Here is a 121896-nt window from a genome sequence, read left to right as displayed (position 1 = left end):
TTCAGACACATTTCTTTTTTTCCCCCCTATTTGCACATATCAGTAATCACCTTTGACCCGGAGCAATGATACACTATCTGTCAAGAATAAATTACACTATCTTCCTCTTCTTAATTATTTTTCATGAATAAGGTTAGGTTTGTATAAAAGAGTTAAGGTAAGTGGAAAAAATAAATAAATAGTAAAAAAAAAAAAAAATGGTGACCGTTTTTTAAAGCTTGATGTTCTCGGTTTAAGCTTCGCGCCTGCGTAGTTTGAACCACACGCGGAAATCTTTGCTCACACATTACGTAATGACGTTACGTCTTTTGGCACCACCCCTTTTCATGTTATGATGTCTTGCAGACCCACCTTTTTATTTCACCACGGTACCCGTTAGTAGTAAACTATAATTGTATCTTTCCACCAGCCCTGTAACGCGTCCTACGTAGTAAACGGTAAGGATACAATTTTATTAGCATCTATAGCTAGCGTTAATTAGCCTTTTAAACGAGCCAGCTAGAGCTAGAGTTAGCTCTACTAGCTTAGTGTTAGTAAACTGTCGTAATTTCTCTTTTTATTTTCCTCTCTCGCTAGATTTCATTACTGGTCACTGTGTCACTTTTTCCACAAGACTCAGTTACTCTTTCACCAGGCCTGGAGATCCGTTTGGGGTTTTTTTTTGCTAACCTGTGTGCACCCAGACCTGAAATAAGTGGATGTATCAACTAATGCGGTTGTAATTAGGTTAGCTAGTTCACTGTAAAATTAGCTGAAGTGTTGTGACAGGGCGTGTAACGCATTGATATGGTGTAACGTCATTGCGTTACCCAGTTGTGTAGTGTAATCGCAAAGAGTAAAGCTGTCTGCACCATTTAATTTAGTTAACGTGGTAGTATTTGCATTTGGAATACGTAGAAATCACCACTTTCTACTGTTTTGCTCCAGCTATCCCACATATCACACATCTGGCTTACAAGTTTCTCTGAGTAGCAAGGGTTAATATAAACAAACTAAGCTACAGTGATGTATTCTAATGTATTATTTCTATTTTTAATCTTTATTTAATCAGGTAAGTTAGTTGAGAACTGATTCTCTTGTACAGCAGCATACAAACAGCTTCAGTTGTTCATTTTCATTTGCTTACTCTTGGCTCTTTATTTACAGGATCATCTCTCAATTCCAGTTTCTATTCTAAGGTTTAGATGCAGCACCCAAGCCCTTATGGGACAATCTAAACTGATCTTATTTAAAATCAATATGGAGAGAATCAGAATTCCATCTCTTGCCTGACATCTCTGATCTTATTAGTTCTCAGCTCTAGTATTTAGCAGGTTTTGTTTTAAGCGTTTTTTTTTTTGACATTGTTTAACATGTTTTCCTGCTTCTTCTCTCAGATGTATTAGCAGTTATTTAGTTTTTATGGAAACACATTAAGTTTTCTATCAGATGGACCCCCACAGTATTAGGTAATGCCTAAGTGCTAAACCTATAAGCCCGGAAAAGCCCTGAGCTCAGTACCCAACTCTGAAAAGACACGTGCTCGAAAGTGACAATACTGTTGTAATCTCTGGTATTTCTGTGTGTGTCATTGCTTTAGCTGGTTAAGAAGCAAACATGGCTGCCCAGTGTGTAACCAAGGTGGAACTGACGGTGTCTTGTAACAATCTCCTGGACAAAGACATCGGCTCCAAGTCTGATCCCCTGTGTGTCCTGTTAATGAACAGCTCTGAAAACCAGTGGTATGAGGTCAGAATGAAGATTTGAATACTAGCATTGTACTAAAATAGATCTTATCAAAGTGTTCAAATGAGAAAGCATTGATGTCTGGATGTTATGTAAGTTATTGTAGGTATTTCACTTAGGCAAAAAACACCCTTGCTCTGAGAAATCTGGCATATGATCATGCAATTAACCTAGGTGTGGCAGTGGAGTCGTCACTGATCACAGTGTGGAAAAGTGTGTCATGTTGTTAATCGTTAACTCTTAATGGAAAACCCAGCATTGTGGAAAACAGTAATTATGTCAAAAAGTGCCAGAATGATTTGTCAGACTTTCTAATGTCATCATGTGGTTTCTCTGAATACGATTAAACATTTCCTAACAGGTCGGCCGCACAGAGAAAGTCCAGAATTGCCTCTGCCCGAAGTTTTCCAAAAAGTTCATCATTGACTATTACTTCGAGATTGTGCAGAAACTGAAGTTTGGGATTTATGACATTGACAACAAGACGATTGACCTGAGTGATGATGACTTCCTGGGTGAGCTGGAGTGCACCTTGGGCCAGGTAAGATCTAACACAAAAAAATTCACCAAAATAGCAGTGTAAAGTTGATGTCTGGATATTCATACAGTTGCATTAGTAAACAGAGGCCTACCTGCAGTGTAATAGGACACCACTGTTCTTCCACTTTTGAACAAAGATAACATTGGCGTCAAACAGACTCTAGAGTAAACTGACTCCATGTGTTTATTCTGTGTGTTTGTTTTGATTTAGTCTTTCGCTTTTGTCATTTTTTAATGGTTTGTGTTTGGGCAGCATCACTGTTATATCTTTTATTTCTTTATAATTTATTTATCAATTACTTTTAGGTTGTGTCCAGTAGGAAACTAACCAGACCTCTCGTCTTGAAGAATAAATCCCCTGCAGGAAAAGGGACCATTACAGTGAGTAGCAGAGAAAGAAACTAATATGTTAAAGAGTCATTTATAAATTAATAATATATCTTCTGTTCTGTTGTAGATCAGCGCTGAAGAAATAAAAGATAACAGGGTAGTGAATTTTGAAGTTGAAGCGAGGAAACTTGATAACAAGGTAAATGTTTATTGTTATTTCATTAAAATCTAGAACATGAAGTCGATTGATTGAGTTTAATTCACGCATTTGTTCACAGGATTTCTTTGGGAAGTCGGACCCGTACCTGGAATTCTACAAACAGACAGAAACTGGATGGCAACTGGCTCACAGGACAGAGGTACATTTAGAGAAACACTTTCTTTCCCTTTTTTGTATCGGTTTCTGTGAAAAGAGGAACAAACCACAGTGTAGCTATTTGTTACACCAAAACCTTTGCACAATATATGACCTTGGGCTATGCTTCATATAATTGTCAGAAGTCTGTAATGTCCTGCTGCTGAGGTGAGTGAATGAGATTTAATCACAGTCGTGGTATAATTAAGAAGGAAACAGACATTTGTGATTGAATTAGAGAAGTGGTTAAATCTGCGGTTTTTGCAACATGTGATATTCACAGTCTTTCCTAGAACTCTAACCATAAATTCACAAAATTAACTGTTTTATTTACAACTAAATAGCCTTTGTGATGTTCAGAATCTGCAGATGACTAAATAATTTCTTTGATTCCATTTCAGGTGGTGAAGAACAACCTGAATCCAACATGGAGACCTTTTCGAATCCCACTGCAGTCTCTCTGTGGAGGAGAAATGGACAAACCCATAAAAGTACAATACATGCCTCTTTAACATGTGTGATAAAACTTGATTGCACTCGTTAGGGTTGGGCGATACAGCAAAAAAAAAAAATCTTATCTATCAATATTTTATATTTACTGATAATATATATCCAATGCTGCCACTGTGAAGAGTTTCCTGATAAAGAAAACTACTTAGTGTTCATTAGATAAACTTAAGAAAGAACCAAAACATAAACGTTGTCTTCTCAGGACCCAGATTTACATTTTACATCATTTTGGTGTCATTGTGTTTTACATTGTTTTAGTCTTTTATGTGGCTTTTGTCTGTCTTTTTGTGTGTCATTTTTGTCTTTTACATCATTTTTGTTTTTTATTTTAGTTTTCATTCTGTTTTTTGCAGCATTTTTGTCTTGTATATCATTTCAGTCTAATTGTGTAATTTTCTCACTTCATTGTCAGTCTTATTCTTTTTTTTTGATGTTGTATTTTTTATGTCACTTTCATTTTATGTCTTTTTGATTTTTTTTTTTTTTTTTACTATGACTTTCTCCCCACATTTCACATATCTTAAAAGATGGCAAACAAATAGAAACAGCTTTGCGACACATTTTACCTAGAGGAAATACAGCTTTAAAATATAGGTTAACATTTTCATATTCTTATTGTTGTGACTGATGCAGTACTGTATTATTAGATTTCCGAATTTACAGTGTAGAGCACTTGAATGCAACTTAACCTGTGTTGCATGCTCATCTGTTTTGCTATTACAAAAAGGGAGATTTCAGAGTTTGCGAGTGGCTCTGAATGCATCATGAATTTCCTGTTCTTATCTAGTCAAAGACAGGAAAAGAAGCATCATGTCTCAAAATGACACCAAAATACACATTCTTAGCAGAGATCCATTTACTACACTACAATTACCTGGGTACAAACATACACTGCAAAAAATGCCCTGCTAGAAATAAGCCTAATATTCCTAAATCTGCTCAAATTGGCTTATATTGAGCAAAAAAATCTGCCACTGGGGTAAGAAAAGAATTCTTAATACAAGCAAAAAAGCCTATCGACTAAAAAACCATAATGTGCCTATAATGCTAGAATTTAGCAAACAGTGCTTAGTACAAGAAATACAATCACCTTCATATTAGATGGAAAATCTTATTAAGAAAAAGTTATATATATATTTAGAAAAACAAATAATTATATTTTTCTTATATGAAAATTTCTTGGCAAACTTTTTTCCCTGTTTAGATGAAAAAAGACAAATGTTCTAAAAATAAGGCTTTTTTCACTTTCTTAGAAATCATTTTTTGCAGTGTAAACCTGTATGAGGCACTTAGTAGGTAGCACTGTCACATTTATTTCTTCTGTGCGATAAGTTGTTAGATCTGTCTTTATGAAGTAAAAATGTCCAGAGTTAATTATTGTTATCGCCTAGCCCTAATGAATACACATTTGATGGATTGCACTGATGTTTGTTGACACTTCACAGTACATTTCACGGTTATGACAAACTGCAGGGTAACAGTTTAAAACATGAATCTAGTTTTAGTGCACACAGACCTCAGGATGTCCTCAGACATCTGGAAACGGATTATACAGATGAGATTATACCCAGTACAAGCCTGACGATGTATATTTTTTTAACCTCTGAAGCACACATGTCAGGAACGAAGCTGTTTCCACCCAAACAGGACAAGTGAGTCGCCCAGTGGGTCACAGTGTGTGTCTTGGTTCATCTCACCATCACTTAATGGGTGAAGTGTGCGAGTGGATTAGGTGGGACGTTTACAGGAAACTTGGATAGCCGGGTCCTTAGTCCTTCAAGTTTTCTTCATTCAACTCTACACATTTGTCTGAAACTCTTAAGTTATCGTACTGCCAGCTTCTGTCTTCTACTGTAGTTTTAGATTTAACGAAAATTTACTTTGGCATGTTTTTGTTTGTTGTCTGTTTTCTGCAGCTTCATGTTTTTTTTTTGTTTGTTTGACGTAAAGGTTCAGTTCACCTAAATTATAAAAATTAAAGATTTATTTACCTCTTTATAATGATTTATTTGACTAAGGTTATGTTCAGACAGCAGGTTTTAATGCATAGTTCTGATCTTTTGGTGAAATCCGATTTTTTTTTGTGTGCTTCTTTATATTACACATTAAATGCGACTTCTATCATTTTTGAGTATGAACTGAGTGTGATCCTGAAGTGACCCGCATGCATAAAAGAGGTCCTGACCTAAAACACGCACTGTGTTTACGGAACTAAATATGTTTTCCTGCTGTTCCTTTTCCTGGGACGCAGAATTGTGACGTTTGTTGCATTTCAGTGATTTAAAGGTCAGATAAATGCAACCTAGCCGTTTAGACTGAAGTTGCATTGCAAAATATCAGATATGGATCGGATTTAGAACCACATATGAAAGTGGCCTGGGTTGGATTTGAAAAAATCAGAATTGTGCTGTTCAAACTGTCTTTAACAGATTGGATACGAGTCACATATGTGCAAAAAAATCAGATTTAGGCCACATTTGCTTGCAGTCTGAACATAGCTTAAGATATCTTTGTACACCTGATCATAAAAGTCTTTTATGCTACTATGCTAATGTGCAAACATTAGAGTTTTCACATATTGATGATTTTTTATTTTGTAATTTGGGTGATGTGACCCTTTAACATCAGCTCTTTGTGAATGATTAACACTCGTTTTCCTTCTTGTTGCCCCCATCACTAAATATTTTTACCTGTTTCTAGGTTGAATGTTACGACTATGACAGTGACGGCTCACACGATCTGATTGGAATCTTCGAAACCACAATGACACGTCTGCAGGAAGCGTCACGCAGCTCACCGGTATGTGTAAAGCACCTCAACCAGCGTCATTTTAAATGTTGTACTGTCATTAGGTTAAGTATTGATTTGGATTTTACCTTCTGTGGAGGACCCTTGAGCCAAAAATGTCCATGTAAAAAGCTCCTCTAAAATCATCAAGTATTGATATTATTTTCTGATTAAATCTCTTAAACCACTTCAGCTCTGTTCAAAACTACCAAAATGAAATATCAAAGTTTTGATCACAGAACTACAGCCGTGATATGATATGCTGCTAATGGCTAAGTATTGATGTAAACATAATTAAAAATTCCAATGTGCTGGAGAAATTCTGCAATCAGATTTAGGTAAAATCAGGTAATTTTCTCTCAGTAAATCGCTGCTGCTCAGTGCAATTTTTTTCCCCATAGTTCAACCACATTATTTATCGTACATACTTGTACTATCAGATCATTTGATCAGTTGTATTGAAGCTGAACTTCTTCTTTCACCACTAACTGACTCTTGTGGTTTTGCTCTTTCCTCAGGCTGAGTTTGAATGTATCAACAGTAAAAAGAAGCAGAAGAAGAAAGGCTACAAGAACTCTGGTGTTGTGAGCGTGAAGGTCTGCCAGGTACTGTGTTCATTTTATTTTCATGTAAAGACATTCATTTGTACAGTCACTTCTTCATTTGTAACATGGATTTTGGATATTTACTCTTCTTACAAAATGTTTCAGGTTGTGAAAGAGTACACTTTCCTGGATTACATTATGGGAGGCTGTCAGATCAACTTCACTGTAAGTTTTGTCTCATCTATTTTTCTTCAATAAGCCACACCTTTAATACACCTGTTTATTCATATCTAATGTTTTTTTTTTTTTCCCCAGGTGGCTATCGACTTTACGGGCTCAAACGGGGACCCTAGGTCTCCTCAGTCCCTGCACTACATTAGTCCTCAGGGAGTCAATGAGTACCTCACTGCTATTTGGTCTGTTGGAAATGTCATCCAGGACTACGACAGGTACCAGCGTCAGTCCAAACACTGTCTGATTGACTTTCAGCTGATGTAGCTCATGTTTCTTAATAGCTCATTTTGTTTGATTTTGAGTGTTTTTATGTTTCCCTTCTAGTGATAAGATGTTTCCTGCTTTTGGCTTTGGAGCTCAGATCCCTCCATCATGGCAGGTGAAGCTTTAAATATTATTAAAGATTTTAAATGCCAGGTTTTGTCATGATGCCATGTTTTCAGATGAAAAAAACTGAGGAAATTGTGAGTGAAAGGGTTTCAATGGCACTTTTTTTTTTAACTTTATTTTTCTTATTTTACTACAAACATGGTTAAACATATACAACACAAACAGCAGGATCAGAGAGTCACAACTTTCATAGGAAAAATAATAAATGAATACATAAATAAATACGCATTCTCACACAGTGTAAATGTGCATGTATATAAGTTATATCTGCTTAAACAGGTTTAAGCAGGTAGCATTTTTGAAGTTACTAAGTTAAGAAGAGAGTCCACTTTTTCCAGTGTCTTTCTCCTACATCTTTTTGTAGCCTCAGCTTAAATGGCAGATTTTTTGAGTTTTTTGAATGCTTCTTTGCACACAGTGTATTTTAGACTTACTGTAGGAGCTGAGCTGAATAAATAATGCACAGTCTTGCCAACATTTACGCCATATGCATGAACACAGCCAAAGTTATCAAAAAAATTAGAATGAAAACCTCTTAAAATGCACACAACAGTCCCTAAGGGTTAAATAAATCGCTTCAGATACATGAACTACTGAAGGCTGAATCACGGACGTTGCACACATTAAATAATATTTGGTTGTATTGTGTCTCCTTGTAGGTTTCACATGAGTTTCCTCTGAACTTCAACCCATCAAATCCATTTTGTGCAGGTATGTTTATACCTCATTCTGCCTCTAACTGGTGAATTCAGAGTAATTCTGTCTTAAAAAAAATTTCAGGAGAAATAATCTGAGAACCAGACTCATCTCTAGAGTAAATGCCTGAGGTATTGGTTGTCAAATGTTTCAAGTGTCCTTTTATTCAGTCTGTCACTGCTCTCGTTCAGACTCATATCTTGACTTTACTTCTACAGCTACTCATTTTTATGAAAATAAGTCAAAATCAGTTCTAAGTTTAAGAGGAGATGGACCTGAATGATCTGGTCTGGAAAAAGTCATAAAAATATTATCAGCAATGATCATGATTGAAGTGTGATGCCAGTTACCTTCTTGTTAGAATCCCAAGTTCTAGTCCAGATCCATCCCTGTGTGGTGCATCTAAAAAGCTGAAAATGGACTGATACTACTGTAAACCATTAGCTTTGACAGATGCATCTGGGTTATGGCAGAGGGCTGTAATCCGTTATGAGCGTATTGGGCTAAAACCAAACTCTGTCAGAGTGTGAAACAGATGAGACTGTTCTATCTGATTAAAAGCTTTGTCAGCATTAAGTGAAATTACAACAGATGGATGTTAGAGAGATGCACCCACTGATATTAGCATAATGTCCAGCAAAGAAACGGGAAAGCCAACGTGGTGTAAGCTAATGCAGCTAATGAAAAGACACTTCATGGACACTTTATAATCTTTATTTAACACATTAAGAGAGGGGTGATTATTCTGTTCATACTACCACGCATGGACCGAGAAGAAATAACATCTTTACATACACAGACTGGCCATTATTAAAAAAAAGATTCTATTATTTTTCCTTATGTAGCCTTAGATTTAATCATTGCATACATTCACTGTGGCATTTTAATGAGCTTATGCAATGTTACATTTATTTCCATCATTTTATGGACACTGCGCAAGTGAAGCAACCCCAGATCATAACACTGCCCCCATAAGCTTGTACTGTGGGTACTAGGCATGATGGGTAATCATGCAGTGGATAAAAGTCTTTATCCAGTAGTGCACTTAATGGGATGCGTTCCCAACCAGCTCAATGTCCCCTGTGTCATTGCTCTGATTGGATCTCAATGTAGATGGGATCAGTAATGTTTCAACCACACTATACAGTCACAGAAAAAATTATTAGACCATCAAAAGTCACCAAAAACAATGGCTATGCAATACAAGTACTAACTCCTGTGTGCATCATGTGACTAAAACAGAGAGAAAAGAAAACATGGAATGCCTAAAAGCACTGTTTTTGTCAGTACAATGCCATAGATATTGATGGAAGAACTGAAGTGATTTTGATTATTATCAAGAAAACCATGGAAAATGTCTAGATATCAGCTTTGAAATTAAACTCTTACGAGCTATTTTTGTTGTTATCATTATATTTGTCCAGACAAATGTACCTTTAGTTGTACCAGGCATTAAAATGAACAAGAAATTGAAGAAAACAAGGGGTGGTCTAATGACTTTTTGTGCAACTGTAGATGACACCGATGCCATTCTCAAATACAATGCAGTTTTATGGCTGTCAGTGTAAAAGCGATGGTCCTCATGTGTTTGTGCAGGGATTGAAGGGGTGGTGGAGGCCTACAGGGTGTGTCTTCCTCAGGTCAAACTCTACGGTCCCACCAACTTTTCTCCCATTATCAATCACGTGGCCAGCTTCGCCAACCAAGCCCTGCAGCAGACCACGGCATCGGTGAGTGTTTGTGTTGTCGTCTGTCAGTAGTGAGTCACATGCAGAAGAAGAGAGAAAACCCATCTGTATTCACTTTCCAATTTCCTTTGTGTAATATTCACAGTGGATCAGGGTAATTTGATAACAGCTTGATCCAAAACAGAAGTTCATTGATAATGACAGGGAGTGGCAGTTTTCTCGTGCCAGACTCTCCAGTTACTATATTTATTTTTATTCTGTCTGTGACACTATGACCTCCTTTGACCGTGTATTACTATAAAATTGTTTTTTATTGAATTTTTCGACATTTACACAGAACAAACCCAAGTACATTCACATGCACACCTTCCCCAGATAATAGAGAATAATTTAATTAATTAGCATTGAAAAATGGTCAGTTAATCATGTATATTGACTCATATCCTCCTTGAGTGACTTATGTCTGTCTGAGACCCTGCAAAGCATTGTTCTCCTCCATAGGGGACAAGTTTCACAGCTTTACTTTAAAAAAAAAAACAAAAACACACAAATGTTATTAACTTTAAAGGACAATCCATTAAAAAAAATGTATCTGAAAAAAACAGCTGCAGCATGCCGTTTCCAATTAAGGCAATTATTTAATGAAAAAAGACCAAAACTTCTACTTTCCTTGGTCTATATATAACTTATTATGTACTCCTGAGACCCAGCAATGCATTGTTGTCCGTAGGGGATAAGATTCACAGCTTTACTTAAAAAACAAAAAAAACAAAAATGCTATCCACTTTTAAGGACAATCCATTAAGAAATGTATCTGAAAAAATGGTTGCATCATGCCATTTGCAATTAAGGTAATATTTAATGTAAAAAAGCCAAAACCTTTAGTTTCCTGGGTCTGTGTATAACTTATTATATCCTCTTGAGACCCAGGAAAGAGAACGAAGTGTTAAATGAAAAGATCTGTTGGTATAAATATTATCCTCTGTCTGTTGACAGCAGAACAACAGTTACATAACCAGTTTGACCGTGAACTGATGGCTAGATATGTAGACCAAGACCAAATATTTTCACTTTCTATGCATGAATCCTGATGCTTCTTTACATAATTCATTAACTAGGCTGTAAATTCTTAATAGAAACTTACATAAAACTCTTAACATGCACCTGTTTCCTCATCAGTGTGCTGTTCTTCTTTAACCTGCTCTTGTGTTTTGTGCACAAAAAATAATAGGTTAAAGTTGAGGTTTTGATGGAACTTACAGAAAGAAATCCATGTCACAGTTTGATATATTCATCCATAAATGTTTACTCCTGTTGACACCCTGACTACTAGACTAGATATGACAGAAACCACGATTATCTCTTTTAACTGACGGTAGAAAGGCTGGTGACTTTATGTAGTTTTAAAGCAACACAATATCTGACCATCAGTTATTGTCTGGGTGGTGGAAAAAACTCCTGTTACACCGTCTTGTTGTGTTGGTAGCAGAGTACAAATTATATTGATATGAGGAAATGTAATATTATATATGCTGTAAAGAGCTTATACTGCCAGGCGGTTCATGACCTGAAACACTTTCTCAAATGTCAAAAAACTGCAAGGCAGGAAATTAAGAAACATGTATTAGTTAGAAGATATTTAGGTGTCCTCTGTTTAAAAAGTATCCAGATCTTGCACATGAGTAGCACTACACCAGTTTCTATCTCAAATATCCCTCAATTAATAACTTTCATTTTCTCGTTGGGCATATCCTGATGAAGAGAAACACATAGTATTTAACAGACAAAAAAAAAAATTACCATTGAACCATAATGTCACCTTTTATTTGACTGAAACTAAAATGAGCCATGAAATCAGTCCAGAGAGAGGCCAGAACGATGGTCTGAAAAGGACCAGTGAAGCAAAACGTGCACGGGTTGAAATGTGGAGATGAATCAGGTTTGAGCTGCACAATGAAACAGGAATGTTCCAGTTGAATGATCGTGAACTGTGTTCTTTTGTATGCCTGATAATCAGTGTTCATTAATCTTTATAGGGAAATGACAAACACTGTCATAAAAAACAAGACAAAGTGAAAGTAATTTAGGTGTCAGTTAATAGATGGAGGATTTGTCAAATATTAACAGGAACAGTGACTCGCCTCTACTGTTCATGTGCAAATCTACTTAATAGAAACATGTAAATAAGCACTGCTTTCTACTGAACGTCTATGTATTGAAGCACTGCATTACCGTTTATTTTTATAGCACTTATTGTTCATCAGCCTCCTCTGAGAATGTTGTCATGAAATGTGACCAGTAAGAGCCAAATGTGTTTGGTAAAATAAATTAAATTGGGGAAAAAACTATTGGAACACATTGAATTCAGGTGTTTCTTTTTTAACAGGGGTCTGGAATACAAAACAATAATGACAAATTTCATACTATAGTTTTATATTGGGATAAATATCATTGCATTGGTTAGTTTGGTTTTAATTGTGCTTTGCTTCCAAAATGCCTCAGAGATTGTTTTTACATAATTTCTCACAACATTGATTTAGTTTTTTTGCTGTTGTTTTTTTTTTTTTATCCATGACTATGGTTTTAAATGCTCTGCCTCTAAAATTCTAAAATATTTTTCATGCTGTGATCATAAATAATAGTTTTCTACCACAACAAACCATCTGCTTTCTTCACATCTCACTTAAAAAAAAAATCTCCCATTAAACTTAAGATGTTTTTATGTCTTGTCTCTATATGTCACCCCTGTGATGAACTAGCGACAAGTCCAACTTCGCACATAAGTAGCTGGGATAGGCTCCAGCGACCGCCGTGACCCAGTGAGGGTAAAGCGGGTTCAGAAAATGAATGAATAAATAATACTTAAACAAAACTAACCAATGCAATGATATTTATCACACTATGAAACTACAACATGACATTTGTCATTATTGTTTTGTATCCCAGACCCCTGTTAGAAAAGAAACACCTTGATTCCATGTGTCCCAATACTTTTGTCCATATAGTGTAGATCCAACCCAGTGAAAGACGCCTCTGTAATGAAATAATCTCTATTATTACCACTTCCTCTGTCTGTGGTCATAATGTCATGCCTGATGGGTGTACATTAATATTTAAAACAGTTCAGACCATTTCATTGTCTGTCTGTGTCGTTTCCGTCGACCTGAAGCAATACTACGTCCTCCTCATCATCACCGACGGCGTCATCACAGACATGGATCAGACCCGCAGCGCCATCGTCAACGCCTCCCGCCTGCCCATGTCCATCATCATCGTGGGAGTGGGAGGGGCGGACTTCAGCGCCATGGAGTTCCTGGACGGAGACGACGGAAGCCTGCGCTCTCTGACCGGCGAACCGGCCATGAGAGACATCGTCCAGTTTGTCCCATTCAGGCAGTTCCAAAACGTAAGTAATGCACAGTATGTAATGTAGAAACAACAGTGGCGTTTGCTGTGATTCCAGCTGAGTTTTCTTTTCTGATTAAGCCAACTTATTGCTATAAAATCTGCATGGACTGAATTATTTTCTGAGCATTTCACTGCTTCATAATAGATTTAACCGACTTATTTAAAACCCAAACACTGACCTTATTTCCAATCACAGCAAATTCCCAGCCCATCCCATCAGCTTATCTTAACTTCCTTGTGTATTTATTTCTCTAAAATCCAAGCGTAGTGAATAGTCCCCCCTGTTCGATGCCAAATCCAGATGACACCCCCTCGATAGTGTAGCTTACGTGTGTATTTATCTCTTTTCAGGCGCCCATCCAGGCTCTTGCCCAAAGTGTATTGGCCGAGTTACCTCAGCAAGTGGCCTCCTTCTTCAGTTTACTCAAACTGAAGCCTCCAAACGATCCCAGTCCTTCATAGGGGTACCCCATATATGTCCATTAAACCCCACCCCCCTCTGAGCCTCCACCTGACTCCACATGAATAACTGACTCACTGAATCTCTGCATGAGTCATTCCATGTTAACATGTCATCTACTAATGTTGTTATGTCCTACTTTCATGCTTTTCAACACTGTTAGTTTCATCCCAGGGCTGTGAGAGATGTTCAGGGAAAACTCCACTTTGGATTACTCATGCGTTGGTGATTCACAATAAAATACTTAGCAAAGAGACCAAAAAAAAACAGCCTAAAAAACAGGCTTTCCCAAATATATAGCCTGCTTTTGATTGAATCCCCAATTGGCAAAGAAAAATGTAAAAACTAATTTAAAAAAAAAAAAGTAGACGTTAATGCTTAAAGACCTAGAACTATTTTGTGATGATTTTCTTATGATTTTTTTTCCTCTACATATAACATTTCTTAAGTGATTTATTATTACTATTTATTAGATTCTCCAATGCATTTTTCAGTGAAAATCAATATTTTAACGGTGATCATATAGATGTTCATAAAAGCCCAGAGTAAATTCACAGGTTATTATATCAGAACTGAGAAAACTGAAGAAAAAGTGATGTTTCTGCTAAAATATATCATTAATTGGATATAAATACAAGCATCTACAACCAGTGTCATTTGTCAAACTTCATGGGTTTTACTGGTGAATCAATGTTGTAGAAGATGACGGTGTTTCCACGTTCACTACAGAGCCTCTGAACGTCCAAACTGGTCATATCTGATTGTTTTTTAAATTTATTTATTTCAAATATGGAAATGGTACAAGCTTCCTGATAGCTACTAATTGATTTCTTTGTACAACATAATATAGAAATGAAAATTCAAGGAAGCAAGAAATAATAATACACACAAGAAAAGAAAAAGAGTCATTCGAAAAGGAGTGAGATGACAAACTATATTTTACCTCAGTTATTTACATGTATTGATAGTATTAGTGGATCAGAAGTTATTACGTTTTTTAGGTCAGTAGATGTTTTAGGCTGTTTTATGTCTTTAAGGGTTAATTTCTGATGTATTTATGTCCATTTGGGTCATGGAGAGCTTCAAATTTCACTTTTGGGAAAAGATTTACAAACAAATTCAACTCCTGATGTGACGTAAAACCAAAAGCTGAGTGAATCAGTAAATAGTGGAGTTTTTCTTCTACCTTCAACTTCCTGCTTCATATCCATGCTTCCTTCATCTGATTTCAGCGATGACAATATTCAACTGAATGACTGACTAGAAAGAGTAAAATGTTTTTCTTCTAATGTGTTTTAATGTCTCATGAAACAGGAATATCCACTAATATTCCTGTTTGCATGCAGATGTGCACACCTCAATTAAAACTTCCAATTATCGTCTTAAAAAGGTTGGGATATTTATGTATATTTATCCAGAGAACAGTTCATACCATGTTTTTGAAATGTTTAAAGTAGGTGGAAACATCAGTATTAGAGATGTTTCCATAGTAGTCTGTAGAAACTTCCTAAAACTGAAATATAATCGGCATTTTCCATGTTTTAATCTGAAAATGCTCCTCAGATCATCCAAACAGAACAACCCCTGTCAAATTCAGAATATTGTCATTTTGGGAATAACACTGGAATGTTAATTTGCATGTAAATGTTATGACTGTGACTAGCATTTCTTTCTTTGTTTTCTTTCTTTTTTTTTTTTTTAACCCTCTGCTTTCACTTCAGGCTCCTCGGGAAGCGCTCGCAAAGTGTGTGCTGGCAGAAGTTCCTGGTCAGGTGGTGGAGTTTTTCAACACCTTGAAGCTGACTCCACCCAACTCCAACCCTGCACCAACCTCTGCAGAGACCATCTGATTCTACAAGAACGAGGCCAGACGACACACAGTACACAACAGTACAGGAATACTTCAGTTTTATACCACACAGATGGTCCATTAGCTCGTACTTTCCCGACTTGATCCCGTATTCCAACATCCTCGACGACGTCCCAACACGTGCCATGTTCGTGTCAAAATAGATTTAGCTGTTGGTAGATGTTAACACCAGTTTGTCCTGATTTTATCTGTATATCTGTTGATCTGCAGCGTAAAAACTAAAGAAACCAGCATGGCCATGAAATGATTCCATGAATAAGCAATGCACTCTTATATTAAAAAACAAAAAGGCAAGGCAAGTTTATTCGTATAGCACAATTCACACATAGGGTAATTCAAAGTGCTTTATGAAAAATGCAAGAATAAAGATAAAAAAGTAAAATACTTAATTTTTGATGGAATATTTAAAGAAAAAATAAGAGTAATGCAGAGCTAAAAAGAAATGTTTTCGGCTCAGACTTAAAAATGATTTTGTCTAATATTACAGAGAATGTTCCCGATTTTAGCTGCATGAAACCAAAACGCTGCTTCTCCCTGTTTCGCCCACTTACTTAAAAGTCAATTAAAACAGTGCAACAGATCCATATGAGTTCATCCTATGCATTCATAAAGCTTACATAATGAATTCAGTATTATGTTTAGGCTACTTTCACACTTCAAATCTCAGTTCTTTATCCATTTTTTTTTTTATTATTACTTGGCTGCTGTTGAAATGTGCCCTTAATCAGATTCCAGTCTGAAGTGTCCACATTGTGAACTGACCCACATGCACAACAGAGCAACAACACAACATCCCAAAGCACACTGAGGCAGCTGAAGTCTGATTTATATAATGATGGAAACTCAGACTGGTTCCAATACCTCACTGGCTACCGCCGTCAGAGCATATTCCATATCAGTTTTTATATTCCAGGATGTAAATGTAACGTGCATTAATTCTGGTGAGAAAAAGCCAAGATTTGTCACATTCACAACTTCATGTGGGAGTGGATTTGTTCAACAGATATGTTGCATGAAAAAGGGAAAAAAAGTGTAGATTTTTGCCACTTTTGCCTGTAGTCTGAACATAGCCAAAGATTAAGAAGGAGCTGAAATTATGTGGAAAAACTCCAAAACTTGCACCTGAATCTGCAGGTCTTGGGTCCACGTAAAAAAAACCAAAACACAACACAAATACAAACAGCCTGCCTCTATGTTGTGCCACGAATCAGAAATTAATCAGCTGTCTAGATAGATAGGTAGATATACTTTATTGATCCCAATCTGGGAAATTACAGTGCATTTGACACAGTAAAAAATGTTACATTATGTATTTAACCCCCAACCAGGCTGAACACTCACTGAAAAAATAACCATATCCTGAAAAGGACAGCACTGTGCAAAAGTCTTATTCTACCTTTATCTTTGTTGTTTTTGTACAGGGGTTGGACAAAATAATGGAAACACCTTCACCTCAAGATGATAATGCCCCAATCCATACAGCTAGAATTGTTAAAGAATGGCATGAGGAACATTCTAATGAAGTTGAGCATCTCGTATGGCCGGCACAGTCCCCAGACCTCAACATTATTGAGCATTTATGGTCAGTTTTAGAGATTCAAGTAAGACGTCGATTTCCACCGCCATCGTCTCTAAAAGAGTTGGAGGGTATTCTAACTGAAGAATGGCTTAAAATTCCTTTGGAAACAATTCACAAGTTGTATGAATCAATACCTCGGAGAATTGAGGCTGTAATTGCCGCAAAAGGCAGACCTACACCATATTAAATTATATTTTGTTGATTTTTTAAGGTGTTTCCATTATTTTGTCCAACCCCTGTAGGATTACAATGAACATATGTATATTTTTCTTTCTCTTTTCTTCACATATAACAAGAAAATACAGGAAATATGTGCACAGCCTTAAAACACACACAAAAAAATCTGAACTAAATGGGTTTTAAAGGTTACAGTCACTATTTAATTAGAAACATCTGACATGTCGAATGAAACCTGGTATAAAACATCTGAAAACAAGTGGTGCCAGGCATAACAAACCCCGCCCCTTGCACGTCTATTAACTTATTTTGGCATCGATCCAGCTGATATATGTGCCAAGTTTGAAGTAAATTGACACAAAATTGATGTTTTTATAGACATGAAATTTCACCCATTATAAAAAAAAAAATTTTGAACTTTAACCTCCCTTTCCCAAAATGTAACCACATCTATTCAGGGTCACTGGCAAGCTATAAACCCAATTTGGTATGAATTCAGCCAATAGTTTTGTTGCTACAGACATTTGAAATTTCACCCATTCTAAGTAAATGGGGAAAAAAAAAAAAAAATTAAAAATTGATCAAAAATTTTAACTTTGACCTACTTTTCCCAAAATGTAATCAGATCTATTCTGGGTCACTGGCAATCTATAAGCCAAATTGGGTATGAATTCAACCAATAGTTTTGCTACTAGAGTGTTAACAAAGAAACAAACAAACCGAACCAAAAACAATACCCATTACGTCCCCTTTGGGGGATGGGGTAATAAATGTCATAAATCTCATATTGTCTGAACTAAAGGGTTAAAGACATGTTAAGTACAAAGGGAGGTCACATTAAATACTGACGTTTTGGTTTATAGAAGGTGTTTTTTTCCTAAAATTTTAGTTTTTCCTGCTGTGCATACTTCACATATATCAGATTGGCTCTAAATACAGCGACCGACAAATGCATGTGTGGACATTAGAACTTAACTAAACTAACAAACCTAATATTTCATTTTCATTTCATTTTATCTTTTTATTTCGAGCATTTACAGGATACATGCAAATCCAAAATTCCAAAATCATTCATCTACACTCGAAAAGGAATGGGAAGAAGAAAAATGTATTGAATCCCACCCTCATTCTCATCATCAAAAAACTTAACATAATAACATTTTGAATACTCACTCCTGTCCTTACAATAATAAACTTTATTGCAGACACAGGTCCATAAACCACAAGCACACAACATACAGAATAAATAAAATAAAAAGGAGAAAAAAGAATAAAAAGGAGAAAAAAAACAATTAAGCACATTATAAAATATACAGGGTGACGCAAAAAACGGGAACTTTTTAACAATCCAATAAAACCAAGAGTGATGGAAGAAAAATATTTTATTCATAGTAATTGAAACCTTAAAACATACCATTTAAGAAACAATGATGGAATTTTCATTTTTTAAAAATTACTTCCTGTAGATGGCGTCCTCCTGTACGAATGCATTCTTGAAATCTGCTGTTGAGATTCCTCATTGACCGCTGCAACATCTCAGCTGGGATACTGTGAATTTCATCCTGAATTCTCTGTTTGAACTCATCCAGAGTTCTTGGTCGAGTCGTGTACACTTTACTCTTGAGATAGCCCCACAAGAAAAAATCACAAACGGACAAATCTGGCGATCTAGGGGGCCAGGGAACGTTACCGAATCTTGAGATCACACGGTTACCGAACAATTCTCGCACAGCCGCCAATGATTGCCGTGCAGTGTGTGATGTCACTCCATCCTGTTGAAACCAGGTTTCTTGAACATGTGGAAAATTGTTCAATTCAGGTGTAACGAAGGATTGTAACATCTCCACGTAACGATTCGCAGAGACAGTGACTGAGATCCCCTGTTCATTTTCAAAAAATCCATGGTTACTAAAATGGGGGTGTGTTTACTTGCTCGAGGTCACTGTGTCTCAGTGCTGCCACTTGCTCATGTCTGCCAATACGCACTTCAAAAATTCCCATTTTTTTGGGTCACCCTGTACAAACTATTGCACCAATGCCGTCTCAGTTTAGAGGTAAAACGATAGCAGCTTTTCAGGGGGCTAACTAGAGCTTCTATAATGTGGTTCTCTGATTCATCCAGGCGACACATAAAACTAAACAACTGTCTTAATAGTGCCTCACAAGTTGGCACTCCTGTGGTCACAAACAGTTGACTGGCACTATGCCACCGAGGGACATGAAGCAGCAACCTCAGTGCATCATTATAGGCTACCTTAAACCTCTGCAAACTTATTTTCTTATAGTTTGACCACAGTTGAGCAGTGTGTAATGGTGTGATGTAGGTTCTAAATAGAGAACACTTCACTGAATCAGACTTCAAGCCAGAACAATGAACAAAACAGGCCTAAACCCAAGTAGAATAAACTCATTCGACAGTATTAACATTATATAAGCAAAATGTGTGTGAAAAATAGAAACAAAATACATTCCTGGTGGTGTTACCACAGGTACATTACATTAACCGTCAACTTGCATTATACATATTACATATTAGAATAAGACTTTTACATAGTATTGTAATTATGGATTTGTTTGCTCTTTAACACCTAATTTTATCAACTGCTGCAGCAAATGATCGAGTCTCATTCAGATGTTTGTGTTAGAATAGCTGCTGTTTTAATATCCCCGTAGCATAAGGATGTAAATAAATCTCCTTAGCTTTGTGGCTGCAAATAGCGTAGCATCATGTAACACCTCAGCTGTTTACATCTGTTTCCTACAGTAGCAGTTATTTACTTAAAAAAATGCCAAATTCTTCCTCTGTGGTTTTAAAGCCCAGGAAATATCTTATGCTGAACTTGTATGTTTTGTGTATTCACCTGTGTAACGTTTGTATTTACTTATTTACCGTGGTCTACCTTTGTGCCATTTATGCGTTACTTTCCACGTGAATTATATCTTTAACATAATGCATTATGGGTAAGTTTCCTGGACAAGGACTTAAATGTGTTTTATCCTAAATGACAGGCATTAAATTGATTTGTTCTTGAACTTGTCAGTATTAAACATGTTCTACAGACTAGATACAGTACTGTTTAGTGTCATCTGTGCTTGTGTCTATTTTGTTGTTTTTATATGATTATATTCTGTAACGTACGATGCATCTCATTGTGTATTAACCGCTTCCTCCTGTTGCACTAACGGGTATCGTGCCTTAGTTTTGTGTAGCGCTGTGCCTTAATGAGCTGATGTATTTAAAGCATGTAGTCGTTTGTCAAATAAAAACAGTTCTATGCATTTCCTCAACTGTGTTATTGGGATTTTTGTCTTATTAAATTCTGTTTTAAAGCAATTTTAAGGGGAACTATGCTGTAAAAATCAACTTATCTACAGACAAAAGGATCACAAACCTAAGATGGAAGCTTTTTGAGGGGATGTTAATCAAGGGTGTCAAACGTACGGCCTGTGGGCCAAAACTGACCCGCCAAAGGGTCCCATTCAGCCCTCGGGATGAATTTGTGAAATACAACATTACACTTACGTTTATGCTTTTGGCAGACACTTTTATCCAAAGCAACTTAAAGGGGAAGATTAACAATTAAGGTCTCTCTATTTCTCTCTCTCTCTCAATAAAAACCAAAATAAAAAAATAAAATACAAGAATAGAATACAGACTGAAACAGCTGTACAATTGAAAAAGTGTCGTACAGAAGAATAAAAAAGCAAAATAATAGAATAAAATACAAGAATGGATTAAAAAGGCATAAATCAGCTGTACAAATAAAAACAATAACCCAATATCAAATAAAACAACAGAATAAACATTTTAGTTCAGGGAACAGATTCCATCCAATTCAGTCTCAACTGGGTCGGACCAGTAAAACACTATCACAATAACCTATAATAAATATTATTTCAGTGTAAAAAACAAACAAATTACAATTTCATGAAAATGTTTACATTTACAAACTGTCCATCTACAAAAAATGTGAATAACCTGAACATATAAGAGCAACCTGAAATATTTTAACAGACTTAAGCACAGTTTTAACAGTATTATCCCTGATACTAAATGTTTTGTACCTTTATAGATCCACTATTAGCTGTATGTTAAATGAGAAGCTGAGGCATATTATTGTTAAAGCTGCACTTATTTTCTATAAAAAATTGCAGGTTGCTCATGTTATTCACATTTTTAGGAAAATTTATAAACGTGACTATTTTCCTTAACGTAGTTTTACTTTTTTCACTCTAAAACATTGAGAAAAGTTTGGAATTGACCTTAATTATCATTTTTTTAAATGTTATTATTGTACTGGTGCAGCCCACTGGAGATCATATTGGGCTGCATGTGGCCCCTGAACTAAACTGAGTTTGACACCAATGATGGAAATAATTGGAAATAATTATTAGAATCACTGACATGTCAAGAAATAGCAAATGTGAAACAGAAATCTGGCAAAAGCGGTAAAGAAATTTACAACATAAACCTGTGTAACATATGCTGCTGTTGCCACAAATTGTCTCTTTGCATGAATATGATTTATTTCCAAAGAAAAGCATTTGAAATGTGCATATAATTGTTCTTCATTGTACCTCAGATACAGCAGGAAAAAAATCAGAAAAAGGGTCAAAAGGTTGCGAAAACAAATGTTTCACTGCCAAAACATTTACAGAACTTTTAGCCGCAACTGTAACAACATCTGTTTTTTTAAAGAACTGTTTTGTTGAATTTCTATAAAACATGCTTTAATAATCTGTCTGTTGCTGTATCTCCTCTGTACTGACACATCTGGACTCAAACTCAGGCATCTGCTGCCATCTAGTGGACATATCATTGAACTGAATCTTAAATGTAATGCATGTTAGTGGTATTACAGTAAACGACTGAACTCTATAAGGCCCCCAGAATAAAAGTAGTGAAACTTTACCAAGGTTGAGTCTCTAATAAAGAAAAGTTAAGTCAAAAATACTGGTTTGTTGGAGTTTCCAAGATACAGCATTGGGTCAAAATGTAAAATTGTGAGAATGAATGAGAATATTTGTCTCAGAGCTACCAGATCTACTTCAAAACACTGTCTGTACATTATAACACATTCACTTTACAGTTTCTTTATACTGGAACATTTATAAATCTGTAGTATAAACAGACATAAACTAAAATATATATGTATACAGGGTGGGGAAGCAAAATTTACAATGAACATTTAGTTGTTTTTTCTCAGCAGGCACTACGTCAATTGTTTTGAAACCAAACATATATTGATGTCATAATCATACCTAACACTATTATCCATACCTTTTCAGAAACTTTTGCCCATATGAGTAATCAGGAAAGCAAACGTCAAAGAGTGTGTGATTTGCTGAATGCACTCGTCACACCAAAGGAGATTTCAAAAATAGTTGGAGTGTCCATAAAGACTGTTTATAATGGAAAGAAGAGAATGACTATGAGCAAAACTATTACGAGAAAGTCTGGAAGATACTATTAAAGAAGAATGGGAGAAGTTGTCACCCGAATATTTGAGGAGCACTTGCGCAAGTTTCAGGAAGTGTGTGAAGGCAGTTATTGAGAAAGAAGGAGGACACATAGAATAAAAACATTTTCTATTATGTCAATTTTCTTGTGGCAAATAAATTCTCATGACTTTCAATAAACTAATTGGTCATACACTGTCTTTCAATCCCTGCCTCAAAATATTGTAAATTTTGCTTCCCCACCCTGTACATGTAATAACTCTATCATAAATGTTGAAAACATCTGCTAACCAGTTCTTTAGTCATGCATTTTCAATTCATCGTATTAAAGTATGGCAGATAATTTCTAAAAAATTGTAGACCAGCGATAAGTGAAAAAAAAAAAAATTGCATAATTAATAACTAAATACAAAAACTTGATTAAAATCTGCAATGAACGATTAAAAAAAAAAACCCCACACATTTCAAAAATCAACTCACAATATGCACAATATGTCACCTTTAACCCTTTAATCTTTGATAAATGACTGGATGTAGATGTTTAATTTTATGTTCAGTTTGATATATTTGGGCAAAAAAGTCACTTTTTCTTCCGTTTTCCCTGTTCTGATATAATAACCTTTGACATTAACCCTTTCATGCATACTGGTTACTCCAGTGGACAGTTCTTCTCCAGCTGTTCTCTTGTATATTCATAGGTTTTGTTGTTTTAGTTCCACATCAGCCAACACAGTGGACACTAATGCACCATCCCATAATAATACACTGGCATTTATACCATTACTGTAACTTTGCTGTTCTTGATAAACCTGATCTGTACTAACATGCTTGCGTGGAAATCAATTGCTTGTCATTATTATTAAACAGTTTTGTTTTCTTTTACATAAAGGTTTTTTTTTTTTTTTTGCATATTATCTCCATGAAGTGAGTAATGACTAGTATTAGAGTATGTTAAAATGTGAGAAAACATCAGATTAGCTGCATTAAAAGTGTTATTTCATAGTTTTCACATGATCTAGCAGTAAATAAATGCTTCTTTGCTTCAAAAATTAAATCCGTGGTGTCAAACTGAGTGGACATTTTTTGAAGTTCATGAAAAATAGATTCATAACAAAATTTTCAATCGCATTTTTTTTTTTTTTTCATGCCTAAAGAGGAATAAAAACACTCAAGAAAATAAATTTTGATCAAGGTTCTAATAATTCGTGCATGAAAGGGTTAATTTACACGATCACTAAATTAAATATCAGAAAACCTTTTGTAAAAATGTAAAACACATAACGAAACCAAAACGATGTAGGAGACGCAACAAAAGACGTCAAGACGACAATGATGGAAAAGATACAACAAAACCTGAAAGACGTCAAAGATGCAAAAAAAAAAAAAAAAAAAAAAGTCAACAATCCAAACAAAATTTTCACTAAAAAAATACAAAATTCAGAGGGTAATATGATCGTAAATGGTGGAAAAATCCCTTAGCAAAGGTAACAAAGAAAAATCCACTTGGAAGTTGCCACAGAAATAGTTCTCGGTCTTTAAGGGTTAATATACGACAGATTCTTCAGATGTAGATTTTTCACCAACACTTTTCTCGTCTTACCTGAAAACCTAATAAAACATGCAATAAAAATAAAAACCTTCAGTACTAATATCAAATGACCACACACAGATTTGTACTTTCCAAACAGACTTTATTGAGTAATGTGAAAAGTTCCCCTACGTCTGAAAATAAAACCACAAACTATGGATCGTGTAAAAGCTTACAAATGTATTCGCCGACGTCGCTGATACACATCTGGACACACTACTCACCTCAGCCTGCTCACCTGGGCTCAGGCACTTCACAGTTTATGCAAAAATAGGTTCTTTTTCCTCGGTGGCTTTTCGGTATTTACAGATTTCAGCCGAATACTCGCGCTGGTGGATGGATCTGGTGTTCGGATGCGGCTCCGACATCACTACTTGATCTGATTTTTTACACGTTTTCTGCTTTCTAGTGCAGGATCACAGTCTAGTCCTGGGTCTCCACAGCCCACAATCAGGTCTGAAACGAACCGGGCTCGAGCCGGATCCTGTTGCCGTTACATGCGGTGGATGTGGTCGTGATCCATGAACTGCTTCAGGTTGTGCAGGTTATCCCACCACTTGAACAGGAAGGTGTCGGCGATGAGGCTGAACCAGGGCGTGATCTGCAGCTCCTGACGCTTCGCCTTCTCCAACATCTCCTTCAGCTCCTCTTTGCTCACGTAACAGTGGCTTTGGATCTCGTTTGGGTCTGGATGGAGTTCCACGTCCTGGAATTGAACACAGAAAAGGTTGGATTACATAGAACTTTATCGATCTTTTGGGCAGAACCCTCAGGAAATTGAGGTTCCAGTAGCAGCACAACACGGAAAGTATAAGAAATAGTACAAGAAAATAGTAAAAAATAACAATAACTGTAAAAACAGTAGTGAAAAAACAGGCAATTGCATGTTAAAAAGTACTAATGGAAATAATATCCAGGATGTTTGCTCTTTATCCAAATAAAAATTCCAGACTTTTTCAAAACTACTATTTTTTTCCCCCCAAGACCTTGACGTTACGTATTTTTATACTTGCGTGTAGGGATGTAACAATATGAAAATTTCATATCACATTCATCATTATTATCGCAGTATTGTTGAAATTGTGCTCAAAATGTTTAAAAAGTACTTAAACACACACTGAAATAATTTAACCAAGTTGTATTAAATAAAATAAATAAATAAATAAATAAAATAATTGGCTCAATGCACTTTCTGTTGCAGAAACATTCAAATATTAACCCTTATTGGTCTGAGCCTATTTTGTCCATTTTTCAATACTTTTGATTTTGCCTTTATATACTATATAAACAAATGTTTACTATAGCCATGTTTGTGTGTTTTTTTTTCAGCATAACTTCATCTATATCATCTGTCTATTATTTTTTTCACTTTAACCTACTATATCAACACAAAAAGGACAAAAAACACAAAACAAATATATAAAATCTGATTTGAAAAATGTATATAATTTATTGCATAAATAACACAAAGATTCTTAACGAACCTTTTCAAAGACTTTAAAAGTGAACACTGGTTCCAAATATTAGGTATATCAAATCAAAATTGTAATAAATTAAAACTATACTCAAATATTTGACATAAAAGCAGATCTTTACATAGGCTGAAAACTGCGGTAATCAAACACGGTTATCATGATAATTAGAATTTAAACGGTAATACTAACCGACTGTACCTGTTCAGGGTTTCTGCAGGCCATTAAAAAGCATCAAAAGTCATTAAATAGATTTTGTGAAAATTAAGGCTTTAAATGGCATTAAAAAGCATTAAATTCGATGTCCAGATGCATTAAAAAATCAAATACACTTGATGGAGAAAAAGCATTGTTATTTGCGATTTATTCTGATTATATAAACATTTAATAATTTTGATCGCAAGTATAGTGTGATGATTGACAGGTGGACCCTTTAACTGACTATTGTTTAAAGCAGATACGCCGGATGCTTGGAATGGAATGTGAGCGTGCTCATGCTGTGGTGAAAGAGCGAAGGGAATATTAGCAAATGTCAGAAAAATGGGAAAATGCAAGTTTGAGCAGAAGTGATTGGAGGAGGAACTATTCAGAACCTGGTTAAAGCCTGCTGACAGTAAACCATCATAAAACTATATATAAAACTGTATGTGCAGTTGGACACGGGTATTAAATTTGTTTAAAGTGGCATTAAAAAGGGCATTAAATTAGATTTTCTGATGCCTGCAGAAACCCTGCTGTTGTGTGTAGTAGAAAAATTTATTTTAATAAGTGTATGAATGAATGAATGAATACATAATTCACAGTAAATTATATTTTACTGATACAATTTTTTTCCAAACATATGAAAATAAAAAAAGTGCATGAACATCAAACAAACAAGTTTCACTAGAATCATTCTAGTACCGACCGGTTAGTAAAATCATATCAAGTTTTTTAATATACTTTCCTCGTGTATTTCTTATCTTAGAAGATTATCAGGGTTCCTACAGGTTTCTACAAGTTAAATTTAAGACTTGTTGAGACTACTTGCAACAGAATTTAGTGTCTATTTCATGATCATACTAGCAGAAATTCATGACTTTAAGAATTTAGGGAACCCTGATTATGTGCCTTTGAGCATACTCTAAAATTTCGACTATGACATCAACTTTTGTCCATACTTTAATAAGACTTGCACACAAAATTCCAGACTTTTCAAGGTCTGGAAAACAGTGTTTAAAATTCCAAACTTCAAGACTTTCAAGACCTGCACAAGCACCCTGGATATATAATAAAGTAGTAATAATAAAAATTCTATAAAAATTATAGATTATATTAGCTCTTTATTCAGATAGAACAAGAAAATGCATGGGAGCCATTTTAGAAAGATGCGAAAATTCCAAATTGCATTTATAGACAAAGTCAGCATTTATTATATATACAATTTAACTATGTCTGAATCAAGGTTATTATCGTTAACGAAAACTAACGAAATGACGAAAACTAAAATTGAAAAAACATTTTCGTTAACTGAAATAAATAAAAACTGTAATTAAAAGAAAAAAAAATTATAACTAACTGAAACTGTATTGTGTGTTTACAAAACTAACTAAAACGGATAAAAATTATGGATAAAATTCCCTTCGTTTTCGTCTTTGTCAACATCAGATTGATACGAAAGTGATTTATTTCGCTCAAGCAATTTTAGCTAGTGTCACTTCTGGTCACTTGTGGTTTCCAGTCGTCTTCTGGTCCCCACTCTACCTGGAAACATGGAGACTAAAGTTGGGAGAAAGCAGCAGAGTCCTGTCTGGGATTTATTTGAATACGACGACAGAGAAGAAGAGAAAAGATACGACAAAACTAAAACTAAACTAAAACGAAGCATTTAGAAAAAACTGCAAACTAACAAAAACTAGCAAACCTGCTCTAAAAACGAATTAAAACTAACTGAATTAGAGAAAAAAAAAGTCAAAACTAAATAAAACTAAACTATAATGAAAAATCCAAAACTATTAGAACCTTGGTCTGAATGTGTGAATGTTATTATATATACAATAAGTACAGTCTAACATATGTTGAATGAAACCTGGTGTGAAATTAAATGCAGTAAATCTTATATTTTTTGGACAAAACCGTTGAAGATATGCAACTAAACTCAGATTACATTTTTTCCATCGTTTTCTCTGAGTTCTAGTCGTGTGCAAAAGTCTCAGGCCTCCACTAGTTTTGCTATTTTTACAAATACATACATATTTATTTCTCAGTCTCTGTATTCAGATACAGCAAGAAAATATATGTGCATACAAAAATCATGCATAAACGTCAGTGTTAAGAGAGAATGTGGTGAGAATAACAAAAGACAAGAAAAAGTGACAAAAAAAACAAAAAATGATACAAAAGCCAAAACGAAATGGGAGTAGATTGAAATGACATCAAGCAAAAATTACAAAAAAAGATGAAAATAACATAAAAAACTCCTTAAGACTGCAGAGAGGTTTGTGTTTGTTACCATTTGTATTGCTTGGTGTGTTTGTTAATCAGTAAAGATGTGTCGTCGCCTTGGTAACAGACATTATGCCAATTTGTGACCGATTCTGTAAATGTAGGCGCTGAGTCTATCAGAGAACGTTACCTTCTGCATGAACAGGATGTAGTCGATCTCGTGCTCCCCCCACACGCCGTCGGACTGGGCCTTGTAGTGGATTCTGGTCAGGTACGTCATTTCATCTGGCGTCACCTGTGGGAAAAAAAAAGAGAAAAGACCATGACTCGAACCCTTTTCTATCCATCAGATGTAAAAGACGTGGCTTTAACCCCCGCGGCGTCACGTACCTGGTCCATGGGGATCCCCAGTTCAGCCTGGAGCCTCCTCTGAGCCGCCCTCCTCACCCCGATGGCGTCGGCCTCCTCCAGCTCGCTGTCGGTGTGCAGAGGATGACTGCAGCATGTGTTGGTGAAGCAGCCTGGACGTGCATCGATAAAGGAAACGCTCAGATTAACCCTCCAACGGTATCATCTGGTTTTCTACATACTTTCTTAAATTCACCTTTTTATCTTTCTGAGACCCAGGAAAGTAAACATTTTGGCTCTTTTATATTAGATAATTGTCTTGATTGGAAACAGGATAATGCGACAGTTTTTACAGATATATTTTTTATCATTATTTTTGGTTTTTTATGCTGTGAAACTTGCTGTGAAACTATTGTCCTCTTCAGACGACTAAAATGCATTGCTGGGTCTCAAGAGGATAAGGTAGTCATAAATAACACAATACCCGGGTGTTTCATATCAAAATGTTTACAACATGGGTGTCAAACTCATTTTAGTTCACGGGCCAGATTCAGCCAAATTTGATCAGAAATGGGCCGAACCAGTAAAATAATAACATAATAATATATAAATAATTTCAACTCCAAACTTTTCTCTATGTTTTAGAGCGAAAAAAGTTAATTTACATTATGAAAAGGTTTACATCTACAAACTATCCTTTCGAAAGATGTGAATAACATGAACAAACTGAAAAAAATAAGGATAATTTTAACAATATTCTGCCTCAGTTTATCATTTACACATGTACATTAGAACTTACAGATAAACAGTAGATCTACAAACACACAAAACATTGAGTAACAGGCAGAATATTGTTAAAACTGTACTTACTTATCTTAAGACATTTCAGGTTATTCACTTTTTTTTGTAAAATTATACTTTGTTTTAGTGTAAATACATGAAAATATTTACATTTATAAAGAGAAACATTTGGAGTTGTTATTATTTATATGTTATTATGATAGTATTTTACTGGTCTGACCCACTTGAGATTGAATTGTTCTGATGTGGAACCTGAACTAAAAGGATTGTTAATATCTTAGTGTCATTTTTGTATTTCACAAATTCATCCCAAGAGCCGGACTGGACCCTTTGGCGGGCCGGATTTGGCCCCCAGGCCACATGTTTGACACCTGTGGTTTAAACAATCTAAGCGTTATGTAAATTCAGGCCCATTTATGTCCTAGAGCAATGAAGGCAGAGATAATTCAGCCCAAATGCTGAAAATCTGAAGTCAGACTTTTGGAAATGTTCAAATCTCTTATGAAAACACACCTTCACTTGTGTGGATGAAGTGTTGTGGTGTTTGAAATAGGTTTACCGAAGTCTTAGTTTCACAAAAATAGTAGAATAAACTGGATAAAATCTAATTTTTGTAATTTTCAGGGTTTCCGCGGGTGATTAAAAAGCATTAAAAATCATTAGATAGATTTTGCGAAAATTAAGGCCTTAAATTGCATTAAAAAGCATTAAATTCAATGTCCAGTTCCATATTTGATGGAAAAAAAGCATTGTTATTCACAATTTATTTTGATTATATAAACATTTAATAATTTTGATCGGAAGTATAGTGTGATGATTGACAGGCAGAACCCTTCAATTGGCTGTTGTTTTCAGCCGGTGCATGAAGTTACAACATCGGATGCTTGGAATGCAACTTGGACATGAACATTAAATTTGTTTAACCCTCTGGTATCTGGATGCGCCTTTTAGGCACACTTTGCACTTTGTGTTAAAAAACTTTACATTATTTTTCACAATTTAAATAAGGCTAGAATTCAACAGTTGTTCATTTTTGCATGATCTTTAAAATTCTGGCCACCAACTAAAATGTGCACATTGTAAACAAAAGAAAATTACAAGACTAGCATCTGTCTCCCAAGTGTGCCTAAAACGCACTATTTCTTCCATTTGATATGTATGATTAGGGCTGACCTTGATTTACAAAAATAAAATGAAATTAGAGCAGAAAAATAAATCAATATATAATATTTAATAGTTTGATTTATAAGTGTGCATTTTACGCACACTTGGTGACAGGTGCTAGTATTTTTGAACATTTGACCTAGCGCCAAAAATAATAATGCAAATTAACCAATGTTAGAGTTAATCACTGACATATGCCAGGATGAAAATATCAAATAATATGTGATCCACTTTATATGTAGTATATTGAAAAAAATTATTTTTTTGTGTTTTTTGCATCCACAAAAAATGGTTTGTTTACATCACAAACACGGTATTGAAAGGGTTAAAAAATTTGACAATTATTGAGTATTTGGTATTTTTATTTACGGCTCAAGTTGATGAAATAGAAAAAAGTGTAAAAGAATTAAAAACAAACTGTATGAAATTTTTTTTGACATTATTCCACAAGTGTGCCAAAAACGCACACTTGGTGCTTAGTAAGGGCCTTGCTGGACGGGATACCGGAGGGTTAAAGTGACATGAAAAAGGGCATTAAATTAGACTTGTTGGTAGCTGCAGAAAGCATATATGCTGTCTGTCATTCTACTCTGTTTTTGTCAAATGTAAGATAGATGAGGCTGAATAATGACTTCATATCCTCCTGACACCCAGGAAAGTCAATGTTTTGGCTTTTTTACATTAAATAATTGTCTTGATCGGAAACAGCATAATGCTTTTTTTTTTTTTAAGTAACGTTCTGGAACTCTTGTCTCCTACAGATGACTAAAATGCATGGCTGGGTCTCAAGAGAATAAAGTACTCGCGAATAACACCATACCCATGTAGGTTCACCAAAGTCTTAGCTTCACAAAAGTAGTGAAATACATGAACAAAATGTGTAAATAAGTATAGAAAACATGCCTGAAATGACATTTTATAATGTGCAAAAATGTTGTCTGTTGTTCCATTTTCACCAAATGTCTCAAATGTGGGATAAATGAGGCTGAATAATGACTTCATAGTACATTTAAAGCTTCATTAGACATGTAGGCTATGTGCAAATGAGAAAGGAGCATTATATTATATATATTTATATTTACTAAGTACACAATACTTACAATATTTACATACTGGGTAATCATTTCTTTTTTCTTCTTTTTTAATACAAGTTGTAAAACCATCCCTGTATAATATTTCTGTCCTGTCTCTGCCCATAACTCTACACACAAAACTAGAATGGGGCGGGCCTTAGTGATTCCACAAAGCCGATTGGTTAGTAAAAATTTAGAGCAAAGGGATTCAATGTTCAATGCTCCAGTTCAATGTTATGTTACACAAGTTGAGGGACAAAGGACTGATCTGATTCTGTACAATCAGAGTAAAAGATATGTGTGTATTGATCCATGATTGGCTATAACGCCAGCTGTCAATCACATGGGAGATCAATGGAATGTGTAACGGAAAGATGAGATTCTTAGTTCATGAAAGTATTTGAACCACTGGTGTAAAATGACAAAAAAAAAAAAAAGCAAAACCATCACGAAAACATGTCCTTAGAAGGTTTTTAAAACTATCATATCCCAGGTTTCGAAGATGAGACCTACAACCCCCCCCCCCCCCCCCCCCCCCCCCAGTTTACCCATGGTGCACCAGTGGCATGGATCTGTAAAGGTTTAAAGATGCAGAACTGACCTGGGAAGGTGATTTTAGCGTCGGATCTTTGTTGCAAGAGCAGCTTCTCCTCACTGTTGAAAATGAAAACGCTGAAAGCTCTGTGTAATAAACCTGGTGGAAGACAAAAGAAGAGAAGAAGAAAAAGATTAAGTTCAAAGAAGAAACAGGAAAAGAGAAGAGACAAGAGGAGAAGGATGATGTGGGGAATGGGCACCTTTGTCGATGTTAGAGTTGAGGTGGCAGTTTTTCTTGGTGTCGGCTCCGATCTTCTGGTCGTTTTCGTCGATCAGGATGCACATTTCAGCCAGAAGCTGCACCTGCTTCTCGTCCAGGTGGTCGGTGGTGATCTCAGGCATCCTGACTCTAATCTGTGGTGCTCTCACTTCACTGCAGAACATCAGAAGAAGGACAAAGAAAAAGAAGAAATGGTTATACCTTGAAAAACAATCTGTGTACACTTGAATATCTAACAGGTTCCTGGTCGACAGCTTATATTTCTTGTAAATTTGGGATTTTTCTTTACTTCATCTGCAGCATTAAACATATGCAAGTGTTTCAACATTTCAATGTGGGGAAGTTAATTTTTGACAACACAGACTAGTGCGAAAGTCTAATCCTACTGTGTGTAGTTGTCGTTGCAAAGAGCAGATAAAACCAATAAAATGTATATTTGATGTAATAAATTCCACATTTACATATAGACATATTAGATGCAACTAAACTCAGATGGAATACTTACACTTTATTCTGTAGAAACCGTTTTTTTTTAATACAATTTCTTGAATTTCTTGTATATTTCAGTTGTATCTTTAGATATAGACTGAGAAATGCACATCATAGTCCATTATAAACTTAACAAACACATATTTAATGCAATTAAACTCATATTTTCTGCACAAAACCGTTCAAGACATGTAAAATACAACTAAACTCAGACTACCTACTCAAACTTCGGTCTGTATAAAACTTTTTTTTTGTTTTGTTTTTGTTTTTAACACAGTTTCTTGTATTTCTTGTATATTCCAGTTGTATCTTAACATATAGACTGAGAAATGCACATCATAGTCCATTATAAACTTAACAAACACATATTTAATGCAATTAAACTCATATTTTCTGCACAAAACCGTTCAAAACATGTCAAATACAACTAAACTACTCACTAAACTACATACTCACACTTCGGTCTGTAGAAACTTTTTTTCCTTTAAACACCTTTTCTTGTATTTCTTGTATATTCCAGTTGTATCTTAACATATAGACTGAGAAATTTACATTAATATTCATTATAACTTTAGCAAACCTAACCTTAGACTTTTGCAGAGTGCAGTATAGCAAGGATTTTATGTTACTTAACCTTCAGAGACTTTCATCTTTTTTTTTAGGTGAAAACATATTTCTTTTTAAATGAAAGTCCCTTGCAAATTAAGTTACGAATAAAACTGAATGCAAAAAACTCATCGTCTCAGCTTTTTTTATTTATTTATTTTTAACACACAAAACAAGTTATGAGTAACATTGAACACTAAAAACTCATAGATTAGTCTCAGCTTTTTCTTTTCTTTTCTTTTTTTTTTTTAAACACACAAAAAAAAAATCTTAGGTGAAAACATTTTTTTTTTTTTTCATGAAAGTCCCTTGCAAATTAAGTTAATTAATTTTATTTGAATAAAACTTAATACAAAAAACTGATAGATTAGTCTGAGGAAGTTAAACATAATATGCAAGTTAAGGTTTCTTAGTCACTGCAGCTGCTTTTATTTTGTCTGAACAGTCAACAAGTCTGATACTGACGTTTTAAAGGTTTTTTGTTGCCATTTGGGGAAATCCTCCTCTAACACCAGATGCTGCAAGTACAGTTTGTCCTGAGTTTTATTCCCATTTAAATAAATGCAGATAACGGGTCCAACAGGCTGCTGCAGACCTCATCTATCCTTAGCACTGACACATAAATACCCACTTCCAGCTTAGTGTAAATAGGCTTAACCCTGGATCTGTGTTCTTACACAGTCCCTGCATCAACCCGCAGAGCCCGGCCTCACCTGGATGCGTCTCTGCGGCCGCTGATGAGATGAGTCCCCGTGGGTCTGCTCCAGCTCCTCCACGGTGCAGGACCAGGGACGTTTGGTTTGAGCACAGCCGCTCGCTGACAGGAAACCAGGCGTAGCACCGCCCCCCAGCCCCTCACCATGGCCTGACAGGGCCTGCCCAGAATAGAACACCAATCACGAGGACAGGAGAGGAGGATGTGCGGAAAACGTGGACCGGATCACAGGACCTGGACCAATCAGAATGAAGTGGTGAGTTACTGTTCTTATCTTTACCTCCGCCAAGGAGGTTATGTTTTTGCCAGGGTTTGTTTGTCTGTCTGTTTGTTTGTCTGTCCGTTAGTGTGCAACATAACTCAAAAAGTTATGGACAGATTTTGATGAAATTTTCAGGGTTTGTTGGAAATGGGATAAGGAAGAAATGATTAACTTTTGGGGGTGATCCAGAAGAAATCCTGGATTCTGGATCACTTTGAAATTTTTGTTAACATTGTGGTAAATGGGGCCAAAATTTTCGTTTCCCAATATCTCGCTTAATTATTGACCAAAACTCATGAAATTTAACTCAGGAATTGACAATGGGGTCCTCTATCACATTTCAAAGGCTGATCCGGATCTGATCCAGAAGGCGGATTTTATTAAAAAAAAAAAAAAATGTAGGATTTGTATCACCGATTATGTGGGGAATTTTTGCGCTTGGCGGAGGTCTGCGCTCTCCGAGTGCTTTTCTAGTTATGAATTATTATCTCCTCCAAGGAGGTTATGTTTTTGCCAGCGTTGGTCTGTCTGTCTGTGTGTAAGATAACTCAAAAAGTTATGGACGGATTTGGATGAAAATTTCAGGAAATGTTTATACTGGCACAAGGAACAAATGATTTTGGTGGTGATTGGGGGGGGGGGTGCAGGGGGGCACTGATCTGCCTTGGCGGAGGTCTGCGCTCTCTGAGTGCTTTCTAGTTAACCCTTTGATGCCTGAATTATGAGAACCTTAGTCAAGATTTTTTATTATTCCTCTTTAGGCATGAAAAAAGCGACTGTTTCATATATTTACATATATGGACAGTGACGCTGGTGGGAGAGGATGCCGGTGTTGTCTGTTTGCCGCTTCTCCTAACCAAAGCAAAAAATTTTAACCTTTTAACTTTTTAAAACTTTTTAAATGGGTTGTTTTATTCACCTAGTCTTTTATTCCTGATACAGTATTTTTATTTTTTATTTTTATTCTTTTATTTTTTATTGGACTGTCTTTTCTCTGTAGCACTTTGAGATTCTGTTGAATGAAAAGTGCTTTATAAATGCAATTTATTATTATTATTATTATTATTATTATTATTATTATTATTATTATTATTATGAGATTGATTTTTTTTTTTAAATGAACCAATTTTTTATGAAGTTACAAAAATGTCCACTCAGCTAATTTTTGAAGCAAAGAAACATGTATTTAAACACAATAACAGAAAGTGATAAACTGTGGGTAAACTATGAAATAAAAGCAGTTGTAATGCAGTTAACCTGATGTTTTCTCACATTTTATCATACTCTAATACTAGTTATTTCTCACTTCATGGAGATAACATGCAAAAAAAACAAAAAAAAACAAACTTTAAGAAAACTGTTAATTACAGTCTAATAACAATAGCAATAGATTTAGACTCAAACATGTTAGTGCAGATCAGGTTTATCAAGAACAGCAAAGTTACAGTAATGGTATGAATGTCAGTGTATTATGGGATGGTGCATAAGCGTCCACTGTGTCAGCTGATATGAAACTAAAACAACAAAACCCATGAATATGTAAGAGAACAGCTGGAGAAGAACTGTCCACTGTAGTGACCAGTATGTATGAAAGGGTTAATAAATGTATTGATAGAGTTCGTCCCTTTAACTCTTTTAAGATCTAGAACTACTTTTTGAGCATCTCTCAAATGAAATCTTCTCCATATTTAACATTTTTTTCTTCCATTCTTTGTTTATTTGGAGAAGCAGATCATACAAAACTTCTCTTTCGGGTATAATTCAATGTCCACACTTCAAATGTAAATGGAAAAAGTGAGTTGCTAATCCAAGTTTTTTAGTGGTATATAAAACAAATATGACAAGTGGGTGGGAGGAGAGGGCTTGCTCCGATTCTTCATCAAGAAGAAAAGACACATTAAAGTGTGTATGTTTACACTAACCTAAACAGAAATGTGTATCATGTAAATGTTTTCACAGTACCAATAAATTCAAATCACATCAATTACAGGTTTTACATAGTTTGCCCATTATGATTAAATAGTGAAAAAAGATTCCCCTTGACCCTTAAAATAAAATGTCAACTTTTCCAGAATGTAAATGTCCTGTATGATATTGATCCATTCGTCAGTTGTGAATATTTAGCCTTTCTTGAATGATTACTGAAATATTATTCTCTGCATTTTGTCGCTCAATTGAGTTATTTTCCTATTTTTAATTCGCTGATCATGTAAAAGTTCATAAAAGCTCAGAGTAAATTCAAAGGTTATTATATCAAAACAAAGAAAACTGAAGAAAAAGTGACTTTTGTACATTATGATTAGGTTTTAGTTCAGTTGGTTTTAGTCTAATCATAATTTACTTAATTTTTCTAATGATCTTACATATTATTGATTAAGTTTAAGCTCAGTTGTTTTGACTTTATCATAATTGATTTTGAATATCGTTGGGACAGATGCAATAATCTAGTGTAATATGCTGCTTTTATTGTCCCAATGTGGTTCACGGTAAGCGTTTTAGATAAGATAAGATATACTTTATTTATCCCCCAAGAGGGAAATTCAAATGTACAACAGCACAAGACAATAAGCATCAAATACAATAGAGAAAAAGATTTAAAACATTTGTTAAAGTAATAACTAAAAGTGCCAAAAAATAGCAATAATAATGATAAAGTTGCAAGTGTGCAGTTGGTGACTTTTCTAAGTGTGCAAGTGAGTGACATTGACAGATGCAAAAAGACTGCTTAGAGAAGGATGTAATTCAAGCCAAGCTGCTGTTGTGCAGGCTGATGGCAGTTGGAATAAAGGAGCGTCTGAAACGTTCAGTCCTGCACCTGGGTGGGATAATCTGCTGGCTGAATGAGGTGCCCATCAGCCACAACTTTTATGTACGTGTGTAATTGTACTGTCTGCACATTTTGTTCAGTACTTTGCCCAGGATAATATTCCTCTTGGGGACAATAAAGAGTATTTAATTTGATTTTGATTGCCTTTTTACGCAAAATATTTACTTCAGTTGACGGTGATGAGAGGATGACGGTGTTCCCATGTCATTCACTATAGAGGTTTGTAAAGTCAGAGGATTTGACACTTCCTAATGACATGCCTCGTGAGCTTGTATGAACTTGTAAAAAGAATCTGAAACTCAGGAACAAGTATGCTTTTTTTTTTTTTCTCAATTTTATTCAATTTGTGTAGTAAACGTAGCTTTGTATTATTGTTTGTGGTAATATTGTCCTTTGTCCATATCCTACAGAGACTGTTTACATTCATCCAATTAATTTGCTTAAATTATAATATTAACCCTTTCATGTATGAATTATGAGAACCTTAATCAAGATTTTTTTCATGAGTGTTTTTATTCATCTTTGGGCATGAAAAAAAAAAAACAATTTTATTATTATTTTTTTTTATATTAACCTATTTTTCATGGAGTTACAAAAATGTCCACTCAGCTGGACACCATACATTTCATTTTAGAAGCAAAGAAACATGCATTTACTGATATACAGGGGGAAAACTATGAAATAAAATCACTTTTAATGCTGCTAATTTGACGTTTTCTCACATTTTAACATACCTGCATGGAGATAATATGCAAAAAAAAAAACAACTTTTTTGTTTAAAAAAACAAAACTGCTAATTACAGTCTAATAACAATTTCCATTTGTTTTTTACACTCAAACATCTTAGTGCAGATCAGGTTTATCTAGAACAGCAGAGTTACAGTAATGGTATGAATTGCAGTGTATGGGATGATGCATAAGCGTTCCCTGTGTTGGCTGATATGGAACTAAAACAACAAAACCCATGAATATGTAAGAGAACAGCTTTGAACAGCTGTCCACTGGAGTGACCAGTATGCATGAAAGGGTTAAGATTAACAATATGCAGAAAAATAGAAATGTGCAATTACATACACCTGCTTTACACTAACTAATTAATTTGTAGGCTATTAATTGATACAAATGCATGGACCTGTAATGCAAAGGTTCCATAGTATATATAATAACACTGGGTTACAAAAAAATGTTTTTTGCAAGTTGTCTAGGTTTTTTCAACTGAATTAGGACCATTTTCCACTGCTAAATCCAAAAACGACATCTGTTTTTCTCAATCAGGTCAGGTTTTTTTGCTAATTTGATTTTGAAAAATTTGATCTTCTCTCAAAATTGATTATATTTTTGTGACTTTATCAGTTGATTTTTTTTGTATAGTTCTCACCCAAAATAGGTTTTAAGAGAAAAAAAAAAATCCTTTTCTAACAGGATTCCTGTTAGGTACAATGGTGTATTCACCGCAGACGTAGCAGAATATGTCAGGCTTATTTTTGCAAGATCTTCTAGTCGAAGCCATTTCATTCACCCGTAATATTAAAAAAAACATTAATCACAAATTGGCAAAAGTAAAATCTTCAGAACTCGTTTATTGCAAGAAATATGAGAGAATTTTGTATCATATGATGTGAAAATGCCCATAAATGTAAGCAAAAATGTTAAAAAGCCAATATGTAGCATAGTTCAGAAAGTTGACCTGATTGAGCAAAATTAATGTGATTTTTGGATTCAGCACACCAAAATTATCCTAAATAAGCTCAAAAAACTTAAACAATAAATTTGTAATTGACCAGCGTAATCAATGAGTGTAATCCTGTTCCATCCGGATCCAGTTCATGTTTTACTATGAACCCTGCCTGTCAACACGCCATCGGACCACCACTCCGTTCCGCTCCGCGCCACCCAAACCTCTGACAAGTACACAGAAGTACACACTGTCCGCTACACATACAGTCTACGGAGAAACCAACCAAAACTGTACTTACTTACAACCGAACTGTCCCGTCTCAGGTAGATACACCACTTCTTTCGACGTATTTGCGTTTATTTAGGGTGTTATTTTAAGAGCGGAACGCAGCATCCGAACGAGCTGGCCTGCGGTCCCTGCTTCTGACGTCAGCGCTTCTCATTGGCTGCTGTGGAGTGAGCGTACGCAACGTGCCTCGCCATTGGCTTATAAAGTGCAAACACAAGTCACGAGACACGGAAGTTGGTGCGCCATCAAAATATGTGATGTGTCAAATATAGGATAAAAATACAAATATTAAGCATTATCAAACAAGATTTTACTCGTATTAACCCCATATACCACTAAGAAAATTATATATTGATAGGTGTGCTTGTTTTTTTTAGTCGTAAGAACGTCCGTGCTGCCTTTTTAGCTGATGCTGCAGTGGAGGTGGTGGTGGTGGTGGTGGTGGTGGTGGAGGAAGCTAACCTGCGCTAATGTGGAGCTAATATCGTGTTTTGACCCGAGTGTTAGCCCGGTTTGAGGTTAATGAGGCAGGGTGAGTGTTTCCAGGCACCTTACATGTACGGTGTATTCATGTCGGTGAGGGGTCACAAGTTGGATACGTCTAGCTCAGTTTAATGTGGTTACATATTAGACGTATCTCGGGTCACTTCGTCTCAGTCTATCACTTTTAACTGCGTAATGCTAGCTATTCTATAATTAACACCTTGTAACGTAAGATAACCCGGTTCGGCACGATAAGGACAGCTCTCAATGTCGAGTCACAATGTGTCGATGTCCTCACATGTAAATAAACCTGAACGCCATTGAATAGCCGCTGGTTTCAGTGTGCTTGTTAGATCTGTCAGGCATTCATGGTTTATAATCCACAAAAAATGAAAAGCGGATTATCATTAAAGTCTTCGGAAATTCTTTACCTTTCCCCTTCAGTCTCCTTTCAGAAACAACAGGTTGTCTGTAATGTGAACTGGCGTTAATGTAACTCGAGGTTTTATCAGGTGTCGTGCCAAAAACTGATCGTATAGCCAAGGTTATATCAGACTACATTAGGTTTTACCTGAGTCAAATGTGAAAATATGGACGATTATGTCTGTGGTCAGAACAAATGTGGCCAAAGAAACATTAACAGGCTGTGGATGGAGCTTAATCAGACGTTATAAAACACTACAGTAATAGTACAGATTGTTTTATGTGTTTGGGGAAAGTAGGCTAGAATGAAATGAAGAAACAGATTGACTGTATGTGATACAATAGTGATCCATTTTCCATTTGACTGTATTATTTTACCTTTTACACCACATACAGATGAACTTAACGTGTAGGTTCTTAAAATATCTTTGAATATCAGTCCTTTTCTTAGTTATCCATCTGTTTCTTAGCACAATTTTATAATTTGGCATGTTTTCTACTATTGAATGCGGCATTAAATCTCTGAAATTGTGTAGTTTTCATTTAGTAGAGCAGCATTTTTAGGGGAAGACAAGGTTTTTTTTTTTATTAATTTATGGCATGGCTGTGTTAATTTACATAGATAAACTTAGAGCAGCATATGCAAGTGTTGTAGTGTTTGGAGAAATACTTGAGCTTTGAAAGTTAAAGGGGATGTATGAGGCTAAACTGCACTGAAGCTAATTAAAATTCTCAGAAGGTACACAATTAAAATACAAGGTTTTTAGTTGAATTAATCAGGATAGTTTGTAGCAGATGTATGTTGATGACTATGCCAGCTTGATGCTTGAATCACTGTCTTGTTTTTATACAATGACAATAAAATATTGAATTATACTGAGATATAACAGTGTTAAATCTTAATAACCTTAGTGATAGAATTCTCTCTTACAAACTGTTTTCACTTGTTGGTCTAAATTTTACTTCCCTTTTTCCTACAGGCAGGCGGTGTTAACCGAGCAGCTTAACCACCCAACCACAGCCTGGTCTGTGTTTACCTGCTTGTCAGATAAGAGGTGAACAGGGGGCAGGGCCACCCAGGAGGAAGGAGGGATGCCTGTAGAGGGCGGAAGCAGCAGCGGCTCTGCTTCGGCAGCTCGTCACCCCAAGCAGAAACGCAAAGCTCACAGTTTATCTATCCGGCGCACAAACAGCACAGAGGAGAGGCCACCGGGCATCCAAAGAGGAGACATGCTGGAGGGACAGGTGAGAAACATGCACTGAGGCTTATACATTTTCAATCATCTCTCTCTTTCTTAAACACACACAAAAAACATTGCTATAAGTGCATAGATTTGTCAGTATTTTCAATCAATTTATGCATCAGCTACAGAGTTCTTGAAAAGCCTGTTCCAGAAGTTGGTGTTAATTGTCATGTAGATGTCCCCCCGTCAAAGCATGAGGATGTTTTTGTCATGAGAGTACAGTACCAGCCGGTTGAGCAGCATTTCTTTTATTTTGAACCTAGTGTTGCAATATAGAAACTTCCACACCAGAGTATTTATGGACTAAGGTAGACCCTGAGGGAGAGAAAGAAAAGTTGTTGTCTTTTTAAGTACAGGATCTGAGCACTGGATTTGTAAGAAAGTCTTTGTTGTTCAAAGAGGTGTGTCAGAAGACACTCCAGAAGCATGCAGTACCGTCAAGCTAGTGATTAACAATGCTCAAGTCCGTCATTTAAATTGAAGCTGCAGTTAATTTATTTGTTGCAGAGAAAGATGCTTAAAAGCTTTTTAGTGATGAGGTATTTCCTGATGCAGATGCCACTTATAGAGCTTCTCTGTTTCTCAGTTTAAGCTGATGTTTGATCAAGAACATCCTGCTTGTTAACTGTTGTAATGGGTGTCGACTCAGATAAGCTGAACAAAGAGTGTGAGAGTGATGGTGAAGTGTTTGAGTTTGTGTCATCATATGTTATTGTCATGAAAATTAGTGGTTCCCAACCTTTTTTGGCCCTTGACCCCATTTTAATATCACAAATTTCTGGCGACCCCAGACATTCAAAACTGAGACTTTTTTTTTGCTAAATTTAATTAGTTTTTTTTTTTATCATCTAATAGTTTGCTATACTATGTTGCAAATAAACGATAATTTTAGACGGCTTTTAGGCTATGTAATGTTTGTTATTACGGACGGAGGCAGAAAAGCCAAGTTGCGATTACTGCACAAAATGAGAATTTTATTTTCCTTGGTCAGGATATGTACAGTCAGTCCAGCTTGGATTTACAAGACTGATAATTAATACTGAACAAACAATAACTCAAACTATGAATTATGAAAGAGCTGCAGCAACTGAAACTGACCACAATGAACATTTGAAAGATAAACAGTACCACAGTGCTTCAGTTTCAGCTTCAGAGTTTGTCATGTCTTTTATGTATTGGGATTGTCTCTCTCAACTCACCATATATTTTTTATTATTGCGTTTTTATTTTTTATTTTCATCAATTACTAAAAATTTCAGGCGACCCCATTTGAATTCCAGGTGACCTCGCGTGGGGTCCCGACCCCAAGGTTGAAAAACACCGCTGTAGGTTGTATGTTTGTAGGACACGCCAAGGTTTTTTGTCAGTGGACTCTTAAGTTAATGTACAGATACAGTCAATATTTAATGACATTCTGAATGTCATGCAAAATGCGTGTCCCTTTTTGTAACCCTGATTTTTCCTAATAGTCTCTCACAATAGTGTCACATTATGCACCACATTTTCAATTCAAAATAATGTGACCCTGGGCTTTTTCATTATTTTCCAGCTCCATTTTTGACCGTGAAAGTCCTCAGACATTTACTTTCTCTTCTTGACAACGTCCTTGAATTATCGTACACTACAACTAGAGCTCATCTTGCACTGGCCTGTTGTCTCATCAAGTTTTAATATGGGCTGCTTGTCCAGGTCTGATGAGTCTTTTCACTAGGCCTTTTTGTCCATTGCCAGACTCACTTGCTCTGTTTATGTACTAAAGCCCCCCCCCCCGCTGCATAAGTTGTGCATACAAGCACATTTTACAGTTTTACAGACAAATATAGACCACGCTAATTGCAATTTGTACTTAGTTTTCAATACTGTCATTATATTTATTGAGTACACGGCAGTGTTTAGCACAACTAAGCAGCTTTAAATGTAAGAGGCTGGTGTGTTGTTTGCTAATTAACCGTGTTTTTGCGATGTGTGTTGACATGTGGCGCTGACAGAATGGTCGAAGCAGTTACTGTCACAGTAACTGATTGCTGTTTCTGAATGCATGCCAGAAGAAAGAGTGACAGTCAAGTATTTGGTTTCCTTAGTCAGAGAAGTAGTCATCAGCTCTCAGGGCAACCTGTCAACTGCAGCCTTTTGAGTCCATTGTTTTCATTGCGGGATTTAGCCTCTCTTTGCACGGTAACCTGCTGTAAACCGGTGGCCGGCTGGTTATGGGTTACATTTAAAAGTTCACCATGGAGGTAAGTCAGTTGAAATGTGGTGTCTGACTGGTTGGACTGTGGCTTTGTTGGCAGTTAATACTGTTGGAGACTGATTAGATCAGGTAAACAAACAGATTTCAGCAGGATTACTTTCTGTTTATTAAAGTGGTGTGTATTTTATGAGTCACCCAAACTTCTCTTTGAGTAATAATAACATACACTTGACTACAGTTGCTAATTTATTACAGTAGGAACAATAAAGACATCACTTCTTATACAAAGGAGATGTTGATTCAGTTTTATGGTGCTTTTAGAAGCTGCAGTTAGTGGTTATACTGAGGAGTTTCTATTAAAGGAGGGATGCTTTGCTTTTTTAAATGGAATTATGCATTTTAAAACATTTCCCTGTGCTCTACATGAACTGTAAATGCTCTGCCTGGGTCTGAATTCTTCATTAATTCAACTCCACAGGTCCATCTTCAACCCTATTTCTGAGTAATGACCCCAGAAAGGTCATTTTGAGCGCTGGCCCTTTAAATGCAAATGAGACACTTTATACCCCACCCCCTCCAGGTTGTTGACCGTGCTTTCTGTCCCGTTCAGCCACTTGTGTTCATTAATACAACCAACAACTGAACATTTTAGGTAATCGGCTCGAAGTTTGTACATATTTTCAGTTTTTACTACAACTGCTGCTGCTGATAAACAATTATGTCGTGACATAACTAGTTATAAAACGTAGCAAATTATTAAGGAATTGAAACGGGTTGTAAAAATCAACTCGACTTTTGCCAAAATGAATATAAAGATAGCTTTGCAGCACCTGGAGGGTTCAAATTCAAACTTTGTGAACTATTAGGGTCCAAATACACAAATAAATGAACCAAAGACTAATAAAAGTGAGTTTAGCAAAATATGACCCCTTTAAGTTTCTCCTGTTCATGTGTCAGGATAACAAAATTTAGCACAACAGGAACATTAACTAAAGCTAATACAATTAGCATTAAAAAGGTTGTACAGTATGTAGCATTTCTGCTTTCAAACATTTAAAGAAAATGACCTGAAATACCCATCAGAGTGTTTAAAAGAAAGAGCTGTTGTTTTCACTGCTGGACACAGCTCTAAATGAAAAGAATGGAGTTCGATGCTAAAATGTCAGCGTTTCTTTAACACGGGTGAGTTTGATTCTGAGGCCTATGAAGGTATAAAGTTATTATGGGATGTTATTATTTTTGCTAAGTTGCTGTTTGTTGAGCCACGGTTCAGACTAAACTGTGACAGTTCTTACTTTGTTGGATGATTCCAAACAGATCTGTAGTTCAGTTGTTGACAACACAAACCGTACATAAAGCAGAGGTGATTTGTGGTTTTACTATGGCTTTTTTCTGTCTAAAAACAGAGCTAAGTTAACAGAGCTTTAATGTAAACTATCAGCTGTTGCAGCACGTGAAGAATAAAAGACATAGTGACTATTGAAATAAGTTTCTATGAGTTTTAGTTTGAAGAAGAAAACTTGATGATGCCATAATACAGATGCATGTGTAAACAATGAGCTTCATACTTTATTCAGTGAGTGATACAGTCTGTGGATACATAGTGTTGATTCGTTGGAGGTTTTGGTAGTACTAAGTGTGTTCTGGTGTGTGACTCCCCCTGCTGGTGAATGCTTGGAATATCAATACTACATTGAACCCCTTTAAATCTTACAACACATTTAAGAGAACACATTTGAGATTGACATCACATTAACATTTTTTTCTGTGTTTACATGCAGGACTCCAAGCTGCCCATCTCCTTGAGGAACAATCTTCTCGACCTTTTTGGTCAGATTGAACGCGAGTTTGAAAACCTCTATATTGAAAACCTTGAATGTGAGTTACTGAAAAGTCTTAGTGTGGACATCCTGGACACAATCTGCCTCTGTCATAGATCTACAGGTGTTTAATAATTACACAGACTCTATGTTTTCTCTGCTGATGCCGATCAATATGGTGCATTTACAGTACGGCGGGAAATCGACTCTCTGAATGAGCGTCTGAGTGGAGATGGACAGACGGTGGATGGAGGCGACCCCAGTAAAGGAGCCCTGAAAGCAAAAGGTCCAGTATAGTCTACAGGATCTGAGTGCAATTATTATGTTAATGTTTGTTTTTAATTAGGGTCCTTGTTTTGATTTCATTGTCAGAGGTCTCAAAATACTTGGAATTGTTGGAAGGAAGATGTAAAATATGGTGCTAAATGTTCATGTCTGATTACTTCAGTTTTTACATTTTATTTGATCTCTATTGTACCTAGTGAGTGATTACATGTCTGCTATTTGCAACAGTAGATTTGTCTACTGCAAATATGCTTTTAAATGGAACTTAAATGGTTTTATTTGGAATGTGCAAACAAAATAGAACAAAAACTGAAGTTAAAGGTACAGAAAAACTACAAACGGGTTAGGGTTAGGCTACAAAATAAAAGAAATTAGGAAGAAGTAGGAACTTATTTAGTTCTTGTCATCCTTCTGTATATAATTTTAAACAAAAATATGATTTTTTTGTTTTTTAAAATTAGAGTATTGTAATATGCACCTTTATGTATGCATATTACATAACCTTTTATACATAAATTAGCAGAATTATAAAATATATAGAGATATATTGTCACTTTTTTACTATATTAAATCAGTAACTAATTATTTTTATTGTGTGTAAATGCATGTTACTTTTCAACAAATACTGCTCATATTCTGTTCATCATGTATATGTTCTTTTTGGCAAATCCTTCATCTGACAGCCTTTTTTCTGTACTTCAAATGATGATATTGACACAGTCTTGAATAAACACATCCAGTTGTCTAGTTTGTCCCTTTCTTTTTCATGGAAAGTTGATTTATTTTCTTATTTTTTCTTTTTTGAGGTACTGAAAAGGTCTTAAACATCATAAGATTTTAACTTAGAAATAAAACATTCTCTGTTTATTAATGAAAATGATCAGAATATACAAGAATAGAGCTGATTTCATCTCTGAAAATGTGTTGAAAAGGTGTTAAAAAGTCCTTAGACAACTAAGTAGTGACACATAGCATGGCTTTGTATTGCTGAGTGTTCAGGGTCATGTGTTGACACTTTATCGGCCGCTACTGAACCAGTGAAAGCAGAAAATGAGTTTGATGCCCCGTGTTGAAGACTGTTCATTGTTGTTTTTGTGTCCATCCCACAGCCAGCCACAGCACCAGTCAACTATCACAGAAGCTGAAGACGACCTACAAAGCCTCCACCAGCAAGGTACCAACTACACCTCCATAAGACCACTCGGTCGAGTACAGAACGTGTGTCATCTGTGTAAATGTTTGAGCTGTTGGGATTCTGCCCGGGGTATTGGTAACAGAATATCAAAAGGCCCTTTGTGGTTGAGTATGAGGAAGGAAGATATTTTTCTCTTCCTCTAAGGTTAGGAGAGAGTGGGTAAACAAATTAAACTGAGACATAAAATCTATATTTGTAGCATTTAGAGTGTCCTGGGAGGAGTTTACTATCATTTATCAGGGATAGTGAAAAAGAAAAAAAAAAAACTTATTTAACAGAGTCACTTAATGATGTATTAACCCTTTAGGCCGCAGGTGTTAAACATGCGGCTCATGGGCCAAAACCAGCCCTCCAAAGGTTCCAATCCGGCCCCACGGATCGTAGAACTGGCACTGAAAATATTTACAGTCAAGGGTGTTGAACTCATTTTAGTTCAGGGGCCACATTCAGCCCAATATGCTCTAAAGTAAAATAATAGCATAATAATCCTTTAACAGTAAAATGTGAACAGCCTGAAAATTAATTTCAATTTTAACAATACTTTGCCTGTTATTAAATGTTTTGTGCATTTGTACATCCAATCTGTAAGTTGTGTTAATATGAGCTGGCACATATTATTGTAGAAGTTATTCTTATTTTATTTCCAAATTCCAAACTTCTAAATTTCAGCAATGTTATCCCTGTAACCATATCATTATATGTAATGCACATATACAAACGATAAGTTGAGTCATAATATAAAAATTTGCTCTTATTTTTCTTAAGAATAATTTTTTTCTGGTTTTTCACATTTTTTTTTTATTAAAGGATAGTTTGTAAATGTAAATATTTTCCTAATTTAATGTTTTCATTGCAGTAAAACAAAGAGAAAAACTTGGAGTTGTCATTATTTATAGGTTAATATGTTATTATTTTAATGGTCTGGGCCATTTGAGATTGAATAGGGCTGAATGTGACCCCTGAACTAAAATGAGTTTGACAAACCTGCTTTAGGCGCTGGATTAAAAAAAAAAAATCTATTTTGATATGAAAATTTCAAAAAGCTATAGTTTGGAAATAGTTAGAGATAAAGGCATACTGTAAGTGACAAAAATATTGTGTATAACCTAAAGTTGATGGGAGTAAATTTACTCATATATTTTGCATACAATGGTGTCACAGGGTGGTGTCAATATTGGATTGCGTAAATTTTAGTAAAATGGAACTTTGAACATATTTACATGGAAGTTTTGTTTGTGTTTTTGTTTTTTTGTCATCTTATCCTTAAAATAAACTAACTTAAACATTAGTAGAAAGTAAAATGCAGTAAGTTTTAGGGCTTTTTATCCAAGCAGCAGAGTAACCAAATCTGTCCCTATCTATCCAAACTAAGACTAAAAAAACTTTACTTACTTACTAAACCAGCTCGAGACCACGCCTTTCAAACTGGATTTTCTTATTCAATTCGAATAGAAGCATGCCCTGAAATGGTGTTAGGATTGAAGGGGCACATGTTCACCATCTATTGGTGGGAGGTGGTAACAAGATTTGACAACTCTATCTGCATCTATGGTCTGTTTCATTCACAGTCACAATATTGAGACTTTGGTGCTTAAAGGGTTAATGAACATATCTACAAATAGCTTCAAATTTCTGTGATCTGTAATGTTCACTACAGAATTATACCCTTTTTGACACTGTTCCTCTGTAATCTCTTGCCGATATAGCGCTTGTACACTCTCCACGGCAAAATAGGTGGACCTCGCACCTTCAGTGTGGCCACATGGGAGTTGTGGGGCGGAGATTCATGGGTAACTTCCTGAATGCTCTGTTTGTCACTAAGCATCGCAGGAGGCAAATGTGGGCTGAGACTCTGTTTAACTTTAAAAGTCCGACCTTGAATCCTCATCTCTTCTCTGCTCGACAACATTTACATATCTTTGCTGCATCCGTCTGACCTAGAAAAACATCATTTTCTCGGGGTGGGCAACCAGGACAAAACATTATATTGCTAATTTTATAGTTATAGCTACTGTACAGACTAGAAACTGACACAGGATTTATGTATTTGTGCAACTAAAACACAATATTATTTTTTTTCTGGATAATTTGGAAAAAGACTGCTATTAGGGCCCAGTATTGTTAAAAACAAATAGATGATGGTTCAGATATTGATACCAGCTCCTAAATGATATTACTGTAGATCCCAGTATCCTATTTTAACTCAAAGAAAAGAAAAAAAAAAACACATTACACTCAAAATCCTTAGTTTTATTTTTCTCTATATTTGTATGTTTGTGCATCTGAGGTATTTTTACAGCATAAAAAATACACCTGTTTACCACAACTCTTGGTTTTTAACAAATTATCGATAGAATACAGCAAATTTTTCCATCGGATTATCATTCTCCTCTCTTTATCTGTGTGTTATCACTTTGAAAGTCCCCCTCGCTATGTGAAAGAACAACCCTATAAACAGTGACCACACCAGAAAACATTAACCTTTTTCTTTTCCATTGTCTTTTGTAATGATTTTATCATTTTAACACCACGACCTGCTCCCTCATGTGCATATTTTCCATCAAAATAGCTTCTCTCCTGACAATATTTGGCAAACAACCTCAGCTTGGTGCCATCCAAGAACTAGTCAAACAACCCAGACAAAACAGTAGTGGAGGTTGGAGACTTATCTGAATAATCTTCAGCACTGGCACAGTATGAATGAAATACGTGTAGACACATGACTGGATACGCAAGACACATAAAAATATATAAAAACCATATGTGCATATTGACACTGAGATTTCTCTTTATGTATTACAATAATAGGCATTTTTTTCCTTAATTTTTTATCATCCAAAACAGTACAATATAAGCTAAAACTTTCCATATTCTTATGTTGTTTTACTTTTTCCGGTTGTGTATAGCTTTTATAAACATGATATATTAAGACATAAATAAAAGATACACTTTGACTCCAAGGAAAACACAATAAATTAAGTGTAGATGCTAAGATAAGATAAGATAAGAAATCCTTTATTTGTCCCACAATGGGGAAATTCCAGTGTTGCAACACTCATTATAGGACAGTGCAGAAAAAGTTCACACAGAAGGTTTAAAAAATAAATAAATAAATAAATAAATAAAGATGTGCATGCATTAAAAGTATGTACAATATGGATACAAGGTAGGTACAAGGATACATGCTAGGTAGAACTATAAGCATTATACAAAAAAAAAACATTAATATGCATATTTTCATGAAAAAGATTAACCAAACTGGCATTTTTTGATGCTTTACGTCACAGGTGTCAAACATGCGGCCCGGGGGCCAAATCCGGCCCACCAAAGGGTCCAGTCCGGCCCTTGGGATGAATTTGTGAAATGCAAAAATTATACTAAGATATTAACAATCCTTTTAGTTCAGGTTCCACATTCAGACCAATTCAATCTCAAATGGGCAGGACCAGTAAAACACTTTCATAATAATCTATAAATACTCACAACTCCAAATTTTTTTCTTTGTAAATGTAAATATTTTCATGTATTTACACTAAAACAAAGTATAATTTCACAAAAAATGTGAATATCCCAAACAAATGTGAACAACCGGAAATGTCTTAAGAGAAGTAAGTACAATTTTAACAATATTCTGCCTGTTATTAAATGTTTTGTGTGTTTGTAGATCCACTGTGATCTGTAAGTTATAATGAACGTGTAAAGGATAAACTGAGGCAGAATATTGTTAAAATTACACTTATTTTTTCAGTTTGTTCATGTTATTCACATTGTTTGAAAGGATAGTTTGTAGATGTAAACATTTTCATTGTTTAATTTTACTTTTATCACTCTAAAACAGAGAGAGAAGTTTGGAGTTGACATTATTTATATATTATTATGTTATTATTTTACTGGTTCGGCCCACTTCGGATCAAATGTAGCTGAATGTGGCCCCTGAACTAAAATGAGTTTGATACCCCTGCTTTACGTAGTTCGGTGTTGTAGTGTAATCAGTACCGCCACCATTTACATCAGTGTTTGTACAATTCTCATAGTAACATAAAAGATTTCCAACGTGACTGAGTTTTCTCAACTGCCTGTCCTTTGTTTGTATCCAATAAAATGCAAAAAATGGCCACAAAAAAATCCCTTCTGGCACCTGTAATCTTTGGCTGTTAGGGGGATTTTAACTCGTTCTCAGTCATTTCTGCTGTAAAGACATCACTATAAAACACAATATGAGCGTGTTTTCAGTCGTCATGACTTCATTTATATATATATATAGGTCCCTCTTCCTTTGACATTGCTCTTTTATATTTATGTATTTATTCACACTCACATTCATTCATCCATATACACATACATACATATACCCACAACATACAAGTACACATACATGCATACAAATACACATATAATCTTTTACCTGTGCGTTTCTTAATTGTGCTGGTGAATAAATAAATAATAAATAACTCAAAGAAAGAAATATATACATAAACAACAGCGAACATATGTTGACAATTAATAACCCTCATCCCTATATCTTGTGAAAAACATCCTCTTATAAGTTTTTTTTTATTTATGTCCATGATCTGATTGCCCACCCTATCCCAGTTTTAGTTTCGATATTTTCCTCGGCATGGCTTTTTGTCAAACCGAATGCAGTCGGAGCTAGACGAAGAGTGGAACACAATCTTCTGATGATCTTAATCGTCAAACAGAGGATCAAGGAAAGACTTGTTGAATTAACCTCCTGACAGAACTAGCTGCTTCATAATATACAGCTAACCTACCAGCTGCCTACGAGACATGACCTACGACTAATTTGTGACAAAACTAAACCGTGATGTGCACTAACTGTAGTCTGTGTTCACTCCAGGGTTTGACTTTGACCGGGATGGGTTATTGTATCGTTGCTCTCTGCTCATTGTGTCCTAATGAATAAGGTTGTATTGTGGTGTGATGTGATCATAAGCACACCTGACAGAATGAGAGCGTACATTAACACGGGCTGACACGTGTGAAGCGAACGCCTCGCCGCTGCATCTAATGACTACCGCTGATCTGAGCTTATTGCTTCGGTCAGCCATGCGCTTGTAGCAGCATGTACAGTTTGTGGTTCAGAGTGTATTTATTTTCGTTTGTTTATCTGGGTGCCTGCAGCGAGTAAAGGCCATGTGTAATCGTACCGCTATGGAATATTTTTAGAGGTGCACTACTCAGTTTCAGTACTAGTGCTGCTTCCCATAATTAAAGATATAGAGCTGTTAATACAGTGCTAAAACTAATTTTTTATTTGTTCTGTGCTGTCATAGGTCGAGTATTTGCACATAGATACAATCAAATCATACAGGGTGTCCATAAAGTCTCTTTATAGTTTAACAATTTTATTACAGGGGCAAATGAATAGACAAATCTGTGGAAATTATTACAAAATGAAAAGAAGATATTGAAGTTTTTTGCCTCATTTAATCCACCTCTACAGTAGCGGAAAAACTTATTAGACCACCCTTGTTTTCTTCAATTTCTTGTTCATTTTAATGCCTGGTACAACTAAAGGTACATTTGTTTGGACGAATATAATGATAACAACAAAAATAGCTCATAAGAGTTTAGTTTCAGAGCTGATATCTGTCCGTTTTTTATGTTTTTCTTGATAATAACCAAAATCACTTCAGTTCTTACATCAATAACTATGGCATTGTACTGGCAAAAACAGTGCTTTTAGGCATTCCATGTTTTCTTTTCTTTCTGTTTTAGTCACATGACACACACAGGAGTTAGTACTTAATTGCATAACCATTGTTTGTGATGACTTTTGATGGTCTAATAATTTTTCCGCAACTATATATGGGCATCCTTAGTTGCACGAAGCATATCAAGATGGTGCTGGATTTCTTGCCATGTTGGCTATCCCGTTTGTCCCATATCTTTGTCTGATACACCATATCTTTAACATAACCCCCAAAAAATAAATCCAGGGCAGTGATATCTGGTGAGCGAGGTGTCCAGGGAATAATAATAATAATAATAATAATAATAATAATAATAATAATAATAATAATAATAATAATAATAGATTAGATTTATATAGCGCTTTTTTGGTCACTCAAATTGGGCCATCCCTTCCAATTCACCGGTCTGGAAATGTTTGATTTAGGAACCCACCAACATACAGTCCCCAGTGTGATGGTGCACCATCTACCTGGAAAATAATGGTTGGTTGAAGGTCCAGTTGTGGTGCTACATATTCAGTCAAAAGGTCAAAGGTCAACATTTGCAGTAATTGATCTCTCGTTGAAGAAAAATAGACCAATGATTCAATTGCACACGATCCCACAATGTGATTAAAAACTCTGATAACCGCTGAGTACATAGAACAAATCTGATTATTGTCTCATCAACTGCTTTTTTAAATTATAAAGAGACTTTGTGGACACCCTGTATATCGTTTCCTTCCTAAAATAATTGCCCAAGTCATTTTTTTTTTCAGATTTTTCAGGAAACAAAGAAACGTAACCAGAAATTGAGTATTTGATAATTTAGGCAAAAAAAGTAATTTTTGTCTAAATTATTTTAGGAAGGTGACAATATGCTGGTTTGCACTCAGCAGTCATATTAAAATCTGTTTCAGTGCACCCATATTTTAAATCTAATTTATAGAGTTACTATTCCATCCTTGCTTCTGCATTAGATGGAATCTCATTGCTCTCCCTTCTCTTTTCAGATCGTGTCAAGTTTCAAAGCCACCACAGGTTCCAGAGCTTTGTGTCAGCTGCTGAAGGAATATGTGGGCCATCGGGATGGGATCTGGGACCTCAGTGTCACCAGAACTGTGCCGGTGGTTCTGGGCACGGCCTCTGCAGGTTCGATAATCACTTACTCTTAAAACCTGTGTCTAATGATGGCTTTGTTCTGAATGCAAAGTAGAAAACCTGTGTCCTGTTAACTGAGATAATGTGGAGCAAACATCCTCCCTTCTACATCCATAGTATTGTCTCTCTTAATTCTCAAAGATAAAAGCATTCAATATAGTGTTGATATTCCAAACTGTCAATATCAGGGGGAAGTCATGTACTATAACACGCTGTTTGTGTAGGTTCTCATTTACCTAGGTCACCGTTCTTCTTGGTAGTTCTTCTCGGTTCAACTGGACTGGTTTAGCTTTTTTGAAAACATTTCGTCTCTCATCCAAGAGACTTCTTCAATTCTGGTTCCAGTTGAACCGAGAAGAACTACCAAGAAAAAATAATTTATAATTAAAATGTTTAAAGTAGAAATACTGCATATAGCCCTTTAAAATATTTTACTTTAAACTAACTTATTTGTGTTAGAAATAGAGTAATTAAAATAGCAGGATTTTGCTTCAAATAGACAATTATGATAAATAATAACATTTTTAAGCATTTCTTTTGGAAGGAAATATGTCAAATCACAATAATCAGAAGAAACTAAAACATTGTTGTCATTAAGTGAATATCTTAAGGTTATACAGACCTTTATTCTGTTATTGTGACACTTGACAACAGTTTTCTTTTCTTATGCCTGAGTATTTGCCTGGATATGCATACATTTCATCCCTTTATAACCATAAATGTCTTATTTTAATCCTATTATCTAAAAACTTGAGCTATTTAGCTTTAGTTGGAAGAGTTGAGAATGACAGTTTGTGTACCTCTTGTTTCACAATGTTGTCACTATAAAGCACTAGTTAACATCCTCTTTTCCACTTTCACAGACCACTCAGCTCTGTTATGGAGTATAGAGACCGGGAAATGTCTGCTGAGGTACGCCGGACATGCAGGATCAGGTAAAGAGACATGTGTCAAAAATATGATATATTGTGCATTAATGGTGTGAGCAGAAATAACTGAGTTACGAAAACTTTCCATAGATCTGTTTATTTTTCATTCCTGTAACTACTACTACATTCTGAAAAAGCATTGTGTGTTTTTTCTCTCTCTCAGTCAACTCCATTAAGTTTCACCCCACAGAGCAGATGGCCCTCACAGGTATGTATTTACACCCGCTGACTTCCTTCTTCTTATTTACTCTGTATTATCTACGGTCCTTAGTTTTTCTGTATTTCTTAATTTGAGTGTTGTTTTGTCGCCTCAGCCTCTGGAGACCAGACGGCTCACATCTGGCGCTACATGGTGCAGCTTCCTGCCCCCCAGCCTCCGCCAGATGTCACGGTAAGTGGCTTTTTGCAGCTTTTTACCAATTTGCAGGACTCTCACAGGAGAGGTTTATTTATTTTATTAGTTCTTGTGGTTTATTTACTGTGGAATATGGAGGGTTCCTGCGCAAGTATGGAAAAGTATGGAATTTGATTTTATAAATCTCCAAGTCTGGAAAAGTATGGAAAATGAAAACAAATTATAAAATATTAATGTTTCCAAGACTGTTGCCACATGTCTCTCACATGTTTTATGTTTTCAACAGCAACCACTTCGCTGGCTTGTCCCACTGTCTTGTCTTATGTCTGTTTTGTCCCACCGTCTTGTCTTGTCCTGTCCCTGTACACCAGGGGTCACCAATCCAGGTCCTTGAGGGCCGGTATCCTGCATGTGTTAGATGTTTCCCTCTTCCAGCACACCTGACAGTCATTATCAGGCTTCTGCAGAGCTTGATGATAGGCTTATCATTTGAATCAGGTGTGTTAGAAGAGGGATACGTCTAAAACATGCAGGATTCCGGCCCTCGAGGACCAGGATTGGTGACCCCTGCTGTACATTGTCGTCTGTGTGAGTCCTCCCCCTATGCATATGTATATATAACATGTGAATATGAAGTTATGAAGTTGGAGATTGTTGCTTAAATACAAGCTGTAATTAAAAATAAAGTTGTCGTCCAAAGAGGGGCGGTGGTGGCGGGTTTAAGAAAAAAAAAAAGACTGGTGGCACTGTTCTATTTTCTAAAACATAAAATTCTGAATATCTAAAAAAAAAAAGAAATGGATCGATCTGTTTTTTTTAAGGCGCTTGCCAACGCAGCTAAAATGTTTGTGTGAGAGCACATACAGTAGGCTAAGCGTCCTAGAAAACATTTGGGCAGATTGACACGTTGAATGCCCCGCCTTCTGCTCTTATCCTCCTCCAACCCATTTTAAGGCCCGCCCAGGTGTCGTCTAGTTTCACTGCTGCTTTGATGGACAGGTGATGTCCACACAGTGTTCATTAGTGAGCTGTTCAACATGCCTTGTATGATCATTGGCAGAACTCATAATGGGTAGATGTAAATTCCCTGAGGACTGGCTCATGAATCCCAAATATAAGACTGGTTGGCTGGTTGGAATTTTTTTTACCAAGACATCTGGAAATTAGGGTCTGGAAAAAGTATGGAATTTTCAAATTTCAAATGTGTAGGAACCCTGAATATGTCATTAATGTGACAACTCAAGGGTTTGCATTTTTGGAAGTGTGAAAAATGAAACATTTAGATTGTTTCATATGTTGTTTCAGTAAAAATTCAAAATGCAACCTGTTTGTTTCTTGTAATACATTAATTATGAATGTTTTTCTCTTGTTATAATTTAAATTTAAATCTAGATATAGTAGAGTTTTTTTTAATCATGTTTTGTCTCCACTTCATATAGCCAGACAACACTCTATTGAAATTTACCGTAACAATGACAAAAATCAAGATTTAATTTTGTGATGTTGCCAAGCTCTAGACAACGCATTATCCTTCAGGAGACATAATTTTTGACTGTATTTAATGTTTTTTCTAATTCTAAAAACTGACTGTTATTGTGATTCCTGCTCTTGTTGACTTTTTTCCTGTCTTTTCAGATTCCCATGTTAATCTCATAGTGACATGGTTGATGTATTTTTCGTCCTCCTACATGTCTCGACAGGCTCCATGTGACGACGACCAGGACTCGTCTGACAGAGAAGAAGGCGAAGTAGACGGCGAGGGTCCCGGTGAGGTCCCCACGGTCCGAGTCGCTACAGCAACCCTGAAGAGCCACCAGGGCGTGGTGATCGCCGCTGATTGGTTGGTAGGAGGCCGGCAAGTGGTGACGGCCTCCTGGGATCGAGCTGCAAACCTGTATGAGGTGGAGACGTCTGAACTGGTGCACACACTCACAGGTGCATTTGTGTTTACATTTTACATGAATAATTAAATTTATGTTAGTTTGTTTTGGAGTCGGTACAATACTATCACAATAACCTATATTCATTCATTTATTTATTCATTTAACAGGGACAGTACACATTAATGAACATTTCTGTAAATGTGCCAGTATTAGCAAAAAAGCTATTTTTCAACTGTTGCCCCTGGGTATAAATAATGACAACTCCAAATTTTTGTCTTTGTAAAATTACGTGAAAATGTAACATGTAACTATCCTTTCACAAAAAATGTGAATAACCTAAACAACATGAACAACCTGAAATATCTTAAGAGAAATAACTGCAATTTTAACAATGTTCTGCCTGTTACTATATGTTTTGTGTATTTGTAGATCCACTGTGATCTGTAGGTTATAATGCCCATATGTAAATGATAAACTGAGGCATAATATTGTTAAAATTGCACTTATTTTTCTTAGGAAATTTCAGGTTGCTCATGTTATTCACATTTTTCAAAGGATTTTTAATAGATATAAATATTTTCATGATGTAATTTAACTTTTTTCACTGTTTCGAATCCCAGGATTAAGGTCTTTAAACAAGTTAATGATTAAATATAGTGTTCTGGAGGCAGTTATATCATACATAACATATAAAAAAATCCATGAAACACTTTACTCGTACATTTATTTGAGAATTTTATTTCTATTTAGCATTAAAAATTCCCCCAGTTACGTATCCTGTTATGCTTCAGTTCTTTAAAGCAATAAAACTCAACATTGTAGGATGTTACTTCAAAAACTTTTGTTATTTAATTGTATCCTAAGCAGAGAAAGTGAGTTTCAGATCACAAACAGAATTAGAATCATCTTTATTGGCCAAGTTTGTGCAAACAAACACGGAATTATGCTTTCTCTCCCATACTATAGAATAAATATATGCATAGAAATATTAAACAGAAATTAAAAGCATATGTTAAAACAATATTTTTTTCAGAAAACTGTAGAAAAGTGTAAAGTTTAAAAACAATAGAATGAAATTGAATGAAAAGACAGTAGTGATTAGTCTGAAATAGACTGAAATGTGACATTTACAGATGTGCTGGAAAAAGATTTTTTTTTTTCTGTTTTGTGATTTAAAGTTAACATGGAGGAACCACTTTTTCCGCAACATAACCTTAACACCACATTGAAAACTAAATAAAGTTCACATTTTTGTCATTCTTGAAAACCCTACCCTGTTATTTCTATCAAAATATAACCACTTCTACTAACATTACAAACAAAACAGCTTTTACATGTTGTGTGTCTCTTTATGAGTATTGTATAATGATGTGTACACCCTTCGCTTATATAAATTGTGCGTCTGTGTGTTGTGTTTCCAGGCCACGACCAGGAGCTGACCCACTGCTGTACCCACCCCACCCAGCGGCTGGTGGTCACCTCGTCCAGAGACACCACCTTTAGGCTGTGGGACTTCAGAGACCCATCCATCCACTCTGTCAACGTTTTCCAGGGACACACAGAGTCAGTATCACACAAACACCCACAACCTGTTCACACCTGGGGCCTTTATCACAAACACACTTTAAATATCTTTCTTTTGCTGTCATTATCAACGCATTTTGTTGAACCAGGTTTTCTGATTCTAGTTAAGGGGGGTTAGGTGGATTATGATTATGGTTACAGTATGGGTCTTTTTTTTTAACAGTTATACTAAATGGACAAAAGTATTAGGACACTAATTCAGGGGTTTCTTTTCTAACAAGGGTCTGGGACAAAAAAATTTAATTTAATCGTTATCTTTGCTTTCAAAATGCATCAGAGATGGTTTTTACTTAATTTCTTTCAACATTGATTGATTTATTTATTTATTTTGTTAGCCGTGACTATGATTTTAAATGTTCTACCTCTAAATTTCTAAAATATTTTTCATGCTCTGACTGTAAATAATAATTTTCTTCAACAACTAACCATCTACTTTCTACACATTTCACTTAGGAAGAAAAATCTCCCATTAAACTTTAGGGAAATATTGACGTTTATTTCTAAAACACTTATGTTAAATTTATTGTATTTCGTTACTTTTTCTGGGATTAATGACCACTGATGGGTGCATATGTAACTGATGTCTTGCTTTTATTGTTTTTTTTAGTACTTTTTTCGTTTTTTACTTTAAAGTTTGAAACAAATAAACAAATAGAAAAAAATCAGCATGGCGTCTTACGGTTGTAACCATGATGTGTGTCCCAATACTTTTCTCCAGATAGTTTATAAACATCAATATTTCCAATTTAAACAAAACTAACCAATGCAAGAATATTTATCACCATATAAAACTATATTATTTCATTTATCATTATTGTTTTGTATACCAGAGCCCCTGTTAGAAAAGAAACACCTGAATTCAACATGTCCCAATACTTTTTTCCATATAGTTAATGTGTAAGGGATAAACCAGGAAATAATATCAGGTAATTTGATTAAAAAAAAAACAGACTTAGTTCATACTGTATGAATTCGCTGAATGAAACACAGACATGAAAGGTTCATTTGGTTGTTAAATTCAAATCTGTCCAGTTGGTGTAGTTTGGTTTCGGTCCACAGGGTGGTGCTGCAGCGTCTCTGCTCTGTCAATCCCTTCAGTACTATTTTTCCCTTTACAGTTCCACATTAATTTACAGACCTTATTGCTCTAAGCCAAATTCTCCACTTGCCTCTCATTCATTACCAAGCACTTTTCCTCAGTCGGTCGGTTTGCCTGTGTGTCTCCCGTCTCTGTCTCTTTGTGCCGTTCATTTATCTGTCCGTTTTCTGCCTTAATCCTCCACTCTGTGTAATTTGGCACTTGGCTTGCGGTTAACACTCAATTGCAGCCGCTCATTTCAGAACGATGACTGTCAGGCTCGTCTGTGGCTTTTAATGGCAGTGCACTTTAAAAGGCGTAAGAAGTGTGTGTGTGTGTTTACGTGCATGTCTTCATGTGTGTGCACGCTTCCCTGGCTGGCTGGTGCTCTCTGGCAGCCTTTGATTGCAAGTGGGGGATTACGTAGAGCTCATTATGTACGACCCCAACATGTATAATTCCTGCAGATCCCACTCTAATTCTCTCCCATAGACAATTGGCGTAATGAGATTAAGCACCACTGTTTCAAAGTTAACCGCAGCCACCGCCCCCTCCTCCCCGTTTCCTTCCCTTCCTTACATCCTTATTTCCTTCTTTAAATGGTCACTGCACATCCCTTCTCATCCTTCAGCGCTGCATTTCAAGTGATAAACTGACTTTCAGGCAGATATAAGAGTTCCTGAAACTTCTAGAAAGAGGAAAAAGGCCAGATTTTTTTAAATTTTCCTTACCCCGCGTTATTCTTTGCAGTTTTAAATCTAGTTTTCACATTATTTTAGAGCAGCAGTGGTCAACTACAGTCGCAGAAAAAATTCTTAGACCATCAAAAGTCATCAAAAACATTGGTTATGTAATCAAGTACTAACTCCTGTGTGTATCATGTGACTAAAACAGACAGAAAAGAAAACACAGAATGCCTAAAAGCACTGTTTTTGTCAGTACAATGCCATAGATACTGATGTAAGAACTGAAGTGATTTTGGTTATCAAGAAAATCATGGAAAAAGGATAGATATCAGCTCTGAAATTAAACTACTATGAGATATTTTTGTTGTTATCATTATATTTGTCCAAACAAATGTACCTTTAGTTGTACCAGACACTAAAATTAACAAGAAATGGAAGAAAACAAGGGGTGGTCTAATAATTTTTTCCGTGACTGTGTTTTGGTAGTTACTAATACACTGTATTGACAAAAGTCTCGGGACACGTTGAATTCCGATGTTTATTTTCTATCAGGGGTCTGGGATACAAAGCAATAATGATAAATGACATAATATTTTGGATGATAGACACTGGTAATCATGTTTTTTGTTTCTTTACTTCACACATCTGTTCTATTTCTCAAACTCTACAAGGGAATACATAATTTGAATATGTATCTCTTTGTTAGAATGTGAAAAACTTCAATAAAAATGTGAGTATATAGAAAATAAATAAAATAACAAATGACATAATATAGTTTTATATTGTGATAAATATCATTGCATTGCAATATTGAGGTTTATAAACTATATGGACAAAAATATTGGGACACATCATGGCGACAGCTCTTAAGATGTCCTGTTCACGCCGATTTGAGAAATGAAGATCTAGTGAGATGGTTTTTTTTATATGTTGTGTATGTTTTTATATGTTATTTCTAGTCAAAGCATGATAAATATTTTAGACATTTAGAGGGAGAACATTTAAAATCATAGTCATAGTGGAAAAAAAAAAAACAGTTTTGAGAGAAATCAAGTAAAGACCCATCATTGAGGCATTTTGGATGCAAAGATAACAATTTAAACCAAACTAACCAAAGCAATGTAATGATATTTATTTCAATGGCCCAAAACCAGTCCGCTAGAATGGTCTAATCCAACCCTTGGGATGAATTTGTGGAATGCAAAAATTTCACCTATTAACAGTCAAGAATATCAAAATCAGTTTAGTTCAGGTTCCAATTTGATCTCAAGTGGGTCAGACCAATAAAATAATATATAATAATAACCATAAAATAATGATAACTCCAAATGTTTTTCTTTGTTTTAGTGTAAAATGTAAAATTACATGAAAATGTTTAGATTCACAAACCATCCTTTCACAAAAAATGTGAATAACCTGAACAAATATGAACAACCTGAAATGTCTTAAAAGGAGTAAGTGCAATTTTATTCATTTCATTTCATTGCTTATGACCAAATGACCACATGGTATGGAGCACAAACACCATGTCATAACAGAAAAAAAAGAACGACATGCAACAATAACAAAATTCAGTGAAAAAGAGGTGAAACCATTTTCAGAAAGGCGCCCAGTTTATGCATTGTCTTTGGTTGTTCAGACTGAAGAAGCATTATAAGTTTATACATTGATTGATGCTGTGAGTAGTATTTTGACAAATACTTTTGCCTAAATTCAACAACCTGTACATTAGTACATCCATATAAAACATGGAATTCATCTCCCACACAACCATTACAGCGCAAATGACACTCTGACTTCTTTCCAAACCTTTGTATCATCCGGTGACTTTAGGGATCCTTGTGTTGTTTGTTCTGAAGTTACAAATCGCTTACCTGTAACCAAAGTTTTCACATAACAGACATTTTTCGAGTTTATATTTCTGATTTAACTTCAACATAAACATCACATGAAGTCATATCCCTCATTTCATTCTGCTATTTTTGCACATGCTGGTCTTTCAGGACCTGTTCCGCAGTTTGTTTAAGCCAAGTGACGTTATTGAAAAGCTGTGTGGTCCAGATGTACGACAGGCCACAGCAGAAGTATATTGATGTTTATACACTATATGGACAAAAATAATGGGACACATCATGGTTACAGCTTGTAAGATGCCCTATTCATGCTGAATTGAGATGTAAACATCAAGTAAGATGTGAAGAAAGTAGATGGTTTGTTAAATTACAAAATTATTATTTACAGTCAAAAACTTGATGATACTATAGTACAGATGTGTGTAAACAGTCAGCTTTGTACTTTATTCAGTGAGTGATACAGTCTGCGCATTGATTTGTTGGTGGCTTTGGTCCCAAGTGTGTTCTGGTGTGTGACTTCCCCCTGCTGGTGAGAGTTTGGAATAACAATACTACATAGAACCACATTCTTCAATCTCTTTTAACCTTTGCTCTAACAGTATAAAGTCACTGTCTCCAAATTTGGTAAATTCTCCACTGTGGCATAAAGCTGTGGTGTAATCCTCTCATCCCTCTGGTGGAAAAGACACACGGGAGTAAGAGTGCGAATAGTTTAATAGGCGAAGTGGTTGAGAGCTTGAGGGGGGGTGGTGACATGACAGTCTTTCGCTTCCACCACCTTCACCGGCAATTACAGCTAACGTTCCCTGACAGCGGAGCACGGCAGCTAAAAGTGCAGCATACATCCTCTGTCCCACCACCCCGCCGTAATTGCAGAGTAATGACAACTGCACATGCGCTAACAAAACGGCAGAGAGCAAACCAGAAGTGACAGCGGACTTGCTCTACAAACCGAGTGCCATGTCACGTTTGTCTCTGCCGCCGTCGATGGCTCGCGGAGACGTTTGATGGCGGCTGATAGAACAGTGCGTCTGGAGGTGTGTTCTGTATGCAGATTTGACATCTGTTGTCTCTGGAGGAATACATCAGCACTTAGCGGCCTTTCAGCGACTGTCAGAGTGCTCTAAAACCTCTTAGTCTGTTCTCGCATGGTTTCATTTACATTTTACCTTTTAGGCAGTTGTTTTACACACTCACTCAGAGCCAGTTCATTGTCAGCTTTTCCTAAAATCATTAGATTGGATGTCAAGAGGCAGATTTTACAGCTTAATAAACCTATTTAAAGATGGGATCTAGGTAAATTTTTGTCATTTTTAGCTCACCGGTCAATAGACAATGAGCTATTGGCACCATCATCGTTGTCGTCGCCGTCTTCGTCATCATCTTCGTTAGCAATTTCTTCAAACATCTTCTTCTCCGAAACTACTAGTCGAATTCATTTCACATTTTATGTGTAGCTTCCATGGGACAATGTCTAAAAAGTTTGTTCTCAGTTTGGAAATGATGAAATGTTGGAAATGTTGATTTCTGAACTTTTGACAATTTTGAAATATCGTGTTGAGATATGTTTATTGAATTTTCAAAATACAGAATGCACACATGTATTCACACGCATTAAAAAAAAGAGATAAAATCAAACAAACCCCCCTTAACCCTCCCAAACCTCTTGCTGTCACCAGATCTGTATGCATATACAATATGGCTCTGTAGATATAAATAAAATTACATATCAAAGTATTATATACACACATACATCTTAACTTGTTAAGGGCCTTGTACATGTGTCTTAGGATTGTCAAAAAACGTTCAGAAGGATTTCCACACTTTCTGAAACTTCTGCACAGATCCACGTAATGTATAGCGGATTTTTTCAAGTTTAAGATTGAAAATCACTTCACTGACCCAATGTCCAACAGAAGGTGGGGCAGGTATATTTGAAATATTCAACATCTGGCTTTACCTATAATTGTCCATATTTTGATGGCTTATACCATGGAAATGGTTACAGATATAAATATAGTTACTATTGAGCACTGATAGGAAGTCATATATGGACTTTCATTTGGGCTATGACCTTTGACCTTGGGTGACCTTGAAGGGTCAAACACAAGGTCACCAATGTCTACATTTCAACAGTCTTCTGTGAAACTACTGGCTGGATTCATTTCAAATTTTATATGTAGCTTTCCTTGGGACAATGTCTACAATGTCTGTTCACAGTTTTAAGAAATTTTGATGTTGATTAATTTTTCACATATTTTTGAAATATTAAAAATATGCCTTTACTTATATTGGGCCATATTTTGATCCTCTCCATTCCACTCCAATCCATTTTTATTTATGAAGCAGAAATTGAAACAAACACACAGGTTTCCAACATGCTGTACAGTAAAATGAATGCAAGAAAAACATAATAAAAGGATAAAATACTAAGATAAAAACACAATCAAACATAATAAATAAATACAGGGTGGGGAAGCAAATTTTACAGTGAACATTTAGTTGTTTTTTCTCAGCAGGCACTACGTCAGTTGTTTTGAAACCAAACATATATTGATGTCATAATCATACCTAACACTATTATCCATACCTTTTCAGAAACTTTTGCCCATATGAGTAATCAGGAAAACAAACGTCAAAGAGTGTGTGATTTGCTGAATGCACTCGTCACACCAAAGGAGATTTCAAAAATAGTTGGAGTGTCCATAAAGACTGTTTATAATGGAAAGAAGAGAATGACTATGAGCAAAACTATTACGAGAAAGTCTGGAAGATACTATTAAAGAAGAATGGGAGTTGTCACCCGAATATTTGAGGAACATTTGCGCAAGTTTCAGGAAACGTGTGAAGGCAGTTATTGAGAAAGAAGGAGGACACATAGAATAAAAACATTTTCTATTATGTAAATTTTCTTGTGGCAAATAAATTCTCATGACTTTCAATAAACTAATTGGTCATACACTGTCTTTCAATCCCTGCCTCAAAATATCGTAAATTTTGCTTCCCCACCCTGTAAATACACTATCCACCCCAGATAAAATATCCGTGCACGTAAAATCAACATCCTACACAGTGTGAAAAGCCAAAGAGAAGAGGTGGGTTTAAAGAAGAGTTTTAAAATGAAACAGTGAGGAGGCCTGTCTAATGTGCAGCAGCAGTTCATTCCATAGTTTTGGAGCTGCGACAGAAAACTCTCAGTCTCCTCTGAGCTTCAGCCTTGTTTTCGGAACCCTCAGGAGCAGCTCGTCAGCTGACCTGGGAGATTGGCTGGGTGTGTAGGGGTGCAGAAGCTCAGAGAGGTATGCTGGGGCAAGACCATTTAGACATTTAAAAGCAAATAAAAGAATTGTAAAATGAATTCTAAAATGGATGGGAAGCCAGAGGAGTGAAGCTAAAATCGGTGAGATGGGTTATAACAGGGGTGTCAAACTCATTTCAGTTTAGGGGCCACTTTCACCCCAGTATGACCTCCAATGGGCCGGACCAGTAAAATAATAACAGTGGAAAAAAAAAATTAAAAAAAAATAGGGCGACACGGTGGTGCAGTGGTTAGCACTTGTGCCTCACAGCAAGAAGGTTCTGGGTTCGATTCCAACACCAGTTGATAGGGAGTGGGACCTTTCTGTGTGGAGTTTGCATGTTCTCCCCATGTCTGCGTGGGTTCTCTCCGGGTACTCCGGCTTCCTCCCACCATCCAAAGACATGCACTAATAGGTTAATTGGTTAATCTAAATTGCCCATAGGTGTGAATGTGAGAGTGATTGTTTGTCTCTATATGTTCAGCCCTGTGATGAACTGGCGACTTGTCCAGGGTGAACCCCGCCTTCGCCCCTATGTAGCTGGGATAGGCTCCAAGCGACCCCCATGACCCTAGTGAGGATAAAGCGGGTTCAGAAAATGAATGAATGAAAAAAAGTAAAATTACATTATGATAGTGTTTACATCTACATTTCCTTAAAAATCTGAATAACATGAACAACTTGAAATGTCTTAAGAAAAACAAGCACAATTTTAACAATATTCGGCCTCAGTTTATCAATTTATCATTTATACGTGTGTTACAACTTACATTACAATTACAAATACACAAAACATATAGAACCAGGTATAATATTGGTAAAATTGAATTTACTTCTCTTACAACATTTCAGGTTCTTCATATTTGTTCAGGTTCTTCACATTTTTTGTAAAAGGATAGTTTGTTAATGTAAACATTTTCATGTAATTTTACTTTTTTTTTCACTAAAACAAAGATAAAATCTACAGTTGTCATTATTTATAAATTATTATGATACTATTTTACTGATCTGACCCAATTGAGATCTGTGTGTGGAACCTGAATTAAAATGATTTTTACACCATTGATTGTTAATATCTTCAGTGTAATTTTTGCATTTCACTAATTCATCCTACGGGCCGGATTTGGCCCCTGGGCCGCATGTTTGACACCTGTGGCTTATAACATGGAAATGGTTAGAGCTGTGAATATAGATACTATTGAGCACTGATAGGAAGTCATTTATCAGTCATCATCACCTACTAGAAACCAAACAGAGATTGCAAACATAAGTATTTTATAAGAATGTGTATCTGTGAGACGGACAGAGTAAGAAAACTCTGGTGGAAAAACACATGATGCCTTTAATCCATTCAGGATGTGAGGTCTGTCAGTGGTTCTTCACTGGCTGTAAATGTCTCCCACATCACCCCTCGGCCTGTCTTTTCCCCGTTCCATCTTGACCTTGGCTGTCAGAGAATCACTGCAGCGACGCCATTAGGAACCGTAGAACCCTCCCCTCCCTCCTCACGCCCATTTGAGGAGCCCTTTAACCTTAATCAGCTTTTTAATCAATTACCTTGTCTGATTACACTTCCCGCACACTCGCCCCCGCTGTCACCACCTCGCTGCCGTTTGGTCTTTTCGCTCTCTCCGACTCATGTATTCCCAGGTGGGCTTTACCCTGCAATGTCAGAAGGTGCCTGTAACTCCACGGCAGTTTCCTTGAGCTTCGGCCTCTCTAATAGCACTAAGTTTAGTCCTCTAATTAGCCCTTAATGCCGTGTCAATTTGAATTAAGGAGAAAGCCAGTTTTGGTGAAGGAAAAAAAAAAAAAAAGAAGTGGAACCCCAGATAGCGCTGGAATGGAAATATTAGAGGAGTATTAAAGGTCTGACCTTAGTGGAGCAGTGCATCACACCTGGTTAGATAAAGGGGAGAGGTGGGGGGACGCTGTGTGCATATTAAGAACATTTTCACTCAAGAAAGAACCCATAATACACGGGTGTCAAAGTCATTTTAGTTCAGGGGCCACATTCAGCCCAATATGATCTCAAGTGGGCCGGACCAGTAAAATAATAACATAATAACCTATAAATAATGACAACTTCAAACTATTCTCTATGTTTTAGAATGAAAAATGGAAAACTATGTTATGGAAATGTTTATATGTACCAATTCACCTTTTAAAAAAAATGTGAAAAACATCAACAATCTGAAATTTCTTAAGAAAAATAAGTGCAATTTTAACAATATTATGCCTCACAAAACATTAAATAACAGGCAGAATATTGTTAAAATTCTACTTATTTTTGTTAAAGACATTTCAGGTCGTTCATATTTGTTCCTTTTATTCACATCTGTTGTGAAGAGATAGTTTGTAAATGTAAACATTTTTATGTAATTTGAGTATTTTACACTAAGTGGAACCCCAGATAGCGCTGGAATGGAAATATTAGAGGGGTATTAAAGGTCTGACCTTCGTGGAGCAGTGCATCACACCTGGTTAGATAAAGGGGAGAGGTGGGGGGACGCTGTGTGCATATTAAGAACATTTTCACTCAAGAAAGAACCCATAATACACGGGTGTCAAAGTCATTTTAGTTCAGGGGCCACATTCAGCCCAATATGATCTCAAGTGGGCTGGACCAGTAAAATAATAACATAATAACCTATAAATAATGACAACTTCAAACTTTTCTCTATGTTTTAGAATGAAAAATGGAAAACTATGTTTTGGAAATGTTTATATGTACCAATTCACCTTTAAAAAAATGTGAAAAACATGAACAATCTGAAATTTCTTAAGAAAAATAAGAGCAATTTTAACAATATTATGCCTCACAAAACATTAAATAACAGGCAGAATATTATTAAAATTCTACTTATTTTTGTTAAGACATTTTAGGTCGTTCATATTTGTTCATTTTATTCACATCTGTTGTGAAGGGATAGTTTGCAAATGTAAACATTTTCATGTAATTTGACTATTTTACACTAAAACAGAGAGAACAATGTGTTGTCATTATTTATAGGTGAGAAATGACGTGGTGGGAATCAAGGTGTTGGAGTAAATCAATACATTTTTCTAAATTTGAGGAGTCACATATTTTTTCCAGTATGGTCGTGAAGTAGATTGTGAAATGGACATTAAATTCTGTTCTAAGTAGTCTTAAAAAGGTCTTAAAATGTCTTAAATTTAACTCGTAGGAACCCTGATTTAAACAACCAACCCTACAGCTTTTATAATCAAGTCTGTTTCACTAATTAGCATCAGAGACGCATGTGGTGAGAATTCTGCTATTTTTCACAAGTCACACTAAAAACAAGATTTCGAGTTGCCATTTGCCAGTGTAGCAGGAGCAGTAACCAGAGACATGACTGTTAAAACTAAAATAAGTTTTACATACACAATAAAGAGATAATAATTACACAGTTGACATGCATGAGAAACAGAACGTCAACACCGTCACACTCCGAATGTGTGTTCAGTTGGGATGTAGTGGTGGTTGTTCATCTGTATTTAATTATAGCGTCTTTTTTTATATTGTACTGTTGACTTTTTTCAGTCCTGCTACTGCTTTTTCAGTAGATTTTACCGTCTAGACTTTGGAATTTAATTTTCTGTTCATCACTTGTGCAATGAAAGTAAAGTTTCATCTCATTTTATTTCATTTCATTGTATTTTATCTCATCTGTCCCATTTTATCCCATCTCATTTCAATTTATCTTATCTTGTTCTATCTCATCTCGTCTAGTTTTATCTAATCTTTAGTTCAGGCACCACATTCAGCCCAATACGGTCTCAAGCAGCCAGATCAGTCAAATAATAACATAATAACCTATAAATAATGCCAACTTTTAGAGTGAAAAAATAAAATCACTGACCTTGTGTTTCTTTTTTGTTTTTTTTTTTCAAGATTTTGTTAGATTACAAAATTGATCATGTGTATCATTTTCAGTATGTAAATGTTAATTTGATGCCATCTCATCGAATTTTGCCTAATTTCATCTCATTTAATCTCATTTCATCATATTTTATCTCATCTGTCTCATTTTATCTCATCTCGTTTCAATTTATCTTGTCCAGTTCTATCTCATCTCATCAAGTTTTGTCTAATCTTTAGGTCAGGCACCACATTCAGCCCAGTACGATCTCAAGCAGCCAGATCAGTCAAATAAAAACATAATAACCTATAAATAATGACAACTTTTAGAGTGGAAAAAAGTAAAATCCCTTACCTTTTTTTTTTTTTTTTTAAAAGATTTGTTTAGATTAGAAAATTGATCATGTGTATCATTTTCAGCATGTAAATGTTAATATGATGTTCATTTCATCCCATCTCATCAAATTTTACCTAAATTTGTCTCATTTTATCTCCAATCCAATCCAACTTTATTTGTAAGGCACTTACAAACAACTGCAGTGGACCAAAGTGCTGTACAGAAGAATAAATAAAAACCAAAATAAAAGAATAAAATACAAGAATAAATTAAAAGATATAAAAAGCTGTACAATTGAAAACAAAAAAAAAATAAGCCCAATAAACCAATACCAAATAAAACATTCAAACATCTTACGTTTTCAAAACAGCCCATCTTACTTCGTTCACTTCTTTAGAAAATCTTAACAGTTATTTTACACCAAATGAGGGTTTGCATTGGGAATCTCATCTCATTTAATCTCATCTTGTCTTTTATCTACTTTTGTCTTGTCTCTTCATAAACCCTATTTATTTATTTATTTATTTAAAGTGTTTCTGCTTACTTATACACAACACAAGCTGTCACCATTTCATGAACTGAGCGCCTTTCGCTGCATCTTCACACTTCAAACATTCCCCAATGTGAACACTTTCATTCATTATTTAACCCACTGCTCTGGCATGTAGACATGATGTATGTGAAAGAAACACTGTAGAAGTGTGATTCCCGCCTGTCGTTATCCCACGGAAGGTGATACCTTGTAAGGTTTTCAAGTAGAAGGTAATAATTGCAATACGTTAACAAACTCAGGCGACATTGGATGTAACCTCTATGGATCTGTCTTTGACATATGGGAATCAGTCTCATCTTTCTATCACATGTGAGTAATAACTGAATGTGGGAGAAAGTGGCTATAAATTAACTCAACTTTACCACATGTGCGTGTTTTTCACAGCACGGTGACGTCGGCGGTGTTCACGGTGGGCGACAACGTGGTATCAGGAAGCGACGATCGCACCGTCAAAGTGTGGGATCTGAAGAATATGAGGTCACCTATAGCAACCATCCGCACTGACTCAGCTGTGAACAGGTGGGTGGAAAACAAGGTGTAGAATACAGGTCTAAAATGGAATTGTCCGAAAAATCTTAATTATCCTTTAAGTTGATAATTCATCCTTAAATCTGACACTCAAAGGTCTTAAAACTCCCACGGACACTATAAATGATAATGCTATATTTTTTTTGTAAAGGATTAGTCAACTGTGTAATTACTCAGACTCGCAAACACATATAAGGAATTCTTTATCGGTAGATGTTGTCTTTCAAGTAAATTTTAAATACAGCATATGATAAAAAACATAAAAAAAGTTAAATAAGGGGAAAAAAAAAACCTAAAATGAGTTTGACACCCTTTATTGTTAATCAGAATCAGGATACTTTATTAATTCCAGGGGAAGTTTTGTGTGTTACAGTTGCTCCATTCACGTATAATGAAAGTAGCAGGAAATTATCAATACAACAAAAAGAGAGGGGGAAAAAAAACTGATAAAAAAATATGTATAGCTGTAGCTCCAAATATGCAAACATACAAATACAGCTCTGAATATATATCTAAATTTTTTTCAGTTTCTACAATATGCACTAGACAATATATTATTAATATAATTAAAGAAATGTACATAAATGAGTGTGCAAAAATTGTTGTGTTAAATGTCTTCATTATGAATTTTGCTTTTCACACATTCATCCCATGGGCCACATTGGACCCTTTGGCGGCCTGGTTGTGGCCCACGGGCCATATGTTTAACACCCCTGATCTAAATCCTTCAAAAAATTACAAACAGCAGAAAGACGTCAGGGCTGTATCTGTGTTTACAATATAGACTAGCAAACAAAACATCCAGAAAAATGCTCTTTTCATTAATTTAAAAAACAAACAAAAAAAAAAAAAACAACTTGTAATATTGCCATATTTTCTTCTTCGTAATTAGTCAGACTCATAAACGTAAACACATACAAGGAATTCTTTATCGGTCAGTGTTGTCTTTCAAGTACATTCTAAACACAAGATATAATTTTAAAAATGTAAGAAAAGCTAAATAAGGGGAAAAAAAGAATATAAAATTAGTTTGACACCCTTGATTGTTAATCAGAAACAGAATTCTTTATTAATTCCAGGAGAAATTTTGAGTGTTACAGTTGCTACATTCACGTATAATGAAAGTAGAAAGAAATTATCAATACAACAAAAAGAGAGAAAAAAAAAAATCAAATATACATATTAAAAGACAATTACAACAGCAATTTCTACAATATCTACTAGACAATATATTATTCATATGATAATTAAAGAAATATTACAAACAGTAGAAAGACGTCAGTGCTGGATCTGTGTTTGCAACATAGACCAGTAAACAAAACATCCAGAAAAATGCTCTTTTTATTAAAAAAAAACTTGTAATCTTTCAGGATAAGCGTGTCGGCCAACCAGAGGATCATCGCTCTACCACACGACAATCGACAAGTGCGACTGTTTGACATGAGCGGAGTGCGACTGGCCAGACTTCCACGCAGCAACAGAATGGTAAGAAAGGAAAAGCAGTGTCCAGGAAAAGGTCTATGCTCAAGGGCAGAGGTTTTCTATTTGTGTGTATGGGTGTGTGTGTGTGTGCACAGTGGATATGTGGATTAAGAATAGCACTACCTCATTAAAACCAGAACCTGACCCATGTATGTGTATGTGTGTGCGTGTCTATCTTTGTGCAGGGCCACAGACGAATGGTGTGTTGCACGGCATGGAATGAGGAGAACCAGTCGTGCAACCTTTTCACCTGCGGCTTCGACCGACAGGCCATCGGCTGGAACATCAACATCCCTGCCCTCCTGCAGGAGAAGTGATGCACACGGACACACAGGGCCGTGAACACACACACACACAACAAAATAAGAGACTGATCAGAATCCCTCCATGTATATACGGTACACATCAACACTGTAATCTGTGGCCTCGCACACGCTCGGATGATTGAAGTGTGAAATAAATAGCAGCTTTTTTCACAGTTTTTCACCAACTGAGCCGCGGGGTATGAAAACTTCGTGTATTTTTCACAATTAGTGTCATTCACTGCACACATCTGCAGCTGAACATGTTCCGCTGTTAAACGCACACTCTAGCATTTCCACGTACAAATATCCACAAAACCACTAAGCATATGGTTCGTTAATAAATTATATCATAGTTCACACTGGATTTTTAACGTCGGATGTGATAACAGTCGGAGGAAATAACAGCTGATAGGCAGTTAATTGGCTACTATCACTTTCTCAAAAGAAGTTTAACATTGGTTTCAAGGAACAGAAGTTTTTGTTTTATAGTTAATTTCTGAAGTCGAGGCTCATTTTAGTTCAATTTGATTTCAAGTGACCAGTAAAATAATAGAAAAATAGCCTATAAATAATGACAAGTCCAAAATTTTCTCTTTGTTTTAGTGCAAAAAAAGTTAAATTAAATCATGAAAATGTTTATATTTGCAAACTATCCTAATTTCTTCCGAAAAATAAGTTGAATTTTAACAATATTATACCTCAGTTTATCATTTACACATGTGCATTATTAGAATTTACAGACCACAGTGCATCTACATAGGCACAAAACATTTAGTAACAGGCAAAAAATTATTAAAATTACAGAGATTGGGGTGTGGAACTAAAATAATTTTAACACACCCGTCTGTTAATGTCTTAAGTGTAATTTCTGCACTTTGCAATTTCATGTTTGACTCTCCTGGTCTAAGCCAAAGCAACAAAAACTTACATACATCTACAAATCCAGAACCTTAAACCTTAAAGAATATAGGTGATAGTATGCGCATGTTTTATTATTTTTTTTAACTATTATTGTCCTTCTATATCAGTATTTCCATTCGAAAAGGGAAATACCAGCCATCAGACCAATGGGCGCCTTTTTATGGTCAACTTCAGAGTTTCATTCAGGTGCCTTTTAATGCAACAGTCAACAATTAAAACAATAAAAACACTGAAAAACAAACTTAAAGTGGTAAATTTCTGACCCGCGTATCCAGTTAGGCCAGTGAAATTAATGCTGACACCATTTACTGAAATAAAATAAACGTTACTTGCCGCTTAAGTTACAAAATATGACTTTGCTGTATGTTACTATAGCGTGATATGAGAAAAATAATAATAATGTGAAACACTGTGGGTGATTAATGCCATGTCCACACTAATATGGATGTTTGTCTTAACTTTTTGGAGACATGTTACTGCCGTCAAATTCAGAAATTACCTTTTTTCCCCCTTAAAATTGGACATTTTCTCACTTCTGACATTTGAATTGTTTTCTTTTTCTTGGGTTTATGAAATTTATACATTTAAATTTAAAAATGTAAGAAAATTTAGTGCAGTTTTAACAATATTATGCCTGAACTTATCATTTCTCCATGTGCATTATGGATCAGATCTACAAAGACAATAAACACTGAGGAACAGGCAAAAAAAAATTTAAAATTGTGCTTAATTTTCTTTAGACATTTCAGGTTCTTCATATTTGTTCAGGTTATTCGCATTTTAGTGTTACAGGATAGTTTGTCAATGTAAATATTTTCATAATTTAATGTTATTTTTTGCACTAAAACAAAGGAAAAAAAATTAGTTTTTAATTCTAGATTTTTTTGACTTAATTCAAGATTTTTTTGACTTAACTGAAGATTTCTTCTTTTTTTTTTTGCTTAATTCAAGATTTTTTTTACTTAATTGAAGATTTTTGTTTGGCTTAATTCAAGATTTTTTCCTTAATTCAAGCTAAATGTTTTTTGCTTAATTCAATTCAGGACTGTGGAATTTTTGCACCAGGGGCTGAACTGGACCCTTTGGCGGACCGCATTTGGCCCCCAGGTCGCATGTTTGACACCCCTGGCCTAGATTGTTAAAATCTTCAGTGTAATTTTTACATTTCACAAATTCATCCCATGAGCCAGATTGGACTGGTTTTGGTTTTTACTGTTTTGACACCTGTACATTAGAGTTTGACAGTTACATTTTCTAATTTATTCATTTTCCACAAGTGTCTTAAAAACATTCTCCATTTTAATGACCTTAAATGGTGTTTCTATGTGGACAAGAGGCCCAAACAAAAAGGAAAAAACATTTTCTTTTTGTAAAATATCCATAAGAGTGTGGACAAGTGCTTGTACTGTGGATGGTTTTATAGAAACATACACTGTGCGTTGAAGTGACTGTGACGTTTCCGTGGTAAAGCGTATCCGAGGCCACAGAGCTGCTCTTCTGTACGTCGCCCTTCTGCTTCTTTAGCATGGATTGTGAATCGTGAAGTGGCTAGACCTGATTCCTTCCGACCTTAGCCTTCTCTGTTCGCATTATAACGCTCAATTCTATTTGACTCCGCTGTCATCGGCTGCTGTTCACATCACTTTTGCTTTTTTTTAAGTTACTGCTGAATGGTCGCTCATGCATGTTGACGAACGTGGTTTGCGAATGTTACTAGTAAAGTTGTGAGAGAACAATTATATGGCCTGGAAAGTCACATGAGAAGTTCTGTATGTATATATATGATTATGCTGTGGCCTGATAAAGTGACCTGTGTGGCAGGTTGTGATAAATAATTACTTCCAGTTTCCCACAGTGTGGTTCTATGAACTATCTGGTCCTTTTGTCGTCAAATGTTCATCATCGTAAAACAAAAAACATATCATATTCAGGCCCGTGGGGTCTGTCGCTGTCTATTCACAACCAGCCTTCGTGTTTCCGGATTTAATTTTCGACCATTCGATGCTGTTACTCTGCCTTTTCTTCCATGTTTACAGTACGATATGATTTAGATGAAGTGTTGCTTTTTTCTGCCTTTCAATCAAGAAGCGAAGTGTCAAGAGTGGAGCAATAACAGGACACCGGCTGCGCTTCTATTGGTCGCAATTCCCGACGTGTGACTCATTACTGCTAGCGTTCCCCTGTAGGTGTGAATACTTGTAGCCATATATCTTCGGCGTCACCACAGACCCCTCCCCCTTTCTCAACCCGTTGCCAACTCAGAGCCCCGCGTCGCCGTGACCTCGACTCATCATATCCCGAAGTGAACTTGTACGTTACTGTCCGTCTGTGCTTCAGTAACAGCCTGTCAATATGACGTTTGACTTTCGGTGTTTACACTTTGGCGTCGAACCCTTTCGCCTTTTGACGATCTCTCGCACCTTCATCGTCAGTTTTCTGTCCGTGAAAAGCGCTGTTGATGTTTTTTAAAATTTTTTTGATTTTAAGTTTTTTCTCAAATACAGAAGCAATAACCTCTGTCCTCGACGTGAAGCCCACTTCTATCACGGATCGACTTGAAACACAACAATTACCGTACTTTCCGGGGTATAAGGCGCAGCGGAATATAAGCCGCACCTGACTATAAGCCGCAGGTGTCCACGTTGTGACATGAGATATTTACACAGAAAGATGGTAAACTGAAAGATTATTTAAATATTTATTTCCATACCTTAACTGCTTTTTTCCAAACAGTGCCTGTAACACGGCAGTAAAACGGCAGGAACACGGCTGGTTCAAAAACCCAGAAAAGTCATTCCGTGCGTTTACATGACAACTTTTATTCCTGGTTTAATCTGAATAAACGTTAGATCCTATTTAAAATGACCATGTAAACACCTTATTCCAGTTGAAAAAGAAAAGTTTGGATTAAATTTAAATCCGAATAAAGTCACTGGTTTAACCCCCTTTTAATTCCAAACTAAATTATTCCTCGGACATGTAAACCCTTTATTCCGTTTGGACTTTATTCCTGCCATTCTGCACATGCTCGTTGTCTTGTCCTGTCGCGATGACGCACACATTCTGCACTGGCGGAAGAATATGCGCTGCAGTCTAGTCAACCCAAACCGTTCCAGTGGGCTATTCTGATGGGATCTACCAGCCTGGAAAACCCTGAAGGAATAGTTCAACACCTGTGTTTTATTCATTCATTTGTCATGCACTAATGAGTTCGATAAGTGGGCAAATCAGTTTGCACTGCAGTGCACCGATTGCCTTGTTCTCGCAGCCCTTCTGTTAGCTTAGCTTAGCCTAGTTTAGCAGAATCACTTCATTCCTATGGTCAGACGTAGCCAGGCTTTTATAGATGATTTTGAGTATTTTATGAGGGATTTTGTGAAATTCAGTTCTCCCTAATCATTCCTTTAGTCCGGTGGGGTCAATATGATCACAAATTGAGGCTCAAATCATGGCCATGTGACTTACTACAATAATAAAATCTTGGGAAATAAAAACTAATGCAAAGCTAAAATGGTAAAGCAAAGCTAATTTAGCGCATGCATCCCTTCCAACAAAAAGATTTTCCAACTTCCGTCAACACAACAGTCCCAAGATTGTATGAGTGCAGTAAGTCACGGATCTAAAGAAATAATTAGGGAGAATCGGATTTCAGAAAATCACTTACAAAAGACAACAAATCACCTTTAAAAAACTGGCTACGTGTGACCATGGAAATGCAGTGACTATGCTAGGCTAAGCTAACAGAAGGGCTGCGAGAACAAGGCAATGTGAGCACTGCAGCGCAAACCCTTTGGCTCACTTATCTACCTCATTAATACTTCATGTAAACCTTTATTCAGGTTTAACATTTCCATGTAAACAGAAGAGAAAATACTTTAGTTCCGAATTAATTTCTTCTGGAAAAATAAATCGGATTTAAAAAACATCATGTAACCGTACCCACTGATCTGTATCTTCATTGAAACCACTGCAGTCGTCTTCTTCAGTGTCGGAGTTGAACATCCTCAGAACGACTCCATCACACACCTTCTACGTCTCTCCTCCATTGTTGCTCAATGGCACTTCAGTGCAGCAGCTCTATTTCCTTAGACAGACACATCGATTGCTTTTAAATTAAAAGCTGCATCATATGCGTTTCTTCATGTGTTTTCCATGATGAGGGTTTGTGCATGACACGCAAAATGATTGTTAAAAGTTAAGCTTAAAACTTCTCCTCTTCATCACCTCTTCCACCTGTCTGTCTCACTTTTGCACTTCCTGCTAGAGCGCCCCCTGGAGGCCGTTAGCCCGTATAAATCTATACTCGAGCTGCATCGCTGTATAAGCCGCGGGGTTCAAAACGAGAAAAAAGTAGCGGCTTATAGTCCGGAAAGTACGGTAAAAAGGATTTTTACCAAGAAGTGGGCTTGACTCGGTTCCTGGAAACAGCTTCACGGTTGCATTTGTGCAATATCCTAAACAATGAAGTCATGCTGTAGTTTTCAGACTGTCAGATATTCAATGTTTAACTTATTTCAGTGCTGTAAATCCAATGAAAATGTATTTATGTACTTGTGTGACTAGTGTAGATGTAGCTCAGTGGACATACTCTTAAGTATGCACGACCCGACCCCAAAAGTTTGCTTCAAAACTACACACTTCACTGCTGTTTCTACCAACAATAGGATGGATTTTGAAGTAGCGCCGGTCTCAAAATGTAATAAACGCATTCAAATGCCTTAGCTGTGCATTAGCCTTATCCATCTGAGCATCAATGCACTTTTCCAAATGCTTGTTAAATAACTAATTGTGTTCTTCTGCACGGCGCAGATAGGATTTATATTCCTGTTTCATTCAGGGAACTCGGTCTCGCGCCCACTGGTATCAATGTCATTTTAATCTGCAGGTAGAAAGGCAGGTCTGATTCGCGCCCCCACATATGAATTCTAACTCAGCGGAAATATGATTTGGGATTGATACATTAAATTATTGCCAGATTGGAAGAAGGAACAGAGTGGCTAGGCTTCGCTTCATTGTAGCGAATCATATTGAGCTCCAACTTCATTATGTGATCTACTTTGCATACTTTATTGTGACGGGTATGTGCTCTCTGACACTTTCCAATAAAATGTGTGATTTCCTTTTTCCAGTTTTTTGTGTGTCTCTTTTATCCCGTTTCATCCCCCTGCTCCCTTGTACAACGTGTTAATTAGAGCAAAAAGTAACCTGTTATTTTACCAACGATGTTATGACGCTTTATATTTTTAGTCGGAGGAAAACTTTGCTGCTTTGTCATCTCAACACAAGACAGAAAACATTTTATTCTACATGTGTACAGTGTTGTTTTACATGCACCGTGGTAACATTCGACTTATTTTTGAAGTGGATTAAATAGTGGATGGTGGGTTTTTCAGTCGACACACAACAGAATTTAAAACAGACGCAGGCTTTAGCTGATAAAGAGCTCTTGCTTTGCTGCTGTGTTGCTTTTTAATAGCTTAGTAAACTTAATAACATTCTAAGGTTTTAAGTAGAATCACAAATGGTGTTTTTAAGCCGAGCGTTTTCTTACTGTTTGAGGTAGAAGACTTTAGGATCTTCTTATCTTCTTATTCTCGGGTCTGTATTTATGTCCTACTGGCTTCTACTCAATGTGCTTCTCTGGTTCACTTCTGCCCCACCCACTCTCTCTTGATTGGACAGCATCCAGGAAGTGTTTCCGGTAGGGCGCTGAAGTTCCGCCCCTTCCACTGCACCCAATGGGATGTAACTTTGGAAAAACTGCAATAATTTATCAGTTAGCCTAATAATTATGCTGCAACTTACAAATGTGCTTCTATGAAACTGGGTTCATTTTGGTACCTTTTTAGACCCAATAATAAAAGACAAATGTAGATGTATTTCCCCCCAGGATGTACCTAATGACGACCTCAGATAAATGCAAAAAAACTATACTCTTGCTCTGAGCCATCCCAAAATTAATTAATTTTTGATAAAATATTGGGGCCAAAAATAGGACCAAAATTGGGACAGGAAAACCTACCTAGATGTCAGTACATTTTATCTGGAAAACATGGCTGTAAATGGTCTTATATACCGCTATAAATAAAGACATTGTGTTAAATTTGTAGTTCCTAGTGTTTTTTCTAATCCAGACATGTGGGTTTTTCATGAATCTCAGTCTCATTCCAGGTTTTGAATGTAACCTATCGTGTCCACTCGTGTTACACGCACAACCTGCCATGTTGAACACATAAATCGCGAATTATTTTGCAACAGCGGTCATTTTTTTACTCTTTGAGGTAGAAGACTTTAGGATCTTCTTATTCTCGAGTCTGTATTTATGTCCTACTGGCTTCTACTCAATGTGCTCGTCTGGTTCACTTCTACCCTGCCCACTCTCTCTTGATTGGACAGCATCCAGGAAGTGTTTCCAGTACGGCGCTGATGTTCCGCCCCTTCCACTGTGCCCAATGGGATGTAGCTTTCGAAAAACTGCAATAATTTATCAGTTAGCCTAATAATTGTATTGGTCTTAATAATAGGGTCTGTATTACATATAAATTGTATGTGCTCTAGAAACGGTAATTTTGGACCATGTTCAAATCTGGAAAAAATCTGCTCTAGATCATAAAAGTTGCCCATCTACATGTTTCTAGAGGTTTTTCAAGGTGTTTTGAGCCTTTATTCAAACATTCATCGGCGACCCCTGGTATTCAAATGGTATTGCTCCAAAAAGGGATAATTTTGGACCATGTTCAAATCTGGAAAAAAACACTGCTCTGGATCATCAAAGATGCCCATCTACATGTTTCTAGAGGTGTTTCAAGGTGTTTTGAGCCTTTATTCAAAAATTCACCAGCACCCCCCAGGGTGAAAATGGTAAGGCGATAGTATTGCTCCAAAAAGGGATCATTTTGGACCATGTTCAAATCTGGAAAAAAACACTGCTCTGGATCATCAAAGATGCCCATCTACATGTTTCTAGAGGTGTTTCAAGGTGTTTTGAGCCTTTATTCAAAAATTCACCAGCACCCCCCAGGGTGAAAATGGTAAGGCTATAGTATTCCTCCAAAAAAGGATTATTTTGGACCATGTTCAAATCTGGGAAAAAATGCTCTAGACCATTAAAAATGCCCTTCTACATGTTTCTAGAGGTGTTTCAATGTGTTTTGGGCCTTCATTTAAATATTCATCGGCACCCCCTCGTTTTCACATGGTAAGGCTATGTAGTATTGCTCCAAAAAGGGATAATTTTGGACCATATTCAAATCTGAAAAAAAACTGCTCTAGATCATTAAAGATGCCCATCTGCGTGTTTCTCGAGATGTTTCAAGGTGTTTTCAGCCTTTATTTATACATTCATCGGATCCCCCGGTGTGAAAATGTTAAAGCTATAATATGTGCTCTAAAAAGGGTAATTTTGGACCATGTTCAAATCTGACTAAAAAGTGTTCTAGATCATGCTGGACGTCCATCTACATTTTTCTAAAGGTGTTTCCAGGTGTTTTGAGCCTTTATTAAAAAATTCACCGACGCCCCCCTGGTGTTCAAATGGTAAGGCTATAGTATGTGCTCCAAAAAGGATCATTTTTGACCTTTTTCAAATCTGGAAAAAAACTGCTCTAGATCATTCTGGATGTCCATCTACATGTTTCTAGAGGTGTTTCAATGTGTTGAGCCTTTATTTAAACATTCAACGGCGCCCCCTGGAATTGAAATGGTAAGGTTATAGTATGTGCTCCAGAAACGGTAATTTTGGACCATGTTCAAATCTGATTAAAAACTGCTCTAGATCCTTTAAGATGCCCCTCATTATGGTTCTAGACGTGTTTAAAGGTTTTTTCAGCCTTTTTTCAAACTTTTAACCAGCGACCCCCATGTGTTCAAATGATAAGGCTATATAGTATGTGCTCCTAAAAGGGTCATTTTGGAACATGTTCAAATCTGGAAAAAAACTGCTCTAGACTATTATAGATACCCTTCTATGTGTTTCTGGAGGTGTTTAAAGGAGTTTTCAAACTTTATTTCAATATTCATCAGCGCACCCTGGTGTTTAAATGGTAAGGCTATCGCATGTGCTCCAAAAAGGATAATGTTGGACCATGTTAAAATCTGGAAAAAAACTGCTCTAGATCATTAAAGATGCCCTTTTACATGTTTCGAGAGGTGTTTCAAGGTGTTTTCAGCCTTTATTTAAACATTCACCGGCGACAAGCATTTGTTAAAAATGTAAGGCTATAGTATGTGCTCAAAAACGTATAATTTTGTACCATGTTCAAATCTGAAAAAAAAAAACTGCTCTAGACCATTAAAGATACCCATCTACATGTTTCTAGAGGTTTTTCAAGGTATTTTGAGCCTTTAGTCAAACATCCATCTGCGCCCCCTTGTGTTCAAATGGAAAGGCTATATAGTATGTGCTCAAAAGAGGATTATTTTGGACCATGTTCAAGTCTGGGAAAAAAATGCTCTAGACCATTAAAAATTCCCTTCTACATGTTTCTAGAGGTGTTTCAATGTGTTTTGGGCCTTTATTTAAATATTCATCGGCGCCCCCTTGTTTTCAAATGGTAAGGCTTTAGTATGTGCTCCAAAAAAGGATAATTTTGGACCATGTTCAAATCTGGAAAAAAACTGCTCTAGACTATTAGAGATACCCTTCTATGTGTTTCTGGAGGTGTTTCAAGGTGTTTTCAAACTTTATTTCAATATTCATCGGCGCACCCTGGTGTTTAAATGGTAAGGCTATAGCATGTGCTCCAAAAAGGATGATGTTGGACCATGTTAAAATCTGGAAAAAAACTGCTCTAGATCATTAAAGATGCCCTTTTACATGTTTCCAGAGGTGTTTCCAGGTGTTTTCAGCCTTTATTCAAACATTCACCGGTGACACACATTTGTTAAAAATGTAAGGCTATAGTATGTGCTAAGAAACGGATAATTTTGGACCATGTTCAAATCTGAAAAAAAAAAACTGCTCTAGACCATTAAAGATACCCATCTACATGTTTCTAGAGGTTTTTCAAGGTATTTTGAGCCTTTAGTCAAACATCCATCGGCGCCCCCTGGTGTTCAAATGGAAAGGCTATATAGTATGTGCACTTAAAGGGATAATTTTGGACCATTTTCAAATCTGGAAAAAAACTGCTCTAGACCATTAAAGATGCCCTTCTACATGTTTCTAGAGGTGTTTCAATGTGTTTTGGGCCTTTATTTAAATATTCATCGGCGCCCCCTTGTTTTCAAATGGTAAGGCTTTAGTATGTGCTCCAAAGAGGATTATTTTGGACCATGTTCAAATCTGGAAAAAAACTGCTCTAGACCATTAAAAATTCCCTTCTACATGTTTCTAGAGGTGTTTCAATGTGTTTTGGGCCTTTATTTAAATATTAATCGGCGCCCCCTTGTTTTCAAATGGTAAGGCTATAGTATGTGCTCCAAAAAAGGATAATTTTGGACCATGTTCAAATCTGGAAAAAAACTGCTCTAGATCATTATGGACATCCATCTAAGAGTTTCTAGAGGTGTTTCAAGGTGTTTTTAGCCTTTATTTTAATTTCATCGGCGCCCCCTTGTTTTCAAATGGTAAGGCTGTAGTATGTGCTCCAAAAAAGGATAATTTTGGACCATGTTCAAATCTGGAAAAAAACTGCTCTAGACCATTAAAGATGCCCTTCTACATGTTTCTAGAAGTGTTTCAATGTGTTTTGAGCCTTTATTTAAATATTCATCGACGCCCCCTTGTTTTCAAATGGTGAGGCTTTAGTATGTGCTCCAAAAAAGGATAATTTTGGACCATGTTCAAATCTGGAAAAAAAACTGCTCTAGACTATTAGAGATACCCTTCTATGTGTTTCTGGAGGTGTTTCAAGGTGTTTTCAAACTTTATTTCAATATTCATCGACGCACCCTGGTGTTTAAATGGTAAGGCTATAGCATGTGCTCCAAAAAGGATAATGTTGGACCATGTTAAAATCTGGAAAAAAACTGCTCTAGATCATTAAAGATGCCCTTTTACATGTTTCCAGAGGTGTTTCCAGGTGTTTTCAGCCTTTATTCAAACATTCACCGGTGACACACATTTGTTAAAAATGTAAGGCTATGGTATGTGCTCAGAAATGAATAATTTTGGACCATGTTCAAATCTGAAAAAAAAAACTGCTCCAGACAATTAAAGATACCCATCTACATGTTTCTAGAGGTTTTTCAAGGTATTTTGAGCCTTTAGTCAAACATCCATCGGCGCCCCCTGGTGTTAAATTTGGAAAGGCTATATAGTATGTGCACTTAAAGGGATAATTTTGGACCATTTTCAAATCTGGAAAAAAACTGCTCTAGACCATTAAAGATGCCCTTCTACATGTTTCTAGAGGTGTTTCAATGTGTTTTGGGCCTTTATTTAAATATTCATCGGCGCCCCCTTGTTTTCAAATGGTAAGGCTTTAGTATGTGCTCCAAAGAGGATTATTTTGGACCATGTTCAAATCTGGAAAAAACTGCTCTAGACCATTAAAAATTCACTTCTACATGTTTCTAGAGGTGTTTCAATGTGTTTTGGGCCTATATTTAAATATTTATCGGCGCCCCCTTGTTTTCAAATGGTAAGGCTGTAGTATGTGCTCCAAAAAAGGATAATTTTGGACCATGTTCAAATCTGGAAAAAAACTGCTCTAGACTATTAGAGATACCCTTCTATGTGTTTCCTGAGGTGTTTCCAGGTGTTTTCAAACTTTATATCAATATTCATCGGCGCACCCTGGTGTTTAAATGGTAAGGCTATAGCATGTGCTCCAAAAAGGATAATGTTGGACCATGTTAAAATCTGGAAAAAAACTGCTCTAGATCATTAAAGATGCCCTTTTACATGTTTCCAGAGGTGTTTCCAGGTGTTTTCAGCCTTTATTCAAACATTCACCGGTGACACACATTTGTTAAAAATGTAAGGCTATAGTATGTGCTCAGAAACGGATAATTTTCGACCATGTTCAAATCTGAAAAAAAAAACTGCTCTAGACCATTAAAGATACCCATCTACATGTTTCTAGAGGTTTTTCAAGGTATTTTGAGCCTTTAGTCAAACATCCATCGGCGCCCCCTGGTGTTCAAATGGAAAGGCTATATAGTATGTGCACTTAAAGGGATAATTTTGGACCATGTTCAAATCTGAAAAAAAACTGCTCTAGACCATTAAAGATGCCCTTCTACATGTTTCTAGAGGTGTTTCAATGTGTTTTGGGCCTTTATTTAAATATTCATCGGCGCCCCCTTGTTTTCAAATGGTAAGGCTTTAGTATGTGCTCCAAAGAGGATTATTTTGGACCATGTTCAAGTCTGGAAAAAAACTGCTCTAGACCATTAAAAATTCACTTCTACATGTTTCTAGAGGTGTTTCAATGTGTTTTGGGCCTTTATTTAAATATTCATCGGCGCCCCCTTGTTTTCAAATGGTAAGGCTATAGTATGTGCTCCAAAAAAGGATAATTTTGGACCTTTTTCAAATCTGGAAAAAAACTGCTCTAGATCATTCTGGATTTCCATCTACATGTTTCTAAAGGTGATTCAAGGTTTTTTAAGCCTTTATTCAAACATTCATTGGCGCCCCCCAGTGTTCAAATGGTAAGGCTACATAGTATGTGCTCCAAAAAGGGATAATTTTTGACCTTGTTCAAATCTGGAAAAAATCTGCTCTAGATCATTATTGATGTCCATCTACATGTTACTAGAGGTGTTTCAAGGTGTTCTGAGACTTTATTAAATTAAAAAATTCACCGGCGCCCCCCCAGGGTGAAAATGGTAAGGCTATATAGTATGTGCTCCAGAAAAAAGAATTTTGGACCATGTTCAAATCTGATTAAAAACTGCTCTAGATCATTAAAGATATCCATCTATGTGTTTCTGGTGGTGTTTCAAGGTGTTTGGAGCCTTTATTCAAAAATTCACCGGCGCCCCCTGGTGTTCAAATGGTAAGGCTATAGTATGTGCTCCAAAAAGGATAATTTTTGACCTTTTTCAAATCTGGAAAAAAACTGCTCTAGATCATTCTGGATGTCCATCCATATGTTTCTAGAGGTGTTTCAAGGTGTTTTGAGCCTTTATTTAAAAACTCACCGGCGCACCCTGGTGTTCAGGTGGTAAGGCTATAGTATGTGCTCCAAAAAGGATAATTTTGGACCATGTTCAAATCTGGAAAAAAACTGCTCTAGACCATTAAAGATGCCCTTCTACATGTTTCTGGAGGTGTTTCATTGTGTTTTGAGCCTTTATTTAAATATTCATCGGCGCCCCCTGGAATTGAAATGGTAAGGCTATAGTATGTGCTCCAGAAACGGTAATTTTGGACCATGTTCAAATCTGATTAAAAACTGCTCTAGATACTTTAAGATGCCCATCATTATGGTTCTAGAGGTGTTTCAAGGTTTTTTCAGCCTTTTTTCAAACTTTCACCAGCGACCTCCATGTGTTCAAATGATAAGGCTATAGTATGTGCTCCTAAAAGGGTAATTTTGGACCATGTTCAAATCTGGGAAAAAACTGCTCTAGACTATTAGAGATACCCTTCTATGTGTTTCTGGAGGTGTTTCAAGGTGTTTTCAAACTTTATTTCAATATTCATCAGCGCACCCTGGTGTTTAAATGGTAAGGCTATCGCATGTGCTCCAAAAAGGATAATTTTGGACCATGTTAAAATCTGGAAAAAAACTGCTCTAGATCATTAAAGATGCCCTTTTACATGTTTCCAGAGGTGTTTCCAGGTGTTTTAAGCCTTCATTCAAACATTCACCGGCGACACACATTTGTTAAAAATGTAAGGCTATAGTATGTGCTCAAAAACGTATAATTTTGTACCATGTTCAAATCTGAAAAAAAAAAAACTGCTCTAGACCATTAAAGATACCCATCTACATGTTTCTAGAGGTGTTTCAATGTGTTTTGAGCCTTTATTTAAATATTAATCGGCGCCCCCTGGAATTGAAATGGTAAGGCTATAGTATGTGCTCCAAAAAAGGATAATTTTGGACCATGTTCAAATCTGGAAAAAAACTGCTCTACATCATTATGGACGTCCATCTAAATGTTTCTAGAGGTGTTTCAAGGTGTTTTAAGCCTTTATTTTAATTTCATCGGCGCCCACTGGTTTTCAAATGGTAAGGCTATAGTATGTGCTCCAGAAAAAAGAATTTTGGACCATGTTCAAATCTGATTAAAAACTGCTCTAGATCCTTAAATATTCCCATCATTATGGTTCTAGAGGTGTTTCAAGGTGTTTGGAGCCTTTATTCAAAAAATTCACCGGCCCCCCCTGGTGTTCAAATGGTAAGGCTATAGTATGTGCTCCAAAAAGGATAATTTTTGACCTTTTTCAAATCTGGAAAAAAAACTGCTCTAGATCATTCTGGATGTCCATCTACATGTTTCTATAGGTGTTTCAAGGTGTTTTGAGCCTTTATTTAAAAACTCACCGGCGCCCCCTGGTGTTCAGGTGGTAAGGCCACCAAAAAAGGCTCCAAAAAGGATAATTTTGGACCATGTTCAAATGTGGAGAAAAAAAAAACTGTTCTAGACCATTAAAGATGCCCTTCTACATTTTTCTAGAGGTTTTTCAATGTGTTTTGAGTCTTTATTTAAATATTCATCGGCGGCCCCTGGAATTGAAATGGTAAGGCTATAGTATGTGTTCCAAAATGGATAAATTTGGACCATGTTCAAATCTGGAAAAAAACTTCTCTAGATCATTAAAGATGCCCATCTACGTGTTTCTGGAGGTGTTTGAAGGTGTTTTGAGCCTTTATTCAAACGTTCATGGGCGCCCCCCAGAGTGAAAGCGGTAAGGCTCTCCAAAAAAAATTTTGAACCATGTTCAAATCTTGAAAAATACTGCTCTAGGTCATTAAAGACCCATCTATTTGTTTCTGAAGGTGTTTCAAGGTGTATAGAGCCTTTATTTAAATATTCATCAGCGCCCCCTTGTGTTCAAATGGTAAGGGTATATTATGTGCTCCAGAAAAAGGAATTTTTGACCATGTTCAAATCTGATTAAAAACTGCTCTAGATCCTTAAACATTCCCATCATTATGGTTCTAGAGGTGTTTCAAGGTGTTTGGAGCCTTTATTCAAAAATTCACCGGCGCCCCCTGGTGTTAAGGTGGTAAGGCTATATTATGTGCTCCAAAAAGGATAATTTTGGACCATGTTCAAATCTGAAAAAAAAACTGCTCTAGACCATTAAAGATGCCCTTCTACATGTTTCTAGAGGTTTTTCGATGTGTTTTGAGCCTTTATTTAAACATTCATCGGCGCCCCTTGGAATTTAAATGGTAAGGCTATATAGTATGTGTTCCAGAAACGGTAATTTTGGACCGTGTTCAAATCTGATTAAAAACTGCTCTAGATCCTTAGAGATTCCCATCATTATGGTTCTAGAGGTGTTTCAAGGTTTTTTCAGCCTTTTTTTAGACTTTCTCCAGCGACCCCCATGTGTTCAAATGATAAGGCTATAGTATGTGCTCCAAAAAGGATAATTTTGGACCTTTTTCAAATCTGGAAAAAACTGCTCTAGATCATTCTGGATGTCCATCTACATGTTTCTAAAGGTGTTTCAACGTTTTTTAAGCCTTTATTCAAACATTCATTGGCGCCCCCCAGTGTTCAAATGGTAAGGCTACATAGTATGTGCTCCAAAAAGGGATGATTTTTGACCTTTTTCAAATCTGGAAAAAATCTGCTCTAGATCATTATGGATGTCCAACTACATGTTAGTAGAGGTGTTTCAAGGTGTTCTGAGACTTTATTAAAAAATTCACCGGCGCCCCCCAGGGTGAAAATGGTAAGGCTATAGTATGTGCTCCAAAAAGGATAATTTTGGACCACGTACAAATCTGGAAAAACACTTCTCTAGATCATTAAAGATATCCATCTATGTGTTTCTGGTGGTGTTTCAAGATTTTTTCAGCCTTTTTTCAAACATTAATCGGCGCCCCCTGGTGTTGAAATGGTAAGGCTATAGTATGTGCTCCAAAAAGGGAAAATTTTGGACGATGTTAAAATGTGGAGAAAAAAAAACTGCTCTAGATCATTATGGCCATCCATCTAAATGTTTCTAGAGGTGTTTCAAGGTGTTTTGAGCCTTTATTCAAAAATTCACCGGCGCCCCCTGGTGTTCAGGTGGTAAGGCTATAGTATGTGCTCCAAAAGGATGATTTTGGACCATGTTCAAATCTGGAAAAAAACTGCTCTAGACAATTAAAGATGCCCTTCTAAATGTTTCTGGAGGTGTTTCAATGTGTTTCGAGCCTTTATTTAAATATTCATTGGCGCCCCCTGGAATTGAAATGGTAAGGCTATAGTATGTGTTCCAAAATGGATAATTTTGGACCATGTTCAAATCTGGAAAAAACTGCTCTAGATCATTAAAGATGCCCATCTACGTGTTTCTGGAGGTGTTTGAAGGTGTTTTGAGCCTATATTCAAATGTTCATGGGCGCCCCCCAGAGTGAAAGTGGTAAGGCTCTCCAAAAAAAATTTTGGACCATGTTCAAATCTTGAAAAAAACTGCTCTAGACAATTAAAGATGCCCTTCTACATGTTTCTGGAGGTGTTTCAATGTGTTTCGAGCCTTTATTTAAATATTCATTGGCGCCCCCTGGAATTGAAATGGTAAGGCTATAGTATGTGTTCCAAAATGGATAATTTTGGACCATGTTCAAATCTGGAAAAAACTGCTCTAGATCATTAAAGATGCCCATCTACGTGTTTCTGGAGGTGTTTGAAGGTGTTTTGAGCCTATATTCAAATGTTCATGGGCGCCCCCCAGAGTGAAAGTGGTAAGGCTCTCCAAAAAAAATTTTGGACCATGTTCAAATCTTGAAAAAAACTGCTCTAGGTCATTAAAGATGCCCATCTATGTGTTTCTGAAGGTGTTTCAAGGTGTTTAGGGCCTTTATTTAAATATTCATCGGCGCCCCCTTGTGTTCAAATGGTAAGGGTATATTATGTGCTCCAGAAAAAGGAATTTTGGACCATGTTCAAATCTGATTAAAAACTGCTCTAGATCCTTAAAGATTCCCATCATTATGGTTCTAGAGGTTTTTCAAGGTGTTTGGAGCCTTTATTCAAAAAGTCACCGGCGCCCCCTGGTGTTCAACTGGTAAGGCTATAGTATGTGCTCCAAAAAGGATAATTTTGGACCTTTTCAAAATCTGGAAAAAAAAACTGCTCTAGATCATTCTGGATGTCAATCTAAATGTTTCTAGAGGTGTTTCAAGGTGTTTTGAGCCTTTATTCAAAAATTCACCGGCGCCCCCTGGTGTTAAGGTGGTAAGGCTATAGTATGTGCTCCAAAAAGGATAACTTTGGACCATGTTCAATTCTGGAAAAAAACTGCTGTAGACCATTAAAGATGCCCTTCTACATGTTTCTAGACGTTTTTTAATGTGTTTTGAGCCTTTATTTAAATATTCATCGGCGCCCCTTGGAATTGAAATGGTAAGGCTATAGTATGTGCTCCAGAAACAGTAATTTTGGACCATGTTCAAATCTGATTTAAAACTACTCTAGATCCTTAGAGATTCCCATCATTATGGTTCTAGAGGTGTTTCAAGGTTTTTTCAGCCTTTTTTCAAACTTTCACCAGCGACCCCCATGTGTTCAAATGATAAGGCTATAGTATGTGCTCCAAAAAGGGATAATTTTTTACCTTTTTCAAATCTGGAAAAAAACTGCTCTAGATCATTCTGGATGTCCATCTACATGTTTCTAGAGGTGTTTCAAGGTTTTTAAAGCCTTTATTCAAACATTCATTGGCGCCCCCCAGTGTTCAAATGGTAAGGCTACATAGTATGTGCTCCAAAAAGGATAATTTTGGACCACGTACAAATCTGGAAAAACACTTCTCTAGATCATTAAAGATATCCATCTATGTGTTTCTGGTGGTGTTTCAAGGTTTTTTCAGCCTTTTTTCAAACATTAATCAGCGCCCCCTGGTGTTGAAATGGTAAGGCTATAGTATGTGCTCCAAAAAGGGAAAATTTTGGACGATGTTACAATCTGGAAAAAAAACTGCTCTAGACAACTAAAGATGCCCTTCTACATGTTTCTGGAGGTGTTTCAATGTGTTTTGAGCCTTTATTTAAATATTCATCGGCGCCCCCTGGAATTGAAATGGTAAGGCTATAGTATGTGCTCCAGAAACGGTAATTTTGGACCATGTTCAAATCTGATTAAAAACTGCTCTAGATACTTTTAGATGCCCATCACTATGGTTCTAGATGTGTTTCAAGGTTTTTTCAGCCTTATTTCAAACTTTCACCAGCAACCCCCATGTGTTCAAATGATAAGGCTATAGTATGTGCTCCGAAAAGGGTAATTTTGGACCATGTTCAAATCTGGAAAAAAACTGCTCTAGACTATTAGAGATACCCTTCTATGTGTTTCTGGAGGTGTTTCAAGGTGTTTTCAAACTTTATTTCAATATTCATCAGCGCACCCTGGTGTTTAAATGGTAAGGCTATCGCATGTGCTCCAAAAAGGATAATTTTGGACCATGTTAAAATCTGGAAAAAAACTGCTCTAGATCATTAAAGATGCCCTTTTACATGTTTCCAGAGGTGTTTCCAGGTGTTTTCAGCCTTTATTCAAACATTCACCGGCGACACACATTTGTTAAAAACGTAAGGCTATAGTATGTGCTCAAAAACGTATAATTTTGGACCATGTTCAAATCTGAAAAAAAAAACTGCTCTAGACCATTAAAGATACCCATCTATATGTTTCTAGAGGTTTTTCAAGGTGTTTTGAGCCTTTAGTCAAACATCCATCGGCGCCCCCTGGTGTTCAAATGGTAAGGCTATATAGTATGTGCACTTAAAGGGATAATTTTGGACCATTTTCATATCTGGAAAAAAACTGCTCTAGACCATTAAAGATGCCCTTCTACATGTTTCTAGAGGTGTTTCAAGGTGTTTTGAGCCTTTATTTAAAAACTCACCGGCGCCCCCTGGTGTTCAGGTGGTAAGGCTATAGTATGTGCTCCAAAAAGGATAATTTTGGACCATGTTCAAATCTGGAAAAAAAAACTGTTCTAGACCATTAAAGATGCCCTTCTACATGTTTCTAGAGGTTTTTCAGTGTGTTTTGAGCCTTTATTTAAATATTCATCGGCGGTCCCTGGAATTGAAATGGTAAGGCTATAGTATGTGTTCCAAAATGGATAATTTTGGACCATGTTCAAATCTGGAAAAAACTGCTCTAGATCATTAAAGATGCCCATCTACATTTTTCTGGAGGTGTTTGAAGGTGTTTTGAGCCTTTATTCAAACGTTCATAGGCGCCTCTCAGAGTGAAAGTGGTAAGGCTCTCCAAAAAAATTTTTGGACCATGTTCAAATCTTGAAAAAAACTGCTCTAGGTCATTAAAGATGCCCATCTATGTGTTTCTGAAGGTGTTTCAAGGTGTTTAGAGCCTTTATTTAAATATTCATCGGCGCCCCCTTGTGTTCAAATGGTAAGGGTATATTATGTGCTCCAGAAAAAGGAATTTTGGACCATGTTCAAATGTGATTAAAAACTGCTCTAGATCCTTAAAGATTCCCATCATTATGGTTCTAAAGGTTTTTCAAGGTGTTTGGAGCCTTTATTCAAAAACTCACCGGCGCCCCCTGGTGTTCAACTGGTAAGGCTATAGTATGTGCTCCAAAAAGGATAATTTTGGACCTTTTTAAAATCTGGAAAAAAACTGCTCTAGATCATTCTGGATGTCAATCTAAATGTTTCTAGAGGTGTTCCAAGGTGTTTTGAGCCTTTATTCAAAAATTCACCGGCGCCCCCTGGTGTTAAGGTGGTAAGGCTATAGTATGTGCTCCAAAAAGGATAATTTTGGACCATGTTCAAATCTGGAAAAAAACTTCTCTAGACCATTAAAGATGCCCTTCTACATGTTTCTAGAGGTTTTTCGATGTGTTTTGAGCCTTTATTTAAATATTCATTGGCGCCCCTTGGAATTGAAATGGTAAGGGTATAGTATGTGCTCCAGAAACGGTAATTTTGGACCGTGTTCAAATCTGATTAAAAACTGCTCTAGATCCTTATCTAGAGATTCCCATTATTATGGTTCTAGAGGTGTTTCAAGGTTTTTTCAGCCTTTTTTTAAACTTTCACCAGCGACCCCCATGTGTTCTAATGATAAGGCTATAGTATGTTCTCCAAAAAGGATAATTTTGGACCTTTTTCAAATCTGGAAAAAAACTGCTCTAGATCATTGTGGATGTCCATCTACATGTTTCTAGAGGTGTTTCAAGGTTTTTTAAGCCTTTATTCAAACATTCATTGGCGCCCCCCAGTGTTCAAATGGTAAGGCTACATAGTATGTGCTCCAAAAAGGGATCATTTTTGACCTTTTTCCAACCTGGAAAAAATCTGCTCTTGATCATTATGGATGTCCATCTACATGTTAGTAGAGTTGTTTCAAGGTGTTCTGAGACTTTATTAAAAAATTCACCGGCGCCCCCCAGAGTGAAAATGGTAAGGCTATAGTATGTGCTCCAAAAAGGATAATTTTGGACCACGTACAAATCTGGAAAAAAACTTCTCTAGATCATTAAAGATTTCCATCTATGTGTTTCTGTTGGTGTTTCAAGGTTTTTTCAGCCTTTTTTCAAACATTAATCGGCCCCCCCTGGTGTTGAAATGGTAAGGCTATAGTATGTGCTCCAAAAAGGGAAAATTTTGGACAATGTTAAAATCTGGGAAAAAAACTGCTCTAGATCATTATGGCCATCCATCTAAATGTTTCTAGAGGTGTTTCAAGGTGTTTTGAGCCTTTATTCAAAAATTCACCGGTGCCCCCTGGTGTTCAGGTGGTAAGGCTATAGTATGTGCTCCAAAAGGATGATTTTGGACCATGTTCAAATCTGGAAAAAAACTGCTCTAGACAATTAAAGATGCCCTTCTACATGTTTCTGGAGGTGTTTCAATGTGTTTTGAGCCTTTATTTAAATATTCATCGGCGCCCCCTGGAATTGAAATGGTAAGGCTATAGTATGTGCTCCAGAAACGGTAATTTTGGACCATGTTCAAATCTGATTAAAAACTGCTCTAGATACTTTAAAATGCCCATCATTATGGTTCTAGAGGTGTTTCAAGGTTTTTTCAGCCTTTTTTCAAACTTTCACCAGCGACCCCCATGTGTTCAAATGATAAGGCTATAGTATGTGCTCCTAAAAGGGTAATTTTGGACCATTTTCAAATCTGGAAAAAAACTGCTCTAGACTATTAGAGATACCCTTCTATGTGTTTCTGGAGGTGTTTCAAGGTGTTTTCAAACTTTATTTCAATATTCATCGACGCACCCTGGTGTTTAAATGGTAAGGCTATAGCATGTTCTCCAACAAGGATAATTCTGGACCATGTTAAAATCTGGAAAAAAACTGCTCCAGATCATTAAAGATGCCCTTTTACATGTTTCCAGAGGTGTTTCCAGGTGTTTTCAGCCTTTATTCAAAAATTCACCGGCTACACACATTTGTTAAAAATGTAAGGCTGTAGTATGTGCTCAAAAACGGATAATTTTGTACCATGTTCAAATCTGAAAAAAAAAAATACTGCTCTAGACCATTAAAGATACCCATCTACATGTTTCTAGAGGTGTTTCAATGTGTTTTGAGCCTTTATTTAAATATTCATCGGCGCCCCCTGGAATTGAAATTGTAAGGCTATATAGTATGTGCTCCAGAAACGGTAATTTTGGACCATGTTCAAATCTGATTAAAAACTGCTCTAGATCCCTTAAGATGCCCATCATTATGGTTCTAGAGGTGTTTCAAGGTTTTTTCAGCCTTTTTTCAAACTTTCACCAGCGACCCCCATGTGTTCAAATGATAAGGCTATAGAATGTACTCCTAAAAAGGGAAAGGCTATAGCATGTGCTCCAAAAAGGATAATTCTGGACCATGTTAAAATCTGGAAAAAAACTGCTCTAGATCATTAAAGATGCCCTTTTACATGTTTCCAGAGGTGTTTCCAGGTGTTTTCAGCCTTTATTCAAACATTCACCGGCGACACACATTTGTTAAAAATGTAAGGCTATAGTATGTGCTCAAAAACGGATAATTTTGGACCATGTTCAAATCTGAAAAAAAAACTGCAGTAGACCATTAAAGATACCCATCTACATTTTTCTAGAGGTTTTTCAAGGTGTTTTGAGCCTTTAGTCAAACATTCATCGGCGCCCCCTGGTGTTCAAATGGTAAGGCTATATATTATTTGCACTTAAAGGGATAATTTTGGACCATTTTCAAATCTGGAAAAAAACTGCTCTAGACCATTAAAGATGCCCTTCTACATGTTTCTAGAGGTGTTTAAATGTGTTTTGGGCCTTTATTTAAATATTCATCGGCGCCCCCTTGTTTTCAAATGGTAAGGCTTTAGTATGTGCTCCAAAAAGGATTATTTTGGACCATGTTCAAATCTGGAAAAAAACTGCTCTAGACCATTAAAAATGCCCTTCTACATGTTTCTAGAGGTGTTTCAATGTATTTTGAGCCTTTATTTAAATATTAATCAGCGCCCCCTGGAATTGAAATGGTAAGGCTATAGTATGTGCTCCAAAAAAGGATAATTCTGGACCATGTTAAAATCTGGAAAAAAAACTGCACCAGATCATTAAAGATGCCCTTTTACATGTTTCCAGAGGTGTTTCAAGGTGTTTTCAGCCTTTATTCAAACATTCACCGGCGACACACATTTGTTAAAAATGTAAGGCTATAGTATGTGCTCAAAAACGTATAATTTTGTACCATGTTCAAATCTGAAAAAAAAAAAACTGCTCTAGACCATTAAAGATACCCATCTACATGTTTCTAGAGGTGTTTCAATGTGTTTTGAGCCTTTATTTAAATATTAATCGGCGCCCCCTGGAATTGAAATGGTAAGGCTATAGTATGTGCTCCAAAAAAGGATAATTTTGGACCATGTTCAAATCTGGAAAAAAACTGCTCTACATCATTATGGACGTCCATCTAAATGTTTCTAGAGGTGTTTCAAGGTGTTTTAAGCCTTTATTTTAATTTCATCGGCGCCCACTGGTTTTCAAATGGTAAGGCTATAGTATGTGCTCCAGAAAAAAGAATTTTGGACCATGTTCAAATCTGATTAAAAACTGCTCTAGATCCTTAAATATTCCCATCATTATGGTTCTAGAGGTGTTTCAAGGTGTTTGGAGCCTTTATTCAAAAAATTCACCGGCCCCCCCTGGTGTTCAAATGGTAAGGCTATAGTATGTGCTCCAAAAAGGATAATTTTTGACCTTTTTCAAATCTGGAAAAAAAACTGCTCTAGATCATTCTGGATGTCCATCTACATGTTTCTATAGGTGTTTCAAGGTGTTTTGAGCCTTTATTTAAAAACTCACCGGCGCCCCCTGGTGTTCAGGTGGTAAGGCCACCAAAAAAGGCTCCAAAAAGGATAATTTTGGACCATGTTCAAATCTGGAAAAAAACTGTTCTAGACCATTAAAGATGCCCTTCTACATTTTTCTAGAGGTTTTTCAATGTGTTTTGAGTCTTTATTTAAATATTCATCGGCGGCCCCTGGAATTGAAATGGTAAGGCTATAGTATGTGTTCCAAAATGGATAAATTTGGACCATGTTCAAATCTGGAAAAAACTTCTCTAGATCATTAAAGATGCCCATCTACGTGTGTCTGGAGGTGTTTGAAGGTGTTTTGAGCCTTTATTCAAACGTTCATGGGCGCCCCCCAGAGTGAAAGCGGTAAGGCTCTCCAAAAAAAATTTTGAACCATGTTCAAATCTTGAAAAATACTGCTCTAGGTCATTAAAGACCCATCTATTTGTTTCTGAAGGTGTTTCAAGGTGTATAGAGCCTTTATTTAAATATTCATCAGCGCCCCCTTGTGTTCAAATGGTAAGGGTATATTATGTGCTCCAGAAAAAGGAATTTTTGACCATGTTCAAATCTGATTAAAAACTGCTCTAGATCCTTAAACATTCCCATCATTATGGTTCTAGAGGTGTTTCAAGGTGTTTTGAGCCTTTATTCAAAAATTCACCGGCGCCCCCTGGTGTTAAGGTGGTAAGGCTATATTATGTGCTCCAAAAAGGATAATTTTGGACCATGTTCAAATCTGAAAAAAAAACTGCTCTAGACCATTAAAGATGCCCTTCTACATGTTTCTAGAGGTTTTTCGATGTGTTTTGAGCCTTTATTTAAACATTCATCGGCGCCCCTTGGAATTTAAATGGTAAGGCTATATAGTATGTGTTCCAGAAACGGTAATTTTGGACCGTGTTCAAATCTGATTAAAAACTGCTCTAGATCCTTAGAGATTCCCATCATTATGGTTCTAGAGGTGTTTCAAGGTTTTTTCAGCCTTTTTTTAGACTTTCTCCAGCGACCCCCATGTGTTCAAATGATAAGGCTATAGTATGTGCTCCAAAAAGGATAATTTTGGACCTTTTTCAAATCTGGAAAAAACTGCTCTAGATCATTCTGGATGTCCATCTACATGTTTCTAAAGGTGTTTCAACGTTTTTTAAGCCTTTATTCAAACATTCATTGGCGCCCCCCAGTGTTCAAATGGTAAGGCTACATAGTATGTGCTCCAAAAAGGGATGATTTTTGACCTTTTTCAAATCTGGAAAAAATCTGCTCTAGATCATTATGGATGTCCAACTACATGTTAGTAGAGGTGTTTCAAGGTGTTCTGAGACTTTATTAAAAAATTCACCGGCGCCCCCCAGGGTGAAAATGGTAAGGCTATAGTATGTGCTCCAAAAAGGATAATTTTGGACCACGTACAAATCTGGAAAAACACTTCTCTAGATCATTAAAGATATCCATCTATGTGTTTCTGGTGGTGTTTCAAGATTTTTTCAGCCTTTTTTCAAACATTAATCGGCGCCCCCTGGTGTTGAAATGGTAAGGCTATAGTATGTGCTCCAAAAAGGGAAAATTTTGGACGATGTTAAAATGTGGAGAAAAAAAAACTGCTCTAGATCATTATGGCCATCCATCTAAATGTTTCTAGAGGTGTTTCAAGGTGTTTTGAGCCTTTATTCAAAAATTCACCGGCGCCCCCTGGTGTTCAGGTGGTAAGGCTATAGTATGTGCTCCAAAAGGATGATTTTGGACCATGTTCAAATCTGGAAAAAAACTGCTCTAGACAATTAAAGATGCCCTTCTACATGTTTCTGGAGGTGTTTCAATGTGTTTCGAGCCTTTATTTAAATATTCATCAGCGCCCCCTGGAATTGAAATGGTAAGGCTACAGTATGTGTTCCAAAATGGATAATTTTGGACCATGTTCAAATCTGGAAAAAACTGCTCTAGATCATTAAAGATGCCCATCTACGTGTTTCTGGAGGTGTTTGAAGGTGTTTTGAGCCTATATTCAAATGTTCATGGGCGCCCCCCAGAGTGAAAGTGGTAAGGCTCTCCAAAAAAAATTTTGGACCATGTTCAAATCTTGAAAAAAACTGCTCTAGGTCATTAAAGATGCCCATCTATGTGTTTCTGAAGGTGTTTCAAGGTGTTTAGGGCCTTTATTTAAATATTCATCGGCGCCCCCTTGTGTTCAAATGGTAAGGGTATATTATGTGCTCCAGAAAAAGGAATTTTGGACCATGTTCAAATCTGATTAAAAACTGCTCTAGATCCTTAAAGATTCCCATCATTATGGTTCGAGAGGTTTTTCAAGGTGTTTGGAGCCTTTATTCAAAAATTCACCGGCACCCCCTGGTGTTCAACTGGTAAGGCTATAGTATGTGCTCCAAAAAGGATAATTTTGGACCTTTTCAAAATCTGGAAAAAAAACTGCTCTAGATCATTCTGGATGTCAATCTAAATGTTTCTAGAGGTGTTTCAAGGTGTTTTGAGCCTTTATTCAAAAATTCACCGGCGCCCCCTGGTGTTAAGGTGGTAAGGCTATAGTATGTGCTCCAAAAAGGATAACTTTGGACCATGTTCAAATCTGGAAAAAAACTGCTGTAGACCATTAAAGATGCCCTTCTACATGTTTCTAGACGTTTTTTAATGTGTTTTGAGCCTTTATTTAAATATTCATCGGCGCCCCTTGGAATTGAAATGGTAAGGCTATAGTATGTGCTCCAGAAACGGTAATTTTGGACCATGTTCAAATCTGATTAAAAACTGCTCTAGATCCTTTAAGATGCCCATCATTATGGTTCTAGAGGTGTTTCAAGGTTTTTTCAGCCTTTTTTCAAACTTTCACCAGCGACCCCCATGTGTTCAAATGATAAGGCTATAGTATGTGCTCCTAAAAAGGGACATTTTGGACCATGTTCAAATCTGATTAAAAACTGCTCTAGACTATTATAGATACCCTTCTATGTGTTTCTGGAGGTTTTTCAAGGTGTTTTCAAACTTTATTTCAATATTCATCGGCGCACCCTGGTGTTTAAATGGTAAGGCTATAGCATGTGCTCCAAAAAGGATAATTCTGGACCATGTTAAAATCTGGAAAAAAACTGCTCTAGATCATTAAAGATGCCGTTTTACGTGTTTCCAGAGGTGTTTCCAGGTGTTTTCAGCCTTTATTCAAACATTCACCGGCGACACACATTTGTTAAAAATGTAAGGCTCAAAAACGGATAATTTTGGACCATGTTCAAATCTGAAAAAAAAAACTGCTCTAGACCATTAAAGATACCCATCTACATGTTTCTAGAGGTGTTTCAATGTGTTTTGAGCCTTTATTTAAATATTCATCGGCGCCCCCTTGAATTGAAATGGTAAGGCTATAGTATGTGGTCCAACAAGGATAATTTTGGACCATGTTCAAATCTGAAAAAAAAAAACTGCAGTAGACCATTAAAGATACCCATCTACATTTTTCTAGAAGTTTTTCAAGGTGTTTTGAGCCTTTAGTCAAACATCCATCGGCGCCCCCTGGTGTTCAAATGGTAAGGCTATAGTATGTGCACTTAATGGGATAATTTTGGACCATTTTCAAATCTGGAAAAAAACTGCTCTAGACCATTAAAGATGCCCTTCTACATGTTTCTAGAGGTGTTTCAATGTGTTTTGAGCCTTTATTTAAATATTCATCGGCGCCCCCTGGAATTGAAATGGTTAGGCTATGGTATGTGCTCCAAAAAGGATAATTTTGGACAATGTTCAAATCTGGAAAGAAAAACTGCTTTAGATCATTAAAGAAATCCATCTACATGTTTCTGGTGGTGCTTCAAGGTTTTTTGAGCCTTTATTAAAACATTCATCGGCGCCACGCAGTGTTGAAATGGTAAGGCTATACTATGTGCTCCAGAAAGGGTAATTTTGGACCATGTTCAAATCTGGGAAAAAAACTGCTCTAGATCATTATGGACATATATCTACATGTTTCTAGAGGTGTTTCCAGGTGTTTCCAGCCTTTATTCAAACATTCACCGGCGACACACATTTGTTAAAAATGTAAGGCTATAGTATGTGCTCAAAAACGGATAATTTTGGACCATGTTCAAATCTGAAAAAAAAACTGCAGTAGACCATTAAAGATACCCATCTACATTTTTCTAGAGGTTTTTCAAGGTGTTTTGAGCCTTTAGTCAAACATTCATCGGCGCCCCCTGGTGTTCAAATGGTAAGGCTATATATTATTTGCACTTAAAGGGATAATTTTGGACCATTTTCAAATCTGGAAAAAAACTGCTCTAGACCATTAAAGATGCCCTTCTACATGTTTCTAGAGGTGTTTCAATGTGTTTTGGGCCTTTATTTAAATATTCATCGGCGCCCCCTTGTTTTCAAATGGTAAGGCTTTAGTATGTGCTCCAAAAAGGATTATTTTGGACCATGTTCAAATCTGGAAAAAAACTGCTCTAGACCATTAAAAATGCCCTTCTACATGTTTCTAGAGGTGTTTCAATGTATTTTGAGCCTTTATTTAAATATTAATCAGCGCCCCCTGGAATTGAAATGGTAAGGCTATAGTATGTGCTCCAAAAAAGGATAATTTTGGACCTCGTTCAAATCTGGAAAAAAACTGCTCTAGATCATTATGGACGTCCATCTAAATGTTTCTAGAGGTGTTTCAAAGTGTTTTTAGCCTTTATTTAAATTTTCATCGGCGCCCACTGGTTTTCAAATGGTAAGGCTATAGTATGTGCTCCAGAAAAAAGAATTTTGGACCATGTTCAAATCTGATTAAAAACTGCTCTAGATCCTTAAAGATTCCCATCATTATGGTTCTAGAGGTGTTTCAAGGTGTTAGGAGCCTGTATTCAAAAATTCACCGGCGCCCCCTGGTGTTCAGGTGGTAAGGCTATAGTATGTGCTCCAAAAAGGATAATTTTGTACCCTGTTCAAATCTGGAAAAAAACTGTTCTAGACCATTAAAGATTCCCTTCTATATGTTTCTAGAGGTTTTTCAATGTGTTTTGAGCCTTTATTTAAATATTCATTGGCGCCCCCTGGAATTGAAATGGTAAGGCTATAGTATGTGTTCCAAAATGGATAATTTTGGACCTTGTTCAAATCGCGAAAAAACTGCTCTAGGTCATTAAAGATGCCCATCTACGTGTTTCTGAAGGTGTTTCAAGGTTTTTCAGAGCCTTTATTTGAATATTCATCGGCAGCCCCTTATGTTGAAATGGTAAGGGTATATTATGTGCTCCAGAAAAAGGAATTTTGGACCATGTTCAAATCTGATTAAAAACTTCTCTAGATCCTTAAAGATGCCCATCAATATGGTTCTAGAGGTTTTTCAAGGTGTTTGGAGCCTTTATTCAAAAATTCACCGGTGCCCCCTGGTGTTCAAATGGTAAGGCTATAGTATGTGCTTCAAAAAGGATCATTTTGGACCTTTTTAAAATCTGGAAAAAAACTGCTCTAGATCATTCTGGATGTCAATCTAAATGTTTCTAGAGGTGTTTCAAGGTGTTTTGAGCCTTTATTCAAAAATTCACCGGCGCCCCCTGGTGTTAAGTTGGTAAGGCTATAGTATGTGCTCCTAAAAGGGTCATTTTGGAACATGTTCAAATCTGGAAAAAAACTGCTCTAGACTATTAGAGATACCCTTCTATGTTTTTCTGGAGGTGTTTAAAGGTTTTTTCAAACTTTATTTCAATATTCATCGGCGCACCCTGGTGTTTAAATGGTAAGGCTATCGCATGTGCTCCAAAAAGGATAATTTTGGACCATGTTAAAATCTGGAAAAAAACTGCTCTAGATCATTAAAGATGCCCTTTTACACTTTTCCAGAGGTGTTTCCAGGTGTTTTCAGCCTTTATTCAAACATTCACCGGCGACACACATTTGTTAAAAATGTAAAGCTATAGTATGTGTTCTAAAACAAATAATTTTGGACCATTTTCAAATCTGAAAAAAAAACTGGTTTAGACCATTAAAGATACCCATCTACATGTTTCTAGAGGTTTTTCAAGGTGTTTTGAGCCTTTAGTCAAACATCCATTGGCGCCCCCTGGTGTTCAAATGGTAAGGATATATAGTATGTGCACTTAAAGGGATAATGTTGGACCATTTTGAAATCTGGAAAAAACTGCTCTAGACCATTAAAGATTCCCTTCTACATGTTTCTAGAGGTGTTTCAATGTGTTTAGTGGCCTTAATTTAAATATTCATCGGCGCCCCCTTGTTTTCAAATGGTAAGGCTTTAGTATGAGCTCCAAACAGGATTATTTTGGACCATGTTCAAATCTGGAAAAAACTGCTCTAGATCATTATGGACGTCCATCTAAATGTTTCTAGAGGTGTTTGAAGGTGTTTTGAGCCTTTATTAAAATTTTCATCGGCGCCCCCTGGTTTTCAAATGGTAAGGCTATATAGTATGTGCTCCAGAAATGGTAATTTTGGACCATGTTAAAATCTGATTAAAAACTGCTCTAGATCCTTAAATATTCCCATCATTATGGTTCTAGAGGTTTTTCAAGGTGTTTTGAGCCTTTATTCAAAAATTCACCGGCACCCCCCGGTGTTCAAATGGTAAGGCTATAGTATGTGCTCCAAAAAGGATAATTTTGGACCTCTTTCAAATCTGTAAGAAAACTGCTCTAGATCATTCTGGATGTCCATCTACATGTTTCTAGAGGTGTTTCAAGGTTTTCTAAGCCTTTATGCAAACATTCATCAGCGCCCCCTGGTGGTCAAATGGTAAGGCTATAGGATTTGCTCCAGAAAAGGTAATTTTGGACCATGTTCAAATCTGATTAGAAACTGTTCTAGATCCTTAAAGATGCCAATCATTATATTTCTAGAGGTGTTTCAAGGTTTTCTCAGCCCTTTTTCAACCTTTCACCGGCGACCCCCATGTGTTCAAATGGTAAGGCTATATAGTATGTGCTCCTAAAAGGGTAATTTTGGACCTGGTTGAAATCTGGAAAAAAAAAACTGCTCTAGATCATTAAAGATTCCCATCTACTTGTTTCAGGAGGTGTTTCAAGGCATTTTCAGCCTTTATTCAAACATTCATTGGCGCCCCCCAGGGTGAAAATGGTAAGGCTATAATATGATCTCCAAAAAGGATAATTTTGGACCATGTTCAAATCTGGAAAAAAACTTCACTAGATCATTAAAGATGCTCATCTACATGTTTCTAGAGGTGTTTCCAGGTGTTTTTAGCATTTATTAAGAAATTTACTGGTGACTCCCATATGTTCAAATGGTGAGGCTATAATATGATCTCCAAAAAGGATAATTTTAGGTCATGTTCAAATCTGGAAGAAAACTTCTCTAGATCATTATGGACGTCCATCTACATGTTTCTAGAGGTGTTTCAAGGTGTTCTGAGACTTTATTCAAAAATTCACCGGTTCCCCCAGGGTGGCAATGGTAAGGCTATAGTATGCGCTCCAAAAAGGGTAATTTTGGACCATGTTCAAATCTGGAAAAAAACTGCTCTAGACCATTAAAGATTCCTTTCTACATTTTTCTAGATGTATTTCAATGTGTTTTGAGCCTTTATTTAAATATTCATCGTCGCCCCCTGGTGTTCAAATGTTAAGGCTATTTGCTCCAAAAAGGATAATTCTGGACAATGTTCAAATCTTGAAAAAAACTTCTGTAGATCATTAAAGATGCCCATCTACGTGTTTCTGGAGTTTTTTCAAGGTGTTTTCAGCCTTTTTTCAAACATTCATTGGCGCCCCCAACGCTGAAAATGGTAAGTAATGGATGGAATGGATAGTATGTGCTCCAAAAATGCTAATTTTGGACCATGTTCAAATCTGGAAAAAAACTGCTCTAGATCATTATGGACATCCATCTACGTGTTTCTAGAAGTGTTTCAAGGTATTTTCAGCCTTTATTCAAACATTCACCAGCAACCCCCATGTGTTCAAATGGTAAGTAATGGTAATGGTATGTGCTCCAAGAAGGTTAATTTTAGACCATGTTCAAATCTGAAAAAAAAAAAAAAAAAAAACTGCTCTAGAATATATTAAATGTCCATCTACGTGTTTCTGGAGTTGTTTTAAGGTGTTTTTAGCCTCTGTTTATATATTCATCGGCGCCCCCCTTTTTTGAAGTTGGTATGTATTCCTAATAGGATAATTTTCGACCATGTTCAAATCTGGAAAAAAACTGCTCTAGATCATTAAAGATGCCCATCTGCGTGTTTCTAGAGATTTTTCAACATGTTTTCAGCCTTTATTTAGATATTCATCGGGCCCCCCGATGTGAAAATGGTAAGGCTGTAGTGTGTTTCAAAAAGAGGAATTTTGGACCATTTTCAAATTTGATTAAAAAGTGTTCTAGATCATTAAAGATATCCATCTACATGTTTCTAGAAGTGTTTCAAGGTGTTCTGAGCCTTTATTCAAACATTCATTGGCACCCCCCGGTTTTCAAATGGCATGTGCTCCACAAAGGAAAATTTTGAACCATGTTCAAATCTGGTAAAAGCTTCTCTAGATCATTATAGATTCCCATCTATGTGTGTCTAGAGGTGTTTCATTGTGTTTTGAGCCTTTATTCAAACATTTATCGGCGCCCCTCGGTGTTCAAATGATAAGGCTATAGTATATGCCCCAAAATGGGTAATTTTGGACCATGTTCAAATCTCATTAAAAGGGTCCAAACTCCTCTAGATAAGGCTATTGTATGTGCTTTCAAAATGGACATTTTGGACATGTCCAAATGTACTCCTAAAGTGTCTTAAACAAGTTTTGAGGCCTCAATAAACCTGCTGCGAGGTGTTTTCTGTTTTTTTTTTTTATGCATTTATGGAGGTCGTCAGTGGTATCCAGAAGCAAAAATTAAAAGGCTAAAGCATATCCTTTCAAAATGGACATTTTGGACATGTCTCCAGATCTACTCCTAAAGCGGTTTAGATAAGTTTAGATGTCTCAATAAACTCTCTACATTTGAAATATTTGACATGCTTCTTAATCTACTCCTAAATCGTCAACATCCGCTTGGTTTGATTGGCATGTATGTTTCTATTCTGTTTTGGATTACTGCTTAAACATTAGCAAGTGCTTGATCTTTTTTGTCCTTTTTCAGTAGTTTTTCCAGGTAGTCTAAATGGTTTTTGGTTGTAACAGTGCAGTATTTTGTGAAAAACTGAAAACAGTTTCATCAGCAGAAACACTCTCCTCCAATTTGATAATTGTAAAGTTGTACAATAAAGACTATATTTGGATGTAACCACCATAATTTTGATTAGTGACTATAATTAAACTGCATATATTTGTCAGTAATTGTAAGTGATTACAGTCTTGTTTATTTTGTAGTGTAATAACAGTGACTTTTTACTAACCCAGACAATGAATATCACCTGATTGTGTACACCAGGTGTTTTTTACACCATGAAAAGGCCATTTGATGCTGAAAAAACCTCATTAAATTCATTGTAAATGATACTAAAAGACAATTAACTATTTAGTCACTTCCCTGCCACGATCCCAGTGTGTGCATATACATTCCACTGGTTTGTTTTCTATTATATTTGGTGTGTTCCATTGAGAAACAGCGGGACTTTGGGAGACCGAATATTCTGTGGAGTTTTACTTCTCTGGCCTCGTCCATTAGATTAGAGCTGGCTGGCCGTGACCAGCCACTGGAGCAAATTGTCAATTATGATGTTTATTGTCGAGCACAGAGCCGACTGTGCTGCCTTAGGGGGAAGGGTGGATGCTGCTGAGGAGGCATACCTTGGACCCCTCCATCCTCCTCCATCCTCCCCCTCCTTCTCACTTCATTCTTCCTCCAGGCTAATTTGGTGGCTGGTCTGTATGACACCTGCCACCAGGCCTAACAGAGATAACCATTTCCTCATGGATTTCCCCAGGGACTGGGAGGCCTTTAATATTTGTCTGAAAGCTCCTGAGGGCCAGCGGTGGCTTAAAAAAAAAAAAAAAAAAAAAGCCATAACAACACCAAAATGTCCCCATATGATGTTATTTACAAAATTATGGTAAAATTTCTTCTTTAATTAATCAAAACTGTGGAAACAAGATAAAATTACAAGATTTTGTGGTTTTATTCACATATACAGTACAAACATTCACTTTTTATTTGTTACTGAAGTGCAATTTACAGACCTTAGCAGCAATTCTTTAATTTACATCATAATTAGACATTTTAAGATCTCTTTCACATCTTTGTCAACATCTTTTATACATTTTTTACATATGTACAATCATAGATACAATATTGCCGTTCAGACATGCCTAATATTTAGTATCTCTCAAAATAAATCTCTTAACTCTTTATATGAGTGTCATGGATATGTGTTGTTGTTGTTGTTGTTTTTTACACAATAAGACATATTTATGGAACGGAACATGAAGTAGTGACAGATGCTACATGTATCAAGTCAATTAGTGGATGAAGATGCTGGATGCAAACATTTCGCGTAACACGTGGATGAATATGAAACACAGACAAGGTTTGCAGAAAATGAGATTCAGCTCAGTGAGTTCCAGAAAACTGATTTTCATGGTTGTTTTTTTTTAATAATTAAAGCTGCCGTTAGCACATACTTCAATTGCGCAATGTGCATTTTAATTATGAATAATCTCAACTATTCAAATGAAACACAAAAAGAGTGGAATATTTTTGGTATTAAAATCATCCAAAGGCAGTAACGTCATACCTGTCCAGTGTTAGGGGCAACTTATGTTACCGATCAAAAAAATAATTACTTAAAAAAAAAAAAAGAAAATGTGAGGTTTATTCTTCAGGTCCAAGTCTGTTTTGAGTGTGTACTGTACTACCAGAACAGAAGCCAAAGAGGAAATCAGAAAAGCACCACTAGATGTCAGTGTCACTACTTAGTTTTTTTCCTGCTGATGGGCTTTGGAAATTCCTTAAAGAGAGAAAGAGAGGGCGTGTTCGACAGCAATGACAGAACAACACAGACATAATTAATACAAACACTCATCTGCATAAAAGTAAAAAATAACAAAGAACAAAAAAAAAATCACAGGTGTAAATCACACAAATGGTGGACAATCCATAAAAATAATATAGCATGAGGAGCAGATTTAACGATTTCCATAATAAGTGATATATATTTAGCTCATACATGGTGTTTAACAGGAAACCGAAGAAGGGAAAACCATCTTCTTTCACTATTATCAGCTCACGGCGGTCATGACCACAGAAGGAAAACGAAGGGTACAGGTCGATTGGGTCAACAAGGCCTCGCTAATGAGTCACGACCCAAACTTTCATTCAAACACGAGGAAACTGGAAACAACAGGTGGCAAAACGCAAGGTCAGTCGGGTCAAAACACAGAAAAGAAGACAGGAAATGGAGTTAATATGGGAGAAAAAACGGTGAGAACCACACCCCCATTAGCTTCGTTCGAGGAGTAATGGATGCATTTATGCACCTCGGGGTAAAAAAAAAAAAAAAAAAAGGAGGCGTATTAACCTGTCGTCATGTCGTGTTAAACTCTGCCTCGCTTGAAAGGCCGGGAGGTGGAGGGTCGGAGGGTTGGAGGAGGGAGACGGCGGGAAAAAAAAAGGGAAAGGGAGGCGAGGGGGGGACGGCGGAGGAGAAGGAGGGCGAGGAGACAAAAGGAGAAGGAGGCAAAAGGTGAGTCAGAGAAAGAGGACGGAGATAAAAATGAGAGGGAAGGTGACGCCTGGCGTTGAATCCTGCCCGTCCTCGTCTCCTTCCTCCTCCTCTTCCTCTATCGCCCGTCACCCTGACAGGGCCGGTAATTGGACGTAGACCTCTCTCTCTATTTCTCTGTCTCTGTCTCTCTATCCCCCGTGGCTCGGCTCCTCAGCGGGAGCCTTGGGGCCCGCAAATAGCTGATGACAAGATAGCGGCTGCCTTTCATTCCGCTCAAGGTTACCCCACCCTTTTCTTGACAGCAGAACCACACTCGGTGGGGGACGTGGGGGGTGGGGGTGTTTTGCGTGGGCTTTTGCTTTCATACATGTTTGTGCAAGTGCTTTAGAAGAAGTCCTACAAGAACTTTCGGCTTTTCTTCTCAGCCTGTCCAGTTAACCCAGGGGTGTCAAATTCATTCTACAGTCTACTCTCGTTATACCGCCAACTTCCGTTCACGGCCAAATTGGCGGTATAGCGAAAATGGCGTTACAATGGGTTGCGTCCATAATGTGCATGTCTTTACTATATGATGTCTATGCTGCCTCCGTTAACCCGTTCTAATTGCGTTTCTAAATAAATCTTGATTCTGTTATGTTGTAAGGCAGGGATCGGCAACCTTTAACACTCAAAGAGCCATTTCGACCCGGCTTCCACGGAAAAGACAACACTGGGAGCCGCACCTCGGAGGTGCCACGGCGGCACACCTCGGAGGTGCCGCGCCGCGCCGCTGGCGGTATAACGGTCGGGAAATCAATGGTATAAGTGTTGTTTGTGCATGGAACTGGGCTGGTGGATGGCGATAAGCGGAAATGGCGGTATAACGGCGGGCGGTTTAACGAGAGTAGACTGTAGTACAGGGGCCACACACAGTAAAATAAAACCATAATAACCGATAAATAATGTCAAGTCCGAACTTTTCTGTGTTTTAGAGCAGCGTTTTTCAACCTTGGGGTCGGGACCAAGGTTATTATCGTTAACGAAAACTAACGAAATGACGAAAACTAGAATTGAAAAAACATTTTCGTTACCTGAAATAAATAAAAACTATAATTCAAAGAAAAACGATAACTAACTGAAACTGTATTGTGTGCTTACAAAACTAACTAAAACGAATAAAAATTATGGCTAAAATTCCCTTAGTTTTCGTCTTTGTCAATGTCGGATTGATATGAAATCGATTTATTTCCCTCAAGCAGTTTTAGCTAGTGGCACCACACGAAATTTGATGGTCCGTCACTTGTGTTCACTTGTGGTTTCCAGTCGTCTTCTGGTCCCCACTCTACCTGGAAACATGGAGACTAAAGTTGGGAGAAAGCAGCAGAGTCGTGTCTGGGATTTATTAGAATATGACGGAGAAGAAGAGAAAAGATATTGAAAAAAAATAAAACTAAGCATTTAGAAAATAACAAAAACTAATAAAAACTAGCAAACCTGCTCTAAAAACTAATTAAAACTAACTGAATTAGAGAAAAAAAGTCAAAACTAAATAAAACTAAACTATAATGAAAAATCCAAAACTATTGTAACCTTGGTTGGGACCTCACGTGGGGTCCCCTGGAATTTCTAGTAATTGATAAAAATTTTGAAAAAACATACTAATAAAAAATATATGGTGAGTTGACAGAGACAATCACAATCCATAACAGACATGACAAACTGTGAAGCTGAAACTGAAGCACTGTGGTTCTGTTTATCTGTCAAATGTTCATTGTGGTCAGTTTCAGATGCTGCAGCTCTTTCATAATTCATAGTTTGAGTTCTTGTTTGGTCAGTATTAATTGTCAGCCTTGTAAATCCAAGCTGGACTGACTGTACATATCCTGACCAAGGAAAATCAAATTCTCACTTTGTGCAGTAATCTACACCTGGCTTTTCTGCCTCCGTCCATAATAATATACATTATATAGACTAAATGTTGTCTAAAATTAACGTTTATTTGCAACACAGTATAGCAAACTGTCACATGATCAAAAACAAATTAATTTTAGCAAAAAAAATGTCCCTGTTTTGAATGTCTGGGGTCGCCAGAAATTTGTGATGTTAAAATGGGGTCACGTGCCAAAAAAGGTTGGGAACCACTGCTATAAATAATGTCAACTCCAAACTTTTTTCTGTGTTTTAGAGCAGCGTTTTTCAACCTTGGGGCTGGGACCCCACGAGGGGTCACCTGGAATTCAAATGGGGTCGCCTGGAATTTCTAGTAATTGATAAAAATTTTGAAAAAACGTATGAATAAAAAATATATGGTGAGTTGACAGAGCCAATCCCAATCCATAACAGACATGACAAACTGTGAAGCTGAAACTGAAGCACCGTGGTTCTGTTTATCTGTCAAATGTTCATTGTGGTCGGTTTCAGATGCTGCAGCTCTTTCATAATTCATAGTTTGAGTTCTTGTTTGTTCAGTATTAATTGTCAGCCTTGTAAATCCAAGCTGGACTGACTGTACATATCCTGACCAAGGAAAATCAAATTCTCACTTTGTGCAGTAATCTACACCTGGATTTTCTGCCTCCGTCCATAATAATATACATTATATAGACTAAATGTCATCTAAAATTACTGCTAATTTGCAACATAGTATAGCAAACTATTACATGATCAAAAACAAATTAATTTTAGCAAAAAAAAAACAAAAAAGTCCCTGTTTTGAATGTCTGGGGTCACCAGAAATTTGTGACGTTAAAATGGGGTCATGAGCCAAAAAAGGTTGGGGACCACTGATATAGAGTATGTAGAACAATAATTCTTATTCTATACTATATAATATCACTAATCTGTCATTTCTTCCATTAATTGCCACAGTACTGTGGTAGCAAAATGCACAAAAGAATGCACTGTAGTACAGGGTTATTCAAAAAGAATGAACCGATTTCATGACACATTGCTTCAGTTTTCAAGCATCGTCATGGAATGAGTCAGTGACGATTTGAAAGAGGAGTTTTCTAAGTTTGAGCTTTTTTAAATGAAAAAATGCACCAACGATGGAATGGTTGGAAGGGAATTTTAGCACAAAAAAAAAAAAAAAAAAAAGTCTCTGTTTTGAATGTCTGGGGTCACCAGAAATTTGTGATGTTAAAACGGGGTCATGAGCCAAAAAAGGTTGGGAACCACTGGATTAGAGTGAAACGAGAAAAAATTACAAAATGTTTCCATCTTTAACAAAAATGTGAATAACATGAACCTGAAATTTCTTAAGAAAAATAAATGGGCTTTTAACATTATTATGTCTCATCTTATTATGTGCATTACAACTTGCAGATCGCAGTGAATCTACCAGTTGCACTAAACATTTAGTAACAGGCAGAATATTGTTAACCCATAAAAACCCAAACATCCATCCAAAATTATCTACTGATGTACAAAGTCTAATACCTGTTGATCCACTAATCCTATCAATACATGCAAATAATTGGTGTAAAATACAGTTTGTCATCTTGTCATGGTCATCAGATATGACCCATTTGGATGTTCAGAGGCTCCATAGTTACCATGGAAACACCGTCATCTTCTACAACATTGATTCACCAGTAAAACCCATGGAGTTTGATAAATGACAGTGGTTGCAAAGGCCTATACTTGCTGAAAAAGTAACTTTTTCCTCAGGTTTCTCTGTTTCTGATCTAATAACCCTCATTTTTACTCCGAGCTTTAACGAACATCTACATGATCAGTAAATTAAATATTGGAAAATACCTGAATTTCACTGAAAAAATGCAAAATAAAGAAGGTAATATTACAATAAATGGTGATAAATCAGTTAAAGGTTAAACATGGAGAAAAATTCATTTGGGAACTGCCACAAATGTAGTACTGGGTCTTTATGGGTTAAAATTACACTTAATTCCTATATTTGTTCCGGTTTTTAACATTTTATGTGACAGAATAGATTGTAAATGCAAACCTTTTTGTGTAATTTCGATTTTTTGTTTACACCAAAAAAAAAAAAAAAAAAAAATGTGGAGTTGTCTTTATTTACAGCTTATTATGCTAGTATTTGCTCCTGGAGGATTCTGTTGGGTTTCTGTAAATTAGCTTGAGAGTCGGGTTTCAACCGGCTCTATACGTAGTGTCATGAGATAAGTTTTGTTATGATTTGGCGTCATGTCCAGGGTGTTCCCCGTCTTTGCCCATAAGTAGCTGGGATAGGCTCCAGCGACCCCTGTGACCCTAGTGAGGATAAAGCAGATTCAGATAAGGAATGAATGAACAAATGATTTGGCGCTATGTAAATAAAATCTGATGTGATTTGATATTTTTCTGACCTGGTGTACTTGAGATCACACTGGTCTGTATGTGGCCCCTGAACTAAAATGATTTTAACACCCTTGACTGTTAATATTTTCAGTGTAATTTTTGCATTTCACAAATTCATTCCAAGGTCCCCGTTAGACCCTCTGGTAGGCCGGTTTTTAGCCCACAGGCCGTATGTTTGACACCCCTGAGTTAACCTATATTTTGGCATGTGGGGTCGATGGACATCACATCATGAATGAAACAGCGGTGAAAGCCTTATGTTTAAAGGTTACTTTTGGAACGTCTGAGGTGGTGAAGACTGAGGAGACATCTTACTCTAAAAAAATAAAGGTTAAACAAAGTCTCTCACACAAACACACGTTGTCTCAGATGGACAGCAGGAACTGTTCCTGCTCTGGCGGTTTCTTGACCCAGGTACCGAGTCCTGTTTCCTGGAGCGACCTGAACCACTGCTGCTTCACTGTCTGGTAAGGACGCGCCGCCATCTTGGCCTCACTGTACATGAGCTGGCGGTCGGCCGAACCGGAGACGTGGATCCCCAACTGGAGACAGAAAGAAGACAGGAAGTTAAAGGTTAAAGGTTAAGATGTTTTATTATGCCTGTAAAGCAGGGATGCGCAGTCCTAGTCCTCGAGGGCCGGTATCCTGCATGTTTTAGATGTTTCCCTCTTCCAGCACACCTGAAGGTCATTATCAGGTTTCTGCAGAGCTTGGTGATAGGCTTATCATGTGAACCAGGTGTGTTGGAAGAGGGGTACATCTAAAACAGGGGTGTCAAACTCATTTTAGTTCAGGGGCCAGATTCAGCTAAATTTGATCTGTGGTGGGCCGAAACAGTAAAATAATAACATAATAATATATAAATTATGTCAACTCCAAACTTTTCTCTATGTTTTACATCAGGGGTGTCAAACTCATTTTAGTTCAGTTCCACATTCAGCCCAATACGATGTCCAGTGGGCCGGACCAGTAAAATAATAACAATGAAAAAAAACCCCAAAATTAAATTATGATAATGTTAACATCTACAAAATTCTGAATAACATGAACAACTGGAAACATCTTGAGAAAAACAACTGCAATTTTAACAATATTCTGCCTCAGATTATCAGTTTATCATTTACACGTGTGCATTACAACTTACATTACAATTACAATTGCACAAAACATTCAATAGCAGGAAGAATTATTGATAAAATTGCATTTACTTATCTTAAGACATTTCAGGTTTTTCACATTTTTTGTAAAATAACAGTTTTTAATATAAACACTTTCATGTAATTTTACTTTTTTACACTAAAACAAAGATCAAATTTGCTGTTTTCATTATTTATAGGTTTAATATGATAGTATTTTACTGGTTCTGACCCACTTGAGATCTAATTGGTCTGTATGTGGAATCTGAATTAAAATGATTTTGACATCCTCGATTGTTCATATCTTCAGTGCAATTTTTGTATTTCACAAATTCATCCTACGGGCCGGATTGGAACCTTTGGTGGGCCGTATTTGGCCCCCGGGCCGCATGTTTGACACCTGTGATCTAAAACATGCAGAATATCGGCCCTTGAGGACCAGCATTGCCCACCCCTGCCGTAGAGAAATTCAGGCCGTTTCTCAATACCAAGAATGCAGAGTATGGTCTTGTAAACTCAGCGAGTGTGGTCTTGTTAAGAGCAATCTCAGAGAACGTACTTCCTAAGAACGCAAGTCTATCTATAATTGGAACGACTGTGTACTTGTGAACCTTCCTCCCTGTCTCTGCTGTATTTACACCATCTGCTCCATAACGTATTTCCCTGAAATCACCACAATGCCACTCGATTTGATAATACATTTGTACTAGTATTCACATATTATTTATACATTTTGTCTATTTTTCAAAACTGTAATACATGTTGGTTCTGCCGGGCACAGACGCCCAGGTCCTGGTCGAACCGGCGGGCTCACGACCACTCAGCTCCCAGCCGAGCCGAAATGAATTGCATTTTGGGAATTATTCCCAGCCAAGTCCACACGAGTCACCAACCAGTGCATCCTTGGTTTAAGCTAGCTGACAAGAACAACATCTGGGTATTCCATGTGTTCTTGGTTGATGTGAACTTGCAGTTGGAACAGTACTTGGGCTGCGACTGATGTTGTTTCACGAGAACACGAAAATGGAAGAACAGGCAAGAATGCATATTGAGAAACGGCCTCAGTCTCTTTTTATCCATCCTGATTCACACAGCCCCTAGCATTAGCATTAGCATTAGCAGATAGCATTAGGAGTAGTGAGCTGCCATTGAGTCTGTTTATATCTGCACAAAAACTATGATTATTATTATTATCAGACTTCTGGAGTTATCAGATTATTCAAGTAATCATGTAAACAGTATAATCTCATATACTTTATCAAATAACGGCAATAATTTGATTACACTGGTCTATAATTTATTTTATTTTATTTTTTTTTTAGAAATGATCTGCTTCAGAGATTAAATGTGCTAAATGTTACATATTTTAATAAGATTAATTGGAAAACAAATGACAAAAGTGCAGGTTTGCTGATGTTTTCAAGGTATATAACAAAGTGTTATTACACATATATATTGGTTTATGCACATTTATATAATAGATTTATAAATCTCCCACTAGATAGAACCTGTAAAGTGAATGTATTGTCATGTGCAAACAGTGTTTTGAAGCAGATCTGGTAGCTCTGAGACAAATATTCCTTTTGAGTCAAATGCATTCTCTTGTTAATTCTCGAATTTCACATTTTAACCCAAGACTTTACCTTGGAAACTTCAGCCAAGTAGGTCAAAGTTAAATTTTTTTTAATGATTTTTTAAAATCACATTTACTTATAATTTGCAAAAATTCAAATGGCTATAAAAACATCGATTTTGCTTCAATTTACTTCAAACTTGGCACATATATAGAGGCAACTAATATGCTGGCATCACCACATGCATAGACAAGATGACATCAGCTGGATCGATGCCAAAATAAACTACAATACATGCGAGGGGCGGGGTTTGCTGTGCCTGGCACCACTTGTTATACTTGAATGGAGCAACTGTAAAACACAATTTCCCCTGTTGGAAGCTCCAAGAATAAGTCTGGATTCTTTTAGGTCTCATTTTTATAAATTTATTGTATACTAGATCTGATCACAAACAAAATATAACTCAACTGAGGATCCACACCCCAAACAAGGAAATGGACCCAGACATTCCAATACACATCAGGAGGATTCTGTTGGTTTCTGTAAATTGGCTTAGAGTCTGGTTTTGACCAACTCTATATATAAAGTGTCAAGAGATAACTTTTTGTGATCTGGCGCTATATAAATAAAATTTGATTGATTGAGTGATTTGATTAGTTTTCCCCTGTAAGTCGCTTTGGAAAAAAGTGTCTGCCAAATGCATAAACATAAACATCACTTTTATAATCCTTGTAAACTGATCTTCAAACTATGGGCTGACCCCTTGTGCTAGGTGGGTTGGATCACAGAAAATGGACTGGTGTCATCTCACTCTAAAGCCAAGCAGATGTAATTCCTCAACTCAATGCAAAACCCCATAATGACCAAGTTTACCTCTTATCTCTTGTTGTTTACGATCATCTATGGGCATGTGTATTTAAAAGTGTGCCTGAGGTAAAGTCCTGTGATCATATATCCGTCAGTTTCGTATGTGACCAAGATGTGACCAATCCTAAAAACTTTACGACTGACCAGTGAAACAAAGAAAATCTAGTGACACAAAAGAATCCTGACCAATACTGACTAGCATGTGATTAAACCCAATAATTCAACCATCCAAATTAAAATAATATTTCACCCTCTGGGATTAATAAAGTATTCTGTTTCTGATTTGAATGGAAACATACTGACTGAAAGACTCCAGTCTAAGAGTCAAACCTGCAACCGTCTTCCTGTGAGGTGGAAGTGCTACTACGTCACCACCACGCCACCCATGGACGGGAGCGTCAAATAAAACTGAAACGTAAGGATGGGGGGGGAGGCAGACAGGATGAGAAGAAGAAGAAGAAGAAGAAAAAGAAGAAGAGGAGCGAGCAAAACAAAACGAATGAGCCGGCACAAATGCATTTGGGTGGGGTTGGGAGATGGGGGGTAGGGGTGAGGGGGTGGGGGGGGGGGCTTCAACAGCTGTGTAATCTCCCCATTTAAATTTCACAAGCAATTGAACATTCTCTGTGCTTTTTGTGCATTCCTATTGTCACGAGGGGAAACAATGGAGATCGGCGGAGAGACAAGTGGAGAGAGAGCGAGAGAGCAAAAGTTTCTTTTGGAGATTAGTGCGACTGCTCTTGCGTGGCCCTTATATATGCCGCACAGGGAGCACTTAGGGTGGGGGCCTCCTCGAGTACTTCTCCAAATAATTATGGTTTCATAGTCATTATGCTTTAACGGCCGCCATTTGGCGATGCAGGCAGTGTCTGTTACATAAAGTTTCAGAATGGAAATGAAAGTGCAGCGGGTCTGTACGCTGCCATTAAAGATCTGAGCTGCCAGTTTTTGATAAGCTGCATAGACAGCAGATGTTGCAGGGCTGACAAATTCATCTACAGCAGAAAGGAGATTCCACACAAACCCCCACAGAGCATTAATACATGTGCCTCTGCTTTTTAACTGAATGCTGCTGGAATACATCTCTGTGAATGATTCAGTATTGGTCTGTTTATGCATGTGATTCCTGATTCCACTGAACTGCACATAGAGACGCTTGTTTCCTGTATTGGTGCATTTACAGGAAATTCATTTAAAGGAGTGATATTTTGCTTTTTTAAACAGAATTATGCATTTTCAAACATTTCCCCGTGTTGAGCTGCATTATGTAATACATTTCCATTATGTAATAAAAGTTCAAAATGTAATAAGAATGTCACATCATCTTGTAATAAAGCCGCATTATGTAATAAGCTGACGCATTTTGTAATAAACTACCTATATACTAAATATACAGTAAACATAAATATATAATAAACTATCAACGCATTATATAGTAAATTTTTTCACATTATGTAGTAAGTGATCACAATTGGAGAGATTTATTACAAAATGCACTTGACACATTTTAATTAAAAAAAAATGTAATAACATGGTTCATTATGTAATAACAATCCAAATTAATAAAATTTCAGAGCAATTTAGAAGAAATTTGTCACAGGAGCTACAGGTAATGGAATCAGAACTTTAACCACAGTTTAAAGATTAATTTAGCACATTACATTGTCCTGAAAATAAAAATGTGTCAAGTGCATTTTGTAATAAATTTCTCAAATTGTAATAACTTACTACATAATGCGACAAAATTTACTACATAATGCATTGAGGTAGTTTATTACAAAATGTGTCAGTTTATTACATAACGCTGCTTTATTACAAGATGACGTGACATTCTTATTACATTTTGAACTTTTATTACATAATGGGAATTTATTACATAATGCGGCTCAACACCCTGTCGTCTACATAAACTGTAAATGCTCACTTGGGTCTGAATTCTTCATTAATTCAACTCCACAGGTCCATCTTCAACCCTATTTCTGAGTAATGACACCAGAAAGGTTGTTTTGAGCGCTGACCCTTTAAATGCAAATGAGCCACTTCATGCCCCACCCCCTCCAGGTTGTTGACTGGGCTGCTCTGTCCCGTTCAGCCACCTGAGTTTGTTAATACAACCAACAACTGAACATTTTAGTTTATTGGCTCAAAGTTTGGACATATTTTCAGTATGGACTTACATCAGTGCTGCTGACAAACAATTATGGCGTACTCTGAGAAATGTCAGAACTCTTGACCTTATATGTGCAAATTTCACCAAATGTCATAATGTAACTAGTTATAGATGCAACAAATTAAGAAGGATTTTTGCCAAAATTAATATAAAGATAGCTTTGCAGCACCTGGAGGGTTCAAATTCAAACAGTATGAACTATTAGGGTCCAAATACACAAATAAATGAACCAAAGACTAATAAAAGTGGGTTTAGAAAAATATGACCCCTTTAATACTGTGATGTGTCTTCACCCTCAAAGACCAATGCATCCACTGGCAACCACTAGCATCTACTGATCTAAAATATAGAATAACTTTAGAATCGCTAAGCCTATCAATAAATGTAAATAACTGAGGTAAAATGCCGTTTGCCATCTTTTCATGATCATCACATATGACCCATTTGGATGTTCAGAGGCTCCGGAGTGAACATAGAAACACCATCATCTTCTGTAACACTGTTTCACCAGTAAAACCCACATAGTTTGACAAATGACAGTGGCTGTAGACGCTTGTTTTATGACCATTTAATGATATATTTTGCTGAAAAAGTAACATTTTCTTCAGTTTTCTCTGTTTTGATATAATAAACTTTGGATTTACTCTGAGCTTTTATGAACATCAATATGATTAGTGAATTAACTACAGGAAAAATACTTGATTTACACTGAAAAATGCAAAATACAGAAGATAATATTGTAATAAATGGTGATAAATCACTTAACAATTTGGACGTTCAGAGGTTCCTACAGGCTTCGACACAAATTTATGAGTAAAACCCATGTAGTTTGACAAATGACAGTGGTTGTAGATACTTGTTTTATGGCCAGTTAATGATATATTTTGCTGAAAAAGTCACTTTTTCTTCAGTTTTCTCTGTTTTGATAAAATAACCTTCGGATTTACTCTGAGCTTTAATGAACATCTACATGATTAGTGAATTAAATACAAGAAAATACTTGATTTACACTGAAAAATGCAAAAATACAGAGGTTAATAAGATAAGATAAGATAAGACTTTATTGATCCCACCAAGAAAGAAAGACAGGTAGAAATAAATGTTCTTTAAAGTATAAACTTGAAAGATATTCTATCAATATTTACACAGTGATTGCACGTATACATGATGTGATATTGGGGTGGTGGAGGGTCACTGTGTACTGTTATACAGTCTGACGGCTGTGGGGAGGAATAACCTGTGGAAGCGCTCCTTCTTGCACAGGTGATGTAAAAGTCTGTTATTATCATAATATTATGATAAATGGTGATAAATCACTTGACAATTTGAACGTTCAGAGGCTCCTACAGGCTTCTAAAACAAATATTCATGAGTAAAACCCATGTAGTTCGACAAATGACAGCTACTGTAGACACTTGTTTTTATGTTCAGTTAATGATACATTTGGTTGAAAAAGTCACTTTTTCTTCAGTGTTCTTTGTTTTGATAAAATAACCTTTGCGTTTACTCTAAGCTTTTATGATGATCGGTAAATTAAATACAGTAAAATACCTGAAAAATGCAAAAAATGGTGTTAAATCATTTAGAAAAGGTTAAATGTAGAGAGAAATACATGTGGAAGCTGCCACAAAAACAGTTCCAGGTCTTTAAGGGTTAATGTTGTTCCTCTGTTCACTTTAGCTTCACTTTTCTCCATTCTCCTAAAAACTGCCTTTGTATTTATTCTGATTTTGTCAGTAAATTAAATATGGGAAAATTACCTGCTTTCTGCTTTAAAAGGCAGGGGTTTAGAATAATAATGAATTGCTGTAAATCACTTGAAAAAGGTTAGATGTATTGGGGGAAAAAACATCACAGTACAACTTTGTATTTATTCATTCTATAACAAAAAGAGTGTAAAAATGGGAGTCGACATGAACCAGATGACACTTCAGATTCTCCTGATTCATATGATGTTTGATACAAAATGCTGAAAGAAAAAAAATGAGAATCAGGTGCCACAAAAATTCGTCTTTAAGAGTTAAAGGTGCAGTATGTAGGAATTATGTTCTAAGTAATTAAAAATGGCCTTGACTGTTACCAGACATTAAGGAATCATGAACATTTCAAATACTGATCTCACTGACAGTCGTAGTCCAGCCAGAATATTTGCATTTGAAAAGCTCAGTGTCAGCCCCGAAATTATGTTTATGTTGTCATTGTGTGTTTTGGTCTGAGGCTCCGCCCATCACCTGTCTGCCAATCACAGAGTCAGTAGCCTTTCAGCATCCAGGTTGACAGTTCCCACTGAGCTGCAGCTGGAACATTTCTGATCATAAATGTCTGACGTTAATAAATCTAAAAGGCCTCTGATTATTCCCAAATATGTCAAAGTGACAAAGTGAGAAACAAAACAAGGAGATGTATAGGAGATAATTTTGAAACATAGAGACGGCTGAAAGCAGAGAAGAATTTGAAGACCGACGCCGGCTCTGCCTTCGTCTGACCACCACTAAGAACCAGTGAGAGCCGGTGTCCTGTCGAGCCACCCTACCTGTCGAGTTGAGCTACCTAGCGCTACTGAGCATGCGCATGCCCCTAAGCGTTTGCACAGTTTAAATGCCCATCGATTTGTGCTACCCCAGGCAGAAGTGAGTCATATTTTGTAAGTATATTTCTTTAATAGTGCCTTTTGAGCAGTAAGCATGGAAGCAATTATGTGCACGAAAGATAGACGAAGAATACTGATGTTAGATGATAATAGCGTAAGGAAGTTCTCATTGTATGATATAGCGTTAAGTACGTGGGTCAGGTGGGTGTTAATGGTGTTTAGATTATTAAGTTAGTTCAACAGACGCCAATAATGGTAGCCAACCATTTAACTGACTAAATCTATGTTAACAATTCCTGTAAGCAATTACATGTGCAGGAAGGATAGATGTAGAATACTGAAGTGAGATGATAATAACGCAAATAATGGTGTTTCTATAGTAGGAGCTTTATTTGATAGAAGTTATAAGTCTGTATAAATGAGCTTCCTCTACCCATATTCAGATGAATAAGTAAATAATGGTGTTTTTCTACAGTCGAAGCATTATTTCGTTTTCAAATAGGTGTGTCGAAACGTAAAGTAGCATGTTTTGACGGGGTAGTGTCAATCGATAGACGTCGCTGTCGATATAAGCTACTGGTAGCTTACTTCGACGGAGCAGCTCAACTCGACAGAACACCAGAGCCGCGGTCTCTTCACTGGGTCCCAGACTGTTGGTGTCTTCTCCCGGGCTGGACTGCGGTCTGTTCTCCTGGCCCTGGTGAATAGACTGCCGGTCCGGGACTGGTGAAGAGACCAGGTACCGATGTAGGATTGGTGAAGAGGCCAGGTACCGGTGTAGGACTGGTGAAGAGACTGGGTACCGGTGTAGGATTGGTGAAGAGACCAGGTACCGGTGCAGGACTGGTGAAGAGACCAGGTACCGGTGCAGGACTGGTGAAGAGACTGGGTACCGGTGTAGGATTGGTGAAGAGACCAGGTACTGGTGTTGGACTGGTGAACAGGCCAGGTACCAGTGCAGGACTGGTGAAGAGGCCAGGTACCGGTGTAGGACTGGTGAAGAGACTGGGTACCGGTGTAGGACTGGTGAAGAGACCAGGTACTGGTGTTGGACTGGTGAACAGGCCAGGTACCAGTGCAGGACTGGTGAAGAGGCCAGGTACCGGTGTAGGACTGGTGAAGAGACTGGGTACCGGTGTAGGACTTGTCTGTTGCCATGGTAGCTCCTTGTAGTTCAGTGTTTTCTGTGGAAGTGACCTCTTCATGTAGCGGTGTGTAATCCCAAAAGGGGGAGGGGGGATTTGTTCGGTAGTCCGGCATCCGTGGTTTGGCCACGGGGTGGTCGGGGGGGTATGGTAGCAATTTTTGTATGAAATTTATGGTGTGGTGGCAAGGATTAGTGGAAATGCTGGTACTAGACGCTCATGCTGGATCTTGCAACCCCTAGTCTGGGGGGAGGAGGAGAGGATACCATGCTCTGCAGTATTTTGAATGTGATTGCAGTACCAGTTTTGGCCACAATCCTACATACGGCACCTTTAACTAGACGTCTCTGACATGCTTTAGGTTACTTTAGGTCAACAGTCACTGGTGCTGGAATGGTAAGACTAAACTGTGTGCACTGAAAACAGTCTTTTCTGTGGTGTTTTAGATAATTGTCCTGACCTTAACAGTGCTCCTTGAGGCTTTTTCTGTTGTTTTCTAAAGCTTTTTCAGGCGGGTCGCTAATGGAACAGTCAGGCCATACTGTACATATCTGTTTCTAAGGTGTTTTATAGAATTGCTAACACACTGTGCTTAAGGTTTTTTCTAAAGGTCACTAATGATCTCCAATACCTGATATTATAAGACAATAATGTGTTCTCTGAAAA

At 36.6% G+C, this 121896-nt stretch overlaps 4 protein-coding genes and 1 long non-coding RNA gene across 11 annotated transcripts in view; 3 read left to right on the top strand and 2 right to left on the bottom strand.

Moving 5' to 3' along the window:
- Nucleotides 1–315: 315 nt before the first annotated feature.
- LOC115410986 (copine-3-like) lies at nt 316–16694 on the top strand. 2 transcript variants are annotated; one of them, XM_030122868.1, is made up of 17 exons: nt 316–437; nt 1580–1728; nt 2087–2266; nt 2572–2646; nt 2723–2794; nt 2874–2954; nt 3352–3441; nt 6161–6259; nt 6766–6852; nt 6958–7017; nt 7108–7241; nt 7351–7405; nt 8076–8127; nt 9709–9842; nt 12970–13206; nt 13560–13672; nt 15390–15526. In XM_030122868.1, the coding sequence occupies exons 2-16, from the start codon at nt 1597–1599 to the stop codon at nt 13668–13670; spliced, it is 1599 nt and encodes a 532-aa protein (XP_029978728.1). In that variant the 5' UTR covers nt 316–437; nt 1580–1596; the 3' UTR covers nt 13671–13672; nt 15390–15526. The 2 variants fall into 2 exon arrangements, with proteins under 2 accessions (XP_029978728.1, XP_029978727.1); XM_030122867.1 differs by lacking the exon at nt 13560–13672 and having other exon boundaries at nt 15390–16694.
- A 7734-nt stretch (nt 16695–24428) lies between these two features.
- idi1 (isopentenyl-diphosphate delta isomerase 1) lies at nt 24429–39448 on the bottom strand. 2 transcript variants are annotated; one of them, XM_030123281.1, is made up of 7 exons: nt 39317–39448; nt 34250–34411; nt 32422–32594; nt 32226–32318; nt 28629–28759; nt 28429–28533; nt 24429–25048 (listed from the first exon to the last, which is right to left on the bottom strand). In XM_030123281.1, the coding sequence occupies exons 2-7, from the start codon at nt 34396–34398 to the stop codon at nt 24836–24838; spliced, it is 864 nt and encodes a 287-aa protein (XP_029979141.1). In that variant the 5' UTR covers nt 34399–34411; nt 39317–39448; the 3' UTR covers nt 24429–24835. The 2 variants fall into 2 exon arrangements, with proteins under 2 accessions (XP_029979141.1, XP_029979140.1); XM_030123280.1 differs by lacking the exon at nt 39317–39448 and having other exon boundaries at nt 34250–34421.
- On the top strand, nt 34383–73690 carry LOC115411237 (WD repeat-containing protein 37-like). Of its 4 annotated transcripts, XM_030123277.1 has the most exons (15): nt 39174–39341; nt 39684–39838; nt 41193–41457; nt 45429–45525; nt 45658–45753; nt 46862–46926; nt 53654–53792; nt 54665–54736; nt 54894–54938; nt 55045–55121; nt 56786–57020; nt 58390–58531; nt 70608–70742; nt 72122–72236; nt 72419–73690. In XM_030123277.1, exons 3-15 carry the CDS (start codon nt 41305–41307, stop codon nt 72548–72550), a joined length of 1503 nt encoding a protein of 500 aa, XP_029979137.1. In that variant the 5' UTR covers nt 39174–39341; nt 39684–39838; nt 41193–41304; the 3' UTR covers nt 72551–73690. The 4 variants fall into 4 exon arrangements, with proteins under 4 accessions (XP_029979139.1, XP_029979137.1, XP_029979138.1 ...); XM_030123279.1 differs by lacking the exons at nt 39174–39341; nt 39684–39838 and adding an exon at nt 34383–34507; XM_030123278.1 differs by lacking the exon at nt 39684–39838 and having other exon boundaries at nt 41197–41457.
- Nucleotides 73691–74535: 845 nt separating this feature from the next.
- LOC115411240 (uncharacterized) lies at nt 74536–78589 on the top strand. Of its 2 annotated transcripts, none has more exons than XR_003934182.1 (2): nt 74536–76033; nt 77858–78589. It is a non-coding gene; the product is annotated as an uncharacterized LOC115411240 (long non-coding RNA). The 2 variants fall into 2 exon arrangements; XR_003934181.1 differs by having other exon boundaries at nt 77845–78589.
- Nucleotides 78590–111725: 33136 nt separating this feature from the next.
- Nucleotides 111726–121896, bottom strand: part of adarb2 (adenosine deaminase RNA specific B2 (inactive)) — a 475247-nt gene continuing 465076 nt past the window's right edge. Inside the window, exon 10 of the mRNA XM_030123826.1 lies at nt 111726–112290. Within this exon, the coding sequence (XP_029979686.1) occupies nt 112114–112290 (177 nt within the window). The 3' untranslated portion in view covers nt 111726–112113. The remainder of the gene's footprint in view (nt 112291–121896) is intronic.

This window comes from Sphaeramia orbicularis, chromosome 20 (assembly GCF_902148855.1).
Source record: "Sphaeramia orbicularis chromosome 20, fSphaOr1.1, whole genome shotgun sequence".
NCBI lineage: Eukaryota > Metazoa > Chordata > Actinopteri > Kurtiformes > Apogonidae > Sphaeramia > Sphaeramia orbicularis.
The sequence above is the reverse complement of the archived record's forward strand: the minus strand, read 5'-3'. Positions and strand labels throughout refer to the sequence as shown.

Excerpts from the sequence above, each read along its gene's own strand:
- idi1 (XM_030123281.1), bottom strand. The coding sequence starts at position 34,398 with ATGGTGAGGGGCTGGGGGGCGGTGCTACGCCTGGTTTCCTGTCAGCGA. Across the intron at positions 32,319-32,421 it reads CAACTCTAACATCGACAAAG|GTTTATTACACAGAGCTTTC; the intron begins GTGCCCATTCCC and ends GTCTTCCACCAG. Across the intron at positions 25,049-28,428 it reads ACATCCTGTTCATGCAGAAG|GACGTGGAACTCCATCCAGA; the intron begins GTAACGTTCTCT and ends GTTCAATTCCAG.
- LOC115410986 (XM_030122867.1), top strand. The coding sequence starts at position 1,597 with ATGGCTGCCCAGTGTGTAACCAAGGTGGAACTGACGGTGTCTTGTAAC. Across the intron at positions 7,406-8,075 it reads AGATCCCTCCATCATGGCAG|GTTTCACATGAGTTTCCTCT; the intron begins GTGAAGCTTTAA and ends GTCTCCTTGTAG. Across the intron at positions 8,128-9,708 it reads ATCAAATCCATTTTGTGCAG|GGATTGAAGGGGTGGTGGAG; the intron begins GTATGTTTATAC and ends GTGTTTGTGCAG.
- LOC115411237 (XM_030123279.1), top strand. The coding sequence starts at position 41,305 with ATGCCTGTAGAGGGCGGAAGCAGCAGCGGCTCTGCTTCGGCAGCTCGT. Across the intron at positions 53,793-54,664 it reads TCTGGGCACGGCCTCTGCAG|ACCACTCAGCTCTGTTATGG; the intron begins GTTCGATAATCA and ends CCACTTTCACAG. Across the intron at positions 54,939-55,044 it reads AGAGCAGATGGCCCTCACAG|CCTCTGGAGACCAGACGGCT; the intron begins GTATGTATTTAC and ends TTGTCGCCTCAG.